This window comes from Thamnophis elegans, chromosome 1 (assembly GCF_009769535.1).
Source record: "Thamnophis elegans isolate rThaEle1 chromosome 1, rThaEle1.pri, whole genome shotgun sequence".
Taxonomy (NCBI): Eukaryota; Metazoa; Chordata; class Lepidosauria; order Squamata; family Colubridae; genus Thamnophis; species Thamnophis elegans.
The window spans coordinates 107,617,092-107,761,270 of NC_045541.1; positions in this window are offsets into that span (position 1 = coordinate 107,617,092).

Below are 144,179 nucleotides of genomic sequence, written 5' to 3' on the forward strand. Positions count from 1 at the left end.
TCTTATTCTCATTGTTGTCATTTGCAGAGAAAGGATAATTAAATGCAAGCTTCTCTCCCACAACCAGCCAAAACAGCAGGCTGAAATAGTAATGGAATACTATTGTCTATGGAAGGAGCACCACTACAGGAATGGAAAGCCTAGCAACAGATCACTCCTTGACCCTTCTTTATTTCATAATACCACACCCACACAAAGCATGAAATATTATAGGGATCTTTTCCTTTTCTACTCATGAAGATGCCTATGAATTGAATTAGATTGATAACTGCCCTAAGGTCATTCTTTGGGCTTCTTGGCTGAATAGATAATTGAACCTGTCTGAAAAGTCCTAATCTAAGATTGCAATTCATGTATTTTGCCCAACCTCATTGATGGTTGTTGCTGTCTGACTTTCAGCATACAAGGCCATATGGATCACATTCCATAAATCTGGCATGCAGTTTGTGTGTGATAATAATAAAGCTAACCAGCTACCTTGTAAGTCCTTTACAATGTTTCTCTTTCTTTCTCAGCATAATTTGCAGGACCCAAAGGGTTGCTTGTACTTGAGTGAATAGTTTTAATATGATTTTAGGGAAAAAAACAGTCAAACAGATCTACTTAGAAGATGGGAAAACAAAGGGCAAAAAGATAAATACTGATTTCTGTGGTATTTAGCAGGTTCTGTCCAGTTCCGGAGAACGGTAGTGGAAATTTTGAGTAGTTCAGAGAACTGGTAAATACCACCTCTGACTGGCCCCATCCCCTCTATTCTCTGCCTCTGAGTCCCAACTGATCAGGAGAGAATGGAGATTTTGCAGTAACCTTCCCCTGCCACACCCACCAAGCCATGCCCACAGAACCTGTGGGTGTTGGTTATTACCTTTAAAGCTCTACATGGTCTAGGACCAGCATACCTGCGAGACCGCCTACTGCCACACTCCTCCCAGCGGCCGGTAAGATCACACAGGGTTGGCCTCCTTCAGATCCCATCAGCCAGACAATATCGGCTGACGGCTCCCCGGAGGAGAGCCTTCTCTGTGGCTGCCCCGACCCTTTGGAACAAACTACCCCCAGAAATCCGGACCTCACCCACTCTCATGGCCTTCAGAAAAGTTGTCAACACCTGGCTTTTCCGGCAGGCCTGGGGCTGTTGACCTCATTGTTGAGGTCCAGCCCCAACTGAAATGAATGTATCTGTGTCGTTTTAACCTGTCTTATTTTATTTTTATTTTTTTATTTTCTTTCTTTTCCCTTCTGTAAGCCACCCGGAGTCCTTCGGGATTGGGCGGCTTATAAATATATATATATATTTTAAAAAAACGTTAGAATCTCACCACTAATGTACTGTATATCTCAGCAGAAGTCAGTGCTGTGGCTTGATACCTGCATAGCAAGGTAAAACCTCCATGTTTTTAATTGCAGGGTTGATTTTAGAAGTGATGAAGACGAAGCACATCCATATGTCCAATGAATATGCGTTTTAATTCCAAAGAAGCATTTCAGGGAAGCATTTTGATTTCAGAGTTGAGGCAGTAAAGCCAGCAAAGAATTATAAGAGAAACTGTCCAACTCCTCTCTCACATATACATACACACACACACACTCTCTCTCACTCTCACCCACTCTCTCTCTCTCACACACACACAAACCTTCTTTTGGACTTTCTTCGTTTCCCTTTCTTTAGCCTTCCCCTTTGACTTACATTTCTGGTCAATTGCTCTGTAAACTTTGCTTCCCTTCACCAATCCAGATCAATTCCAGGATCACTAGTTAAGCCTATTAATAATAATAACAATAATATTAAAAGCCACTTTAAGCTCACCCAAATAGATTAGTTTTGCTTCTGCTCACTTCCTGTTTCTTGTGGAGGTTTGCTCTTCTGATCAAAATTCTTGCTAGTGGAATTATAACACAGCAGGCTCATCACTGAGGCATACCTAATGCGGATCAAAACAGGGAAGACTGTAATTGGGTTTTGAGAGAACGCTAACACCCAAGGACTGTGGCTTCATCCAAGACCTGGATTCTTTTTTCTCTACAGCTGCAAATTATATTGAGGACACCCTTCCTGCCACACTTTGTTAAAAACAACAACAAAGGTTTTCAGGCTCATCAATTTACTACTTGCCAAATCTTCAGCTTCTGCAGCTACCAGGTAGACCTTCATTATTTTTGGTGATGAGAACATAAACCAGTGTAAAGAGAGAGTAAGTTTCTCTGTTTTTAAGTTACTGCTTGCTTGCATTTCTCACTCACGTGGTTGTCTCAGAAGGAAGCAGTTTTGCTTTCTTCTAGAACAGAAGAAGGCAGCTTAATGCCCTCCATCTATTTTAGATTATAAATCCCATAATCTATCACTATTAACTACATTTGGGATTAATCCCCAACTAATTTATCAGTGTTCTTGAGCTCACTGAGCATATCACTGAAAAGAAAACTTTTGCATAGGTGCTCATATTATGAGGTGATCATAATTAAATAAATGACCCCACCCCATAATTTAAAAATGACCTCCACCTCACCTTCTTTTCTCCAAGAGGGAGAAAAAATATGGGAAAATAATCCAGAATTTCTGAGGAATCTTTTCATCTCCTTTTCCATCCCCTCCCTCCCTCTTATCCTATAACTTTGGTCACAATCCAAAGCCAATAAATGTTAATCCTTCTATTCTTCTTCAGTATGAGTGATGTGGTACTTTCTGAATAAGAAAATAGCATTATTGAATGTAGAATGCAACTTTGGCCTTCAATTTTCCTATGCTAAAAAATTGACAATAGAGAGATGAGAAGGCAGACACATACATGATTTTTTTTGCTTATCCATTTTATAAATAATGAAAAGGTGTAGGTATTCAACTTTGACTTCTTTTGGAAACATCTCATTGAAGGGCAATAACTTTTGCAACATCTGTCTTATATATAATACAAAATTTAGTACATAAAATAGAGGTTAAATACTCCATGAAACACCCAGAATCCAGGAAAAAAGCTAGATTCTGTGATTCATTTAACATTTCACAATCCAAAATTCAATCCTCTGACTCTCAGTCTGGAAAGAAGCATTCTCTTTTTAGATATTTGCAGTCGATTCAAAAGAAAGCAATTTGATTTGGATGCTATACACCTTCTCTAACTTATAATAATTTATTTAAAATACTTGAATTTCATTTTTAAATTTAAAAGCTCTCAAAATAAGGACTGTTAACTGATGAAAATAATTTGATATTCAATCACTGATCTAAGAATAATCAAAGCACCAAACTAGAAGTTGCTCCTATGGTTACTTGTCTAGTTCAATCAATCAGAATAGAGCTGGAAGGGACCTTAGAGGTCCTCTAGTCAAAATTCCCTGGTCAAGCAGTAGACCTTATATCATTTCAGATAGATGGCTATCCAATATTTTCTTTAACACCTTCAGTGATGAAGTACCAACAACTTTTGAAGGCAAGCTGTTCCACTGGTTAATTGTCCTCACTGTTAGGAAGTTTCTCCTTAATTCCAAGTTGCTTCTCTCCTTGCTTAGTTTTTTTTTTCTTGTCTTGCCTTCCCCAATTGTACAGTTTCCTAATTGTGCATGAATATTCTGTCCTTGTTTTCAGAAAATCTTGCAAGATAGAGAAGTTAATCTTCTGCATCCTGCAGATACATCAAGCAGTCTGTTATGACTCTGTTCCTTATATCACATAATACCAATTGCTCCTGCTCTCATCTTCCTCCTTCTGGAAGTTATAAGGAACTTGCTACACTCCACCAGAAAACAACACTGAACTGAATAAACCTTTGTTCTGATCCATAGATAGATAGATAGATAGATAGATAGATAGATAGATAGATAGATAGATAGATGGATGGATGGATGGGTGGGTGGGTGGGTGGGTGGGTGGGTGGGTGGGTGGGTGAATGGATGGATAGATAGATAGATAGATAGATGATAGATAGATAGATAGATAGATAGATAGATAGATAGATAGATAGATAGATAGTCTAGAAAAGACAACAGTTCTTGCTACTGTGTGAATGCAATGTAATACTGCATCCCACATTTCCCAATGAAACATTTTGAAAGTTAACAATGTGGTTGATTAGATCACAGTAAATAAAGTCCACATATACATCCCTAAAAAATAATTTGACACATGAGGGTGAAAGATCAGGAATGGAAAGTACTTGGTTCAAACTCGAGTCACTGCTGAATTCTGGCAATTGTCTGGAAAAGTACTCTCGGCTTGCTTCCTATGGCTGAGAGAGAGAGTGATTGGCCCAAGATTACCCAGCTGGCTAAGGCAGGACTAGAACCCATGATCTTCCAATTTCTAGACCGCTGCTTTAACCACTACAGCAAACTCACTACTAGCAGTAAAAATGAAATCCATGCCTAACAAAAGCAGCTTGTTATCTTTAGAGTTCTTTCAGGCAGAAGCCTTTGGAAAGACTTAAATCAACGTACAAACCTGACCTTTACTGCGGTGATCCTTCCTCTGCAGTACAGGGATGGAGAATCTGTGATCTCCAGATATTGCTGAACCAACTATCTGGGTTGTTATGGGTTCTCATCCTGCCCCACTATGACTGGCAACAGCATTTAAGAATCTCAGATGGCAGACTTATTCCCACTTGCCTGGGGAACAAACGTTATCATGTTTGAATTCCAGAAATACTCTGTTACATAACTATGACGCCTTCTCTACATTTAGACTGGGACTTTTTTTATCTGGAAGCATAGCAGTTATAGAAATTGTGGGATAGGCAAATATATTACAATAGCACCAAATTCCCAAGACAATTGGCACTTCAGATACAAAATACTTCTTCCACTTCTCATTCAGCACTGCTATACTTTTGCAGATGCAGCCACCCATAATAGCAGGTAGCAATATCACTTAGACTTATATACTGCTTCACAGTGCTTTACAACCTTCTATAAGCAGTTTACAGAATCAGCATATTGCCCCCAACAACCTGGCCCTTCATTTTACTGACCTCAGAAAAATGGAAGGCTGAGTCAATTTAGAGCCGATGAGTCTCAGTTGCTGAACTGCTGGCAGCCTGCAGTAAGCAGAAGTAGTCTGCAGTATTGCATTCTAACCATTGTGCCACCATGGCTCTTAAGTACCTTTGGAGGTAGATTTTAGTTTTTTTTTCTTGACTACCTTTCAGTATTCTGAATTTTAGTATGCTGAAATCCCCAAAAATATATTTATTCTCATGGTATTGCACATGTTCCACTATTTTTTGCCCAAGACCTGCATGACTATAATAACTATTCTTAAGCAGGACCAAGGACACCCAGATTCTAATCACCAGTCAATCTTGGAGCTCAGCAGATAATTTTAGGCCACTCTCTCCTCTCCTTTCCTCATTAATCTGCCTCACAGGATTTTTAATATCATCTTGTTCTCTGAGGAGGATGGTGAGAATATGAATGTGTTGGAATATGCTCTTTATGTTAATAGCTTTTATTATATTAGAATAATAACGCTCAAATACTTCTGCATTGCCATACAAAAATTATAATTCAAATCTGAAGATGTAATCACCAGTTTCTAACCATTACTACTCCTATGACAGGTTGAATTCCTCTGACGATCATGACAGTCTCTCATTTCTTAAGCTGTAACAAAGTGGATATGTTCAAATAGACTTTATATCTTAGAATACTTTTCTGGTTTGTATGAAGCCACCTTTGGAATATGTGCCTACAAATACTGTGGGCGAAGATAAAATAACTTGCATATACACATACACACACATATACATACATACATACATACACACACACACACACACCAAACACACACACACACACACACACACACACACACACACACACACACACACACACCAAATCTGTGTAGGGCAGGGGTGGAGAACCATGGCCCTTTTATGGCTGTGGGACTTCAACTCCCAGGATTTCTGAGCCAGAATGTCTGGCTCAGGAATTCTGGTAATTGAAGTCCACAAGTCATAAGTCACATTGTTTCCCATACCTGGTCTAGGGGTAAATGCCAGGAAAAGTAGCTCAGTCTTATATCAGCCTTATATTTGTGGAATTTTGTACCTCAGTGAAGGAGCTCATTCTCCCTAAAACTGTTATCAACAATTTATTTACACCATGGAGTCTAATAGGATTAGAAAGAAATTAACATACACACATCCAATCCAGGCAAGCTACAATGAGATTTAACTGATAGTAATGCAGCAGCACTGAATTCTGTATATCTCGAATATATCCACCCAAAACCCCATAACAACTTGGTGGCATGGCTTTCCTGTTCTGGCAATCGGAAGTTGCTTTTCCTTGATTGATGGAACTATTCTTAGTGCGGCTGGCTTTGCTTCACCCATCAAGGAAGGAAATGTTTTAGATTACAAGCCAGTCCCACCGAACCTATTGGAACTTGTTCTGAGGAGTAAACATGTATTGTAGAGGAAGATAATTCTGAGCCAAAAATGAAGAGTGGAAGGAAAAAGCATTAAACAGCTTTTCCGCATCACCATTTATTCAAGTTAAGCTTGTGTTCCAATTTATTTGAGTTAAGAAGCTGTGAGGAACCCAAGCTTTCTCTTAACATAAAATTTCAGCCTCAGTGTCAGGAAAGGTCTAAACAAACTTTCCACAGCCTGGTTCCAAATGCCTAACTAAAGTTAACAGGGCTGCTGGGGGGGGGGGGGATGAAGTCAGTGGTTCAAACAAGGAACTGCTCAATGCAAGATTTGCATTCCTTCCCATTAATTGCCTTGCCTCAAATACACTGGGTCCTTTGCTTTTTCTGAACTGCTCTCTTACGTAGCCCGAGTCAGTTTGTACTCTTGTGGGAAGAACATGCATCTGGAGTCTGTTTACCAAATTTGAATGCATGTTTGGCTGGTGTTTTAAGTAACAAATTACTTCTTTTTTTTCCTGGTCTAAAAGCTTGGGAAACAAGTTGTTCTAAGTAAGACCCTTAATTAACAGCTATCTCCTGACAGTACTAGTATTATCAGTAAGACTGCATTTCTCAATTCTTCCTTCTTCAAACTAAGTGGATCATCATAGCAATGAGCACTTTAGTTGTCTTCCTTAAAAATATCTTCTGAGTTTCTACATGAAGCCATTGGGTGAGATAATTCGGCGGCACAGGATAAAATACCATCAGTACGCGGACGATACCCAGTTGTATCTGTCCGCCCCATGCCAACTCAGTGAAGCAGTTGACGTGATGTGCCAGTGCCTGGAGGCTGTCAGGGTCTGGATGGGGGTTAACAAGCTTGCGCTCAATCCAGACAAGACCGAGTGGCTGTTGTGTTTCCCTCCCAAAAATTTGGCTAGTACTCCATCACTCAGGCTGGGGGTGTGAAATTTTTATGCCCCTCAGACAGGGTTCGCAATTTGGGAGTCCTCCTGGACCCACAGCTGACCTTAGAACATTATTTGTCAGCTGTGACCAGGGGGGCATTTGCCCAGGTTCGCCTGGTGCACCAATTGCGTCCCTACCTGAATCAGGAGGCACTTGCAACAGTCACTCATGCCCTCGTGACCTCAAGACTGGACTACTGCAATGCGCTCTACATGGGGCAGTCCTTGAAGAGCATTCGGAGACTTCAGCTTGTCCAGAATGCAGCCGCGCGAGCGATTGTGGGTGCACCTCGGTAGACCCACGTTACACCTATCCTCCGCGAGCTGCACTGGTTACCGATTGGTCTCCGGATATGCTTCAAGTCGTCACTTATAAAGCCCTTCATGGTATTGGACCTGGGTACTTGAGAGACCGCCTGCTGCCAATTACCTCCCAAAAACCCATTAGATCACACAGATTAGGCCTCCTCCAGGTTCCGTCTACTAGCCAATGTCATCTGGCCATTACCCGGGGGAGGGCCTTTTCTGTGGCGGCTCCGGCCCTTTGGAACGAGCTCCCCACAGAGATTCGAACCCTCATCTCTCTCCAGGCCTTCTGAAAAGCTGTTAAAACCTGGCTGTGTCGGCAGGCCTGGGGTCGATGAGTTCCCTTCCCTCTCGAATCGTGTGGCTGTTGGTTGTTTTAAATGCCCTGTACTTTTTGTTTTTTTGTGTTTTTCCCTCCCCCCCCTTGGGTTTGTGCGCCACCCTGAGTCCCGCTGGGAATAGGGCGGCATATAAATAAAATAAACCTTGAACCTCAAGTTTTGTATGTTGTCCTTACTTGTCTTTGGCTTCATACATTATTATTATTATTTAAATGAAACTGGAGTCTGACTCTTCATTATCTTAATCTCCTGGCTCTGGACAATTCGTAAAACATAGTTGCCCAAAATGGTCTTTAAAAGTCTACGGTCAGCCAGTAAGGGCTTAATTTAAATTTGGATACCATGATTATGTTTAAAAGCCAGTAGCATTTCCTCAAGACTTTATGGGATTTTCTGACAGTTGATATGATTTTAATGGACTTTTTAAAGATAGGGTAAAACTGCTAAGATATCAAGATTGCATCTTAGCAAATTTATATTGACTCTCCAGTAAGAGAAGGTAAAAAGAGTAATATAAAACTGTATGCATACAAGTCTTAGTAATAAATATGCATCCCCACCATCACAGCAGCTTCACTCCAATATTTAGCAAACTTTGTCAGAGAAACATATTTACAGTATCAATGCACATACTTAAGAAACATAATCCATTATGCAAAAATACAGAAAGTGTTATGACACAAGAGCAATGTTTTATTTCCTTGGAGACTTGTGTTAATTGTAATGTGTGCTGAATACCAATCCTCTTAACTTAGTTCAACAATTGTTATTATTTATCTGTGACTATTCAGTTGAGTTTGTGGCTGGAAAATGGGACTGGGACCTCTTTGGTTGCCTTGGTGACACATGCTGAGAAATTCATTCTTACTATTTCTCTTGTTCTTCCCAGCTGCTTAGTATCAGCCCTGGTCCTGGACTGAGTGACAGAATTGGGCTTTGGGTGTGTCTATTCCAGTCATATTGAAAAGGAAGAATATGGTACCAACCATTCCATATCTATTCTTTTGGCTTATAGAATATATATGTAATCTACAATGGTGGGTTTCAAAATTTTTTAGAACCTCTTCTGTAGGTGTGGCCTGCTTTGTGGGAGTGACCGGGTGGGAGTGGCTTGCCAGACATGTGACCAAGTAGGAGTGACTTGGCAGTCATGTGACTGGGTGGGCGTGGCCAACTTTTAAATGTGGTGAAACTCACTTAACGCTCTTTCTTAGCAACCAAAATGTTGGCTCAGTAACTCTGGCATTTGAAGCACACAAGTCTTAAAGCTGTCAAGTTACAAGACCCTTCCACCTCCAACCCTTTAGAAAAAACCCAGGGGTGTTCAAACTTGACAGCTTTAAGACTTTAAGGTTTAGATAGGATTCTTAGAGGTGGGCGGGGTGATTATTGAGCCAACCAATCAGTGAGCAGTGGGCGGGGGAGGGAGCTGGAACCGGTTCTAAACGGCATGGTAGATTTGTGGAACATCTTCTATAGAACAGGTTAGAACTGGCAGGAACCCACCCCTGGTAATCTATATGTTATATGTGGCTTTCAGTGGCCACTACCTTCCTCTTTCTGCTGAAATGCTGAGGAAGCTTCATTCCGACAGCAAGATACTGTTGTGGGAATGAAGGGAATATTCCGAGCCTGATGGTGTTTCTTGTTTTCCAGGGAGCATAATAATGATGATGATGAGAGAATTCCACATGTGTGAGTATATATAGCATATAAGAGCCGAGGTGGCGCAGTGGTTAGGGTGCAGTACTGAAGGCCACTACAGTTGACTGTTATCTGCAGTTCAGCGGTTCAAATCCCACCGGCTCAAGGTTAACTCAGCCTTCCATCCTTCCAAGGTAGGTGAAATGAGGACCCAGACTGTGGGGGTGATATGCTGACTCTGTAAACCGCTTAGAGAGGGCTGAAAGCCCTATGAAGCGGTATATAAGTCTAACTACTATTGCTATTGCTATAAGCATGATCTATGCAGCTCTTATAACCAAAACATAGAATAAGACAGTTGGAAGGAAGTGTATTATTGGAACTGTACAGTTGGAAGGAAGGAGGTTTTCTAGTCCAACCCACTGCTTGAGCAGGAGATCCTACAACATTTCAGACAAATGGCTATCTAGTATCTCCCTGAAATCACCCAGCGACAGAGCACCCACAACCTCTGAAGGCAAGCTGTTCCATTGGTTGATTGCTCTCACCATTAGGAAAGTTGCCTTTAGTTCTAGGTTGCTTCTCCCATTTGTCTCCCATTTGTCTATCCATGGCCTCTGGTTTCCCACAGGTTTCCAAGTTGCTCCCTTGTTATTCTATCTACCTGCTGTCAATGATAGCAGTGACAAAAATGTTTGAGATAAGATAAGTGATGTGCCACTTCCTGCTTCCCAGTGACTGATCTGAGATTACACAGCTGGCTTGTGCCTTAGGCTGGATTAGAACTCAGGATCTCCCAATTTCTAACTTGGTGCTTTAACCACTGGACCTACGGACTCTAGATGATTGCTTTACAGGTTTAATCTATTAATATATGCAAAATGTTTTGCATTATCTTGTTGGTTTTGCATAAAATAGCATAAATATGATTAATGCACGTTACAAACTGATTCAATAAAATACTGATTATCTCAAAAACTTTCTATTTTTTTTTCTTTTTCTGCATGCATTTCAGAAAATAGTAGTTTTTGCTGTGTTTTTTAAAGTTATCCAGTCTGGAGAATTTGAATAGATTTAGAGGCTAGTTTTTCTGTTCCCATTTCTATTTCAAAAGGCTTTTGAAGTATCTATTCATTTAAGTATTTATGCTTAAATGAAAGTTTACGAAAGAGAAACAGTAATTTCATAGGTTCAATTCAATGTTATGGAACCAAAGAATGTATGTAAACTATTTGTCTGCATTCTACACACAAACACACACACACACACACACACACACACACAGACACACAAATACCCCCTTCCCTGACATTAAAGCAAGAGTAGTGCATGCCTATTGAAACCAATACATTGGTTGTTGAAACAAATCAACACTCAGATAAGCAGAGATTAACAACAAGCAGTAAACAATACCACAAGAAAGCAACTAAGTTCAGAGAGCACCAAAGATCCTTCAAAGCAGACTTCTCATGCATTTTCCTCTCCTAGGAGTCTGATAGGTTTTCTCCAATGGTTTGATATTCCCACTTCTTTCTCTAAGTAAAATCCTATTCCATCCCAGGCCACTTTTGTAAAGGCATTCGATAAGAGCAGATAGTCAAGGGGTCAACTGAGTGAGGGGTAGTTATCGATTTCTTTACATTTCATTTCATACTGTTAGAATCAACAGCTAGGAAACAAATTCAATCATGGTAAGTACTTTGATAGGAGACTTCCCTGGTATTCTAAGCAGTAAACGTGACTGGGAAATCAAATCAATTAGAAAGTTGGACTGGTTGACCACTTCATTCCTTTGCCAAAACAACTGAACAGACACACACATCACAAGGAGCTGTGCTGATTTGAAGAAAATATGTTTTTTTTTATTTGTATTTGTTGCAGTGATGGGATTCAAGATTTTTTTACTATTGGCTCGGTGGGTGTGGCGTGGTTTTGTGGGCGTGGCAGGGGAAGGATACTGCAAAATCCCCATTCCTTCCCCACTCCTAGGGAAGGATACTGCAAATCTCCATTTCCACCCCACTCCAGGGCAAGGATATTTCACCCCTCTCCAGGGCAAGGATACTGTAAAATCCCCATTCCCTCTCCACACCACTAACCTGCTTTCCAGCTCTGTTCTCCTGTGCAAAGTAACAGAAGAAGGCCCAGCCGATCAGCTGGGGCCCGGGAGGCAGCAAGCAGATGGGACAGAGCCAGCCAGAGGTGGTATTTGCCAGTTCTCTAAACTACTCAAATTTTCCACTACTGGTTTGTCAGAACCGGTTAGAACCGGTTTGAAAAAATTTCAGTTTCAGGGAGAGAATTGTATGCCAGCCAGCCAACCACTGAATTCTCTAAAAAGGAATTTCAGATACTAGCTTCACTAGAAATTCTGGAGGAACGGCTCATAGATGCTGAGAAACGAGCCCAGGAAGCTGAGGAAAAGTCAGAAGCCCTTCATGAGGAGTTGGAAGAAGCTCTGAAAAAACTCCAGGATTTAGAAGATGAGGAACCAGAGTTTAAAGATTTTGGCAAAAAAGAAAAATCTCGAAGAGATACTTCTCAAAAGAAATCGTCTGATAAAGCTGGTCATTCTAAACCACCCACTCCTCGACCTAAGAAATCACCCAAGCCCAAGCGCTGAAGAAGAGGGAGGCCGCAAGAAATCCTTTGGCTCCTGATTCTTGTTCTAGTAATTTTGGCCGCAGCCTGAGCACTGCCTATCCCTGAAATACAAAATTACAATTGAAAAAAAAAAAAAAAGAAAAAAAAAAAAAAAAGAACCGGTTAGAACTGACTGAATACCATCTCTGGTTTGTTCCCTTTAAAAATGGGTATTATGCCTCTTTGGTATTGTGCCCCAATTCATTATGGAAATAGTTTTTGGGGAGCTGCACAGTTTGCATTGTTATCAAAACAGAATTTGCCACCTGGCTTTTTTTTCTTACTGGGCCTATTTTTCCAAGTCGGCTGAAGCTCTACCGAAGCCAGGTTTTCTGCTTCAATACTTCCAGAGCAAGACACTTTGCAACAATTAAAGGATGATGAGGATCTGTTTTTGCTCGAGATGACAGGAAATTTTGCAGATTTAAGGATTAATTAAATACCCCTAGAAAGGCTGCAGTCTTAGCCAAACTTCCATCCCTGCCATTTTATCTTGGCCTACACACCACCACAAGTAAGCCTACAGGCCTCTTTGGCATCCAGCTAATTAATTATCTCTGAATTGTACAGATTGTAGGGCTAACACTGCATGCTAAGAATTCTTATGCTACTTTTTCATATCATTCTGCCTGGCCAAAGTAAAATGATTGCTAATGTGATTGAAACTTGGGGAAGCAAGGAAAAAGTGGAAAACTGAATAAATTGATATTACAATTGCCTTCCAACTTTCCTCAAAGCCGCTTTAGATGCCCCAGCTATTTTTGACTATATACGGTACTTTCTTGTCATTCTGAAAAAGTGGTCTACCTTCTACCTCTACTACTTTTATATTACTTTTGTTGCCATAGTTACTAGAAACACGCATCTCTATATATGTCTGCAAATGACATCTCAAGTCCTGGGAATTAGCTGTTTCAGAATATGAATGATTTAGGATAATTTAAGTTGAATGTAACCAAGGAACTTTTTCTGATCCAACTATGGTTCAGTTTTTTCTGGAGGATGGATCTGATCCAGGAATTGGTAAAATTGCTGAAATAAAAAGAATATTGTGTATAGTGGATCAAGTCATGGCTGATGGGTTTTGTCTTAATTTTGCACAGACTTGCAATAACAAAAATAGCCAACTCAAAGTCAATATTGATTCTTTTGATGGCTTTGTCACAAAGCAAGATGTTTGAGGAATAGCAAGAAATAGAATATAAACCATAAGGAACTGGAACAGAAGTTTGTAATATGAATTGTGCTAATTCAAGAATTCAAGGCTAATTTAGTCAGAGAATCTTCCAAATTACTCCAATTGATTGTTTCACCACTAATCTTGCAGGTTTTTGATTGTCACTGGTCTGTTTTTGGGGGGAATTGGAAGGAACAGTCTTTAATCTAATCTAATCTAATCTAACCTATAGTACTGTATATTTTAGGTACTTCAGAGCCAAATACATCTCTCTTTTTCTCTGCCTATTGTAGCTCCCAACTGAGTTCACCATTAGAAGTAATTCTGATTTGCTGAGATTTGGGACCTTGAAGTAGAAACAGTCTAAAGAACAAAATGCTAGGGATGAGTGAATTTAGTATTTAGTGGATTTTCTATTCTTACTGATACCCTCCTGTAAATAAACCCAAATATATAAAATATAAATTATAAAAATGCTACCTCTCTATATGAACAAGTGAGTATTTTCTTATTACTCAATTCATATTGCTTAAGAGAAATCAGGACACTGATTGTTGCAGGTAAGATAATAAACCCCAGGAATTGTGAGGTTGTTTTATACTGAGGATATCTACGTTTCATTTGGGCTGTCTGAGAAAAGGAGCTGAGGTTTGGTTATGGAGCTGATAGTTTGGGAGTTTTGAGCTGAGGCTTACTTACTACCTGGGATTTACCAGCATTATTGCATTTCTGGGCTTTGCTGTTGCAGATGATTTGCATTTTGATAAAGAAATTTCCAAGTAATCTCTTTTTCAGATTGCAGGCTAGACTGCACTGTGTCAGCTCAGGCCCGTTCCTGTGTGCAGAGGCTGTGGCCATTCTCACTCTAGCTCTTTAATGGAACTGTGTCTCCATGGTTTAGTTAATTTACTCATATGTGAGAGAAATAAGGGAGTGTTTTCCCATCTCTCCCTGATAATGAATGAGATATGAAAGAGCTTCATGGCCAGTAAGCACCCTGGAGGGAGTTCAGCATGTCAAAATGTGCAAGGCATCTTCATCAAAGTAAACAAAATGATGCTCCCCCTCTCCCCTCCTTTATTTGATGAAGTGAAAATTCACCCAAGAGCTGCCAGAAACATGTCTGGTTTTGCTTAGATGGTAAAATCGACTTTGGAGAACCAGCCATGTGGGAAAAACTGATAAATACAAAAAGCACACTATCTCAGATAGAAATGTTTTCTGATAACAAATGGATAACAGAACCAGCCCATAATGTGGAGTTTTTGTAACAGTCAGCCCTGAAGTAATAAATATATCATTGCTATAGATTGTTATGGGCTGTAATAACATTACATCCTGTAGATGTGTTCAGTCTAGTCCCCCACTTAGAATGTCTTTCTACATTACACAATCTTCTATTTTAGTTCAGTTTCATATATATACAGAAAATTAAACAGATAAGTCTGTCTTAAGGATGTCAATTTTAAGTCCCTCTCAAATGTGTTCACTTCTCAGTACTTTAGCTTCATAAAATGTACATTTTTATCCTATCATATTATCTTTATTTATTTGTATCCCACCATAATTATTTTTACAAATAATTCAAGACAGTGAAACATCCAACATACCTTCCTCCTCCTATTTTCCCAAACAACAACCCTATGAGGTGGGTTGGCTTGAGCTGAGAGAGAAAGTGACTGGCTGAGGTAGGATTAGAACTCACAAACTCCCACTTTCTAGTTATCACTAGACCAAACTGGGATATGACTGACATGATTGTCAGAGACATAGAATAAAGAAATTTAGGTCTCTGCAAGGTGCTTTGAAGGTACAAATTGGTTATAAACTGTGCCCTAATGTACATAACAGTTTTCTGTAGAGTGTCAAACTCTCATCGTCATGTTGTCATCATGTTATACATTGAGACTTTTTTTCCTTTTTGCCATAATGGAGATGGGCATGGCCAGCACATAACATGTCTGACCCACGAGCCACGGGTTTGACACCCTTGCTGTAGAGCATCCCTACTCATACAGTTTAAACAATGATTTGGCCAAAGGCTCTTACTTTCTTGCACGGTAGCTTCTCCTTGATCTTCATTAAAAGTAGTCATTTCTTATACGTATCTCAGACTGGGGATAGAAAGTATGCAACTAAAAGGTTTATAGTGAAATTATGCCATTGTCAGTTACTTAAGTACAATGACAATAAAGATTATACTTACACTCTAGTAATCCAGCGTAGCAGAGATATTACTTTGCATTATAATCATGGCTTATAATGTATTTATTTCTATAAGGCAATCTTCTCAACCTGTGTTCCTCCAGGTATCTTTTGCCAAGCTGATTAAGAATTTTGAAAGTTGTAGTATTTGCAGACTGGGAAAACATATCTACCTGTTAATTATCAGCAAAACATGTGTGAAAAATATGGGCATTTTAAAAATGTTTTTTTCCTAACTTGGAATGAATAGTTGTCACCTCATCCTCTAATTGGTTAATGAAATTCAAAGAGATATATTTGTGCACAAAATGCACAAAACCATGGTTTTTTAAAAAAAAAAATTCTCTCGGGCTAAAATGTAGTAGATTCTGATTCATTTTGGACATATTTATTCACCTGTATTTTAATGTTTAGGGGGTTTTTTTACATCTCTATATACACACTTTTTTTTCTCTCTCTGTCACTGACTCATATATAAATAGACACTTCAAAAGCAAACATGTCCAAATGTCAGAAATTGTGGAATTTAGTATCCAGAATTCTTTTAAAAAGTTGGGGAGAGGAGGAGTCTCAAATCTCCAATAAAGAAACAACATAAAAGCACAGTGAAGAAACATCTATCAAGATTAGGGAAAAGCAGATGTTTTGGTAGGAGCACTGCACACATCTCTTTCATACATTTTATATTCTTAAAATATTTGGAAAATTTTGAGGTCTGATGAAAAAGATGCAGCCGGTTTTTACTTATCAATGAAGCCATTTTCTTCACCTCTATTAACAGGCTGAACTCATCCAGCAATTCTAACTGGACCAAATATGGTTAGGGAAATTACTGAGGCATGCCATAGAGACAAAACAGATAATAACAGCTCCAAAATGCATTTCTTTAGATACATTGGATTTGAAAACCATTGACTTGAGGTTAGTGGCATTTTCAACTCTGCTGCAGGTTACTAAACCAGCCTTAAAGTTCAAGGCTCCGGTAATGACTATCATCCTTCTAATCCCTGCCTTTGTTTATGCAGCCAAATAAATCCATCTATTCACAATGTTATGGAAACTCCGTGTCTATTGAGTGTGTTCAATGACTGTGGCAGGGTTGGCTGACTATTAGGGAAACATGAAAAATAATACCATAGCACTTTTATAATTTCAGAACACAAAGATCATATTCAAAATGTACAGAACCTTTTCAAATCCCATCAGTCCAGGAGTATGGCAAACAGGATTTATTTTCAGAAAAATACTAAATCACCCCTGAATAGCCAGATTGCCACATCCTGGAAGAAAAATTGAACAGTCTGGAGTATCCTAAATTTGTGGATTTTACTCTTCCCTAAACAATACTGTTGCAAGATTATACAGTCTCTTCCCACCCACCCCTCTCTCTCTCCCTCCCTGTCTCTCTCTCCCTCCTCTTTAGCAGCTACTGCAACAGAAGTATTCATTCTCCCAGCAACCAGATAGCCAACTGACCTACACATATTACTGTGAGCAGGTCCTCAGCAGGATGTATAATGATATGGTTGTGATCGCTCTCCAAGCAGACTCTGTAGCCACTTTATGATACGAAGTCTAAACACCCTTCAAAGAAATATATACAGGACAAATGGCCATTCTGAAGAGATGCACAGCTTTGATCCAATGAGCAGTTCTTTGGGAAGATAGATGGACCTACTTTTAATGGTAAAACCAATCCTATTATGATTGGATAAGAAGAATATCTGTCCTCCATGCATTGGAAAAGAAGAAAGTCTTACTGGAGAGACTGTAAAACAGTGTGATTTAGAGCTTCAACTATACAGGTTTTTAAAATCCATGAGGAATCCACATAGACAATACACATTTTAGCTTCCTTCTTCAGATTCCTTACCTCCAGGAATTTAGAGAGTATCAGAGGTGTCTATTCCAAGCCATGATGATATTGTGAAATTGCATAAATAACACAATTATGCAGTTTGCGCCAGTCACATTATAATTTTTGCCATGATCATGTAAATTTGTATCATCATGCAAAAGTATAGCTCCTCTCTTTCCTCCATGGACATGACAATACACCCACACACCCACTGTCATTGTTATAATAATGTGTCCCAAAAAGTAACTGCCCCAAGATTAGCAGGAATTTCATATCTGTCCCAGATTAGCTGGGATAGTTTTGCTTTGAAGCAGTCATTCCACTGTCAAAGACACTGAAGAAATGTATGAATTGTTTTATTAGAGTCCATCAGTACAGGAGAAGTAAGAAAACATATGTGGAATGACAACAGGAACTCTTCCTTACTGGACACAAGGGCATGCAATCATGATGGTGCATTGGTAACCACATGGTAACTTGGAAAAGGAGAGAAGACAAAGAAAGTACATCAGAGAGCCTCTGTGCTTCCCATACTCATGCTTGAAATGGATGCAATCAGTCAATCTTATTGTCATATCATATCACTCTTGGAATTAGTGATGGGAGAAGAAAAGGAAGTGGGAATGTCCAGGATATCATATGCAGAGAAATTGTTAGCCACAAGGAATCAAAAGATACACTGTGTCTAGAGCAGGGGTGTCAAACTGGTGTCCTGTGGGCCAGATGCGTTACATGCAGGCCACGTCCACCCCTGCTCCAGAAAGGCAAAAAATGTAATGATACGTCAAGATACATTACGTGATGTGATCGAGTTTGACACCTAGAGCATGATGGAAGATGTTCCTGGTTAGAAGACGTTGAGTGGACCTGTCTTTGAAAAAATTCTTTTTTATCATTCTTTTATAATACTGCAATAATTGACAAAAATTATTTCTACTTATATTGTTGTATGGAAAGAATGATTTCTACTCTATATTGTTGTATATGGCATTCTGTGCATAAGTGTGACTTGCTTAGAGGAATGAACTGAAGGGCTCTCTAATCTGAAATGTATTTTATTATAAAACTTGCTTCAGAGCTATTTTCTTATCCAGAACATTATTCTGTCTGTAAAATCTGCTGAAGTGCTCAGGTCAGACATTTATTCAGTTTACTCAGCAAAGTATTTTATTGTTCCTAGCAAGCAAAAAACACTGTGGAACTACATTAACTTTTTCATGTTCTAGACCAGGCAGAAAACTTGTGAAAAGAAACGTGTATGCCTTTGTGAAATGCATGCAAGTGACTTTTAAGGATCCCTTTCATGATATAAAGATGCATCTACCTTATTTACTCCAGATACCAATTACTCTTTTTTTCCTTTTGAGGTAAACAGCATTATTCAGAGCCACAAAATAATTAAGCCAAAGCAATTAAAAGCACAGATAAGAAAATATAGCTAAATCTACCTTACATTAATGCTGTTACATTATACCTACTGTACATCATCATCATGCTTCCATGCCACCACAATTAAAATGACTCAGTGGCCTACTTAAAAAAATAAGTAGAAAATAAAAACACAATCGACTTACAACAATACAAAGACAATAAACCTAAAGAAATCAACTTTGTATCTTTGCAAATTGACCTTGTTTCCATGTTAATCAAACACAGCTTTTGATTACATTTTCTACTTCTCTCTTATTCAGGATCTCATCAACTCAATCCAGTCATGATGCTTTTCTGCCTTCAACCCCATCAGTCTTTCCTTGTAAATTTATTATCATTCATTCCTCATTCCTTTTCTCCAATGCCCAAATCACATTAAAATACTTTCACACTGGTCATTGCTTTTCTAATCAATCTGTATTCGTGCAGCATCCTTTCATTCTTTTTTTTTTTTGACAATACATGTCTTAAGTATCTCATTCTCACTGCATTCAATAATCTTTTGTGTGTTCTCCTGATGGAAACTTGGTCTTTAACACTTTAATTTTCAGAACCATATTCTTCAGTGCATCACACAATAACATTTAGTGTAAATCATTTGAGTCCTTTGCGAACAACACAGTCATTATAGGCATACAAAAGTAGGTAAATGCTCATGTTGTCAACCAATACAACTCTTAACATCCCCACAAGGATTCCTTATACATTTATCCATAAATACTTTAGTGAACCAAGAGGGATATCAGAATTTTGCTTTACTTGTTGTTCTGTGTTGAACTATTCATGACATATTCCACTCAGTCTCACACCATATTTTCCTATCATCCTATACTGTTCCTATAACTCAATCTTTCATCATAATTTTTAAATAAATTAAGCTTTAGATATTTATTCATTCCTTTTCATATGTATATTTGAATAAAAATACTTAAACCACATATTTGAAAAGATGTTTTTCTACGCAAATATCACCCAATAATCACAAGTCTCATTTATTTTTACTTTTACTTTATTTATTAAATTCATATGTTGCCTTTTTCGCTGTCATTCTGGAGGTGCAATGGCACAGCAGTTAAGATGCTGGGCTTGTCAGCTGGAAAGCCGATAGCCTGGATTCAAGACCCAAGCGTCACACAATGCGGTGAGCGCCCATCTTCCCCTACTTCCTGCACACCTAGCAGTTTGAAAGTATGCAAATGCAAGTAGAAAAGTAGGTACCACTTTGGTAGTGGGGGGAACAGCTTTCTATGATGTCATTCTGGGCAAATGACCCCAGAAATATCTTTGGACAGTATTGGTTCATGGCATTGAAATGAAGATGAGCACCATCGCCTATAGTCAGCCATGACAGTCAGAGTAAAATCTGCAGGGACTCCATCTCACTATCAAATAACTCTATTTATTCTAGCCCAATCACTTTTCCTGTATCTTTCCTGTTTTGCCTATCTATCCATTCCTGTCACCTGGCAGAATGATTTGTTATCCTGGTTTGTTGTATACTTTTCCCCTGAGATTTATATTTTCGAGAATCTGTTATTATATACTGTAACAATAAAATCTTATTCACAGGGCTGATAGCAATCTTGAGAGTCTGCCCAAGTTTCTCTGTCCTTTCTAATACTAAACAAAGTCAAGGCAGAGCTATTTTGAGTTTCTTTCTTACACATTCTTCGGTCTCTGGATTGCATAGCTTCCCCAAATCTCTTAACAGTTTTTTTTCATATCTTCCACAAGATCATCTCTAAATTATTTTATATCCCTGCCCAGTGCAGGGATTCATTGCTACAGCATCTCTGAAAGATGATCATCTAGGCTTTGTGTAAACATCTCCAGTGAAAGAAAGTTAATCATCTCCCTCAAGGTAGCTTATTCTCTTATTGAGCAGTTGTTCTTGTTAGAATTTTTTCCTGATGTCCAACCAGAACCTATTTCTTTATTACAGGTAGTCTCAACTTGCGACCACAACAGAGCCCAAAATTTATGTTGTTAAGCTAGACATTTGTTAAATGAGTTTGGCAATCTAAAGCACACCTTCATGGTGCTGAGTTGGGAAAAATGATGTCTTGATTCAAGGGGAGGATTGAAACTGATTTGCATAATAAGGAATATCTGAATAAAAACAACTTTGTCATTAAAAATACAGAAGTGAGGATTTTATTGTAAGACACCTGGGTCTCCAGTTTGATGAGTCAATCTCATTGTTACCAAAAGGAGAAGGTAAATTGAATGCCATGAGCAAAATGAGTTTCAACATTAACATAGAACCAGGAAGGCTCCAAGCTGAAGGCATTGCAGATGACAGAGGACAGAGAAAGAATAAAGGTCTGGGCGGAAACATTGTCCCTAATAGATGAGAAGAGATCAGATTGGTTCAGAAAGTAGAAACAAAGACTCAAATGGTCTAATTAAATTAAACTTGCTGAGCATGGAGTTGTGAATGACATTCAAGAAAGAGAAAGTGGACAGAGAAGGAAAGAAAAGAAAGGAAGTCTGTTTAGCACTGTAAAATGATTAAATTCATTAGGCAGCCATCCTGAACAAGAGTTCATCTTCAAAGGGATCCATATATCAGGCCTGCAGTTATATTCCTTTTAGGATCTTTGGCCTGCCACACTCTCTTTTATTTCACTGTACTGTTTCATTAGTGTAGTAGTTGGGAGGGGGGAATAGAAAGGAGTAAAATTGTGGAATGTGTTGTTGTCATTTTTTTCTAGAAGCCCAAGGTCATCTTTTGTCTCCACACCTCTGCATTTGACTGGAACTAGATGGGTGGAAATGCCAGTGTGGCCGAAGAAGATTGGACCATGTGATGGATTTATGGGTGTGGGGATAAGATCATGAACTTTCAACTGGGTGGAATCCCAGGAAGTTTTCAGATTTTGGTTTCCACAGTTCATTGCCAACATGTCTGTCTTATTAAATTGTAACTTTAAGGATAGCTCTGCCTTGGACTCTGATTTAATTCTGCATGATATTTGGAATGCTGACACCATACTTTCAAGAGTAATACCAAAAACCACTTATACCTTTTGTTTATTTCTTTGCTTTCAACGATTTCCCCACCCATAATGCACAGACAGCTATTGGAAATGGATATTGGAAGGGGAACTATATTTTCTGACTAGACTTCCAATGACTCATTGGGTCATCCTTCTTTCTGTACATAATAGGCTGATGCCAAGTTCCCTCCCCTCACAATCCTCAGCTGAGCTCGAGTGAAGTTTCTTCCTTCTCCTTCTCCTCTTCCTCAGCCGATCTGAAGGAACTGCCTGCCACTTCACTGGAGGAAAGAGGAACAAAGGCAGCCACAGACCAAAAGAAAAGTGGTACGCCTGCTTCCCATCTTGATGTGTCCCCAAGGATCCTCTTTCTCCAGGGAGAAAAGGTTCATCCACCAATAACACACAAGCAAACTTATTTTACCATTAGGCATCCAATTCACTTTCTTATCCTTCACTCACTGCCCACTGCCATTAAGATATTTCAAAGTTTGGGCTCAGTTCCAAAGCAGTCAATTGCCACTTGGCAGTTAGGCTTCATTGCCAGCCGATTGAGCAGAAGAGCCAGAGATAGGTGGGAAAGAGTGCAGGGATATGTCCCTTCCATCATTCCTTGCACTGTGTAACCTATGATTTCTGAGAAGTGTAGTCAGAAATCACAATCCTGTGACTGTAGCTAACTGCAGAAATGCTGTGGTGGCCACAATTTTGTCCATACGACCGTTGTGAAGATCCTTGAAATTTCAATTACATAGGAGTGATAGGTTCATGATTTTGGATGCATTCTTTATATTAGTTGTGATTTGTGATTTTTGTGATTTTATTAACATTTGTAGGCCGCCCTTTTCCCTGAGGGGACTCAGGGCGGCTCACATAAAATCAGGGAGGGGAAGTACAAACAGTAACATAGACACATATAATAAAAGTAATAAGCAACATACATTCATCATTCGGGAGGGACAACTATCCTTGTCCCCAGGCCTGACAGGCTAGCCAGTTCTTGAGGGCTGTGCGGAAGGCCTGGACGGTGGTGAGGGTACAAATCTCCACGGGGAGTTCGTTCCAAAGGGTCGGGGCAACTACTGAGAAGGCCCTCCTCCTTGTAGTTGCCAGCCGGCACTGGCTGGCTGATGGAATACGGAGGAGGCCCAATCTGTGTGATCTAATTGGTCGCAGGGAGGTGATTGGCAGGAGGCGGTCTCTCAAGTATCCAGATCCACTACCATGCAGGGCTTTATGAGTGACTAATAGCACCTTGAAGCGCATCCGGAGATCGACAGGTAGCCAGCGCAGCTCGCGGAGGATAGGTGTTATGTGGGTGAACCGAGGTGCACCCACGATCACTCGCGCGGCCGCGTTCTGCACTAGCTGAAGTCACTGGATGCTCTTCAAGGGCAGCCCCATGTAGAGCACATTGCAGTATTCCAGCCTAGAGGTCACAAGGGCCCGAGTGACTGTTGTGAGAGCCTCCCGATTCAGGTAGGGTTGCAACTGGCGCACCAGGCGAACCTGGGCGAATGCTCCCCTGGTCACAGCCGTCAGGTGGTGGTCAAACGATAGCTGTGGATCCAGGAGGACTCCCAAGTTGCGAACCCTCTCTGAGGGGTGTAAAATTTGACCCCCCAGCCTGAGTGATGGAATATTGGTCGAATCTTTGGGAGGGAAACACAACAGCCACTCGGTCTTTTCTGGGTTGAGTACAAGCTTGTTAACCCTCATCCAGTCCATAACGGCCTCAAGGCCTCGGTTCATCACGTCTGCCGCTTCATTGAGTTGGCACGGGGCGGACAGATACAACTGGGTATCGTCCGCATATTGATGGTATCTGATCCCGTGCCTGCGGATGATCTCTCCCAGCGGTTTCATGTAGATGTTGAATAGTAGGGGTGATAAGACCGAGCCCTGAGGCACCCCATATGTTAGGGGCCTAGGGGACGATCTCTGCCCCCCCCACTAACACCGACTGCGACCTGTCCGAGAGGTAGGAGGAGAACCACCGCAACACGGTGCCTCCCACTCCCACCTCCCGCAGTCGTCGCAGAAGGATACCATGGTCGATGGTATCGAAAGCCGCTGAGAGGTCAAGGAGGACCAGGATGGAGGAATGTCCTCCATCTCTGGCTCTCCAGAGATCATCGGTCAATGCGACCAAAGCGGTTTCTGTGCTGTAACCGGGTCTGAAGCCTGACTGGAAGGGGTCGAGATAGTTTGCTTCCTCCAAGGACCGTTGGAGCTGAAAGGCCACCACCTTCTCAACAACCTTCCCAAGGAAGGGAAGGTTGGAGACTGGGCGATAGTTATTAAGAACAGCTGGATCCAAAGATGGCTTCTTTTAGTTCATTTAAGGTACCTTGATTCCCCCTCCCCTAAAAAAAAAAAACCAGTTGCCCTATGATGCACTATTTCACTCAATTGAAAGTTACAAGCAGACAAACATACCAGGCAGTTTTACTAATCTATATGAGTTCAATCTATAGAGCCATTGACACATTATTGTATATAGAATTGCTTTTCCAGTTTGGTGCTGGTAATGTTTTTTTTTCTGCCTACATAGCAGGGGTGGGTTCCTACTGGTCCCTGACGGTCCTTGCGGACTGGTTGATTGGTGAACCTGGAAGTAATTAACTTCCGGGAACACCGGCAATGTTCTCTCTAAGGTGCGTGGCTGCGCTGCTCATTACTGTCAGTCACCCATTTTCAGCAAAGCAAGCGCGGAGAAGTCCTTTGCAGGCGCTAGAACTGGCCACCTGCACAGGACCTCCCCAGACTTGTTTTGTTGAGCACTGGGTGACTGATGGTAGTTTGCGCTGGCCGCAGCCGCACAAACTAGCGTGAGTCGCCCTGTGTTCAGCAAAGCAAGTCTGGGGATGTCCTTTGTGGGTGGCCAGTCCTAGACACTTGCACCTGGTGCTGCAGCTGAAGTGAAGCTCCAAAGTCCCCGCCGCTACTAGAATAACTGCTGTCGCCTCCTCCTCCTCCTCCTCCTCCAACAGCACTACCACATTTGCTGCCCGATGAGGCCACCAAAGCTTCCACCGGCGCCCCCGCCCGTGGCCGCAGCGCCTCCCCCTTCGCTCGGAGCACCTTAGCTGGGCAGCGTGTTATCCCTGCCCCCTCCTCCTCCGGCGTGCTTTTGAGGAGCCATGAGGCCGCAGGAGCCAGTCAGGAGGCGGCGGAGGGAGCAGGAAAAACAGCCTCATGGCTTCTCAAAAGCATGGTGGAGGAGGAGGCGGCAGCAGAGATAACATGGAGCCCAGCTTATGTGCTCTGAGTGGAGTGGGAGGTACCGCCGCTGCTGCCACAGGCAGGGGTGCCAGCGGTAGCTTTGGCAGCTTCACCTCAGCCGCAGCACCGGGCAGCAAATGTGGTGGTGCTGTTGGAGGAGGAGGAGGAGGCAGCAGCAGTTATTCTGGTGGCGGCGGGGGCTCGTCAGGATCTTCAGCGGCAGCCCTGCCCCTTGTGAAAAAAATGAAGATGGAGCAGATCCGCGCAGATGACGTCGCCGCAACATGACTGGGGAAGGAATTCTGGGAGTTGAAGTCCACAAGTCTTAAAGCTGTCAGGTTTGAAGACCCCTGGGTTTTTTTTCTAAAGGGTTAGGGGTGCAAGGATCTTGTAACTTGACAGCTTTAAGACTTGCATGCTTCAATACCAGAGTTTCTGAATAGCTACTTGGACCAACCTAAGTACTAATTCATAATTTCATATTTAGTCACATGGGCAGCAAGCCACTCCCATCCTGTCACATGGGTGGCAAGCCACTCCCACAAAGGAGGCCACACCCACAGAGTAGGTTTGAACAATTTTTGAAACCCACCACTGCCACATAGTGAAATAAATGAGAATTATGCTTTGTGAACATTGCGTTGGAAAAGACCCAGAGCCCCTTTAAATAAATTAGCACAAAATTCTGGTGATTAAAATAATGATTTTCTTGTAAAGCATGGAATACCATGGTGGTTCTGATAAGGATATTAAGTTCTTCCCTTTACTTGTCAATTTAGAAGAGTCTCAAGCTTCAGTGAGAATTCACTTTCTGTATGTATCCCAGATAAACCTTGGTTGTGTTGAAAAATATTTTATGAAATATTTCTAATTCAAGGCGAAGCCTACAAAACCATGTGGTTTTGTTTCAGATAATATCTTATAATGATTAGCAAGCAGCTGTGAAGCTTTTATAGAAGAAATGAGGGCCCGAAAAATATAAGGTATTTGGCTTGCTTGCCATTTATCACATTTAGCTGCAAAATATGAGGTAAAAAAACCCTATTTTCTTTGATTCTGGTGGATCTGTATTATTATCATGGAAAGAAGTGTCAAATCAAAGGAACATCACAAAAAAAAATCCACCGGAAAGATCTTGAAACATTATATTTGAAAAGATTCTAACTATTTGCAGTGGATTAAGTGCTATTTCTGATTATTACCATTTGGCATACACATGTCTTAATACAGACTTGGAGAAAATGCTCCTACATCGAATAGCAGATTGCTTTAGCAATAGTCTTTGGACCTATTTCTTGGTTTGAGTTTTTGAAAATATGGCTCCCTCAAGGGAATATTTTGCTTCAGGCTCAATTATTAACATCTAGTTTGGAAAAATATATTGCTTTGGAATCTGTTAGAGAAAAGTGTTGAGGATGAGGAAGTTGAAAAGTACAGTACATTGAAACAACTATTTTTAATCCTAAAGTAGGTAGTTACTCTATTTATGAAGTATTATGAGACATGCAGCAATCTGAGGGACAGATATGCTATACTAATGCATCCTGCTCTGAGATTACCTTTAATGAAAAGCCATCTTAAATTATTATTATAATAAACATGTGCATAATATCTATTACACAGCTTATGCAGTCTCAATATTGACAATATTATTATTTTTCCAATATTAAATAGAGAATTGCAAATCCTTTTTCTTTACCTGATGAACTCTTTTTCCAACCCTTATCTATTCTTTGGAAACCATCTGCAGAAGCTAAACAAAAACTGCATAAACATGTGTTTATAGAAGGAAATATTGTTCTTCCTACAACTGGTCAGTTTCATCCTTCACATTAGAATGGCTTCATTGGAAAATGCAGAGCAGAGCAGAGCAAATAGCAATTCTTCTGGGACTCTTTTCCCCCTCTGGCCTATTCCATTTTGACATTGTCAGCCTAACTACAGGACTGATACTCCTTTCACCTCCTTCCCTCCAGCCATTCCCTTTGCATAGAGATGGCTGAACAACAATCTTCGTTTATTAAAATGAGCTCCTATAAGTATAGAACAATCCATGCTGCTGAAATGGACTTGAAAGGAGATTACTTCCCAGTATTGTGTGAGACAATTAGAATTCCTGAATCTTTTTGAATACACATCTCTCACCTTAATTACTCCTGATTTGAATAGACCATTCCTTCAGCAACTAGTTTTCAAAAGGGCGGAAATAGTACTGCAGAGAAATTCTGCCAACTGCCAGCAGTTTAATACTGACTGGCTCAGGTTGACTCAGCCTTCCATTGTTCTGAGGTCAGTCAAATGAGGACCTAGATTGTTGGGGCAATTTGCTGACTCTGTAAACCAGTTAGAAAGGGCTGTTAAGCACTATGAAGTGGTATATAAGTCTAAGTGCTATTGCAAAATAAATGTAAACAATTGATGTGATCTATAGCAGGGCTGTCAAACTCCCAGTCACACACAGGCCACATCCACACCCGGTTAGCGAAGGGGGAGTAGGTACCAATATGCCACATGACAAGGTGAGTTTGATCTATGTATAGGACACCATACTTCCTGTACAACAGATGTGTTTTTAGTTCCATGCCTCACTAGACCTAAAATACTTTGAATTAGTAATCTTTCTAGAGTAATATCTGAGGTAGCGTTCTTCAGAGACTGCATTTTCCTCAGGTAGCATTTTCCATGCTAGACATACTGGGCTCCTAAATACAGGAAGCTATCCCTGCAGCCATCATACAAGTGTTTTTTCATGATGTCAGAATTAGTAATAGCCAGTATGGCACATTCTCAAACCACCCCTTCATTTTTGAGTCAGCTCACTTCAATGCCCCCAAATTTCACTAATTTCTAATCAGAGAGGCATCAACCTTGGTTTAGATCACAGAGATATCATCAGATCTTTGGGACATCCTGCTCATCATTACAGCAACTTCCTGAAGTTAGCAACTTCAAACACATAAGTTAGCAACACGTAATGCTATGATACAACTAACACAACAATTGGGCCCAAGAGTAATTCAGTATCCTGCAACCCAATTAATATTTCTTTGCTGTCATGAGTATTTCCTGGAGGTTTGCAGTGGCCTAGAATCAATTTCTGACTTTTTTGACTTGCTGTGAATAATGGTGGGGTCAGTCAGCAGAATTTCCTACATATCACTCCAGAGTTACTTTTGTTTTGGAATCTTCTGAAAGAAGGGGCAGTCAAGTGATCAAGTCTCTCCTTGAGGAACAATGAGTCATTGCTGGGATAATTACCACCACTTCATACTGTACAAAGATTAGAGCTTCTTCTGATTATCTCCCTAGGAGAGACAACAAACTGAGGCAAGGTGATTGCAGAGTTTATAGTATATATTGGATTTCCAGTTGTATGCCAGAGGTATGAATGATATGCTCTGATAGAGCATTTTGGGAAGGACTTACTGACAAACTGAAAGATCAATTAATGAAACAAGGCACACTATACTGTAGGTCTCGGAAGAACCATTCCAATTTTGTGTGGTACTTAATGAATCATTGGAATAAATGAAGCATGGAGGAAAGAATAAAGGGATAAATTTTCTAGCCTCTCAACAAACACACATCCAGATACATTTTAAGGACAGTTGTGTGTCTTTAAAATGTGTATAATAGGGAATCCATGCAAAACGAACAATAAGAGATCCCAGTCTGCAGCAGAATATCAAAGGAGAAACCTCAGTTTGTGTTTCCATTGCAAAGCCCAAGGACATCAAGATTTGTGTGTTAAAATACAGACCTATTACTCCATTGATAAGATATTACACCTATGGAACTGCAGACCAATTGGAAACAAGTCCATGAATCACTCCAGAACATCATCTGGATAACTTCAGAAGTTCTCTCTCAAGAACTCATCAGGGGAACCGTCAGACAATTTAGAAGAATTAACAATAGGCAAGTGTATTTTGCAATTCCTATGATTCTTTGTATATCACCAAGCTGATATAGATTTAGGTGTGTGCAACAGCTAGCTCAATAGAGGAGTCCGCAATGCAAGGATTTAAATTGTTCACACAGATATTAAAGCAACCAGTGCTAATGAAACCAATTGATGGGCAACACTTTGAACTGATCCTGTTGTGCAGTCCATGATAACTTTGCAACAGATAATGAATGATTCTATAGAATTATTTCCATTAATCAGTGGAATGCCTCCAGAAGTTGTGGGTGTCCCATCACTGGAGATTTTTAAGAAAGATAGACTGAATAGTCATGAAATTGTATAAGGTCTCCTGCTTGAAAAGGAGGTTGGACTAGAAGAACTTCAAGGTTCTTTCCAACTCTGTTATTCTGTTATAACTTATTTGCATGTCCTCATTGTGCGGGCATTGATCAGCTGCAAGTTCATGACCCAGATGTTTACCAGAAGGATTTTTTTTCATCTCAAAAGGTTAATGCAAACCTATCCCTTGCTGGAGCAACCTTCTGAATTCCCTCCCTTGCTTTAAAAAAAAGTACACAGAGTCTGCTGATATTTGGGGAGAGGAGGAACAAAAAAGATTGCAAAATCAGACTTAACTCACTTAAGCATCTTGCTTGCAACCACCTAAGAAATTCTGGTTCTAATTGTGGTCATTGAGGACTTACCTGTAGCAGAAAACAGTGCTGGCAAATGTGCTTTCAATACAGCTGAACTGGAAGAAGAGACTCTGACTTGAGTTGGAGAAAACCCATGCATAATTGTTTAATAATTCATAAACAGTTTAAAATAGCCATAGGGAACTGGTGGCTTTCCAAAGTTTGTAGTTCTTCCAGCTCCCATCAGCTGCAGACAGTATGACTGATGGTAAAGACCAGAAGAGAATCTATACCCAAGAACAGCAGGGGTCATGTCAATGCCACCAATACCCCATTTGAAACAGGGACACTGGCAGTCGGAGCAAATAGAAAGAGAGAGGAAGGAAGCCTGGCACATATTTACAAGCTATCAGTTATGTGCTAAATACTTTTCAGCTATAGCTGAAACTTCCTTGCTCTGAGGAAATAATCTTTTCCCCAAGAATAGGTGGCATGAGTCCAGGGATTTCATGCAAATAATCGCTGTATTCCATTATAAGGAACATTAAACATTGTATCTGTGGTGAAATAGTGCATACATGAGGCAACATTACACACATCATCCCTCTTAGATCGAATTTAGTGATGTTACCCATCTCTCAGACAGAAAGCCATGTACATCAGCGGTGGGATTCACTTACCTTCCCTAAAGGTTCACAAATGTGAGTATGTGCGTGCATGCTTCACTCGCATGTGCTGTGTCTGCGCATGCACAGTGCTCATGCATTACATTGGGGAGGGTGGGCAGAGCTTCCCACAGCCACCTCTACCTGTTCACCCAAACCGGAGAGAATCTGCACATGCACAGTGCTCATGGATTACATTGGGGAGGGTGGGCAGAGCTTCCCACAGCTACCTGGTCACCCAAACCGGAGAGAATCTGTGCATGCACAGTGCTCACGGATTACATCGGGGAGGGTGGGCAGAGCTTCCCACAGCCACCGTTACCTGTTCACCCAAACCGGAGAGAACCAGTTGAATACCACCTCTGATGTACATGCTAAGGCTGCCAGTAGGATGCATACCACAAAAGTCTCCTTTAACATGGATCCCTCAGTATAGAGGTGGGTTTCTGCTGGGTTCGCCTGGATCGGGGTTAAATGGTAGTGGCAGTGGCGGGAGGGCTCCGCCCACCGCCCGGATGAGCGCACAAGTGAACTGGTAGTAAAATAAATTGAAACCCACCACTGCCTCAGCATATGGTGAGCCAAGGTGGCGCAGTGGTTAAATGCAGCACTGCAGGCTACTGCTAGATCAGCAGTTCAGCGGTTCAAATCTCACCGGCTCAGGGTTGACTCAGCCTTCCATCCTTCCGAGGTGGGTAAAATGAGGACCCAGATTGTTGGGGGCAATATGCTGACTCTCTGTAAACTGCTTAGAGAGGGCTGAAAGCCCTATGAAGCGGTATATAAGTCTACTGCTATTGCTATTGCTATATGCACTATCTGCCTCCGTGCTTCATATCTTGTGCTGAAAATGGGAGAATTATTCACTTGGATTGAATTGGAATTCCTTAAACGTGCACAGACAAGAGGAATTTTGTTTTGGTTTGAATTCACAACCCTTGAAATTTTCCATAGGAATAGTCAGGCTGACTCTGCTGCATATGAACAATATTTGAAATGGCTTGAGAGTTTCATTTCATACCCATGTTCTGGACATGAAAAATAACAGTGGATTAGCCTGTGTTGATTACTCTGAGCATAAAACAAAATGTGCAATGGTATCTGGAAATTATTTTCAGACTTGGAAGATTGATGTCACTCCTTTGAAATAGGGTAAAGGAATTCCTGTGGATTTTATTCGGCTAGTTGTGACTTACTATAGGAGATGGTGCTCATCTCTGCTTTGAGGCCATTGAGCCAGTGTTGTCTGAAGACATTTCTATGGTCATGTGGCCAGCATGATGTCAGTACCTTCTCACCAAAATGGTACCTATTTATCTATTCACATTTGCATGCTTTTGAACTGCTAGGTTGGCAGGAGCTGCAGCGAGGATAGGAGCTCACCCCATTGTTGTGGCACTTGGGTCTTGAACCTGGATCACTGACTTGCTAGCTGACAAGCCCAGCATCAACTGCTGAGCCACCACACCACCCATTATGAAATAGACAGAAAATATGGCCAAGTGAGTAAATTCTACTTTATTATAACATTAACAAAATCTGGCAGGTTTACAATGGTACATGCAGCACAATGAGGCATCACAAGCATAAGGTCTGGAGCTTGTATCAGGATGTTGCAATGCTAATGTTGTTATTCTGACAAAAGTGACAAATTCTGTGGACCTCTCTGATCTAAAATATTCAAAATCCTGCCATTTAAAACTCCCACATTCTGTTTTGAATTCAGCATACTCAAAAAGCAGCTATTTAAAATCCTTCTATTGCTATTTTCACGATTCAAAATCTTTCATTGTTCTTCTGGGAGTAAAACGCACATCCCAAAATGCATATATGAGAGAAATGATTACACAGAAGTGTATATATTGATCTAAAAATGGAATACAAAAGTGTGTTATAGGAAATTGCTTAAAGAAATGTATGCATTGATAAATATAACTTTCAAAAAATGTGTAATGGTATTGAAAATTGCTTACAAAGATGTTATCAACGAACAGGTATGAACAAAACTATATTGGAAGAAATGTAAAATTTCATGGGTTTTTAATGGCCAACCAAATGCCAAAACCATGAAGCACACTTGAAGTTGCAAAAAGAAGTCTTAGAATTTGATAGAGATCTCCATAATTACCTCTTGAAGAGGTAGAAATAGAAGCTCTGATATAAAAGACAATTAATTAAAGTAAAAAAATATAAAAACATCCAAAATGAATATATTCAGCAGGCAAAAAATAACTAATTAACAGTAAAGCCAAGAAACAGGGCCCTTAGACATTCAGATACTCAAACACAGATACAAGTAGTCCTCAACTTACAACAGTTCATTTAATGACCATTCAAAGTTACCACTGCACTGAAAAAAGTATCTTATGATCATATTCACACTTACAACCTTTGTGGCATCCTCATGATCAAAATTCAAATATTTGGCAAATTTCATATTTATGACTGTGCCGAGGTCATAAATGATCACATTTTGTGACCTTTTTACAAGCAAAGTCAATGGGGAAGCCAGACTCACTTAACACCCATGTTACTAATTTATCAACTGCAGTGATTCACTTAACAACTATGGTAAGAAAATTCATAAAATGGGGCAAACTCATTTAACAAATGTCTCACTTAACAACCAAACTTTGGGCTCAATTGTGGTTGTAAGTCATGGACTACCTATGCAGGGCCGGGTTTTTTAAACCTTATGAGAGGCCAGACTGTTTGGGGCCATTCTCACCTCCAAAGGGAATATGTTGGCTCTAACTTTCAAATGTACTCTGAATGTCATTAATACAAAAAGAGAAAGGGGGCTGAAAAGAGAAGAAAAACAGCCACTATTCTGGCATCTGTTCTGAAACTTTTAATGTTCTTATAAAGATCGGCATCAAAGGAAACAATTCAGGCAGAACAGAAACCAAACAGAGCTTGCCACTTTTGCTAAGCCACTCAAGTGGTCCCAATTTCTTCTGACTCTATGTGGCCGCCATTTGGAATGGCAGCTAAAAGTTTACAAATAAAGGTGGAGAAATGCCAGCTAAACAGGTTTCTTGTTCCAAGAATGATTAGAGGGGAAAAAACGTATCCTACTTATTATTTCAAATGCTCTGGACAATCTTTGTACTAGGGAGAACAGCAGGAACATTGACGTCTCTTTCCCAGGAGAGTAGAAAATCAATAGGGGACCTGTGACTTTAACACACACACACACACACACACACACACACACACACACACACAGATGTGTGAGTGCACACACACACACACACACACACACACACACACACACACATATATTCCCAGCACTCTTTTGGGACTGAGCTATTGAATGTTACAAAATGGATGGAGGATGGATATCTAAAGCTAGTACTCAACTTAAAAGCATAAGTTATAAAGGCTCTTTCTACCCTTCAGAAATATCACATTCACTCTCTTTCTGACTAGAAAGCCAGCAAATGTGATGCTTCTAAAGGCTGGAGCTTTCGCTCCATTAGAAACTTTTTGTTCATTCACTAACTTTCTTTCTGACTAAAAGCTAGTCCATGTGATGTTTCTAAAGGGTAGAAAGGCCAACACACAAGAAAGGAGGACTCCTGTGGCTGGTTGGAGAAAGGAAGTCCAGATCCCAAAGACCAAGCTGCCTTTCTCCAGCCCAGTGCAGTGATGGATTGTGGTAACAAAGCTAGGATCTTTATTGTAAGGCTACATTAGCACCATCTTGCAGGTCTGATTTTCCATCATCAACGGGAAGTTCCTTTCTGAGTTTCATTTTTTTTGTCTGGGCAAAAAGCTTGGCCTATACTCTTTTTACCTCTAGACAATATCTTCCATAGGCAACATATCTTCCTCACATCTCCTAAGGCCATTCCCACACACCATTATATCTCAAAAAAAAAATTGTTAAAATCTTATTCATGTGTCCATTTGCTGGAAGTGGCAGTAAACCTGTGTTGTAAGAAATGTCCATCTGGATTCAGTTCCAAGTGGGGAGGAAGACACTGGAAACATGGTGGCAGTTTGGAAAGATGGTTTAATGATGAACAGGACCACATAGTTTGATGTCCTGGGCAAAAAGGGAAGATATATTGAGAATGCCTTGGTTTTATGCCCTCTCTGGGCTTTGAATTTGAGCTGTTATTCTGATTGGTTGTCAGACTGCCATGGGGCCATGTAGGAGTAACTTTGTAGGTTGTGTTTGTGTCCCAGGCTTGGTTGAACCTTGCTGGGTGATGATGTAATAAAGATGCTTTTGGCAATTCCAATATGGCTCTGCTTGAAGGAGGTAGATTCTTTGTTGTGTAGAATAGTCTGGCCCAGGCCTTAATAGTCCATTGGCAAAGGTGGGGGGCATGAGTTTCTACCTCCCTTTTAGAGGAAATATTCTGCCCTTTTAATGTTCCTTAAAATATCCTAGAGAGTGGGTGCTAACTTCCTACATCTATTTTACTGCATGAAGTTTTTTTAAAAACTTGTGGTTAACTTGCGGATAAAATCCAAACAGCGTCCAGGGGAGATCTGTGAACTCTATTTTCACATATTACATTCAGTAGTTGTTACTTTTTAATATTTTGGTAACTATGCTTTAGCATAATTGGTTTATTTTGTAATGCAATCTAAATATATTTTATTTTATGTGCCAAATTAATTTTTCTGAGAAAGATTCTCGATGTTTTTAGCAGACTCTTAAAGGGGAAAGCAAATAGAAAAAGGGTAATAACCCCATTTTAAACTCTTTCCCCTTTTCAGGCACTGTTAAAAATGTGTTCTCTTTTCATCTGGTCTTTTGCAGTTTTGTTCTGGTCGATAATAATGAATTTTTCTTTCTCTTTGACCACGAGACAGTAGTTCATTTTGCTATGCTCATTACCTCTTAGAAGACTTAGAATGTCATTCATAAGAGGGAATCTGTTTTGCAAACATGAGAAAGCAAGCAAGTAATTTTTATTAATATTTGGAGATGTGTCCTAAGAAATGGGGGAATGGGGTGGGTGGGAACTCAGGCAATCTTTCTCCCAACACTCTTCGCCTATGAAATGCAGATGTCCCTGGGCCATTTGTCAACTGCAGGCATGCCATCAGCCATTTCTCCTGACAGAGATATATACATGTCTTCTATTATCTTGCAAACTTTCACTTCCAAGAAAGATGAATTGCCTTGGACATGATAAAACTAATAGGGGGAAAGATGTAGTTTAATGTTTGGACAAACTTGTGCATGATGCAAAATGTTCACCTTTAATTTTCAGATAGGAGATGGAATTTCTCTCTCAACCTGCTGCCAGACAAGGCCACAAAGGGGTGTGATCTTCCAGGTTGTCCTCACCTGCCCTTCTGAAACACACACAACTGTGGAACAAATGCAATCCTATTTCCCACTAATGTAAGATGGGAAATACACTGATATCTAACATCATCTCTTTAAAAAAAGGCTTAATATCTATGTATATAAAAGTGTGTGTGTGTGTGTGTGTGTGTGTGTGTGTGTGTGTGTGTTCCAGCATAACTCTCAAATGCCTCAAGCAATTTTAACCAAATTTGGTACACAGATGACTTACTCTCTGGAAACAAATACTGTGAGGGTAAGACACCCCTAACATCCCTCAGTGTGTGTGTCTGTGTGTTCCAGCATAACTCTGGAATGCCTGGGCTGCTGAAATAACTTGGTACACAGATGACTTACTCTCTGGAAACAAATTACTTTGACTTGACATAGATATAATTCATTCCTTTTCCTGTCTAATACAGAATTAGCATAAATAAATACCCATATAATGCCAGGTTATCATCTAGTTAATGAATAAAAAGGGGGAAAGCAAACTTTTGAAAAACCTGAGCAGAAAAGAAGATTTTATTCATATAAAACAACAACAACAAATGTAATTTCACATGTATTCATCTCAAAAAAACGTCACTCCCAACCTCACTATGGAAAGGAGTGCATATAGACTATGACGATCTGCCTACAAGCAAAGCAGCCACATTTGGTTTCCAGAAAACCTCGTTTTGTCATGATAGAGGACTACCTAAAATGATCTGAACTGAAGAAGAAAGATGTTTGCTGTTAATATTCAGCATGAGGCTCTCTGGAAGAAGGAAAGCCTTTTTGACTGCATTAATAGCCGTTCCGTAAGCTACAATGAAAGCTGCCATTTCGCAGAGCATCCATCACTCTGGCAGCTTCAGAAATTAACAATATTTGAGAGAAGCTTTATTCCCTGTTCTCCAAACTAAAATGAGAAATCACTAGGTCCCCGGCTTTTTCCCCAAACACTTCTCTGCCAAACTTAAAATCCAACCAAAAGACCCCTGTAATTTTAAAGCATATACAGTATACAAACTATGCTTGGAAATGGAACAATTTCCTATTTGGCTCCTTTCAATTAAACTCTGGTTTTTGGCAAGAATTTAGGAAAGTTATGCCTCCCTGAGTTTTAGCATGCTAATAATGTGTTGCTACGGAGAGGGCAGGGATCTGGTTAAAATTGCACTGATGTTGCTAAGCATCTGAGCATAACTAATAGAATCTTTATTTTTCTTCAGCTCACAATAATTCTTGTTGGTGTATTGGGTAGCAGTTCAGTTGTATTAAAAAAAGGGGGAGTAATTTGTTTTGAAGGGACCCTGCATGTCATTTCATTCCAGCCTTAACATTTTCCTTATTTAAAGTTCTGTTAATTGAATCTTTTTCTATAATGGGAAATACAGTAGCTTAAGTAGGCCCGAGGAGACATTGGAGGAGGGGACCACAGGAGACTGAAGGTGATTATTCACTGTCAGTGAAAAGGCATTTTGCACTTTTTCAGAGGCACAGATTCTTTCACATCGGCACATTGCTCAAAAGAGATACTGGTGCTTGCTTCTGCTTAGTAATCCCCCGGCTACGGCTCTCTGAACTAATTTCCTGCTACAGACAGAATAGGCAGACCCAAGGTAATAGAGGTCTCCTCTTTTTGTCCAAGTACTTTCCTGTGTCCCTGGAGACATAGAAAGGAAGGGGGAAGGAAAGGGCAAGAGGAGATTATGGAGCAATGCATATATAGCCATGCATGGGGGAGGATGGGAGAACCATAGCACAAGTCGAAACTTGTGTTTGAGTTATGATGTACAACATGCACATTGGCATTTGGCTTTACTGTGGTTAGAAAGGAAGCCTGTGAGTGCAAGACTTCCTTAAGAGGGGCTTATTGATTTTTATTAGTTTTTATATATTGATTTCCAATAAGAATAGCTTGACTACTATCCCCTTCTCTTCCACAATTCCTTGGCTGACTGTTTGCACATTTTCTCTTTTTTTCTTCTTTAAAGAAAAAGTTAACCCCGAATTAGTTGCTCAGCCGATAAAAGAGATGTGGGAAGTTGTACTTTTAAACTTGCAAGATTCTGTTGATGTAGTTGCACAATAAAACAGAATTAGGTCTCCTGGTTGTGATCCCTACCTGGTTACCCCTTGAGGTCAACATCACCAGGCTGATCTTCTGTGACTAGAAAACCTAAAAAATTAGGATGTTATATGAGACTAAGGCTACTCTTATTCTATTTTTGAAGAGCCATAATGGCACAGTGGTTAGAATGCAATGCTGCATGCTAACTCACTGCTCACTTCAGGAGTTCGATTCTCACTGGCTCAAGGCTGACTCAGCTTTCCATCCTTCTGATGTCAGTAAAATGAGGACCCAGATTCTGACTCTGTAAACTGCTTGTAAAGGGCTGTACAGCACTGTGAAGCGGTATATAAGTCTAGGTGCTATTGCTATTGAAAAGTTGATAGGGATAAAAACTATAATGGAACAGAATAAAAATGGACTTGGAAAAAAATGCACACACACTGTTATTTCATGTTTAAATTTCTGCTGGCTTGAACATTGTGAAATTACTAATATCATCTGGATACATGAAATTGCGGGAAATAATTTCACAGTTTCTGTGCTGTGAATGGTTACTTATTACTATGGCCCAATTAAACTCAAATCTACTTTTGGATGCATTATGTTCTCTCAGTTGTTCTAAAGAGCAGTTCCTTGTTGTACATCTTTTTTTTTCCTGGAAGCATTACAGCCTGAGTTGAAGTACCAGGGACCTGTGCTGTTAAATGCATGGCCCCATTTTCCACTGGTTCTTTGGCCTTTGGTCTACTGATTACATTGTGAAAGAGCTTTCCAAAATTGAAAAGTTGTTTTATGCTTTCAGATAGTTTTGCTGCTGCCCAAAGAGAAGAAAAGCAGAGACGAAAGCCATGTTGTTATTACCCTGACGCTGGGCAAGTTAATGTACAGGAAGGTGTCCCACTGGCATTGTACCACTAAAGAATTGTATATTTAAAGCAAATGGGAAGATCAACCCCAAGAAAGAAGCACCTAATGTTATTAGACTGGGAGCTGGAAAAAGGCTTTGCTATAGAGCGAGTAAAGCATGAATCAATCACAGTGGGCCATCCAGTGACATTACTTTCAGAAGAAGCATCTTGATATCGCACTGGAGCTTGAAGAGATAGGAAGGGATGTCCCCAGAGGTTTCAAGATGCTTTTCCAGTTTGACAGGTAGTGGAAGGAAGTTAAGAGAGATGTGAGCTTTGAAAAGGCACTCTATAAATACTTCCACAGAAGGAGAAAGTGCAACGTGCATATTTAAGGCCTTAACACAGCACTGCTCAAGGCAGGAAGAACAAAACAATGAAAAAACTTTTCATCCCTCTGCTGGCTGTTTTTCTTAAAGGTGTGTCAAGCAAAGGATTTGTTTCTATATGCACATAGACATATTAGCAGCATACACAACCAAAGCTTCTCCATCCCCAGCTTAACTCAGTCTGTCTCTTTTTCCTCCTTCTTGGACTTTCTTGACCATGATTATCTGACGAGGAGAGCGCAAGTCATTCTCCTGCAGCTACCGGTAATTCAAGCCACATGAACTTCAAAAGAGCTACTTAGCCATTCTAATTTTATAAGGAGGGAAGGACGCCCCACTCAGGGGTTATCAATTTGTATCCCCAAATGCAGAATCATCCTCTGTACGATACTACATGTTATATTTTGGTGTGAGTATTCAAGCATGTGATGATTTCAGACATCATTTTTAATAGTATTTAAATCTTCTCTTCAGCCACTAGAAACAGCGTTACTCAAACGTGTGAACTTTAAGATGGGTGGACTTCAACTCACAGAATTCCCCAACCAGCCTTCAGTTCTGAGAGTTGAAGTCCACTCTTCTTAAAGATGCTGACTAGAAGGATGTTGAAACACTGTAATGACAGAGAGGATGAAGAAATTTGCTGCAATGTTTCATGTTGCTTTCAGCATTTTCATTCTGCCTCTCTGTCAAATCAGATACCAGGAGATAAACTGTTAAATATACAGTATACACAAATGAAAACAACACGCATCAGGTTTTACTAAATCCACCACTGTGATGAAAATAGACTTTTGCATTTCTTATTGTATTTTATTTTCTCTGTCCTGTGGGTGACATATGGCATTCTAAAAATTATTTAGAAAACAAAATTAACTGTGTTTTATCTCCAAAAATGCATGTTCAAAAAACAAAAAAAGAAATATTCCACCAACATAAAATTTTTGGAATGCTTTAACATGCTAAAAGCAAAAAATGCATTCCTCTGTAACAAACAGTAATTTTTTAAAAGAAGCTGAATGACCCGTGAACTATACGGTCATTGTTTCAGAGATATTTCCTTTCCTAAAGTAATAAACAGAATGACCACAGGTTGCCAAAAAAGCAAAGAGAGCAGGAATAACTTCCGAGTTCCTGCCGGCTTCCCATTGATTTGCATGTGGGAAGCTGGCAGAGACATTAGAAAATCAAAATCATGTGACCACAGCTGACCACAGCATTGCAGCAGCACCTACAGGATGGTGTAACAGTGCCGCAACACCCACAACTTTGCCAATATGGTCTGAATATCCTTGAAATTTCAGTACATAGGAAGAATGATCTCAGATTTTGGATGCATTCTTTAAGTTAGTCTATTTGATCTACCTTGATGAAAAATGGTTGCCTACACTACTCAGTTTAGCACAATTGAAGGTCACCAGACAAGCAGACAAGAGAGTTATATATATATGTGTTGTGGGTGTGTGTGTTGTGTGTGTGTGTGTGTGTGGTGTGTGTGTGTGTGTTTATGTGTGTGTATGTATGTATATATAATATATATATATATATATATATATATATATATATATATTATATATACTATCATACATACATACATACATACATATACATTTTCTTTAACAAAAGGATACTGAATATTTTTAACTTGAGATTTGTTTCATCAATGGTTAGATCAGTGGTTCTCAACCTTATTTGGCCATGCCCCACCTAAACATCTCTAAAATCCTGATGCCCTCCCCTGTGACATTTACTCAAAAAGTGAACTCTACTCACGCGGAGGAAGCCTAAAAGGCCATTAACTTGGTTTAAACAAGTTTCAAATTGCCTCCATTAAAAATCAAATTGCCCCCATGGGTGTGGGTGTGGTCCCAAGTTGGGAAGCATTGGGTTAGACAATAAAGGTAAAAATTAGAAATTAGAAGAATATTATTATATATAAGTAAAGAATATTATTACTATCAGTATTATATATCTGTTAAAAACTCAGACAATACACTGTTTAATAAATACTAAATATGTTAAAGAAAAATGCAGAAAGGAGAGTTTTAATAGTATATAGATAATGTATTTAGATTTTCTTATTTTCTCATTTCTGTCATTTTTAATACATGCATTTCAACAAGAAGTTTATTTTTTCACATTTTATTATGAATAGAAAATATGGAATGTGAATCACATTAATATTAAATAATGGTGGGAAATATTTATGAAAAATGCCTCCCTACAAAATGTGCTAACCCATATTTATGACTGATTGATTATTATTTTTTATGTGATCTATGAAACAAATGAAAATGTTCACCGCTGAGAGGGAGTCTGCTTGGCTGTGACCTATAGCAGATCTTACCATATTACTTACATTATTCTATTAACAACATTATTTTTATTTCCCATCTGTTTCCCCTTCTACATAGCAGTGAGATTAAAAAAAGACACTCCTTTTTATAATTAATAAGCCACCTCACACATCAATAGAAGGGACAAACACTTCCGATGTGTGAATCTTGTAAACTGAACCTCTTAGAAATGGAAAGACATAATGTACGTAATATCAGAAGCAGGTCAAACAATGCTAATTATTGGTGAAACTTGGATGTTAAATGAAAAAACAAAACAGAAATTGAAAATTGTACAGAGAAACAAGGAATGTTTCAAATGCTTCACAGAACACAACATGACAGGAAAAGATGCACATGAATCCACCAACAGACCGGAGTGTGACATAAAGACCTGATATACTCATGAAAAAGGCAATGGGCTTATCATATTGCATGAGAACAATAATCCTTGACTGGATACCAATTGCCTTTAAAAGACCCAGAAAATACTCAAAGAAACACTTGAATTACATCAACCTATCTGAAAGTTGTGCATTGTAAACAACTTCTGAAAATCTGGGAGCAGTTAGAAAATAGTTTAAGAAGCCTACAATGCTTTGATTTGGGCTGAGAATGAATGAATGAACAAATGAATAAACAAAGAAACCTCTAAAGAAAAATTGCCAATTTCAGATTCACTAACATCACATTTTTCTTCTTGGGGAATTACATCATTGCATATATAAAAACAAGAAGGATAAAGCGTTAAGGGCCAAATATACATGTTTTGAGACTGACCAAATTCTCACACATTTAAATGATGTATTGAAAAACCATATCTCAGATAGCCAAATCAAGTGAAAAAACAATTTGGAGCCAAATAATGATTCCAAAATTGAAAGCAATAGTAAACACTATCAACTATAAGCACATATAGTTCTTGGTCTCAGGTTCCAAAGCAATAGTAATTTTTAAAGCCACTTCTTAGTAATTTATTCATGTGTATGCTTTCAGTAACTTCCAAAGTTCAGCCAGCTCAATAATAAGTATGCCTTGTTTTTAATTAAAGTAAGGATAAATGAGCACTATCAAGGACTAAAATAAAAACAAAAGAGCCTGATCATGATCAAAATCCCCTCAAACTAATTCCTTATTAGAAAAATGACTAAAGACAATTGGAGAAGAAATCCATAAACTAATAGAAGGAGCTTTCTACTGAAGTCTCAAAGCCAACCAGAAACATATAAATACTCCGCCCATTTTTTCCAATTTTCTTGAATTTATTCCAGAAGAGATTTTACAATCTCTCAGATTTGCAAAAAATACCTTGCTGAAGAGAGCAAAACATAATTCTTGACATATTTGGTAAACCTGAGACACTTATCAATCACTACCCTAAAGGAGAGTACAATACCCACTTCATTATCCACATATAGAAGACAGGTAAACTATTGGTAATGAGGTACTAACATTCTAGCTTGGGGTCACAAAACAGATCATTCAGGTTTTTTCTATCTACATTGGGAAAACAGTTGGAAGCTTAAGACAAACAATTCACACGCCACATACTATTCATCATGGTAGGTTTGATGCATGTTTCTCTAGGATCATAAACTATGCTTTAGTAAGTTTGTTATTTTAAGTCTCTGCATCTTAACCTTGGCAATAAGTGGATTTCAACCACCACCACCACCACCCCAAAAATACCCCTATACCAGCTGGGGAATTATCGAAGTTGAAATCCACACATCTTCAAGTTGCCAAGGTTAAAAACACTGCTTTAAATTAGTACAAAAATCTTTTCTGGTTTGGATTGAAAAGTTCTAGGGCATTGAAGGTCACACAAAGTATTTCAGCATTTACATAAACTGCCAGCTACAATTTACAAGGACACGTCCAACTTTTCTTCTATTCCAATGCAGAAACATAAGTATATGTAAAAATGCTCTAGTGAAGCATCAGTGAAAAATAACTGATAGATTTAGGCTGATATGTGCCAGTTCATCTTCTTGTCTCATTTTTAGAAACATACATTGTCTAAGCTTCTAAGGCATTCAGGCTGAATGGCTGCATTTAATAGAGAATGCACAGAAAACGGTTGGAAGCAATTGAATTAAGGTTCTGTTATTCGTCCATTTGTACAATACGTTCTGTTTATTGACAATCTGGTTAAGGAGTCTGGAATCTGTTAAAAGCTAAATGTGTGTGATTGTACTTTGAAAAGTGTGCACTCATTTATAGAAGTAGTAACTGGAATGAATAACTCCTTAGAATGAAAATCAGATGGAAATGAACCTACATGTTCTATTATAGTATATTCCTTGTTTCTTTGGTGCTTCTTTTTAAGGGAAAGGGGACATTTAAGACACTCCAAACTGGAGTTTTAATAAACTTTGCTTAAATCTTTGGCTTAGATCTCTTGGACATTATCAAGAATATTGGTGATGGGGTGGTGGTGGATGGGAACCAAAAGATGAAATTTCATATAAGTTTGATGCCTAGAAGGAGAAAAACCAGTAATAAGAGAAGGAGCTCTTAAATTCTGATAAATAAGGAGGCCACTAACCCTTTGTTCCTTTCTGTAACCTAGCCTTGATTATAGCTTAACCTAAAGCTATGGTTCTCCATGGGGAAATAAAAGCTTTAGCTTAAGTTTTGTCCTGTTTTTGATGCTGTACCTTGTTCTTAATGATGTCTGTCATTCTTTTGCCTGTTCCTATTTGTGAAATGAGGGATGCGGTGGCTCAGTGCTAAGATGCTGAGCTTGTCGCTCAGAAAGGTTGTTAGTTTGGTGGTTCGAATCCCTAGTGCTGCATAACAGAGTGAGCTCCCGTTACTTGTCCCAGCTTCTGCCAACCTAGAGGTTTCAAAGCATGTAAAAATGCAAGTAGAAAAATAGGAACCACCTTTGATGGGAAGGTAACAGCATTCCGTGCTCCATCGGCACTTAGTCATGCCGGCCACATGACCACGTATATATCTTCGGACAGTGCTGGCTCTTTGGCTTTGAAATTGAGATGAAATAAAAGAAATTCCAACTATTGAAATGCAGCAAACTATACATGATTTCTCTGTTAGTACAAATCCAAAGCAGAGATTCACAGCTTGAAGGAGCTTGGAGAATCCCGGAATATGGCTGTAGAACTGAGAGAAATAATTATTTACTAACTATTTACAACATATTAATAATTTATCTTGATTTTATTTTAAACTATAGCTTCAATTGAAATAAAATTACTAGAATCGCCCCTCCTTTTTAAAATGCAGTCTCTCTGGTACCCCAGTCCAAGAACAAATGTCACCCCTAACCCCCCCCAATCCCTGTACAATACTTCTTGTTGTTGAGGCATCTCCCTGTTACTTATGCTTCTGTATAGTAATATTTGAATGATTGAGACATACAAGTAACAATGCAGAGGACTGTGGGTTTCATAGCAAATATGAAGGCAAAGCCTATGGCTTTTTTGCAGCACTGTTTGAATATCCATTGTTTAATCTTCAAGATTTTATAACAGGACAGTAGACTTGCTTATTCTGGTTCTCAAAGGAGGAGGTTTGTTATGTGAAGTAGATAGCCAGAAAAGGAAGTCCACAAACACTTTTTTTCATCTGCAAATAAGAATTTTGAAAAAGTTGCATAAACCCTTATGAGTATAAATAATAATGTTAAATAATGCTGATTTTCAAAACAAAGCCGATTCAGCTTTTTATCCCTTTCCCACTTAAAAGATTTGGTTATGCTATCATTTTTTGTGTGTCAGAATTAGGCACAGAGTGCTGTAAAGTGCTGTTGAATTAAGTACAAGTCCTGTTTTTGAAACAGGGAGTAATTTATGATTGGTCTTCAGTTCCATAATTGCCCAGCTAGTGTGGACAATTGATGTGCCTAGGCAGGAGAACATTGGAAGTTGGAATTTAATCAGCGGTGGGATTCACTTTCCTTTCCTACCGGTTCGCAAATGTGAGCACGCACAAGTCTCTGGCGTTCCTACATAGAATCACCCTATAATTAAAATAAAGAATTGCAAGTTAATCATTCTGATATGGAGGCCTTAGGTAGATGACAACATTAAAAGACCAGACAGGGCATTATAATTTCTTAAGAAACCTGAAATGCTGACTCTGGGCTACTTATAAGGGGAAAAAAAATGGACCGTTACTATATGAGTTTCGAGTTCGAGTTTAATAGAATTTGTATGCCGCACATCCCATAGGGACTCTGGCCGGCTCACAAGCAAGATAAAAACATTTTAAAAAGAATTAAGAAAGACATAATTATTAAATAATACACCATACATTCAGTCTAAGTGGGGCTGGATATAATCAACAGCCCCAGGCCTGCCGGAACAGCCAGGTCTTGATCACTTTCTGGAAGGCCGGGAGAGTGGTAAGGGTCCAGATCTCTATGGGTAGATCATTCCACAGGGCCGGTGCCGCTACAGAGAAGGCCCTCCCTCTGGGGGCCGCCAGCCGGCATTGTCTGGTCGACGGCACCCGAAGGAGGCCCAACCTGTGCGATCTTATTGGTCATTGGGAGATGAATGGCAGGAGGCGGTCTCTCAGGTATGATGCTTTTCTCACTCTTTCTTCCCTTTTCATGGGTTATATTTAATGTAATTTCACGTTCATGATAATTAACTTGTTTATATGACTGTTTGCTTTAAGATTCTACAGATTCCCCAGAATTATTAACGTTGAGTATGGGTTTTCCACAGGTATCATGAGCAAAGAAATGCAACCATCATTTTCCCAGAGAAAGTGATAGATGTTTTAACATTATAGCAAAGGAAGAATAGAGACAGCACCTTAGAATATTCATTTTCCTTTCCTTTCTCCCGTTCCTGAGGTGGCGCAGTGGTTAGGGTGCAGTACTGCAGGCCACTTCAGCTGACTGTTATCTGCAGTTCAGCGATTCAAATCACACCGGCTCAAGGTTGACTCAGCCTTCCATCCTTCCGGGTGAAATGAGGACCCAGACTGTGGGGGCGATATGCTGACTCTGTAAACCGCTTAGAGGGCTGAAAGCCCTATGAAGCAGTATATGTCTAACTGCTATTGCTATTGCTATTCATATTTTCCTTATTTAATCCATCTTTTTCTTGATATAAAAAGCCACTGACCTATGTTGCACAGGCCCAGTTTAGTAACAGCAGCTTGCTTTTTAGTCATGCTGATTTGCAAATATCAAAAATATGTTTATGTGTCAACTTTTGAAATATGACAGGCTGAAACTCTGAGTAAAAATGAGAGCATCCGTGAAGCACAGTGAATTAAATGGTAGCCTTGAAGCTACTGGCTCTTGTGTTATTTCAGCAAAGTCTGTCAAAAGGGATTGCCTTCTGATCTGCAGTTTAATGTTTGCAGACTCCTGGTACAAGTAGAATGGAATAAAACAAAGAAAATGTTAGTGTTTGAGAACTGCCACTTGCAGTGAAATTTACCAACATAGGAAATAACTTTGAGGCAGAAGCAGAAGTCCATGTTTATAATCTTTGATATTTGATTGGATAATGATCAATATTATTTAGTACACCCAAGGTGAATCTTCAGTAAGGTGGTATGGAATGATTGACGAAAACTAAATCTTTAACTTTGCAAACATTTGGTATTATTCCTTTAAAACAAATATTCAGATATAGTTGTCGTAAGCAGGACCAAAATAATTATCACTTTTATATTTTAAAATTCTAATTGAGTACAGCTTTAATAAGTAATTAAAATTTGCTCCTAACTTTTTAATCTTATTCAAGGAGTGAAAACTTATTTTCTAATATTTTGGGGCATGAGAATTATTTGCTGTGCTATCCATTTTCCACACAATCTTTAAAGAGTTTTCGAGATTGGAGGTTTAGTGTTAAGGCATATGGAGTAATTATGAGATAGAAAATAGCTTTCATTGTGAGATTTGGATATCTTTGTGCTGATTTTAATAGTCAACATAGCGAGTACTAAGATATGACAAAGTAATAGTTCTGTCTCCTCTAAATAGAATTTTCATTCTGTGCTCAAAGATTCTTTCCCCTATTTCTCCAGAGAAAAACACAGGGCTCCTTTTTCTATCATTTCTACTTGAAAATGGCAAGATTTAAACCTTGACCTTTTCAATGCATGAGCCCATGGTTATCATCTATTGATATATGACTCGTATAATGAAGCATTGTGTGTTTTTTTCATTTTCCATTCTTTTTCTTTGTTGGTTTCCCCCTTTTGTCTCTTTTAAAATTAAACCAATAACATAAAATACAAGTTCACTTTTTATTGATAAAAGCAAAAACATTTTCAGGAAAAAGATACAGGCTAGAGAACATAGTTGTTCTATTTTCTACCACACTATAGAATATTAAGTGCTTTGAAAGACGTGTTCTATTAGATCTTGATGTGTTTGTCATGATTTACAAGTAACCTGACAACATACAAAATAATTGTCTTGGAAGATATGGATCACTGACATTAATTTTGAAGTATAAGTGAAAGAACCACTAGGAAGTCATCTTCGTTGCATTATCTTGGTGCACACTGACTGTTTTTAAAATGTTAATTACATTTTTTTCTCACATTCAATTGCGTCTGATTCTCTTTTTCTTGGCAAGGTTTTTCAGAAGAGGTTTGCCATTGTCTCCTTTCCAGGGCTGAACGTGAGTGGCTGGCCCAAGGTTCCCCAGCTGCCTCTGTGCCTGTGATGGGAGTAGAATTCATAGCATGCCGCCTGATACTTTAACTACTATAGCAAATTGGCACTTTAATTACACTTATATGTATCTATTTAAGAGACCTGTTACTGATCTAGAAGACTCTCCAAGTTTAGTATCACAAGGACATTGACTTCCTGGGAGGAGCCTACTGGTGGTGGCAGCAAAAAAATCAGCTGCCTCCAAATTCCTGGCTACGTACCTGTTTAGAGGATCTTCCATCTGATGTCTTATCAGGTTTTCTTATCCTTCAGGCAAGAAGGAAAGAAGAAACTGTTTTGCTGGCAAATGCTCTTCGATTTTTGCAGCTTTTGTGCTTGCAAGGAAAGGGGGCTAGCCCAAGGCAGAACGGCTGTCCGTGCTGGGAACTTCAAACTGCCTTGTGCAGGACAAAGTAGGTCTCCCCCACTCTGCTCAAAGTTTTGTTTGATTTAATCTTATCACGAGCTGAATCCGTTTACTGCGTGGACAATAATTGCTTATCAACATTTTAGCTTCTTTTCTTTTTCTCCTCCGAAAAATTATTTACTCAGAGGCTTTTAAAATGGCGCCGAGCAGGCTGGTTTCTCCGGTAATAACGAACACTTTTTGCTAATCCTCACAAGAATTCAAACAAAAGAGATTGCTTATCATATGTTTTGGTTTCACAATAGAAGAATTTTACTCCTTCATTAACCTTGCTTATCTGGAAGTTAAATGGTGATGAATCTGCTGAACGGTCTTGTTACAATGTTTACTCACTGAAAGTTTTGCCAAGCCTTAAACTTCAAAATAAAAGCCTCTTACTTAAAGCTGCATATTCAGGCAATAGAGTTTTATTAACTGCAGGCAGATAAATTTTGAAATGGCCTCAAAACCAAATATTAACTTGAAGTCGTCACCCTCTACCTCCAGGGGCACATCCTCAGTGCCTGGCACAAAGCTGCAGCCTCCGCTTCCTACGCCCCCTGTGGGGATGTGTTAACGAAAGAATTTTTCCTGAGTAATCTAAGCGAGGCTCTTAATGCACAGACAATTAAAATGGAAGATAAATTTAGAGATAATAGAGAGGAGAGAAAAGAGGAAATAAAAGAAATGAAAGAAGAAATTAAAAGTGAAATAAAAGGACTTAAACAGGAGCTATATGAGAAATTTGAGGCTAAGGTTGATAAAATTAGAGACGATATGCTGAGTCTTGTAACTGTATTAACAGAACATATTTCTGGAGTGGAAGATACTCTAGAGGTTCTTAATGATGCCAATGCTAACTTGACATTGAAAACAGAGGTGGTGGAACAAAAAGTGGAAAATGCTGAAAAAGAAATTATTATGATACAGTACCGACAAATGGAGTTCGCATTAAGAGTAAGGGGGCTGCGTGAGGAGAAACAGGAGAACCTGAAACAGATCCTATCGGAAGCTTTTGACCGCCTGATGGGAAGACCAGGGACCAACCAAGACTGGCAAATTGACAAAGCTTACCGCGTTAACTCCTGGCTGGCAAAGCAGAAGCAGCTTCCTCGAGACATCGTTATATATTTTACTACAAGAGAGCTTAGAAATATGGTACTGCAAGCGTCTTATAACACTAAGCTTCAAATTGGCGGTCAAGACCTGGCTGTTTTGAAAGAGATACCACCTCAAATGTTAAGAGCCAGGAGAGACTACGCTTTTTTGGTCGAAGAACTCAGAAATCGTCAGATATAGATGGGATGCACCATTCGGCATCATATTTACATTTGATAAGCAAAGGTACCGCCTCAACTCTGTATGGAAAGCCCGAGATTTTTATTATAATATATTGAAGGCCGGACACCCTGCACCATCTGGACCTAGAGAAAGACCACAAGAAGGACAGGATAGACAGCAAACTACACAACCACCAGACAAGATGGAGCATCTCTCTTCTCTAGAAGTGCAAGGTGCTATGGAACCAAGACCTAGCCGCATGACTACTAGACGTATGGAGAAACAAGCTAAAAAGCAACAGCATCAACAATCATCGGCCATCGATCAAGGAACTACAATAACAAATCTGGAAGCAATGGGAGGAGCTAGACCTAAGGTTAAACAGGCCGTGCAGGAAGCTCTAAAAATGCTTCAACCAACCAAAGATGACAACTAAGATTTTAACATGGAATGTCAACGGACTGAACTCTCCACAGAAGAGGAAGAAAATATTTCATTATCTCAAACAGTTTAAGAACGATGTAATTTGTTTGCAAGAAACTCATATCAAGTCAACTGATCAAAAATATTTGATCAACTCAAACTTGGTCAACATTTTGCAGCTTCTGCTATGGAAAAGAAGAATGGTATAGTTGTATACTTAAGAAAAGATATGAAAGCTGAATTAATAGAAGCAGATCCCTTCGGAAGATATATTGCTTTAGACTTAATCTTAGAAGGGAAAAAGACATTATTTTTGGGAATTTATGCTCCAAATCAACAGCAAGATAGATTCTATAGAAATCTTCATGCTAAATTAGTACAGTGGGACTATAGTTCCTGTATACTATTGGGTGACTGGAATGGAGTGATAGACACTAAGAGAGATAAGAAGATTTCCCGCCTAAATACCAAGATGCGAGCAAAGTTACCAAATCTTTCTTTGACATTATGGATGATTTTGAATTGAGAGATATTTGGCGAGAAAGAAATGCAGAGGAATATGACTTCACTTTCTTCTCGGACAGGCATCAATCCCTCTCAAGGATTGATTTTATTCTAACCACTAAGGATTTGCTTTCTAGGGTCAAGAAAACAAAGATTGCAGCTAGGGTCCTTTCGGACCATAACCCAGTTTGGATGGAGTTGGGAAGGGTAGTGCAGGCAAGAAGGTCTTGGAGATTGAATGAAAACTTATTTAGATATGAAAAGATATTAATGATTGTAAAAAGTTACTATCTGAATATTTTGTTTTGAATATGAATAAGGGTACATCTATGGAATTTGTATGGGACGCAAGCAAAGCGTATATGAGAGGAGTTTTGATGAATATAAATAAAACACATAGAAATAAGCAAGGGTTAAAACGAACAGAACTGGAAGAGAAATTAAGAGAAAAGAGCTGGAGTTAACAATATAGCAATAGCAGTAGACTTATATATCGCTTCATAGGCCTTTCAGGCTCTCTAAGCGGTTTACAGAGAGTCAGCATATTGCCCCCAACAATCTGGGTCCTCATTTTACCCACCTCGGAAGGATGGAAGGCTGAGTCAACCCTGAGCCGGTGAGATTTGAACCGCTGACCTGCTGATCTAGCAGTAGCCTGCAGTGCTGCATTTAACCACTGCGCCACCTTGGCTCTGAACCCAGACGATACAAAGGTTAAGGAAGCTATTAACATATTAAAATCTCAATTTGACATGTTGATCTCTGACCAGGTAGCTACTAATTTATTATATGCAAAACACAATACTTTTTGTAATGCAAACAAACCTGGCAGATGGTTAGCTTATCAGATTAGGAAAAAAAGGAAAACTCGAAATATATCTAAACTGATTTACAGAGGGAAGGAGGTGTTTCAACAGGAAGAGATTCAAAAGGCTTTCTGGGAATTTTTTACAGAACTGTATAAAGGGGATAAAATTAATGGTTTAGACATAGACAAATATTTAGACAAAGAGAAAATACCTTCAGTTAGAGAAGAACACAGGCAAAAATTGAATCAACCAATAACCTCGGGGGAAATCCTGCAGGTAATTAAGCAATTAAAGTCAGGGAAAGCACCAGGTACAGATGGCTTGACAGCGGTTTACTATAAAAACTTACAGTTAGAAATGGTAGAACCTCTTAGAGAATTATTTAATATGATTCAAACGGAAGGTAAAGTCCCTCCATCTTGGCAGACAGCGTTTATATCTTTGATACCCAAAGAAGATCAAGATACTACTCAACCCAAAAATTATAGACCTATTTCATTACTGAATGTAGATTATAAAATTTTTACTAAAATATTAGCAAATAGGTTAATGTTGGTCACTCAACAATTGATACATACGGACCAAACAGGTTTTATACAGGGAGACAGATGAAAAGTAATGTTAGATTAATTATTAATGCATTAGAATATTTGGGAAAGAACAACCAGATCCCTGCTGCGTTTATATTTTTGGATGCTGAAAAGGCCTTTGATCGAGTTAACTGGCAATTTCTGTTGAAGATACTGCAAAAAATGCAGATAGGAGATAATTTTTTACAGTCAATTAAAGCAATATACCAACAGCAAACAGCACAAATCATAGTCAATGGAAGTTTAACAGACTCTTTTCAAATTGGAAAAGGTACAAGACAGGGCTGTCCTTTGTCCCCATTATTGTTTATTATAACTTTGGAAGTATTGTTGAATAAAATACGGGGCTTGGATGGTTTAAAAGGGATCAAGATTAGGCAGCAAGAATATAGAGTCCGCGCTTTTGCGGATGATTTGGTCATAATATTGGAACAACCGCAGGAATCCAGTATGGTTTTAATGAATACGATTAATCAATATGGTCAAGTGTCGGGCTTTAAAATAAACTTAGGAAAAACCAAATATTAGCTATAAATATGAATATTAAACAAAGGAAGAATTAGGATTGATGCTAGGATGTGAGGTAGTTAAAAAAAGTCAAATATCTTGGAGTTAACATTTTAACTTCAAATGGGAAATTATATAAGCATAATTATGAACCACTTTGGCATAGCATACAGACAGAGATGAAAAAATGGGAGAAATTGCACTTATCTTTGCTGGGTAGGATAGCGGCAGTGAAAATGAACATTTTACCAAAATTTTTATTTCTTTTCCAAATGTTACCTATACTTAAAAAAGATGCGAACCTTTTAGAATGGCAGAAGGGTATCAACAAATTTGTGTGGGCAGGAAAGAAGCCGAGGGTAAAGATGAAAATAATGCAAGATGTACGTGAGAGAGGAGGATTGAAACTACCTAATTTAAAACTATATTATGATGCAGTGGCATTATCTGTAATTAGTGATTGGATTCATTTAACCAATGATAGAATATTGAATATTGAGGGACACGATCTGGTATTTGGTTGGCATGCTTATCTGTTATTCAACAAAAAATTGGATAAGAATTTTAAAAGTCATATTTTAAGAAATGCTTTATTGCGGGTTTGGAAGACCAATAAAATTAAATGACAAGATACCCATGTGGGCAATTCCTAGACACGCAATTGAAAATATGAATACAGCACAAAAACAGGACAGAATTACTTACAGACAGCTTCTTACCTCAGAAAGGGGGGTATTACAATTAAAATCTTTAGAGGTATTAAAAGAGGAGAAGGTAGTTCAACATGGTTCCAGTATGGGCAATTACAGGCTAGGTGGAAAATAGATCAAAAAATTGGTTTTATTCAAGTTGAGGATAATCTGTTTAAACAAATAAGAGATCAAAGCTTAATGCATATAAAGAGGATATATAATGTATTAATACAGATGGATTCGGAAACAGAATTAGTTAAAGATTGTATGATAAAATGGGCTCAAAATATTGAGGAACCAATAATGTTGGATACATGGGAAAGAATCTGGGTAAGAAATGTGAAATTTACACAAGCTCAAAATCTGAGAGAAAATTTTTACAAGATGTTCTATAGATGGCATTTAGATCCTAAAAAGCTGGCTTCTATGTATCCGAATGTACAGCCTAAATGTTGGAGGTGTGGTTCTCTCGATGCTACATATTATCATATATGGTGGACCTGCCAAAAGGTTAAGGCATTTTGGATAAAAATATGGGGTCATGCAAAATGTTTTTAAAGGAAGGATAAAGTTTAGTCCTCAGTTATTTTTACTAGGTATATGTACTGACTTTACAGTGGTAGAGACCAATTTGATTCTGCACCTGATAACTGCAGCAAGACTGTTGGTGGCGCAATATTGGAAGAAGGAAGACTTGCCTACAATCCAAGAATGGACATTGAAAGTAACAAACTTAGCGGAAATGGCTAAAATATCGGCATATCTCAAAGATCATTCAAATGAGATATATAAACGAGACTGGAAAAAATGGATTGACTATATACAAGGACATTGCATGCTACTTCAGTATGCAATTGGATGGATAGACAGATGGACGGTCGGAAGGACAGATAGACAGCAATTTTCTCCTCTGCGTTCAATGCTTTTTCCTCAGATCTTAAAAATTATTCTTGTTGTAATATAAAATAGATATTTCAACGGCATCAGCCATGAGGAGAAATCCTGTTTTTGCATATCCATTGTATAAACTAGTCAGGTATGTCGCTCCACCAGAGAAAAAATATATATTTTGGCTCTATATACCCTCAATTATTTCATGGGCAACCAGTGCAAATTTCAACCTTTAACTTTTCCTTTCCTAAAATCAAATCAATGCACAAAAAAGCAGTTACAGATAAGGGAAGGAATTACTCCACATTAATAGGCTTATACCTTTTCCCTGTGATGCATTTGTTTAAATGAAAGTTCCCTCCTTAAAGGATAAAATCTTTATTCTGTGTTCCCAAACAGTGGCCTCATTTGATGATCTTTTAAACATCTTTTGTGGGGAAACCACTTTATATTTCCCAGAAAGGAACTTGCAACTCCAATTATGAATTGTTTCATTCTAAACAGCAGAATGTAATCTTGTCAAGCCTCAGTATCAATACTCACATTATCAGCCCTGTCAGGTTGTGCTCATTTTGTGGGGGCTTCAATTTCATGCCGTTTTAAGCAATTTCACCGGTGAAGCGCAGGGAGCCACAATATCTTTAATGGGAAATGGAAATTCATAGCAAAAACTTATTCAAATCTCATTTGAGCTCAGCACGAGCAAAGGCCATCATGGAGCTGTGGGTAGAAAAAAGAAGGGTATCTATGTAATTATAATCTGCTCCCACAGCATCTTTTCACCCTTCTCACCTGAATTGCTTTTTAATGGAGAGTTGTTTCAGCTGATGCACAGTTGCCTGGGCTCCTGGATTAGCACTCAATGGGAAAATAAAACTCACAGTGAAAATATGTACCCTGTTGAATATTAAGGCAAACCTGATTGGCAACCGAGTCCCCTCCGGACAAGTTGGACAGCACATAAATCCAATAAACCGAGTTGCCCCAGGTGAAAATAGAGCTGCATTTTAAAAGTTGAGGGATTTTCTCTACTACATTTTCTTGAAATCCAACATTTCTATTTATCATGGCCTACAAATCTCTTATCCTCTAGTCAGAATTTGAGTTCAATTGTGTGGCTCTGCTGGATGTGGATACGCCCAGCCTGAGAAAATATTTTTCTATTCCCTTGAGCGTTTGTTCTATATCAGTAGCAAATGAGTTTTGGGCTTCCTAATACTGAATGTGGAGATGCTTTTTGAGGATTCGTTAGGAGATCAAGCAATATATGAGAAAAATGCTTTCTATCTTCAGTTGCTCAAAAAAAAGTTTCACAAAATCATGTTTGGTTTAATGCTGAGGATTTTCTACGGATCACCTTCCCCCCCCCTCTTCCCCACCCCACCTAGTTTGGCTTGTTATTTGTTTTAATATGTAACTTTCAACTTTTTATTTTTTTAGTTAGGTATCTGCGACTTTAGGGTCTTCCTTGAGTACTCAGGGTTTTATTTATGACTGTGAGGATGGCAAGCCATATTCCTTAAATATAAAAGCAATAACCAGAGGACATGAATGCAATGCATTTAGAGCATCATAGTAACCCCATAGCAATACCTCTTGGATGAAGAATCATTCATCTGTGTAAACTTCTGTTCCCTTCCAACATAAAGTCATCAAGTTTAAAACTATCCTCTGAAGCATTTTTCAAAAGAAAACCAAGACTAGTTAAAGGTTGCTGCCCTGATTATGAATTATCACGAACTTAATTTAGACCTCAGAGCCCTAATGTCCCCCCCCCCCAATTTCAGGTCACATTTTATATCTCCAAGAGCATTTAATGGGTGCAACCAATGCCATGACACAGGTTTGTCCAGTCTTACAGCAGCAATTATTTTCAGACTGAATAATGTAGGATACCACGTTCCTGACAACCTAGCTGTTCAAAAGCATGCAAATGCAAGTAGATAAATAGATACCACTTCAGTGGGGAATTAACAGCACTCCGGGACATCATGCTGGCCGCATGATCATGGAAATGTCTTCAGACAGCACTAGCTCAATTTTTTTTACTATAGGATGTTAAACTTGTTTATGCACTAGAAAAGTCCAAAAATTAAATGATAATAGTAATCAAACAATATAACTGCTTAAAGAATTTATGCGGCTAGTAGCATTCAGGATACTCTAATGTTTACTTAATCTTTAGTCACCACTATTAGCAGTCCACAAGTTACCACAGAAATCTTAAACAATGACTACTCTGAAAGCTAACAGGGAGAACTTAAATAAGCTTATAGGCTAAAAGCTAATGAGATTTAAAAACAGCTATTTGTGTAACATTACAAAAGGCATGTTAAAGACTGAGCAGCCTAAAGGCTAACATAAGGAAAACTAATGAAAACATTTTAATAGCAATACAAGTACCAATATATTCAATTGGCTGCAAGAAGAGCTTATAAGACAAGCTGAAAGTGAGCCCAGAAAAGGTGAGGGTTAATTAGTGAGGGGAAAGTCAAGAGTTGGGAGAGACATTCGAAGGAAGGAAGGAAGGAAGGAAGGCAGGAAGGAAGGAAGGAAGGAAGGAAGGAAGGAAGGAAGGAAGATTAGTTGAAAATATGTATGGTTTGTTTTATTTTGATGGAAGCATACAGATTTTAGCTAGAGGCAGAGAAGAGAACTATATGCCAGAGGTGAAAGATGAGAAGTTTAGGACTGAAAAGTGCAAGGCTCAATATGCTTAAAATATACAATTTTCTCACACACAAATATTCCGTTGACCCCTGGGGGAGACTTAGCATAGGCTACATTAAGTTGGGAGGAAGTGAAGAAAGTTATATATCCTGGAGGGGTGAAATTAGGTTTTGGAGAGAAAGGAGATGAAGAATCGAAGAATCCCTTTAGTTGTCGCCATAAAGAAGTTGGGAGATCCTACACAAAATAAGATACAATAATACATAGGCAGTCACCCTCTTCTGTCTTTTCAGGAGTTTCACCATGCATATTGTGGCTTGAGGCAAGAGACCAGAATGGCCAGCCTGTCTGGCATTTGTTTTAAATAATTTCTTTCTTCATGAACAAAGGGTTCATAACAGTGACGTGCAGTCAGGGAGGCAGGGCCTCACCACTGTCATCATGAAAAGAAAAAAAATGTAAAAGGAAAAAGGCTGAGGTAGTTGCTGCCAGAGTCACAGTGGATGACTCTGTTTAGAGCTTAACTGTTTAAAAAAGCCTCTAAAAAAGTGCCCTCTACAGGAGGAGGCGGGAGAACCACGTGCCTCATTTAGTCTATCTTTATGATCACTTGAGTAGAGTTAAGCAAGGGTTAAAAGCCGAAAAATTCCTTAGGTAGATGAGGCACGTGGTTCTCTCGCCTCCTCCTGTAGAGGGCACTTTTTTAGAGGCTTTTTTAAACAGTTAAGCAGAGTCATCCATTGGAGACTCTGGCAGCAGCTAACCCAGCCTGACCTCAGCAGCTCTTGCCTTTTTCCTTATATTTTTACATTTTCACATTTTCATCATGGAAGACAAGAGCAGAGTTGAAATCCTCTGTGAAACAGCTGGAAAAGCTATGTGGGTCAGAGGGAGGGGGAGGAATTCAAAATTAATGTAATTTGTAAGTAATTGTATTATTGTAAGTAATGTGTGTGTGTGTGTTTTACCTGCCTCTGCTGGCGCGCAGGCTGGAACTTTTTTTTTATGTCGGACATAGCGGCAGGGCTTTTGGCCATAGCGGCAGGGCTTTTGGACATAGCGGCAGGACTTTGGGACATAGCGGGATGCCTCTGTGACAGACACAGCCGCGGGGCTTTCAGATGCTCTGGTGCTGTGTCCGACACAGAGGCAGGATGCCCTTATGGTGGACACAGTCACGGGGCTTTCGGACGCCTCTATGGCGGACACAGCACTGGCGCATCCAAAAGCCCTGTGGCTGTATCCGACATAGAGGCAGACACAGCACCGGGGCATCCGAAAACCCCGCAGCTGTGTCTGACATAGAGGCGTCCCACCTCTATGGCGGACGCCAGGGCGGCAGGGTGGCTTTTGCCCGCTTGCCTCACCAGCCATAAACCTCACCGCACATCACTGATTCATAATTATATGACTTGCATAAGATGTTCATGTTCCAGTCTTTGTTTACCTCCCAAAATTCCAGAAAAGTCATTAAGATCACAAGTCAACTGCTATATCTGACTTTATTTTTCAGTAATCCAATACAAGATGACTAAGAACAATCCTGGAAAGGTGCTTGCAAAACCATTTGGCATTCACACAATCTATCTGAAGATATCTCCCTTATGATTTCTTTAATATCATCTTTTTATTCCTTACTCCTGCAGAAGACTCACAAGGGCTCAATTTTTTTCTCTCTCCTTACAGTGAGGTTCCCTCATTGTAAGCCAATCAGATGTAATTACTAACTTCTTTCCAGAGCAGTTGGGTTTCATCTTCCCTTTAACACGTGCTCTGTAAAGATCATTTTGGGCTCATTTCTTGAAGCAGAATATTGCAGCTTAGTAAATGTTACCAAATTAAAATAAACACTTTGGGCAGGGGTAGACAAATCAGGTAACAGCTGGAAGTGCACAGGAGAGAAAACAGGGACCGGAAATGCTTGCAGGTCTGTTTATTCACAATGGCTGCAGTCATGCACAGAACATGTTGTACAAGAGGAGATTGGTTAGATTTAGGAGGTAGCTAGCAAGATTAGAAAATAAAGTCCAGTAGTTTTGGAGTTGGTATACTCTTATACTAAAGAGGAACTCAAAGATACTAGAAACCTTTTTGCAATATAATTTTCCAGCATCTAGGGCAATTCAAGGTCATGTTTCTCAAGGCGTGTCAAGCTGCTGTGGAAAGAACAACTACTGTTGGCAAACTGCAATAAAATCTCTTGTCAGGATTTTGATAAGAAAATTGATATTTCAGGTCAATCTTGCTTAGCTGTCATAATCAGTGTTGCAACTCTGGCAAAGCTGATGAGGATCAGAGGAAAATGCAGGCACTATCATGTTATATTTACTAGGCTGCCTGTAAAATGGTGAAAGGGACCTCTCTAGATATCTGGAAAGGACCCCTGGTGGGTAAGTAATTGGTTTTTATTTCTTCTTATGTAAAATACCTGTATCTTTGCATTGCCCTAAATGATTTGATTTATATTTTGCAGGTTTGAATTAACACCCCCTAGGAAGCAAGAGTTAGATAGAGGCTACATTTATATTGTTGTGATGACCACCACTATCAAAGATGTTCTGAGGATTTGCCTGAGTTGAAATGTTGCCTTGATTCCATTCTATCACAGAAACTGCACTAATTTTAGCTAAAACAAATGAAATAGATCTAGAGTGCTGTAATTCAAGCCAAATGGATATTATACCAGCATCTAACAGCTGTTGGAAAACATGAACAACTCTATATTAGACACCAAGTTTGGCCCTAAGGTGGGACCCTGCAGTGCAATCTGGTGGCTTGAAAAATTAATCTTAAAGGAACTGAAACACATGCCATTCCAGCTAGTGAAGACACATGTTACACCTGTTGCCTGGATACTGTTTAAGAAATGCCCCTTTGCAGGAAATATTATCAGAGGCTTTTAGACATTATATGTTTATAAAAGTATGGTAGCCTACCAGATAGCAACAAATTTGTACATCCTGCATGTCCTGCTATGTACTTGTGAGAGGACAAGACAACAATCACAGAAAAGTAATTTATGACAAGCCCCATTATGTCCTGTTGAACAAGTATTACTGTAGAACTCAGAACTGATAGGGACACGGTAGTTCAGTGACTAAGATGCTGAGTTGTTGATCATAGAAAGGTTGGCAGTCCAGCAATTCAAATCCCAAATGGAGTGAGCTTCCGTTACTTGTCCCAGCTTCTGCCAACCTAGCAATTCAAAAGCACGTAAAAATGCAAGCGAGAAAATAGGGACCACCTTTGGTGGGAAGGTAACAGCGTTCTGTGCGTCTTCAGTGTTTAGTCATGCCAGCCACATGACCACGGAGACGTTTCGGACAGCCCTAGCTCTTTGGCTTTGAAATGGAGTTGAGCACCGCCCCCTAGAGTCAGGAACAACTAGAACATATGTGCAAGGGGAACCTCTTACCTTTACCTTACAGAACTGATCAAGATAAAAAATATCAGTCTTTGACATCCATGAGAAGGTGACTCGTAAGCTTAATGTTAGGCTCCAGAATGCTGAAGGCTGGTTGTGATCAAGGAACACAGAAGCCCTCAATATTTCACAGCTAAGACAAGCTGGTGGTGGCCTAACTTGCCATTGCCCACTACAATGCCCAGAACAGGCTTAGGAGAGAAGAGAGAATCAAAGGTATGGCTGGGCAGTTTGTGTCCTCTATTGCTGAAGGAGGGCAAGAAGGATTGGATATGGCCATGGTCAGGAAAAGTTCTGCACTCTTCCCAATTATCCTGATTAAAAAGAGGATCATTATGAAAGGACCCAATTGTGCCCAGAGAAGTCATTCACAGAAGCAGAACAAATTCTAATACAAAATGGCTTTATCCATGGGGCTTCTGAGAAGTGAGTGAAGTCTGAATTGGACTTTTTATAACTTGTACCAACACAAGCCAGCACTGAAAATAGTATTATGCTGAATTCTCCCATCTATCCATCATATCACTAAATGTCTCCTTTATCACTAGCCATGGAAAAATCACATGGATTTAAACAATGTCCTGATGCATGTTTGACAACATTGTGAAGGTTGAAGAACAGATATTGTTGATGGCATGCAGGTGCCCCTGACCAACTATCATATAGTATCACTGTTTAACAGCTGGACATTGCTATGAGGAACCATCTCATTACTGAAAGATGTCTATTTTTACCAGGCTAGAAATGAACTGATTCTGAATTTTGGCAGTGATGCATTAGGAACCCACCTTATAGCCATGGGATTTTATAAAGATAACTCTGTCCTCATGAAGAGTGACTCACATACGCCAGCAATAAACCCTGGTTTCAAGGCTAAAAGGCAAATGACTGGTAGTTGTAAATGGGATCTGCAGGCTGTTTGTGAAGCAATCTATTTCTTTTTCAAGATAAACTGCTGAATAATGGGGTTGATGTGAAAGTCAAACTGACATGGATATGAAATGAATTTTCTATGTAAAGCTGCTCTTAAAGGCTATCTAGAAGCCACAAATGGTCCAAAAAGCAGCAGAGCAGATAGTTAGGAAGATATCTTGTTACACCCATGTGCATCTCTATTTTGCAAGCTGCATTGGCTCTTAATAAGCTTCCAGGTGAATTTCAAGGTGTTGGTTATTAGCTACAAATTCTACAGGACACATAACTGCTTTATTTTCAGGATGTGTCCATCACACACACTCCACTTGAAAAGGCACATTTTGGGCCTTTCTTCTTTAAAACAATGCCATCTTATAGGACCCAGCTGTAGGCAGATGGTTAAGACCTAGCTGTTCCCTGGGTCTTTGGATCCCAATAAACAAGAATCCTCCTTATTAGGAGTGACAGTTTACTTCAACTGTTTTTGCTATTTATTGTCTAAGGTAAAAGTAAAGGTTCCCCTTGCACATATGTGCCAGTCATTCCCGACTCTAGGGAGTGGTACTCATCTCTGTTACAAAGTTGAAGAGCCAGCAGTGTCTGAAGATGTCTCCATGGTCATGTGGCCAGCATGAATAAATGCCGAAGGCGCACAGAATGCTGATACCTTCCCACCAAGGTGGTTCCTATTTTTTACTTGCATTTTTACGTGCTTTTGAACTGCTAGCTTGGCAAAAGCTGGGACAAGTAATGGAGTTCACTCCATTATACAGCACTAGGTATTCAAACTGCTGAACTGCCGACCTTCTGATTGACAAGCTCAGCTCTTAGCTACTAAGCCATCGCGGCCCTATTTATTGTCTACTTGGTTTAAATAATACAGGTTTTATTTTGTATTTGTTGGTTTTTGACTCAGTCTTATTCTCTGAGTTGGACTCAATAGAGAAGCAAAAAAAAATACATTCAACACAGGTCTCTGACAAAAGCAGGAGGCTAGTGGATACTTTGACTCGTACAAGGTGGAACAAGATAAACATCAATGCATTCAAGATTTAAAGCTCTGGAGTCCAGAGCTAGCAGGCTTGGTAACCAGGAACTGAAGATAGAGGAGGGAGAGGGTAAAGAAAAAAATCAATACCAATTATTGTGGCCTGTGTTCCCCACAAGTGACCTGCCTTCTGCCTCTAATCATATTTTTGAAAATAGTGTGCTTCCTTTTTTTTTTTCAAAAGTCCACGCCTCACAAATTTCTCTAAAACAACATTCCCTTTTATGGCACACCAAGTTCCAATCAGTGCCTTCTCTTTATCACCGTGTCTACACAAATTGGTTTATTGTATTGTTGTGCAGCTTGAATACAAAATAAACATTAACTTACCCTTGAGTTGTAAGACAATTCTGAGAACTAGAGCTTTCTTAGTGGGAACATTTTAACTTCATTTAGCAAGTCTAAACTACTTGGTTATGTTTCCCAAATTATAGATTAATCAGGATCTCCTTTTTCTTGTTCAAAACTGGATACAAATGGGTGAAATTGTAAGTAGACCAGAAATAGCAAAGACATATTTGTTCAATTTCAGTTTGAAGAAATTGTAATATAAGATTTGGCGTGTAATATACAGACATTTAACATTTGTCCTCCAAAAAAAGAGGATATTGTAAGTTCAAGGAGGTCAGGAGCTTCTTCTGAACTGTGAATTGCTTCAAGGAACCTCAGCCACTAACTTGGCATTTGATTCATGTCCTTAGATTCTGTATCCAGCACAACTCTGATTCTAGAGGTAATTTGGTTTTTTTTTTTAATTCTAGTATGGGTGTGCAGAATTTTATAGGTTGATTCAAGCATGAAGCTCTTATGTTGTATAGACAAGACAACCATGAAAAAAACACTCATTCATTAAAAAGCTGTGAAGGTGCCGCTGATGACAGCAAAGGCATCCAGAAAATAATTAAAATCTGCTAACAGCCCTTGTAACACATGCAGAATATTCAGATTCCAGCTATAAACTACATATATCAACTATTGACTGGAAGATGTGGAATACCTTTTTGAGCCTGGCAATAGCTGTCTAAAGGTGGTAATATGATTGCCTTTCTCTCTAAACATATGAAGCAATAGTAAGCCATGCAGGCAGATGCCACAGTAACATAATGGAAGGTTCAATACATCTAATCTCAAGTCTCCTCAGCAACACCCCTCTTTATGTCTGTGAGAAACTTGTATTGTGTCATTGCCATCACATGTGCCCTTAAATGATTACAAGACTCCTTCAGTTGTATCTCTACAACTTGTCTACAGTAACAAGCAGCCTAACATAACATTGTACTGGTGTTAATAGCCTACCACTTCAGAAAACCCTCTCTTATCAGGCATCATGGTTTCAAGACTGATATTTGACATTAGGGAGAGGTCCTGTGTAATCAAAAAGCATAGCAATATAATGCATAGCAGTTTACCACCTCGAGTCAAAGTTCAACCTGGATCTTTTCACAGTTCAGCTATTTCAGAAGTAAGTATTTATTATATCCCTTGAAGTTGTCAGCAATGGAGTTTTGAGCGATGAATCCCACAAACCTTGGGTTTTTTCACAAACTGAGACAAGGATTTAGCACCATTTTCCCTCGTATCACATTATATCAGGGGTCCAAGTAACACCCCTAACGAAAGAAACTCCAAGTCTTGAGTTCCCTCAAAGTTCCATTTTATGAGAGATGTCAAATCGGCACATCTGGGAAAACCTGAATCTGAAAGCTTCCAGGTTTTCCCCACCCAAATGAAAGTTCAAGTCTCTGCCCAGCACCCACATGTCCATCACATGGTCCAATCAGGCACCGTCCCAACTGGAGATACCTCTCAGGCACACCACTGCAAGAGCCGAGGTGGCGCAGTGGTTAGGGTGCAGTACTGCAGGCCACTTCACCTCACTGTTATCTGCAGCTCAGCGGTTCTAATCTCACCGGCTCAAGGTTGACTCAGACTTCCATCCTTCCGAGGTGGGTGAAATGAGGACCCAGACTGTGGGGGCGATATGCTGACTCTGTAAACCGCTTAGAGAGGGCTGAAAGCCCTATGAAGCGGTATATAAGTCTAACTTCTATTGCTATTGCAGGGCAAGATGTCCTTGACTCTCGGAGAAAGGAATGTTATTTTGACTATATCAATCACACTCCATATGATTCCCCCTTCCAATTTCCCACAGCTTAAATATGGCAAGCCTGGAGGCCCAAATCAAAAGATGACTTCCAGGCCTGACATTATAGTTGTCCTCTTTCCTCAGCATATCCACAGCATAGACATAACTTCTTATGCCAACTTTTGTTTCCTAATGATGTCTAAAATCCAAATGACAGATCTCATACCAACTTTTGACTGAGACAATGGAGTTAGAACATGTACTTTTATTTACATTAGAAAATATAAATAAGCTCCCATACTTTCAATTTTTTATAGCACTGGCCCCATTTCCTTTTGGAGGGGGGTCTAAAAAGTAAAACCAGCCTATGTCACATCATGCTTTTTCCTTATAATTTCCCCTTCTTTTGCCAATAGTGTGTTTGGAGGAAGGACTTAGAACAGCAAATAATTTGTGCACCCACATCCATTTTTGATACTTTTGCTTCAAACATAGATTGCAGCCAGGGGTGGACTTATAATGATAGAATTCATAGAAATTATGTTCGGCCTGGAAACTGTTGGTGTTTTTGATTCCACAGAAATTATTGTTATGTAACTACACAAACAACAGTTCTTATATAAACTAAATTATATTTAATTTGTGGTTTAAAAAGGCCTCAACTCTCCTGCCTTTGACAGTTACACCAAGATGTTCTTCAAAGACCCGAACTACTGAAAAGTCAATAATATTTTCTGTGAAAATGCTCATCCTGTAATGGGGATTTCTGGCTTTAGTACTGATTTCTTGTTTTACTAATAACCAGCTGTCTAACAAATACAACAGGCAACCTGCAAAACATTAAAACTCATCAATTACATTGAAATCAAGCAGATGGGATCCTTTTTTGTGTACAGAATTTAGCTGAACATTTCAGTGCTTGACTTTTTAAGACCACCCCTCCCTGTTCTCAATGTTGACCACTCATTGTAAATTACTATTCCACTACATTTCTGCACTGCTTGAAACCATGCTGTCAACATGGTTCAGAAGTTCATCGGCATTTAAATCACCGCTATGCCTCCTAATAAAAAAGAAGATGCTTCAGCTCCTACTCATCCATCTTCAGTTGTATAAAATGTTTGGTCTTTCATATCATTAGAAATAATATTCAAACAATTACATATCAGACTGGGAGACCCAATCTCATTAGTAGCCTCATATTGTAATGAACAAGGACACATCTAATTTTTCAGCAACTATGATCCTTGGCCATGCAAATAGGAAAAAAAGCCAGGGAAATGATTGAAGCCTGGAAAAGGGCCCCTTGTCAGTGAACAGGAATGCTGATTTACCACCAGCTTATCAAGATCTTAGGAGCTGAGGGCTTGACAGCAAGGAAACAACAGCCAATCACCAGCCATCAATACACCAATCAGCCAATAGGAAAGCACCACAGAAGCATGACTCATAGAATTGCCCAAAGCACATATTCCAGTAGAGAGAAGTTTCTTGGAACTGAAATTCTACCAATATTTATTTCTGTAAAAAAAATATTGCCTTCATACACTTTGGGAGTCCGATAATTTATACTGTTAAAGGGACGGGGGAAGTTCAGCAATACTACTTTGTCTCTAACAAAGTCAGTTTTCCTAAAAAATAGTAGTAAAATCTTCTTATCTCAATTTAGTCCAGAGGTTCCCAAACTTTCTTGGCTGTCCCTTCACAATGTTTCCAACATTCCATCCTTTTTAGACTAACAGACAATTCAGCCCCAATGTCTGATATTACTAAAAGTGGATTAATGCCCTTTTCAATCCAATATATGAAATGTTGCCATTTCAACAGAGTGTCCTGTGTGAAATATAATTTAGCTTGGTGGAAATATTTATGATGAACCAAAGAGCCCCCTGTCTAGAAAATCTACTGCAAAAACTTTTAAAGAACTCTCTTTTAGTGCAGTCATCACACTATCCTTCTGGATCATGTAGACCAGGGGTATCAAACTCAAAGCTCGCAGGCTAGATTAGGCCTACAATGTGGTGAAATCCTGTCTGTGCGGTGTCCTGGTCTACCCAGTGCGAAGAGGAAAGATCAGGCCACCATGGCTTCAGCCCGGCCTACTCAATTTGAAGAGGAAACATGCCAGCAGTTTCGGGAATGGTGTCAAGCTGGCCATGCCCACCCAGTCAGCTATGCCTGCCTGGCTGCATAAGGTCAATCACAGCCCTAATGCAGCCCTCAATAAAATTAAGTTTGACACACCTGATGTAGAGAATCCATTATGCAAATTTGAAGGTTTTTTTTATGATACAGGTTTTCAGAATCAGTATCACACATAGACATATAGCCAAAAATAAAATTAGCATTCTGGATTTAGAACTAGTACTGTTTTTCTTAATGGTTAGCATTGCTGTGGTCCTGAATTTATAGTAACAAGGCATTAAGATTCCATCCTATGCATTCTCCTCAGTTTATATTTTCTTGTAGCCTTTTGCTCTAGAGTTGAGAGGCAGGGGTGGGTTGCTAATCCCATTCCAACCGGTTCGGTTGGAACGGGGCGGGCGGCATCCTCGTGCACGTGCGCAGTTCACGCGTGCGTCTTAGCGCCTGTGCGATGCTCCAGCTGCTCTCGGAGACTCGCGCAGGCGCTGTATGTGCCATCCAGCTGCTCGCGGAGAATCGCGCAGGCACTGTATGTGCCATGCACCTGCGTGGAAGTGCAGAAGCCTTCAAAGACCGGTAAGGAGTGTGGGTGGGCGGGTGGGCCCTTCGCCGTTCCCGGAAGTTACTTTCTTCCGGGTTCTCCGACCAACTGGTTCGCGGGGACCACTGCGAACCGGTTGAAACCCACCCCTGTGAGAGGTCAATTTTACACCAAACAAATCAGCTTTCATACTGGTTGGGGTGGGTTGGGGGAAGCCCCTGCTTCTGCCCAGGTGCATCAACATATCCCTTTTACACATTTTAAATATTGTGAGGGAATATCTATGCTCAGTTGCAGACTAGTTAAAGGGCTATTGCACATAGGAACTTCACATTCCTGTGGAATTTGCACATAGGAACTTCACATTCTACTAGCTTTTATTTTCCTTCAATAAGGCTCTAAAATGAATTTGCTCACCATATTTGTTCATTGCTTGCTACAGGGCTGGGGTGTTCTGCAGGCCACCGGCAGACCACAACATGGTGGTGGTGGGGGGGTTCCTGGTTAAACTGCAAAAATATGTTTAGGTGTTTAGTTTTCAGAAACAAAAACCAAACAGTAGGCTGTAAGGTGCCAATTTTAAAAATTCAACAAAAATACATTTTTACTGCCGCTGTATTTAAAAAGTAGTGAAAATAGTTTTTTTTTCATAACAAGTTTTCTATTCAATCAAAACTGAGGATTGCTATCAAGTGGTGGTGGCGATTATGTTAATCATTAACTTTAGGACTGGCAAGCAACCTCTCCTGGTAGAATGAGGTAACACTTCAGGGTTTGTGATATGGATGGCTTTGGGGGCTATGGGGGCTTTGATTGTGTTTTCTGATATCATTAATTGAAACTATTTATCAGCTCCCATTATAAACTAATATTATTTATAACTCCTTATGTGACTGACTTTCAGCTGTTAGCTTGGGAATTGGGCTGGAAAGAATAAGCTTAATCAACCATTTTAAAGAAAGTGTCTCTGATGAAGTGGCATTTATGACATTCTGTGTGGGCATGAATAGGAGACCTCTAGAACTGTAGTAGAGTTCAGATAAGAAAGGAAATGGTGTTTTTTGCTCCCTCTCTTTGTGAATCTGTTTATCAGAGATTTTGGATGTTGAACCCGTGCAATTTGTTGGACCGTTATTAGCTAAAGAAAAATGTTGAGATGGTGCATGCCAATTTTGCTTATCTATCAAAGGCTACTTCAGGATTATCTTTTCCTAATTCTTGCTCTGAAATACTGTTACCTATTTGAACTCTTTAAAAGGAAAAAAATGTTCAAGAAAGGTAAATTCATATTCTTCTTTAAGCTATGCTTTATTATCTCTGGTCCCACTGCACTTTTTTTTGCTTCTTGCAGCTCTTAAAATCTTTCCCCTTGCTGGATTAAATACATATTTCCCATACTTTACTGATTTTCTTCTTGCACAATGGCTAGGACCGCTGGTTTAAAACATACTAAAGTGCAAACTAGTATTTATGTATTTGTGACCTTGAGCCCATACTGATGGGTCACATTAAGTTGCAGTATGGACGAACATACCCAAGGGCTTCTACAGACATCATCCCAAGCATTTCGCTAGGGACCTCACTTAATTTTTCAGAGGTGGAAGGTTAGTGCATTTATTTACAATGTCAGTTTACCTTCGGCAATATTTTCCAGACACCACCTCCAGTTCAATGCCTTTAACTCATTTTTATATGATTCTGTGTTCTAAAAGGCAAATTTGCTAGCTATATAAAATGCCCTCCAGAAGTGCTGGGAGACCATGCTTGAATTGATGTTCATGCTATGAAGATTATTGGGGCCATGGCTCCCATTAGCTTGTTACTAACCCTTAGATTAATGTCACAGGGCCTTATCTCTAGCTTTTGGACAAGATTACTAAAGGATGGATCACTTTCTTATATGCATTCCCAGGAAAAATTTACCTAACTGGGTTTTAATGATTTGTTGCTGTAGCTGTTGTTTAAAACCAAGCTTTATTGAGAGTGTCTTGAAATTATAGCCATCCAGCTGTGTAGTTTAAGTCTAACAGCATTCAAGAAACAAAATGGCTGTTGCCAGCATGACAGGCTTTGCCATCCAGCTGATCCACTTGCTTGGTTAGCTCTTGGTTACCTCACTCAGTGCCTCACTCACTCATGTCTTGTACATGGAGGGTGAGAATCTATGGGTTGCCACTTAGAGGGAGAAGATGGACCAACATAGCACATTGCCACCACACCAGTTTAACAAGACTTGAAGCCAGTTCCATTGATGCTTCCAGCACATGACACTGAATTTTAAACAGTTCCCCTAGCAGCACATATTGTCCAATAGCTACAGGTTTGACAAAAGTAGGATAAAGAGAAATCTATTGTTTCCTATGGACTAGAAACCTTATTTATAAAATTGTTGCTTACTTCATGTTTGCCTTTTTTTGCAGCAGTATCACATGCTGGCTCAATCAGTTAGTATTCCAAGAATGGTGACAGGTTTGGACTAGTAAGTGGAAGACCCTGAATTCTAGTTTTCCTTAGTCAGGAAAGCCAGCTGAGTGACTTTGGACTAGTAACTCTTTTTCCATCCAACTAATCTTATAAGACTGTTATGGGAAAATTGTGCAAGGAGGTATTTTGTGTGCTGCCTTGAGTTGAACAAATGATAAGCTAATAAATACATCTTCTACATAAGTACTGCTTTCATGCTAGATAGTCTCCTTTCCTTTGCCTGTGCATTTGTGATTTGGTTTTCTAAGTGACAAGCCTCTGTTTCAACTGCTTCCAACTTACTATTGATATATCAAGCAGATTATTTTGAATTTCATTCTTTTCTACACTGTGCCACCCCACTCAATTCTTTGTAAACTGCAGATTTGATAAGCATCCCTGTCCAGTCCATCCAAATTATTAATTACAATCCTGAAGAACAGAGGGATCATGACTAAATATTATGGCATCTTACATGAAAATCTTCCTCTAAACTATTGATCTGCACATTTTGAGCATCCTTTGACACACATGCATCTGCTCTTTACAACACCATTTGTCCCAGAGATTATCAAGAAAAGATAATTGCCAGTCAACTTAATAAAGTTCAGAAATTGTTTTGTCACATTCCTTATTCTTACTGCTGGCAGACAGCTCACTTTACCAGCCGATGAGTCTGATGACATATTTTGGTCTTTCTGGTTGTATTGAATCACTAAGCACACCAGCATGTCTTTTTGTATTTTTATAGTGCATGGTTGTATCCTTTCGGACCATCAGTGATCAACTCATTGTTCTGCCTGCCTATCTTTCCTCCTTGAATGCTCATAACCTAGTTCTTCTAACAGGACCTGAAAATTTCTTGCTGAGTTCCAGCAATGGAGAATACCTTCTTTGTCTCTTGCATCAAGTTGTTGTTGCCATTGGGCCTGCTCCTTCACCTGTTTGACTTTCAACTGGAAAGTTGCCACCATGGTCACTTCTGTTTCAAGGCCTCCACGATTTGAAATGATACATGTCCATTTTCATCACCTAAAGGTTGGTCACTGGGGCTCCAATATGTTTTAAAGACACTTCCAGAAGGGGTTGGTTATTTGTTTGTTTGTTTATTCCTTTCTCAGGCCCTAAGGATAACCAAGTACTAACTATAGGCTTGGAAAGAACCTCTCCTACTGATATTGTCTTGGACTCCTCCCATTGGCAAATACCCTATGGTATTCATTCTTCTGGACTCGCTAGGTTTGCTCATTTTCAGCAAATTGGTGTGAATATTTACTTACTGCTTAACTTCCCTGTAGCCATTTATCCTTTATTGCTTACTAATTTCTATTTTAGAAACTGCACATATCAAATACTTGGGGGCAACCTTGGTTCTTGGACTTCTCTTCCCTCCTGCAAACTATTTTTAAGGGATTAAGATGAATCACTTATTTTCAGCATGCAATATACTGATTTCTCAATATTATTGTAAACCTCATTAAATTTAAATCACAGACTAGATAATGGAAGGATTAATATTAACTTTTCAAATAAGTAATCAGCATAAGACCATGAAATAGAAATTTTTCTCCTCCTATATACTAGCTAGAAACTCAAGATGCCTTGCCAAAAGAGATGAGATGTTTCACCCCACAAAACACTTGTATCTTCCTCATTGAAGACGCTGGTCCCTACATTGTGGCTCTTTCAACAAATGAGAGAGCCTGTTTTAATTTCCCAAAGTTATTCCGTTCTAAAATAAGTATGCTTTTATAATCTTATGCAATACTGACTTCATTTTGATGCTTTTGTAATATTTTCTATTATTTTAATCTCATACATTTAATGTTTTATATGTATGATTATGGAATCATTGTCTCCTATTGAGAGAACATATTGCAAATGAGAATACTATTGAAAAGCATAAAAAGTAAATTGGAGAATTAGTATAGTATTGCTTTCTGGTTTCTAAATTTTCATTTCCAGGTAGCCTAGTAACCAAATATAATTCAAACTAGAAAGAAAATGTGAGCCAGGAGGCAAGTGATCAAAAGATGCTCTGGGATACCAACTGCTGGAGCGATCAGGATGACCAGCAATGTGATTAATTACTGATATGTGGCCAGCAATGTTTTTCTGTCCTTTGATCTCTTCTGGCTGGGAACTCCATGGACACTGTAGCAGGATAATTATAGTGTGAAAATAATTTCCTTCAGGTTTTATTGGCCATGACAACAACGTAATTCTTCTGTCTTATTTTTGTATCACTTGCCACTTGAGACACCTTTTGTAACCAAAGATGCTCCATTCATCTAAAATCTCATATAATTCCCACCTCTTGCAAGATTTGTGGGATGTCAGCTCTTGAGAATGTCAGCTTCTTATTAAATTTGTGGCATTTGGAGTTAATGTCTTCAACTAGAGAATTTTTATTTGTTTGTATTTTTCTTTTAGTTAGTTTCAAATTTTTAACCTGCTTTTTTATTTATAAGAAATTCAAGGCAGTGAACATACCTAATACTCCTTCCTTCTTCTATTTTCACCACAACAATAATCCTGTGAGGTGAGTTGGCCTGAAAGAGAGTAATTGGCCCCAAATCCATCCAGGCGGCTTTCACACCTAAGGCAGGACTAGAACTCACAGTCTCTGAATTTCTAGGTCAACACCTTAACCACTACACTAATCAAGCCTGCAAAGTTGGTGAGTGATCACAATGATTTGTGGGATAGAAGAAACTTGCTGGAACCTGCCTTCTGGGAGCCAGTTTGAGCACCACCTTTTTTGACTCCCTGAATCTTGTCTTTTTTGGAACAAAAGAAGATGGGATCTAATTGCCTATTGAACTATGGGCATCTTACCTCAGCTATAAACAACCAATCCAATGCCTCTGCCTTTGGCAATTCCCTGAAATCCTTATTTCCTTTATGTACAAATCATAGTGGAGAATTCTTCCAAACTGGGCATTTTCATTAGGTTTGCAATTCTGAGGTGCACTGACTCTAAACAAACACATTAGAATCCTATTTCTATTTATTCTGCACCATGCAGCAAGTGCCTGTTTTCTCTGAGCCCCTTGGGTAAAAGATCATCATAATACAGCATATACCCTTCCACCTTGTGTTGCTTTGCCTGCATTTTGTGGACACCTTCTCACAGTTCGTTGTTCCTTCCTTGCAGCTGCCAATTTCTCTGATGCGTCACTTAAACCTGAGCTCATTCTGAATGAAAGAGGACAATGGGTCTGCTCTCCAGATTTCCCTCATAAGCTTTTATGAGCTGATTGAGTCAAGGTACATATTTTCATGTTGTTGTTGGTTATAAAGGTTTTAGTCAGGCAGCTGTGTGTAAGCAGGTGGTTTTTTTATTGTCAGAGTTGACTGTTGTAAATTACCTCTCAGTTTGAACTGGAAAACATGAGTATTGCAAAAATCCTTCTGGCATTCAGAAATCATAATGTCTGTTTCTGTGTCCACCATCACCCCCCCCCCCATTAATCTCTTTTTAATCCAGGCAACACTGTAAGGACTAAAGATTCTTTACATTACATACAACTAGGATTATGGCTTATTTGTTGGGGGAAGAGAGAAATTGATTTTTTCCCCCTTTCTCTCTCTTCTTCTTTGAATGATTGATAAGTTTTACTTTAACTGATATCCTGAGCAGACACTTCTCCCTGCTCAACCTGTCTTTTATAGAGGTCAAAATTTATCCCTTGGATTGAAAAGCAAATACCTCCATTCTTTCTCTGACAATAATGACAGTGGCATTTTCTGCATTAAACTTTGCAAGATAATCTGCTCTTAGACAATTTTCAGCCAATCTCCACTGTGGTCTTGCTCTCCTTCTTCAATTAATGGTTCCCTTGGCATAGAAAGAGTGGGTTTTCCAAATTCAAGGCAGGCAGTTGATTTCTTGAGGTTGTTAAATTTACAACCCTAAGCTCAAAAACTTCAAAACAGTCACACACAAAGAAAAGCTGTGATGCAACAATTCCAGTGGTGGGTTCCAGACCCCAGCACAGTTGGTGATAGCAAACCTTTTTTGGCTCACGTGCAAAAAGCAGGAGGAATGCAGGGAGGTCATGTATGGGTGTGCCACACTCATAATGCTTTGCGCATGACCCCAGTGCGCATGCACATGTGGACCAGTGCTCCCCCCCCATTTTTGGACTGCTTTTTTCATCCTCCCCAGGCTCCAGAGGCTTTATAGGAGCCTGGGGAGGGCGAAAACAGCCTCAGAGGCCCTCCGGAGGCTTCAGGAGGTTCCAGTTTGCTTGTAGTGTTGTTTTTTGCCTGCTGAAGCCTACTGAGGATCCCTGAAGGTTCCAGAGGGCTACAACCAGCCCTATGAGCAAACCGGAAGTCCATTCCTGAACTTCCGGTTTGCCTGTAGAGCTGGTTTTTCGCACTCTGGAGGCTTCAGGGTGAAAAATGGTCTCAAAAGAAGGCCAAAGTCAGCTAGCCAGCGCATGCATACTGTGCTATAGGTTCACCATCACGGGCATAGAGTCACAACAGACACACATCTGTTGGGCCAAGCAGAAATGTTTGGGGATGTAAAGCAGGGAAGATCCAGGCTCCAGCTCTTTCCAGCTCATCTTTGAGCCCCTAGGACAAGGGTGTGCAACGATGGCAACCTTATGACCTGTGGACTTTAACTCCCAAAATTCTTGAGCCAGCACGGCTCAAGAATTTGGGGAGTTGAAGTCACAGATCATAAAGTTGTGATAATAGCCCATCCCTACCCTAGGGCAAAAAGTAGACAATGGCACACTTTATAAATGAACTAGGCAGGCAAATTAATAAAGAACTATATTTGCCCCTTGAACCTAAATAGGTTTAATAGTTGTGGTTCTCCAGATGTTGGAATCCAATTCTTACCTGCTTGATGGCCAATGGTTAAAAAAACTGGCAGGAGTTGTTGATCAGCAATTTCCACAGGATAACACATTGATCATATTTGCTATAAGGAAAAAAAGATAAATCTTCTTGCCATAAAACAACTGCCATCTATTCATGTGAAGAGGAACATAACAAGATAGTATCTACTATTTATAATTATAGACAAGTCTTCATGCTTACCTCGTGGGAAAGAACCAGGAAAAGCCAATTTTGGAACTAATCACAGATATTCCACATTTTTTAATTTTTGACAAGAACATGTATAAATCAGGTGTGAAAACACCTTACATTTTAAACAGAAAATACCAGAGAAGAATTTGTACCTATAAACATGTTTGCAGGATGGACATAAAAGAGATGTAGTTGGGTTTCTGATTCCTTGCCAAAGGAGCAACGTGAATATTATTTTATGCAGTACAATTGCACAAGATGGTGTAGTTGTATGACACTAGGAAAGAAATAAATCAAGGGTTTATGCTGCTTCTGAGTAGTCTGACACCAAGCCTGCCTTAGATCAGGGGTGTCAAACCTCTGGTCCACAGGCTGGACCATGTACTGGCCATGCTCATGCCAGAGGTAGGTTGCTCCCAGTTCAGCCTGGATCGTGTGAAGCAACAATAGTGGCAGGGGGAAGTTCCGCCCGCCCACCTGGATGCTTCTGCACATGCGCAGAAGCATTGTGTGTGTGCACGAGCGCACCCAAACTGGTAGTAACAAAATTGGCAACCCACCTCTGTCCCATGCCCAGTTTAGTGAAGGGGTGGAGTCCTGGTATGTCACGTGATGCTGCCATGATGACGTGAGTTTGACACCCCTGCCCTAGTGTCATTTGTGCCATGGCTGAATACTGAGGTCATATTCCAATGTACCCTCAGTTCATACAGGATATATGCTTGCAAGCCTGGCCCAATCCCCAGCCAGATTCGTGGCGCCACTCAGTCACTTCTGCAATTGTGATTCCTTTATAGCTTATCATACCATTGGCTTAGGGAACTCACAGTTAAAATATGCTTGTAGGATCTGAGCAGTAAGTGTAAGCAGCTGCAAAGAAACAGGCAAGGAATGGCAAAGTGGTACATCTGAATAAAGTAATTGGAGTTCAGCCAACTCTGACATAGAAAAAAGTAACACATAACAGTGGCTTGGGAGATGGAGATGAGATACTATGAATGAAGAGATAGAAAGAGGAACTTGGGTCACAGATATCAGCTCTTTTATGCCATTGCTGTTTGTTCCTTGTTTAGAACATTTGCAGTCTTTGTGAATGAAATTTACCTCCAGTTAAGAAGGGAGTCATTTTATTTTATTTTATTAACAAAATGTAGAAATAGACCCCTAGAGCTTACTAATGAAATGGAGTGCTTTTCTCACCAGGAAATCTGTCACTCCTCTCCAAATTGAACCAATATGCTCCAGATCTTAGGATTCCGTGCTAGCATAGAGCATTCAGTGAGTGAATTAATTTTTCATTTAATTCTGGTGATGAATAAAGGACATCAAGGATGGGTGGTATTTTATACGACTACGTAGAAGCTCCTTGGCTGAGTTTTATTTTGATTTGCTGCCATTCCTTTTTATTAGCACTTCCATTCCTATGTGTGGTGGTTTGTGTTTGTCTGTCTGATTTGATGTGGGAGTTTTAGATTGAATCTAAATAAACAAATAAGCTTTAAAAATTAAATTAGATTTCATTTGCATAAACTGGGGAGTAAAGAACATATTTTTTTTAATCACAGAAAGCATATTACACCCATAACTTGAACATAGGCAGCCCAGAGAAAAATGACATTTCCCCCAGCACAGGAAGCACTAAAAGTCCTAAGAATAAATTTATAGGAATATTTTAACCTTTTCCTTGATCTTTGAAATGCCATCGTTCTGTAGGATATACTGCTAACAGCAAACTTTTATAGGAACTGTGGGATGGGTTTGATCTTTGAAGAAGTTTTGGAGATAATGTATTCAAGAATAAAAGAAATTCTCACAGTGGCTTTGGAATACAATATAAGTCTACATCTTGCACACAAGCACAATACTCACTCTAGGATACTGAAGTCAGAGGTATCAGGCTGAAACTAGACATCTTGGCAACTTAAGGTTGCCAGCAACATCAAAAATCTTAGGTAGAGTTCTCTCTGCTATCCCAAAGAAATTATAGAAGCAAAAGGCATTTTCATCTCCCTTTACCCAGTGGTTATCCAGAATATTGGCTGTCATAAGAAAAGTAGGCAAATCCATGTTCTGCAGATATGAGGCTTTCTTCTAATCATACACTAAGGAGAAGACAAAAAGGAATTGGTAGAGCTGGTAGCAATTGCCTCTGATTATGAGCCGTGGTTAGAATGCAGTACTATAGGCTACTTGCCTGCAATTTGGCAGATTGAATCTCACTAGGCTCAAGGTTGACTCAGCCTTCCATCCTTCCGAGGTGGGTAAAATGAGGACCCAGATTGTTGGGGGCAATATGCTGCTCTGTAAACAACTTAGAGAGAGCTATAAAAGCAGTATATAAGTCTATGTGCTATTGCTATTATTATGTGGCATTCTAACCTGGATTATTGCAAAATATATGAGGGAGTAAATCTGATGAGTGAGTTTTGTTTCTTTTTGTGTAGTGCTATCAAAATTAAGAGAAAAGAACTCAGATCACATACCTAAAGAACTCAGTCATTAATGGAGGCATTGGACTGGATCCATTTGAATATCTCATGCAATATTGATATAGGTGCCTCTCTTAAGTTTATGCTCCTTCTTTTCAAAAACAGGTATTTTGAATAAATGTTGCCATACTATCAGCGCTATAATGTAATGTATTGATCAGCCCAAAATATGAACTTTTGGAATCAGATCCTCTAGGTCCAAAATCTACCCAGATTATGCAAAGTGCATTAATATCTCCCCAATATTTTGCCTTTTGCATTTAGAAAATTTTCTCTTATTAAAGTGATCCTTGGAAGCAGGGTAGAAATTGCCAGTTAGTTTCGTCTCCTTTTCTTCTGAAAGAAGTCCTGATTTCTTTTGGCCTTAAAGCATCAACCATTTCAAATGACAATGCAGTAATAAGAAATAGACCAAGAGTTTAAGAAAGCTACCAAAGTGTTCTTTTGAAGCTTAATTATAATGATTTACTGTACAGTTATGGGATATCTGCTAGTCTGAAGTTGGGGGAAATTTCCCCATTGGGAAGAAATGTTTTCTTCTGCAATACTTAGCAATATACTTTTGCCTTACACGTTGAATTGCAGTGAATTCAGATCAGTATCCTTTCCAGATGTGTATCCTCCAGGCAGCTGGATTACAGCTCTAAGAATCCTTCAGCCAGCATGGCTATTAAAATTTCTGAAATCCACATACCTGAGGGTACTTGGGCTGATTTTGTCCTTTTCAGGATAATGTCTCAAAATCCTGAAGAGATAAATAAAAATATCCATTTGTAATACATTAGGAAAATGGAAACTGTTACAGTAAATAATTAGCAATAACAATAGCACTTAGACTTATATAGCACTTTGTAGTGCTTTAAAGCCCTCTCTAAGCAGTTTGCAGAGTCAGCATATTGCCACCAACTATCTGGGTCCTCATTTTACCATTTTGAGCCAGTCAGAATCAAACTCCTTGCAGTCGGCAGAATTAGCCTGCAATACTGCATTCTAACCACTATGCCTCCATGACTTACTAATTACAATTATAACATTGATAATCATTAAATTGGTTATCAACCACTTTCCACTTCTATTTTAAAAATTATTTTCTGAATACCAATCAGTTTGATTCCTGAGGAATAGAGGATTGCTTGAGCCCAAAATTTAAAATCAATTTATTCTGTATCAAATGAGGTACCCTGCCATTTGTACATTGAGTTGCCAAAGTTCAGTGATTTATGTAACTGTATGGCAAGTTGCCACCTTACAATTATACTTCTGAGGGATGCTAATGCAGGAATTTCTCTGCCTTTATTTTCTTTCATTTTTGGTCTGTTGATTTAGTAAAGAGATGTTGGCATGCAAAAGGATTGGTTTCCTCAAAGTTCAGCATTTCAAATTGAGACCATGATTTCCAAATTTATTGGCTTCATTCAATTTCCATATGGTGAGTGAGAGACTTCCAGTTTATCTCTTTCTCTATACACAACATGTAGTAATGCTGCAGAAAGAAAGCCTGTATTTATAATTACCACTTTGGTTTTTTAAAAAAATATTGAAAGGGAGGGAGAGAGAATAAGTCAAAAAAGAGTTATGTATTCAAGAGTTAATGTAAGAACAAGTCAGACAAATTTAACTTTATTTCAGTCATTGACCAATAGAAATAAATAAAGCAAATAAAAATACAAGAAGAACTATGAGCAACCATTTGTGGGCGAAGCTTACACATACAGTAATGTAGCAAAATTGTGCTAGTTTTAGAGAAATGAATTTATGTTGATTATTTAACAGATCGTGTAGATAAAAGCTATCAGAGTGTCTCAGAAGTTTAAATAAGGGATGGGTAATCAACTGGTGGTGATTGTAAGCATAAATTATTTAAAGACTAACTATGACTACAGAGGGCAAGATAGAATCAAATATATTCTTGTAAGACACAAGAATAGAGCTCAGGAAACTTTATGCAGCACAGATCATTAAAGCTCAGAGTTGGAATGGGAGGTCCTTGGTGCTCTCTGATCTTGGTTGTTTTCTTGCAATCATTTCATTATCCAAACTAGATAACTACACTGCACTGCACACTGATGATGTTACTTAGTTTGGGTAATGAAATGTCTGTAATAAAACAACCAAGCTCAGAGAGCACCAAGGATCCCTCAGCTTATGCCACTCTTGACTTGAGCAAGAAGCCTATTTATCTTCCTTTGCAAGCTAGGTGGACAGAGATAAATCAAGCTCATGGCATTTCAACCACTCAGATTGATGCCGAAACCAGCAATCCATTGAAAACCACACAGAGAAGCTGCACTCAGATTTGAAAGAGCATTATATGTGTCGGTTAATCTATGTTTTGTTGTAGCATTTGAAGGCAGAATGGCCTGGTTCAAACACTGTGCTGTCAATAAATCCTAGTTGGTAATGTGGTGAAAGTATATATCACATAACATCAAAATTAAACATAGGTTAGTAGAGCTGTGGTGGTGCTGTAATTAGAATGCAGTATTGCTGGTTAATTCTGCCAACTGCAAGCAGTTCGATTCTTACTGGCTCAAGGTTGACTCAGCCTTCCATCCTTCCAAGGTTGGAAAAATGAGGATCCAGATTGTTTTATGCCAGCATGCTGAGTCTGTAACTGCTTAGAGAGGACTGTAAAGCACTATGAAGCGGTATATAAGGTACTATTGCTATTAGTACAATTTACGTAACCTACCAGCATTGCAACCTTTTCAGTTCTCAACAACTCTTCATTAGACAAAATAATTAAAAATTCAGAATAATAATGGGAGAAGGGAGAGAGGAAAATGTGATGAAATTTAAAGCATGCCTGTAGCAGGTTGCATTCTAAAACTCTAAACATAAAGTGTATAGAATTTTCATTGCGTGTAAGAGTAAATTGTCTTTTGTTTCCCCTTACATGGCACCAGGAATTTCATCCGTAGGATAAAAATATGAACCATAACAGCCTCTGGGAGCAAAACAGAATGGAAGGAAAGAGAAATGGAGAGACATCAACATAAAAGTAGCAGAAGCTGTTGACTTCATAATACCCAAGTCTGGGGCTTTACAGCTGAAATGGATTCTAAATCCGCCCCACTTGAGGTGGTGATATTTTTCACAGCACTGCATGGTTTGATCTCAGAATTATCTAACCTGTTTGCAATTGGTTTTCCAAGCTCAGTTTCCCATTTCAACGAAGGGAAGAATTACTTATTATTACTTGATATTTGACAGCATACGTATTCCTTATCTCTTATTTCCTTTTATAAATCTTAAAGAGTTAACTCAGATGCATGATGTGGAAGAACTGAAATTAATGCTGGGGAAAAAATGAAATAATAGCTATGATTAATTATGAATCAACTCTATCAAATGGAGATGTTAATCCAATTTCAATACTTATGAAAATGTTCCAAAACTACTTCTATTGCTGCGTACAATTTATCCATCTGCAGACTTGAGTAGTATGATTTGCAAAAGAATAAATGATTGCTCAACTTAGTCAAGGGAAACTGCTTGCTTCATTAGCAAGTTTCAAATTATCATTTGCGTTGTGGTATTTATTTTAATTCTGTAAAATTAATTAGATGACCAATTTTTAAATTGTTAATTTATTTGAAATAAAAGCAGATAGAACTAATCAGCGTAGAAAACACTAAGAATTAACTAAGAATGAGCTACCCGGTGAAAAACAATTTCAGATTTTCTTCTTGGTGGGACAAGAAATCGACCCTTATTGTTGCACCTGCACTCATCCTTTTGCATGCATGTTCACTTTGGAAACAATTCTTTGATTTCGTAACCATTTGTAAAGTTCCTAATTTGCACTGTGGTGGTTAATTAAATTGGTGTGTATGCCTACAGTGCTTGGTGGCTGCACTTCTAATCTACACATCAAGAGCCTTTTTATTGAGATTTGTTAATAACTTTAAATTTTGTGGATAGTTTGTAACCTGTTCATAAGCAACTTGTGCACAGGGAGGAAATAAATAAATATGGATAAATAAAGAAAGGAAAATTATGTTAACCCTATTTGGAGAATACACTTGATTCATCAGGAACAATAGGTGGTATGAACAAATGTTGGTCTATTTCTGTCAATGCTTATCCCAAACGTTGGAAAGTCAAAGGATTTTGTTTTCTATGAGTTGGATTATCCTTATTTTATTACTTCCTTTAACTCCTTTAGGCATTTGTGCCTAAAAAGTATATGATAATCTGTCGTCATTTCATCTAGAATGATAAAGAGGGCGCAAAGCTGAAATTGAATCCCAACAATTCAACTCTATTAAAGGAAGAACTATGTATGATCTCCCCATGAACTGAAATCTAACTATGTGGTCACTACAGAGGTGGGCTGCGGGTAGGTCCCAGTACTGCCATACTGCTAGTGGTGCGGAGCAGCTGAGAGCGCACTGATACCATGGCTCCTTTGGCCCACCTGCCTGTTTTTATTGCAAATGGCAAAGTGCGCATGCGTGCAGAGCGTGCGGTGTCTGCACGAGCTCCAACAACGCTGGTTGTCTCAGGGGCGGTGGATTGTGTATGCATGCACAGCACAAGTCAGGCACTTGCACGTATAGAATGTGTGAGCACGTGATCCGTGTACCGGTAGTGACAGTAAGAGCCACCAGCCACTGGGTCACTAGCAATCAAAAATGATTTGATGATACGTAATCAATCAATAGAATCAGAAAAGAGTAGCACATATGTGCAAGGGGAACTTTTACCTTTACCTTAATCAATCAATGAACTGAAAAAATGTCAAGGAATGCAAGTTTGCGTAAGTTATTAACCTGTGCTTGTATGTGCTACAGTCACCTCCAACCTTCCACCCCCAAAACACACTATAGTATTGCATATGTGGAAGCTCTTCCTTAAGACCCATCCATTCTTCCCGGGTGAGAAGTTTTCCTCACTATTGGTGCATGCCTGCCAAGTTCTTGAATGCAGAGAGCATTATTCAATACAGTGTGCCAAGGAAGTGGGTTATGTGCACGTTGCTTATGATAACAGATAAGATGTACAATTAGTGGAAACTAAAGCTACTTACATTCACCTTTGAACTTTTACCAATTTTAGTTGAACTTGACTGCAGTTTCGATCATGATTTTGGAGGGATTTTTTAAATGGGGCTTTCCATAAAATGACCTGATAATCTTCAATTAGTAAGAATCACTGTAACATATTTGTGGAGTATGGTCTGAAGAAAGATATCACAGTGGCATTGTTGCCTTGCTTGTTGATTTGGAGACCATTTTAAAGGGCTACTGAATCTTGTCAAATATAGCATAATAGCAGCTGTTTCTCTCTCTCTCTCTCTCTTTTTAGATATCTATACAGAGGTCACTTTAGAAACATTTTCTCCTACAAAGTCTTATAGTTAAATTGAAATAGTGCAAAATAACATTTTCTCTTCTGTGACACCCTTTGTAGTACATAGATTAAATGTTCTGTCTCAGTTCATAGACCCAGTGCCTAACCTCTGTGCTTTCAGTAGAGTATATAAAAATGGCCTTCACTTATACAAATGTAGGATTGGTGCCTGTGGGTTGGTACTGCTTAACAGGGTTCTCCGATACTCTTTCAGAATAACTCCCCTGAAAGCAGATACTTACTTTCTGGGAGACTGATTCTGAAATCATGGATTTGTGGGAGGATAAATATTATGCATCTGTAATGGTGTGAATATTTCATCAATTAATTGGCTGAAACTCATATAATTAATCAGCTAAGCTTCCTTTTATTGAATAGCAGCCAACTTGATTTGTATCCTAGATGCTAGAGAATGCATAAAACTGTATGACATGATACACATGTCAGACCTGCCAAAGAACCAATATTACTTTAGACAGTACAGGAATGAACTGTCATGCCCAGAGGCAGTTTGGGAAAAACAGTGTCTGTGTCTCCAGTATTGTGACATTGGGGTTTCCAGTTTAGCCTTTCAGCTCTACCTGGCATCCTCTTCCAACAGCTGTCCACCCAGGGTTTCTAGCTAGACTGTCTTACAGAAGTGCATGATGGAAAACAATAGCCTCATCATTTGAATAATAATGTGAAAAGTGGACGTTTTTGCAGTCATTACCCAAGCCTCCCTTCAGTTCAGTACCTAAAAGAGCTTTCTTCCTATCATTCTCCTCTACCCAGGAACAGCATCCACGATGTTTGGGCTCTGCTAATAGGGCAGGCAATTAAACTACAGCTGCGGTGACCTCTGAAATGCAATGCCTCTGGGTATTGTAAATTTTTCCCTGTTAAAGGTTTATATTCCTTCATTCAGGATCTCATTTTGGATGTTTTTTCACACTGGGGCCTGGATGTAATTGGTGCATGCTGCAGATTTATTTCTGCGAGAGGTCAGGTAACCAGTGTATTTCACCATTAGGTTGCCTGGAGCTTTTATTCCCTCAAATTATGTTTATATCAAATGTTCATTTTTCTGCTTTATGAGCTGCAGAGTATTTGTACAGTTTGGCGTTTGCAGTGATTTTATCCTCCAACAAAGTGAGTTTGAGGATGCTTTTGCAAAGCCAAAAATCTCTCTGAGGGAGATCGCCCTAAGAAATGTGAAAGATGATTGATGATTAATGATTGATGATTGATGATAGATGATAGATGATTGGATGGATGGGTGGGTGGGTGGGTGGGTGGATGGGGATGGATGATAGATGGATGGATGGATGGATAGATAGATGTTAGATAGATATATCAAAAGATAGATAGATAGATAGATAGATAGATAGATAGATAGATAGATAGATAGAGATAGATGTTAGATAGATGATAGATAGATAGATAGATGATAGATAGATGATTGGATGATTGGATGATTGGATGATTGGATGGTGGGTGGATGGGTGGGTGGGTGGATAGATAGATAGATAGATAGATAGATAGATAGATAGATAGATAGATAGATAGATAGATAGATAGACAGACAGACAGACAGACAGACAGACAGACAGATAGATAGATTTGTTTGTGAGACAGACAGACAGACAACAGACAACCATTTGGCGTCATCACTACAACCATTTGCCTAAAGTGATACAAGAAGTCAGATCTGAAAGACAGATGGCAACTGAAGGATATGCCATATTCTGATGTTGCTTTAAAGGAAGCAAGTTTGATATTGAAGTACTGAGGTTTTGTATTGATGCTACTAATAAATTTCAATCAGCATAGATAGTATTCTCTGCATTCAATGCAAGCTACTTTAAGCAAAAAGGAAAAGAAAAAGGAAGGGAAGAGAATGAGTCAGATTGAATGAGATAAATATGCATCCTTGAGCTTACTCCTACTCCTCTCCTGTTTCCAACATTGAAAATGAACCACTTCTGGCTTTTAAGTCCCAATGAACCTACTATTTTCTCCCAGAAATATGTGCCCTTTTATGAATTCTTCCTATATTTGAGATTATCAAAAAGAAATATTCAAGAATACTCAGAGAATTTTAAATTAATGAGATACATAGAAATGGAACAAACAAGAATATGTGCTGGAGAGGTGAGTTCAGTTAGAGATGGTCTCAATATAAGATGAGTAGTGGAAGAATACTGAGTAATTATGCAGCAGACACTGACAAACATTCATTACATTTGAATGAAAGGGGAAATTTATTGAGAAATGCACGAGGATAGAAAAGCTTTGCTCCTATCTAAACAACATTTTGAAGAGAGGGAAGCAGAATAAAAAGGAGACATGTTCTGTTTTGTCTCTTTAAGCACTGTGACTTGCTTAACTGAGCCAGGTAACCAAAACCAGGTATAGAAAAACCACAACTCGTTCCTGTATCAGTCTTCTGCCATTTGCCATAGTGTTCAAAACAGGCTGAAAGATGCAGAGAAAGGATGAGCTTTCCAATAATATATTCCTTGCATCTACAGTAGGAAGTCCTGGGTTTGTTGGGCCAATTGTAACATCATATCTGTGAAGGTGAGTTTTAAAAGTAAAATGAACTTCTATCTAGCCCATTTGATGAGTAAGAGAGCCTTGCTGTGGCTCAGAGTTCCACAGGTTGTTCTTTTATTTGGAGAATTGTATTTGGCTGTAAAGAGGTACAGCAAGAGTCAGGCTTCAAAAAATAGAAAGAAGTTATGACAGAAACAATTCAGTCTCAAGTTATGGAGAATTTCTGGTCAGTGTATTTTGTTGGTAAGAGGAGAATTATGTGACTTTGAGGCCTCAAGCTGTTACATGTACTTATCTAGGAGTAAGTCTCACTGAAATTAATTGGTTGAGTTAGAATAGACACATTACCCTAGTAAGTGTTGCATTCTAAGCTGCTGCTTTCTATCACAGCTCTTATAAAATTCTAACTGTAACTGCAAGAAACATTTGTAGAGACAAAGCTTTAAAATCTGTCACATTGAAGACATTGGTATATCTCCACTTTGAAGAATTTGGGGCTGTTTTTCTTTGAAATTACAAAGAAATCAAGTGAGGTTCAGGACTCAACAACCATTATGAGAACATTTCTCCCAAAGCACTTCAATATCATTGTCTTTTGCATCTGTGTTCCTCGAATCACCCATTTCTGAACCTTTTGTATTTCTACCTGTGGCCTATCCTTGCTCCTTTCTTGATGGCAGGCCATTGTTCTTTGGACATAATATAATAGTTCAGGAGACAATAATGCTTATAATTATGTATTCTGCTATTAAGTAAAGAAATCACAATACTGAAAAGAAAAATTGTAAGAAAGGGATTCAGCCTGCAGGCTTTTTAGTGCAGACTGAAAGACAAAAAAACAAGAGGAAGGGGAAAGGATCATTATATCATTTATAGCCTGGTATGTTTACATGATTGTGCCATTAATGTGTAAATTGGATATGCTTAAGAGCAAGTGCTCCAGGGGCAGAAGAATGTTCTGTTTCTCTTCTTGTCCACACCAATCAGGCTGATTCATGAGGGTTTCAAGTTAAGCTTCCAATTTAGGAGTGGTTTGTGAATAGGGTCCAGCCCTCAAGCAGGCCTGCTTTATCTGGGACACCATAACCAGAAAAATCACCAAATCTTCAGTCCATCCCAAAATAGGTAAAGATAAAGGTTTCCCAGCACATGCATGCTTTAGGGGTGGTGCTCATCTCTGTTTCTAAGCTGAAGAGCCAGTACTGTCTGAAGACATCTCCACGGTCATGTGGCTGGCATGACTAAATACTGAAGGAACACAGAGCACTGTTACCTTCCCACCAAAGGTGGTCCCTATTTTTCTACTTGCATTTTTTAATGTGCTTTCGAGCTGCTAGGTTGGCAGAAGCTGGGAAAAGTAACGGGAGCTCACTTCGTTATGCAGCACTAGGGATTCGAACCACTGAACTGCTAGCCTTCTGATCAACATGCTAATTGTTCAGTTGGACATGTCTGTATGTGGAGAAATCTTCCACACAGGTGCAGAACCTCTTATAAATTATTATAATGAAAATTACTTCATTCCAGAACATTTCATTCAATAAGACCATCCTTGTGTGTATTTCTCTTATTGTTTTCTTTTGTTCTTGTTCTTCTATAAATATATATATATATACACAAGTATTAATACATTAAAGTTACTCAGTGACAGTTACAAGGCCAAGGCAAGGCCAAAAGAAAAACATTTTTCAATTAATTACTCATTTATAGTACATCAAAATACTTATAATTAATGGTGCAGTTGTAAGGCATGTTAAAGATATTAAGATAAACATCACTTTCATTATACAGTTATTATTGTAAGCTATTGACTGGTTAGCAGTCTGGGAATCTAAAAAACCACTGCTGCCTTTTTGAGCAACTACGCCTATGCCTTTGCTAGTACTATAATATAAGGCATTTTAAACCTCTGCACCAAAACTTAAAATTATTGGAAATCTAGACTAATAACATCACTTTACCATACCAAAGATAGACATCAAAGAAACAAAAGACTCTAGGAAGAGTGCAGAGAAGAGCAACGAAGATGATTAGGGGACGGGAGGCTAAAACATAAAAAAGGGTTGCTGGAATTGGGTATGTCTAGTTTAATGAAAAGAAGGACATGGGGTGATATACTAGCAATGTTTCCAATATCTCAGGGGTTGCCACAAAGACAAGGAGATCAATCTATTCTCAAAACACCCAAGGACAGGAAAAGAAGTAAAGGGTGGAAACTAATCAAGGAGAGAAGCAACTTAGAACTGAGGAGAAATTTCCTGACAATTAGAAGAATTAATCAAAGGAACAACTTGCCTCAAGAAGTTGTGAATGCTCCAACACTGGAAGTTTTTAAAAAGATGTTGGATAACCATTTGTCTGAAGTGGTGTAGGGTTTCCTGCCTAAGCAGGGGGTTGGACTAGAAGACCTCCAAGGTCCCTTCCAACTCTGCTATTTAAAAAAAAGAAAAAGAAAGAAGGAGTAACTCAAAATGCCTGTTTGTCTTTTTACGAGAAGTATGGGCTAATTATAGCAATTGCAAAGACAAACTTGAGAATGCTTTAGAAATCAGTGTTTCTTCAAGGAAAGTGAGGAACAAACTGATATTGAATGAACAGCAATAGAATGACATCACTGAGGAGGCCAGGATCAAGGAGTTATCAAGGAGCAAGGTCAAAAGGGAAAAAAGGCAAATACAAATGGAATACTTGGACACCTATGGCAAGAAAGGACAGATGTTACATTCTGGATATAGAAAATAAGTTTAACTATCTTAAATAGTATGGCAGAACATAGTCAGGATTCCTAGGAGGAAGAGGCTGCATTCAAGAGAAAGTGAAGTTTAGATACTTTAGTCGGGAGAAAGCAGGTCAAGATAATTGCTCCCTAGAAGTTTATCATTTAGGATGCAAGTAGTTAACTTTAATTTGGCACAATTTTTGTCCATAGGTGAGGAACAATAAAAGAAACTGCTTAGAAGTGATTCTATGTATGTTTACTTGGTTTTTGGAGTCTAACAAATAATTACATCACTCAAATACTTCTTAACTCCACAAAAACCAACAAAGCCAAAACTCTCCCTGAGGAGGATGAGTAAAGGTAGTAGGAATTTCATTGCTGCAAAGGACAGAAACAGCTGTGTACAGTATGAACTCTTCAAACCATCACAAATTGAATGCTGTCTTCATGATACATATATCCAGGATATGAGGAGCAATCATCACAATGATTAATTGCCATCTATTCCTGCTTATCCATGTGGAGACAAATAGCATTGATAGAAGAATGATAATGCAGATATTACAAGTGACTATCAAACCCTGGATTGGAACGTGAAGTTGTTGGGATTGTCAATAGCATTTCATCAATCCTCCACAATGAGCAAGAAAGATCTTAATTCCTAGACCATGATCCACATAATGAAAAACAATTGGCTTGTAAAGACTTCCAGGACATCATAAAACTGAGCTAGTTGGAGCTCTAATGTTGGGGGTGTGTGTTTATATTTCCCAATAAATTATAAGTCCCAATAGATGGTGAAGGGATCTGAAGCACACCAATTCTGCTTGATCCTATTGGATGGACAGAAACCATGATTCATAATTGAATTTGCATGAGTTAGCAAAAAAGCAAGCATAATCCAATTTTTGAGAAAGGGAAAGAGAGGACTCAGAATACTATATATCATATAGTGTAATATTTCTAATGCACAAGATAGTAGAATGTCAAGCTACGTATCTTCAACCATTTAGAAAAAAATGCCACTTTTATGCAAAGCCGGAATTGGTTGGTCAAGAGCTAGTCTTGTAAGAATATACCCTTTTTGCAGTTTGGTAGAGTAAGAAATGCTACAGATATCATATACCTAAATTCAGTAAAGACTGTATTGAGTTTCTCATGGTATCATTGCATAGACCAGCTGGTCTCCACGCATGCGTGCGATGGAACTCAGAAGTGCAGCTGGCGATGGTGCATGTGCCCACAGAGAGGGCTCTGCGTGCCAGCTGTGGTACCCATGCCATAGGTTTGCCATCATGGCTCTAATTCATATAATCTATGATTCTATAAAATTTGGTTCATATAAATAATATTACAAAGGCAAGAACTAGTAAAATAAAGGTTATGAGTTATTGAAAGAAGAAGAATAAAAAAAACAAGGGAGGCAAGCATGTTGTGTAGAGAAAGCAATTATTGTTTAATCAGCATTGCTCTGAGAAACTACCTACTACTTTCAAAATAGATCTTACTTTATATGCTTTTTAATTTTACTGTCATCACTCTGGCAGAGACCTTTTTTGTATGTATTTTTAAGCACTACTATAATATGTTAGACATTTTTCTGGAGGGGAAAAGTTTCCATTCTTGCATGCTAAAAATAAACAGAAGGTGTAAGAAAGGAGACCCCAAAAATATAATTATCATTGACTGGACTACTAAGACATGAAAAGATTTGCTTATTCATCCCAGAAACACTTCAAAGACCAAGGGTAAATCAATTCAGTTTAATAATACGGGAAGATATGTATTCTTCAATTGCATTATTTTACAGGGGAAAATGCATTTATAGCATATTTTACCATTTTTGAACCTTACTAGACGTTTATATATTCAGTGCTTCTAAACAAGACATTTCTACTTTGCTTGTCCCACTCTTTGCCTAATTCTCATTTGTTATTTGTACAAGTGTATTTGCCATGGTAATAGTGCTGCTTGTTTTAGAGTGAGAACATCTGCTTCCCTGGACAATATTGCTAAGCAGGGCTGGCCCTGATTGGTCAGAATGAAGCAAGGTTTTCTGACTGCACCTTCACCAAGCCCTTACTTGCAACTTCCAACCATTTGCTAATCTACTAGAGCTGACTCTTCCTTGTGCCTAAGGTAGGTCACTCTTTGTAGCAGTTTCTCTCCTCAGGCAGCTGTAGTATATGGGTCACTCTCACGCAGTTACAATACACTGTGCATCCAAACCCTCACACAGTTTGCTGCTCTGAGGATGCCCTGAGGTTGCCTATGGGATGGACAAGAAGTTGGAGGGCAAATGGAGGTGCTTGTGGAGAACTGCCTGGGGCAAGTAGGAGAGCAACAAGTCTACCCACTTCAAGCAGTGGGTCTTCTTAAGCTGTTTCATTCTTAGTTTGCATGTTGACAGATTTGCCTTTTAAAGCAAATGCTTTACCCAAGGGACAAAGAAAAGGCTATACCTTTTAGGATATGGAACATTATTTATTACATTTTGAAAATTACCTATCTCTAGATGTTTCTGGGTTGCTTCAGAAGGTTTTTTTTTAAAGAAATGTTCCATTAAAACAAAATTGTCCAAAAAAATAAAAATTATCCAAAGAAAAGAAACTATCCTTCTACATACCTCTTCCGGGGACCATCCAGCAATCTTAACCCAAGGCCTAGGGGAAAAGCTGGATTTGTAAGAATGGTGGTGGGCATATGAACCTCAATGTGCAAAGATGGAGAAATTTATGTTCTCCTGCTTCTTCTATAACAACTAATGGCCCTTGTATCAAAATCAACAAGTTAAGTATTCGCCTAATAATGGTTAGTCAGAATAGGATAGGATAGAATAGAATAGCATAAAATAGAATAGAATAGAATTCTTTATTGGCCAAGTGTGATTGGACACACAAGGAATTTGTCTTTGGTGCATATGCTCCCAGTGTACATAAGAGAATAAAATGCATTCATCAAGAATAAAAAGATACAGCATTTGGTCATAGTCAAGGTTATTAATAAGCAATCAAATTGTACTAAGAAATAAAAACAATGTAAACTGAAAGATACAAACAACATGGCTATAGTCATAAGTGTGGAGAGATAGATACTAGGAAGGAAAAGAAGAATCATAGTAATACATTGTTAGTAAATTATTGACAGTGTTGTGGAAATTAAGCAGAGTGGTAGCATTCAGGGGAAAACAGCCCTTGTGTCTAGTTGTTCTGGTGTGCAGTCCCTATAGCATCTATTGAGGATAGAAGTTGAAACAATTTATGTCCAGGATGTGAGGAGTCTGTAGATATTTTCACAGCACTCTTTTTGACTCGTGTGGTATACAGGTCCTCAACGGTAGGCAGGTTGGTAGTAATTGTTTTTTCTGCCACTCTAATTATCCATTAAAGTCTGTGTTTGTCTTGTTTGGTTGCAGAGCCAAACCAGACAGTTATGGAGGTGCAGTCATAACTTTAATTTTCCTGGACAATCTAATACTTATCAGTTATGTGGGGAATCTGTAGTTCTCTGACTGTTGCCAAATTGTAATTCCCAATCTTAATTACAAGAAGCAGAGGCTGCTGGGATTTGAGTTTTAGCAAAAATGGAAGATCAGATTCCCTCCTCTATTTCATAGGAACTCAGTAAAGATTTGCTATCTAGAGTAGGAAATGAAAGCACTGCAATAGTGAAACTAAAATAGAAAATGAGAAGCCAACTTTGTGGTTTGAAGGAGCAACTCAGAACCAAAAATCTGATTCTTAAATGTGTGGCACAACTACCTAAAGTCATCATGCATAAAATAATCCTGATGGTATAAAATTCTGCGTTACTTTGGTTCATTCATATGCATGCAGAGTGTCCAACCATCTGTGGGCATTTGTGGGCATAATAATATTTTTTTTAAAAAGTACTTCTCTCATCCTTTGTTTTTGTTGCTTTGAATCCCAGAGGAAGATTTTCTTTTTGTATGATTGCATCTGTGGAAACCAGTCCTGCATGTATGGTTTGAAATCAGTGTCTCTACATTAGCAACATAGAAATTTTGTATTCTAAAAGGCATTGTCTGTTTAAGTATTGAGATATTCCACAAGCAATTAAAAGCAAGCAATTACACACACACACACACACACACACACACACACACACACCTTCAAGAATGCAGCCTTCATAAAGGATAAGAATTGAACCATTTGGGCTCTTCTACTTTATATATAATGTGTCAATGTATTTCAAGACACTCTCATTGTTCTAATTTCTCCCAGAAATATTTGAATGCTTTAAAACATTCATTTAATAGATGTCACAACTTTGTAGTGTGTATCTATATCTATATCTATATCCATATCCATACCCATACCCATACCCATACCCATACCCATACCCATACCCATACCCATACCCATACCCATACCCATACCTATACCTATACCTATACCTATACCTATACCTATACCTATCTGTATGTATCAGAGGTGGGTTGCTCTCAGTTTGGCCGAACTGGTAGTGGTGATTTGGCCTGGTTTTCAGAACCAGCAGTATCCCAGGCTGGCCATGCCCCCAAACCATTTCCCCGGTCTCTTCTGCTATGGCGTCATGTTTCTGCACATGTACAGAACAATGTACAGTCAACTGCACATGCATGAGCAACGTGCGGTTGGTGGGCGGGTGAAGTGAAATGGTACTATCTGGTACAGGAACCCACCCCTGTATAAAATATACAATTAATATATATTAAATACAGTTTGCAATGATGTGCAAAAATCCCTGCAAAATTTTCTGTTCAATTTCTTTCTCAAACTCACTTTCTTTCTTCCTTAAATTCATCTTAAGAACAACTCCTTGAAATCTCCATTTGGAACACTGAGTGTATCATGCATTGAACCAATCAACTTTAGACATTATTAGTTACAGCCCTGAAGTGTGTTTTAGACCCAAATGCATTACTCGGATGTGGCTACACTATTCTAATCCAGGTGTCAGGCCTGGGTTATTGACACATTATTTGCTAAGAACAGAGAAACCAGCTCATAAATGCATGGAACTTATTTGACCTTTGTTTCTAAAATGGAGTCTGCCAGTGATTATTAAGAACACTGAAATAAATAGGTGCTTACCTCTTTCCAGACTCTAAAATTTCTCACAAGATGTCCCGTGGTCACTAAGGAGGGAACAGCTTGAAAAAACCATTATACCAAATAGTGTTGCAAAGACATGTTTTCTGTATTAAGAATGCCCAGGCACATCTGGGAAGGTGAAACTCATAATACACATGATTATTTCCATCCTGGATTCTTGTGCTTAAATAGAGATTGCCATAATGAAAGTTATAGACATTTCAAGGGTAGGCTGTGCATATTCGCTGTCCAATTTGCACCTTTAAAGTGCCTGCGGAAGTTTAACCTTAACAAAGCAGTTAGAATGAAAGATGCAAACTTATTTTAAAAAATGCACAAATATCAGCCATGACAATATAAGAGAAGTTTGGAAAGCTGGTTTTAACTTCTCCCAGGCTGCTGACAGTTGAATTTGGGCAATTTCTGACACAGCAGCCAACAATAATGGAATGGAGATTGATATTGGTCCTTCTAACCGTATACTCACTCACGCAAACCTTAAGGACTTGCTCAAGCATTACTGTGAGATATAGGAAGTGTAAACACTTATGTGGTTTTAAGGATCTTCTAAAGGAGCTCTGTTTGTAATGTCCTCACTTTCTGAGCCAAGGCAGCTGGATGAAAATGAAGACTTCCTGATGGTTGCATTTTGCAGTCAGATTCCCATTTTTTATCAACTGCTTAGTTGTCTACAGCAGGGCTGTCAAACTCCCAGCCACGCCCCTGCCCGGTTTAGCAAAGGGTGGGGGGGAATCCTGATACATCACGCTGACAACATGAGTTTGATACCCCCGGTCTAAAGGCATTTGCCTTTATTGATCAGGATGGTGTTATGGATGATTCCAACTATTATTTTATTCTACTTCACTCTTTTAATATTTTCTTTGCAAACTCTCTTTGATGGAGGAGGAAGCTGTGAATCAAAACATACCTTCAGGGGTTGTAGAGATCACTCACCTCTGGGCTGCTGTAAGTAACACTGGGATACAGCCTTGATAAGTCTGGAAGGTGCATCTGTCTTTTGCTGCCATGCCATTTCATTGGCTTCCCATCCCCACTTTTCTATGGCAACTCGAGAGCAGGCCAGGGATGCTTTGCGAGTTGACACCAACTTGATAGCAATAGCACTTATATACCACTTCACAGTGCTTTACAGCACTCTCTAAGTGGTTTTTACAGAGTCAGCATATTGCCCCCAACAATCTGGGTCCTCATTTTACCAACCTCAGAAGGATGGAAGGCTGAGTAAACCTTGAGCCGGTGAGATCCAAACTACCAAACTGCTGGCAGCCAGTGATCAGCAGAAATAGCTTGCACCACTGCGGCTCTTGATACTTTTCAGATGTCCAAGATTACCTCTAAATATTACTCCCTGCTAGAGTGGCCTTGCCGACTAGAAATGGGAGTTGCAGTTCATAGAAAAGTATTGAGGAAGGCTAAAATAACTTAGAATAAATACACTGACTCAAATTCTAAGCCATTGTTAAATATAATATTGAATTGCAAATGTGAGAAATGTGTGAATACAGCAACTTAATGTCCATGTTAAAAACATAAAGACCGATCTATGTGCCATAGTACATTCCAAAAAATAAAAGAAGGAAGCTTTACCAGGCAGAACAGGGAAGAACACACAGAACATAGAATCAAAAGTTGAAAAGGACCTTAGAAGTTATGTAGTCCAAGTGCAGAATCCATTACATCATCTCTGGCAAATAACTATCCAGTCCTTATTTAAAGACCATCAGGAAAGAAAAACCATCCCTTCATATGGCAGTTCATTCCATGGTCTAGTGCAAGTGACAAAGTTCCAGTCAGTGGGACGGATATGTCACATGCTGGCCATGCCCACGCCCAATTTAGCGAAGTGCGGTAAAGTCCCGATACATCACATGACACCATCGTGGCGACATGAGTTTGATACCTCTGGTCTGGCAGTTTATGAAAAAGCTCCTCCTGAATCAATTTTTGTAGGTTTAAAACATTGATTCCTGTCCTACTCTTCTGGGTCAATAAAAAATTAGTTCATTTCCCAATTCTAGTGCCAATTCTTCAAATATTTGAAGACTTCTACATCGCTCTTTAGCCTACTATATAGGTTAAACACCCCTAGAGGATTTTTTAAAATCACAGATTAAAAAATCTTGGGTACCAAGAGCCTGGAGGAAAAGAAAGTAGGACTAAACTTGGGAAATTTTCATAATGAGGGAATTTTTAAAGTAGGGTCCTTCAGGGATAGGAGTTGGATCCAATGCTTTTTAGCCTACATATAAATAATCTGGAATCGAAGCTAAGCGGTGAAATGGTCGTGCTTGTTGATGATAGTAAAATTAACAAAGGATTGATTTTGTGCTCCAGAACGTATTATCCTTTCAGCTACCAATTTTTTTTACAAGTTTGCTATAAAACTAAAACCAAAATTAAAAACAATGCAAAAAACCCACAAAGATTAAAAACATGTTATCTTAGCAGGGAGTTCCTTTTTTAAAAAAGTAGAGCAGATCCAGAAAAGATTTAGACACCACAGAATGAGGCCTTGAAAATGTATTCTCATCCAAGCAACTCAAGCCATGGGAGAGGATACTTCAATGGAAAAAGGCATTTTATCTAGCCATGCAGGGCTTTAGCCATGCACGGCTTTAAAGGTAATAACCTGCATTGCAAAACAGTGTAAGAGGATCTTTTTGAATTCTCCCAGAGAGATTAGCTTGGCTGTTATGTTCTGTGCCAGACTTGACACACAGACAACCTCAAATAGAGCCTGTTGGAGTTGTCAAACCTGGAAGTTTCCAGCAAATGACCACAAAACAAAAAAAAATTACAAATCATTATTAGATTATTAGAATCAACCAGTTGTACCCAAAATGATTCAATAATATAAACAAAATACATTTAGACTCTGGAACTGATCACTTTTGTACCAGTCATTGACTCAGGCAATACTACTGGTGATAACATGGCTGAAATCTGACAGAAGATTAGGAAACATTCATTCAGCAACTGTTTGAATTTGCCATGGTGCTGAATAAATGGTTCTTAGGACCAATCTTGAAGTTTCAGCCATTGTATCTCTCTCCCTCTCTCTCTCTCTCTTCCCCCCCCCCCCCCCCCACACACACACACACACACACACACACACACAATTGTAATCCAGGCACTGAGCAACCATCCTGGATTTCCAAACATTGCAGTATCCCAGCAGCATATAATCACGATTTGCCGTCTTCCTTGATGGTTTATCTCATGGAAAATCAATGAGGAAGCCAGCAAGACACCTGTCAGCCTTCCCAGATAAACTAGACTGGAAACATGGCTAGATGAGTCAATTCTCTTTTGTTTTAAAGCTACATTAACATCCTTTCTAAATATGTTCCTCTGACCATGAAGACACTGGGGTTGCTCACTCTCTTGCCTGATCATTTCCTAGGTGGCATCTCTTCTCCTCATCCCCAAGGTCATTTTCATGTACCATCACAAATTTGGAAAGTTGCAGTCACGTGAGGTCCTCATTTAATAACCCAAAGTGGAACTGTCATCACTAAGTAGCAGAGTCATGTCACATCACACTTCACAGCCATATACAGCCATATACAGCCGCTTAGCAATGAAATTTCAGGTGCCACTTAACATCGTTAAGCAAGGACCAGCTGTAATAATAATCTGCCTTTTGGGGAAAATATTGCAGTGAGAATAATACTGATAGTCCTTCTTCAGGAGCTGCCTCATTTAGAAAACATTCAGTGATGAATGTGATGGTGATGAAAATGTAACTTTATAATTAATCCTCACATTCACAGCCTTGGCAGGTCATTAAAGCAAAGAAAAGCTAAAGTAAGATCTTAAGTGCAGTTTCACTTAGTAACTGCTTTGCTTAGTGACTGAGTTGCCAGTCCCAATTGTGGTTGTTAGGACTACCTGTATGTAATCCCTGCAGAGGTTCTTACAAAAATGGCAGGAAAATGATGGATTTTCATTTCTTCAGAATCATGTGGGGGCCTATATAATTGCGTGTTAGTACATCTAACCTATAATAATGCCAGGCTGTTATGCTGGCCTGGCCACATGGACCATACTTTTAAGGCCTTATCAACAAAAATTAAATTGAAAAATAAAATTTTAAAAACTAATTTTCAGGTTAAAAATATTCCTTAGCTACTTGCTTTGTACAGTTCAATTAGAGCATGCCCACAATGGTGTAGTAAGCTTAAATTAAATACTTGAGAAGTAATTAGACTACATCAATCAAATATTAATCTGCTATCAGGAGATTTGGTATAATGGCAAGGCTAGATGACCTCTGAAACACCCTCCAAATTTTATTATACTATGAATTTGAGTGATTGACATGTGAATAATCAGCAGAGCTTGATATAAAGTTACTATATACAGTATGTATGTGTGTGTGCAATATTAAAATTTCTTTATTTAATACTTTAGTACTGTGTGCTGGTTCTTAGTGGAAATCTTTCTGAGCATTAGACTGCACATGGCAAAATTAGAATTTAACCCATGCACTTCATTTCTCTTGAGTCAACAGAATTGCATTTTACATATATTTAATTAAGGGAAAAAATTCATTGGCTTCATTTATATCTTGTTTCAGTGAAATAGGTGTAGGGCAGAATTTTTTTCATTAGTTTTTAGATTTTGAATACTTCCTTGTACATTTAAACTTGTGCCTGTGTCTTTGAGGCTTTAAAGATTAGAAAATTGGGCCATTCAGCTTCTCTGGAGCGAAATGTCTGAAGAGGCATTTGAGCTAAAAAGTATTGCCATAACTAGTGATGCTTATCACTTGCCAGTTCCAGTGAATGGGCATGCACACCTGTTCCGTGAATTGGCCTGTAATTCTGTGTGAACTGAAGTATGTTGTGAATGGAATAAGGACCTTTTTTTCTGAAAACACACAAGTAATCCTTGAAATGTGGATCTCAGGGCAACTGCCTAGCAGTGGTGAGTTGCAGGCAGTATACCCCGGTATGGGCATACCGGTGCCTGCTGGCAGCACCAGGTACCATTCTGGTACAGTGCTCCAGAGGGCCTACCCACCTGCCCTTACCTGTATTTGAGCTCTTCGACGCTTCCACACACGTGCACAGAACATACAGCGCCTGTGCAACACTCCGCCGAGCAGCTAGAGCATCGTGGAGGCATTGCAGAGTGTCGCAGGAGGTAAGGACCCATGCGCATGCTGCATGCTTGTGTATGAATGCTGTGCACATTCATGTGGTGGCCGCCGAGCCCCATTGCACTGTACTGGTTTCAACGGGATCCAGAACCCACCACTGCTGTCTAGTCATCGGTTTGCTTGAAAACTCAAGCGGTCCTGCACCCTTCTCTACAATATCTGAACTTGGAAAACCTACACTGATGAATTTCTATCTTCCCAACTTCCTTAAGACATCCCAGAGAGGTAAACCGTTTCTTCTTTTTCTTTCCGCATGTAATTGAGGTTAGTAAATAGGAACGGGTTTTGCTTGGCTTTTATTTCAGCCTAGTTGTTTCTCCGTTCAATTGTTTCTCCTCCAAAAAACAATATATTTTTACAGGCTTTTTAGGAAGAAACAGTGCATGCAATGGAAGGGGTCAAAGCTGTGGAAGAAATAATTCCCCAGGGCCAAATTGTGTGCTTGACTGCATGTGCAGAAGAACCCCATTGACTTTAAAGTAGAGCATTCCTTGTATGGGCATCCAAGAATAGAATTTGGCCTTTAGCATTGAGACACATGCTGGTGAAGGAAGACAGTTTGTGGCAGCTGTTCCATAGATTTTGTTGTTTCGTTGCTATATGAGACAAACTAGGGCAAGTCCTAGTTTGTGTATTGTACATAAAAGAGACTCTACTAAATCCCAAGCTTGCTGTCTCTCTGAATAGCAGCCAGTTCTTTACTGAAGTAACTTTTGCTTGGAGAAGAAAGGAAAGGAGGGCAATACATCATGCAAAGTATTCTGTTTCTGGTGTGTATCATTATTAAAGGCATTTGGAAGCCCTGTCTTGCAATCCCTGTTTAGATTTGCTTTAAAAAAGAAAAGGGCAAGACTTTGTCAGGCAAGAGATGACAGTTACTGTACCATCTTTTTTTTCTTTTCTTTTTTTAATCCTTGTTATCCTGCAGAGTTAAAAGCTAAAATCAAGACCTTTAGGAGACGTGTGGATAGGTATTTGGTCCAGCAATTGTGATGTTCATCAGAACAAACCTGAATGGACGACAGCTTTACAGATGATGGGGAAAAAATCAATTGGACCTAGTGTCAGGTCTGATAAAAGATATGAAGGAAGGAAGGATTGCTTGACAGTCCTTGGAAGTGAAATGATTCTAGCCAAAATGAAACATGCCAAAACTAAATATCTTCCATGATCAGAAAATAATTCTCTCTGTTAAGAGGACATTATTGTGAACCATATTCTTTTGTAACATCCTCTTAACTTAAGAAGAGCATTGTAGCTCTCACCAGTGTTTTTCCTTTCCACACTGGACATTGATTTTTTTTCTCCCTGCCAAAGTGTGCATTTCTAATGGAGCTTGAAATTAACATGGCTTTTGGTGGGGGCAGGGGCTGTTGTTTTCCTCCTTGATCATGTAAAAATGCATGCACTGCTTTGGGAAGTAGATTTCTTTAAAGCCATTGTTAAAATGGAATTAAAAATACACACAAGACCTTAATTTTATCTAGCTATTCTGGTGAATGGTGATTACTGCATTGGAATTTCCTTATTTTGCCAATAAGGAAAAGGGAGGATTTTACATTTTAATTGACCTGCAATTTCAATTAATCTTGCTAGTTAATTTTGGGGAAAGCAGCTGCGTGAAACCCCTCAAACAGAATGACCACTCACAGAATAGGGCACATCGAACTTTGCACTGGCAATAGCAACACCTTGAAATCTCCTGTCATTGGTAACCTGGCATTATCAACAGAGCCATGGTGGCACGGTGGTTAGAATGCAGTATTGCTGGTTAACTCACTGCTCGCTGCCAGGAGTTTGATCCTGACTGACTCAAGGTTGACTCAGCCTTCCATCCTTCCGAGGTCAATAAAATGAGGACCCGGATTATTGGGAGCAGTACGCTGATTCTGTAAACTGCTTACAGAGAGCTGACAAGCACTATAAAGCAGTATACAAATCTAAGTGCTATTGCTATTATAATTATACTATAATCCAAACTGGAGAGCCAGTTTGATCATCAAGCTAGAAAGCAGGAGACCATAAGTTCAAATCTTGCCTTAGCCATGAAAGCCAGCTGGGTGACTTTGAGCCGGTTACCCTCTCTCAGCCCAACTCACCTCACAGTGTTGTTATTGTGTGGAAAATAGGAGGAGGAAGCTGATATGGTTGCCGCCTTGAGTTATTTGTAAAAATAAGAAAGGCAGGAGACAAACCCAACAAATAAATAGATTAGAGATTGTCAACTGATGCTCATGGACTAAAATAAGGTCCTGCAAAAATACAGTTTTACCAGTTGTCTTTCCTAGAATAAAGGATCGACAGAGGGAATGGAGGTTAAGGCCATCCACCTTAATTAAGTGCAAGAAATTGTCTGTGCTTTTCTGCAGCTTATTCACAATGGCTTTGCTTTTAAATTGACATCTTTTATTACATTTTCATTTTCCTTTATACAATCACTTAAATACTGTGCAATTAAAAAAAAGCAATAAACAACTCATAACACTTCTATCCTACATACACCCTTCCTTCTACCCCTCCAACTTTCATTTCTCCCTTCCAACAATCCCCTCTTCTACTTCCCCTCCCCCTCAACCATTCCTTTCTCCCCTTCCCACCATCTCACCCTCCTTACATTCCCTTCTCACTCCCTCTTAATTCCCCCCTCTTCTTTCCCTCTACACCTCACTTCGGTGTATTTCTAGTATTCATTGGTCTATTTGTTTTGTGCTAAAACAAAAGGAAAATAAAAGGAAAAGAAAGAAGAAAAGAAAAAGAAAAAAAAGCAACAGTATCCAAGTGCATTCATTGTTCTGAAAATTGAGTCTATATTTCCACCCTCCCCCCCACCCACCCCCTGAACCCCCCTCCCTGACCCCCTTCCGACTTCCCAGATCCCATTCCCGGCATCGTTCTTTATCAAGCAAAGTCTGGAGTATATTGAAACCAAATAGATTAGAAGTTACAAAATAATAAAAAATAATAAAAAATAAAGAACAAAAAAGAAAAGAATAATAAAAAGAAAAAAGGGGGGAACCCCCCCCCCAAGAAAGAGAAGTCAATAAACTCTCTAACATTAAACTCAGCTTCTCATTATTTTTAAAATCTTAAACAATGTCTTTACCCGCTTCCGCATATAAATTTTATACCTCCCATCCTGCCTTTACCCGTGTCCACATATATATTTTATCCTCATCCATTGCTCCTCTCATATTTACTCCACCCTCGTGTAGACTCTCCAGATAATCTTTCTTAACCTTGTATTCAAATAACAATTTATACAAAAATCAGCTTACATTCTGGATCAAGGTAATCTAATTGAACTTTCACTACCCTTCCATCTACCCCGCGCCACCCGACTCCATTCATCCCAAACCACAATCCAAGAAAACTACGATCTCCGCTCTCCTCGCCCCAAAGAATAGATCATGCGCAGTTTAAATTAAGATTCAAACAAGTCTTATATAAGTCCCATACAATATATGTCCAAAATCAGCACCGCTTCTTTCAGTCTCAATATCTCTTCTATTCACAATGGCTTTGCTTTTAAAGTGTTTGGTGGTCAGAGTTTTAGAGATTGTTCATAACCATCTGCTTGAGCCTTTTAGAAAATGTGACTTTTAAAGCATGCATATGTGTCTCAAAAGAGTGACAGTTCAGCCTTTTGCCTCCACTGAGAAGTTACTCCCATTTGACACTTTTTTCCATAATCCATGCATGTGGTAGCGGCTCACGCATGATGAAATTTTGTTCTTTAGCTGTTACTTGTCGCAATGCCTCTGAAAGTCATGTAGAGTCCCTCTTGTCCAAATCACTCAGTAAACATTTTTAAAATTATAGTTGTTACAGCCACACAGGATCATCTGATTATATTCATCTCTTGTTCTCTGCTTACAAACTCTGTTCCTGTCTATTTTCCCCTTGATCCTGATAAACAGAATGTTCTGGGATGTTTCGTGGTGATTCAGATAAATGAGTTTGTAAACCAAGTAACTATCTCTTGCTGCTGCTGTTCTAGTCACAAGCCGGCAATGAAAGAGGTATCTTTAGAGGTAGAAAAAACTATTTGGAATATAGTGATATCTTTTTATTTATTTATTTTCTACATACACTATATTATGCATTACAAGATATCACAAAATCTCTGCCATAGTAACACATGTTGCTGCATTCTTTGATTAGTAGAAAATATTGCCTTTTCCAAAACAGATAAATCTCACAGTTTTGACAGCTGTTCCTTGACATCTGGAATAATATTACTTTAACAATTTCTTAGAATAATTCCTTTAGGTACCCTCTCTGCTTGATACAACCTTAATTCCAGACAGTCAAATTCCTAAGCTTTGGTATGTAATTCAATACTACATTATTGTATTTCACATTTAAAGATTTTTCTCATAAATATGTTTATGTACATTAATATACTATTCCAAACAAGATATCAAATTGTCACTGACCAGTGAACTCTCATTTTTATTCCAGCATAGAAAATCTAATATTCATCTTTTTAAATGTATTTTTGGGGAGTCAAAAACACCATAAATATGAATGTTAATGAAACAACCTTAATCTCAGATGTGTAGATATCATATCATTTTAATATTTTTAAGATGAATCCCTTGATGAGACTTACTGGATATTCCAGTTCCTTAGTGTATGATTGAAATATATCCCTCTTTAAAAATAGTCTTCAGATTTTGATAGAGATATGTTATAGATTTTAATTCTGCCATAGATTCCATCAAATAAGAAAACAACTCAATTGCCTTTCAGCATCTGATCCATATTGATCTAGATTAGAAGAATCTAGAGTTCAATGTACCCCCAGTGTTGTGAATTGGGAAGACCAAATTTAATTGGAAATTGTAAAAAATCAGAATATAGGTACATGCTCATCAGCCTACGTACCATCATACTTTTCTGTACCTATAGTCACAATGAACAGTGAAAAAAAATCTAAGGAAGAGTTCATAAACTGCTCCTCTCAAATAGATTTCCATTGAATTTGAAAAAGTAATTCATAATCTCTCTGGAACAGTTGAGCAATTCATTGTGCATTATTTAGAAATAGATAGCACATATTTCACTGTCAATCAAATCAAGAAGATAATAATTGGCAAGACCTCATGCTCATGAATACCAAGAGCAAGAAGTACATCTGTATATCAAATCTGACTGCCCAAGAGACCAGATTGTTGGTTCAGCAATTTTCTGTCAGATAGCTATTAGTTGTTGTTGATACAGAGGGAAAGTCATTAATTAAGAAGAGAGGACTAATGTAGGTCAGGGAGAAAAATCAGATACAAGTAAGCTATCCTCCACACTGTTGCTTGGCATTTATAAGAATAAACTTAAAATAAAACAGTGCCATTATTCCCTCATATTTTTTTTTAAAAAAAATCTGGATTTGAAACAATGTTTTCTCTTACTTTTCCTTCCTTTCTTTTCCTCCTTTCTGCTGTCTTTGACTCTGCAGCCTTCCTTTTCAAGTGCTCCTCTGTTATTTGTTTCCACAACTAAAATTGAACAGTCATATCAGATTAAAACCTCTACAGATGTCATGTTTTGTGGAAAAGTTTCCACGAAGTACTGCAATTCTGAAGGCTTCAGACAAAAGTTGGCTAATGGGATCCGATTTCAGATGTGGTGAAGTCTATTAAGGCAAACAGAGATCAGGCTTAGATGCCTGACAAAAAGTATGAGCATCGCAGACGAGATAAATATTAATAGGATTTCAAATAATACTGAACAAAATTGTAAACGAGCTGAGGAAACAATGAGGGAGGGAGTGAGGGAGGGAGGGAGAGGGGAGGGAGGGAGAGGGGAGGGAAGAAAGAAGGAAGGAAACTATTAAAGTTATATCTCAAGAGGATCAAACCTTCCTGCCCTGCTTGGTTGACTCAGCCTTCCATCCTTCCAAGGTCAGTAAAATGAGGACCCAGATTGTTGGGAGAAATATGCTGACTCTGTAAACTGCTTAGAGAGGGCTGTAAAAGCATTGCGAAATGGTATATAAGTCTAAGTGCTATTGCTATTGCTTGCCATGGCCTCAAGTCATGTCAGGCAAGCCATTCCTAATTAGTGTTTCTGAAAACAATTCAGAATGTCACATGGGCATTATTTACAGATGGCGGAAGGACCATGTTGCACTGGAGGTGAGTATAGGCACATGCTAAATGGAAGACAGCATTTGCATACTGATTGTTTGAAATCTCATACTTCCCGTGTGCCTCAAAACCAGGCTATCGCTGTATCACTGATTTGCCTTGTTCTGCCATTAGCTCAAGCACATCTCTTTTTGCTGTTTTTCTTTCTCCTGGGTCACCTCCTTTGGCACTGCACCAGGAAAAAAATTAACTGTACTCTTCACAATCAGCTTGAGACTATACAGCTGGCATCAGCTCAGGCACTTCTCCACAGAACCTATAAACTCAGATTTGTTTCTATGTGAGGATAATATCAAGGGAGCTGTAGGAACAGATTCATGTACTGAGCAGGCACTGGACCAGACAATATCTATAATTCTTTCCACCCCTTACATTCCACATAATATTTCTAAGTGCCATTAAAACTACTTTCCTTGGCCTATTTGCTCCCCAGCAGTCTGGGATCATTGTGGTTTTGATCTTTTGGGAAGTTTGCATTCTTAACAGTAACCATTGTTCTGAGAAAGTTCCCCTGGAGACCTATGACAACTGTGGAATGTGGCTTCTGACTAACTTAAAATTAATTGGCTCATTTAGGGCATGTCCTTACAATGTCCTGAAGATGCTCCAGTCCAGTCCTGTGCTTCTGTCAGCTTGACTTTATGCCAACAATTCTGTTCAGACTGGGATAGCTTGGCAGGAGCCTGAAAAGTACTGTATTCACTTCTGTGGCATGCTACCATGTCATCCCACTGAAAAATACCCTTGCTGATATGCCCTCTCATATATGTGCTTAAATGTAAGCAAAATGCACATTTTATTTTTATTTATTAATCAAATGTATAGAACCACAAATTTATTATACACAAATTAATAAAAATTGTATAACCTACATGGCAATAGATAAAAATCAAAAATGGGAAAAGAGTGAATACAAATATGAAAGACCATAATAAGAGATATCCTTTAAAAAATCTGGAAATACAATGCATAGTTGAACAAAATGAAACTATCTCCTTCAACAATGGAGCCATATACTCTACATGAATATAAAAGTGTACATGTACGCAGGCACAACCAAAACATTTTCCTATTTGCCTTTTGTCTGCTTTTCCTGAATAAGGTTTGCTGCATATTCTATTGCACTGTAATTATTCCTTATGCAAGAAATTATTATACCATGTGCCTTACCCATAGAGCATTTTCTGGAGTATTTTGTCCAGCTTAGTAGTTTTGCCTCTGTTGGGTTACTGCTTCAGATTTATATATTGTGTACATTTCAATGTTATGATGCTATTTTGGTTTACTGTTTGTTTTACATCCCTGCGACCAATAAGATCACATAGATTAGGCCTCCTCCGTATACCATCGGCCAGCCAGTGTCGGCTGGCAACTACAAGGAGGAGGGCCTTCTCAGTAGTAGCCCCGACCCTTTGGAACGAGCTCCCCGTAGAGATTCGCACCCTCGCCACCGTCCAGGCCTTCCGCACAGCCTTGAAGAACTGGCTCGCCCGTCAGGCCTGGGGACAAGGATAATTCCCCTCCCGAATGATGAATGTATGTTGTTTATTATTTTATTATATGTCTTATCTTAATGTCTGTATCTCCCCTTCCCCGATTTTATGTGAGCCGCCCTGAGTCCCCTCAGGGAAAAGGGCGGCCTACAAATATTAATAAATCTCTAAATCTCTAAAATCTCTTTCTGTTGCATGCCATATTAATCCAACAAACAAACAAACAAACAAACACCTCTAGTTTGAAACCTGCACAAATGCTTCTGGCTTTCTTTCTTTTCTTTTCTTTTAAGATCCAATGCACCATTTCATCATTTTCAGTCGTTCTATTTAGACAAAGTCTGTTTCAATTACATGGGTTAAGGGAAAGTCTATTCATATATAGAATGGAAAAATAATACATTTAAAAGTATGACTGATGTGCTTTAGGACGGTCGAGGTTATTAGTGAAGGATACAAGGATATTGAATGCTGTTCTGAATGCAAGACAAACCACTAGTTTGTAGTGTCAGAAATGTATCTTGGGAAAAATACCTAACAAAAGAAAAGTCATAAAAGAAACTAGAGGGAATGAATTACTATTGCACAGGAAAAGAAGAATGGTTGCCCCATCACCAGAATGGCCCAGCAACATTTTTGGAGTGTAGGAATTGATAGTGTTGCCCTGAATTCCCAATCAGTCTGCTTTTTCTACTTCTATTGCTCAGACACTGCTGATTTGTTCAATTGTTGTACTTTACTTTCTTCTAGATCAATCCCCATGTTTAGATTGGTTACTTGTCAGGGATGGGATAGGCTTGGTGTGGATTGATGGGCATGGCAGGGGAAGGATACTGCAAAATCTACATTCCCTCCTGGCTCCTGGGGGAAGGATACTGCAAAATCCCCATTCCCTCCCCACCCCACTAAGCTCCGTTCTCCTGTGCAGGGCAATAAAAGAAGACCCAGCCAATTAGCTGGGACTTGGGAGGCAGTGAATAGATCAGGGGCGTGGCCAACCAGAGGTGGTATTTGCTGGTTTTCCAACTACTCAAAATTTCCACTACCAGTTTGCCAGAACTGATCAGAACTGGCTGAATACCACCTCTGCACCTTATCATGTTTTCCTGCCTTTCCTAGCCCTAAGCAGGTGCCCACCTTTATAAAGATTCTCAGTCATCCAGGTCATGGTTGCCCCAAAGGTGCTTTTTTCAAAAGCCAACTGGACTTCATTTTTCCTTGAAGATATTTCACTTCTCATTCAAGAACGTCTTCAAGGAAAAACAATGTCTGGTTGCCTTTTGAAAAAGCACCTTTGGGCTCACCAATCACCATTTTTATTCATTCTCAAAGCTCCAAATGGCACAGCCACAGTTTTTGTACTGACCTATCTTGTTTTCACCCATCTATTTATTTAAGATCACATATATTCAGAAAGTTGCACAAATTGTCTCAAAAGTCACCCTGGTTCTTTCATTATTACCTCTCATTATAAGCTTCCACTGTTCCTCACCTATGAAGTTCTGCTTCCCTACGCACCCAAAATGATCACCTAGTGAAACCAAACCATACATTACCTTCATAATTAAAGATACATATTCATTTCCTTGCATGTATTCATTAATTCCACTTCACTCTGCATGATCAGAGCTATTCAACTACATCCTCCATTCTCTTAGATTCTTAGGTATATATGATTTTTTAATATAAACAGTATGTTGCTATTTAGTGCTGCTTAGAGTCAGTATTGTGATATGGGTGATCATATACATAAATTATTTGAATAAATAAATGCAAAACTTAAGAGTTCAAGAGAGAAAAAGGACACATCTGAACCCCATTTCTGATGTCCCCACCTCACCTACTCAAACCTCAGACTTTCTATGTTGACAAAGACTTGAAGTCAGAACAAGCTTGAATTAGTTTGAAATGAGTGAAGTGGGATTAATGAATACATGCAAGGAAATGAAAAAAGCCGAGGTGGCGCAGTGGATGGAGTGCAGTACTGCAGGCCACTTCAGCGGACTGTTATCTGCAGTTCAGGTGTTCAAATCTCACCGGCTCAGGGTTGACTCAGCCTTCCATCCTTACGAGGTGGGTAAAATGGGGACCCAGATTGTGGGGGCAATATGCTGACTCTGTAAACCGCTTAGAGAGGGCTGAAAGCCCCATGAAGCGGTATATAAGTCTAACTGCTATTGCTATTGCTATGAGTACCATTCTCTACAGATAAGAGGTCCACCTTAATGTAAAGGACTTGTTTTCATTCAACTGAGCACGAGTAAAGAAGCCTTCAACTTAGGACAGAGACACTGGGGCAGGAGTCTGCCTTTATTTATTTATATTTCATATTTCTAGAATGCCAATCTCCCTGAAGGATTATTGCCCTTTAAGATAAAATGCCTTTTACCACATTTCTCCCCTTCTTTTTTAACCCAACAATTGAGTTAACAACCATTTGTATAACATCTTTTAACATTTGACAATCCTTGTGTTCAGGCAGAGAGTTAAAGCGCTTGTATTGTATTGTATTGTATTTTTATTATTTGTATGCCGCCCTTCTCCGGGAGGACTCAGGGCAGCGAACAATTCAAGGGGGAAAAAAAGGGGGAATATAAAAGACAAAATACAAATAATAAAAGTAGCCAACAGTCGCACAACCATACATGTCGAGAGGGGAGGGAACTCATCACCCCCAGGCCTGCTGGCAAAGCCAGGTTTTGACGGCTTTTCGGAAGGCCTGGAGAGAGGTGAGGGTCCGAATCCCTGTGGGGAGTTCATTCCAGAGGGCCGGAGCTGCCACAGAGAAGGCCCTCCCCCGGGTAATAGCCAGGTGGCATTGGCTGGTAGATGGCACCCGGAGGAGGCCAACCCTGTGAGATCTAATGGGTCTGTGGGAGGTAATTGGCAGCAGGCGGTCTCTCAAGTACCCAGATCCAATACCATGAAGGGCTTTATAAGTTACGACTAGCACCTTGAAGCGTATCCGGAGACTGATCGGTAACCAGTGCAGCTCGCGGAGGATAGGTGTAATGTGGGTGTACCGAGGTGCACCCACAATCGCTCACGCGGCTGCGTTCTGGACGAGTTGAAGTCTCCGAATACTCTTCAAGGGCTGCCCCATATAGAGCTTGAGATTATTCTGTCCACAATCAGATCATATGTTTAATCTGTCTAAAGTGCAGCTATCCTGCCACTACTACTACTTTCTCCTTGTTGAGGATGGCAAAGAAATTTCCATAAATTGAGTTGGCCTTGGACACCTCTCCAGTTTATATATTTCATTCCTAATTGCTGGTTGATTGCCCCTGCATTCCAGTTCCAAAAGGTCCTTCCCATTGCCACTCTCTTGTTTTCTCTGTTGTTTTTTTTAATGAAAGATGGTTCCTTGCAAGGAAATGTTTTTGGCTTGTACAGTCTTTGTGGCTGCACAGTTGTTAGCAGCACTTATCATTTTTATTAGCTAAGCTGTCCATATTACAGTGATAGACTTTTTTAATACCATGAACATCATCTCGGGGAGCACGAATAAGTTAATTTTCTATTTAACCTAGGAGCAGATGGTTATAAAAATATTATGTATAAATAAATTACCGAGAAAATACCCACACTAACAGTTAGGATTATTTGGAAGGGACTTTCTCCGGGAGAGAACAAGAGAGAGCTTTTTGCTTGTTTGGAACTGTATTCTTCACTGTTGCTGTCTAAGGGGATCAATTTTATATTTAATCAGTCTGGCTTTTAGCCCAAAGTTATCTAGCAGAGCTTCAGTGGTTGCACCCTGGAGCCTTGTTCTACTGGGCATCATACTAGCCATCTTCAAAGAACTTACAGATAATAGTCTTCACGGCGTTTATCTTCTTCAATACTGAACAAGGCAGTGTTTCTCAATGGCAGCAGCCAGACAATAATTTCTAAGAGGTTTTGATAAAGACTTATGGCCATCATTTCCCAAGATGAATACACACACATTTGTTTCCCATCCTCTGTAATTCTTGGTTTAAAACTATTGCAGGTATGAAATGAGGCCAAAAATGATAGTGGGATAATGGTGGAACTAGTAAGTATAGGGCAGACAATGCTATTTTTTGCTTGGGCTGGGCTGTATATGCTTCAAACATTATTTCGAAGAAGTGCTTCAGATTCACAAGTGCAGCACCTTTGCTATTCATTAAAACAGCCTGATATTTTTCAGGCTTCTGTGTGAGTCTAAGGGGGAGGAGGGATACTGCTGTTTTAACCAATTTTGCCACGGTTAAAACAGAGCACTTTTTTCTCAAGTTCACACAGAAGCATGAAAAATGTTTTTGTCTGTTCTATTGAATATTAGAAAGGATCTTACTTCCAAATAATGTTTAAGTCTGCCAGCAGTTATATTAAAAAGCTACAATAAAACACCAAGCTGCATATTGTATTTGGACGTTCTTCTTAAATTAATCATCTCCTTAAATCTTCTTGCAACCCACAGCCACTATTAACTCTGACCACCTGTTTTGTGTGCCTGGTCTTCTCTCTGCTGCTAACATCAGATAGAGGGAATTAAATCTCCCTGAACTAAGGCGCAACAGTAGTTCAGTCAAAACACTTGCCAGTAAATAGTAGATTGAGTTTGGTAAAATTGTCCTGGGCAATTTAATTCTGTGGGTTCATATTGCAGATTCCTCAGCACATGAACTCAATTGGATAATGCTTATATTTGTGTAAGTTGACAGGATAAATTTCTGATTTCCCTTCCATAACCACGACAAAAGCAAGACTATTTTAAACACTGGGATGCTTTCAGAGTAGGGTTTTGCAAGACATTTCTCTCTTTTTTTTTTTTCAAAAATTAAGAACCTTTCAGTAAGCATGACACAATTATAAAATGAATGGTATTATCTGACATGCAGCCTTCAGACAACCTTCTCCTTTAGCTGTGCCACCTGCATCCTCAGCCCCACTGTAATGGTTTCTTTTATTGAAAGAAAACCCATTTGGAGTTCAAACCATGCAGACTGATTCCAGCATCAGACCTGGAGAAAACCAATGTATTTTAGTATGAGATTGTATCCCTGCCTATTGAATTGCCTTAGGAATATGATTGGTGGTTATGTTGTGAGTCATTGTATTTAAGGTTTTGTAGTTTAGGTAGGTGTGCTAACTGATACACTAACCTAAGTTAAACAAAGCTACCCCTTGGAGACTCTCCTCCTCTTGTCTGATTGCCTCCTAGACATCATCTCTTTCCCTCTTCCCCAAGGTCACCCATATATTCCAATACATTTACATATTCCATGATAACATCACAGGGAACTTAAGATTCTAAGTAGAAGGAGGAAAAATACAAGCCAGCTTTTGTTGCTGATTAACTGAGACTTACAAAATGACAAAAAAACATAAAAAAACATTGGAATTACTAGAGGAGATGTCTGAAGAATGGAGCCAGAAATTAGTAGCTACAATATCAGCACTATTATTAATTTTATCTGATTCTATGGATAATTTATATCCAAAAATGTCAACAAGGAAATGATTGACATGGGCCAAATTTTGTCTGACAAAAGGGAGTACTGAAAGTAGAAGTACAAATAACAGATTGAAAAAATGATTTGGAAAGAAATGTTTTAGTAGATATATTTTTTAAAAAAAAACTGGCTGAAGTTTTAAAAATTAAAGGGGCAATACAAATGGCAAACCAAGAAAAGGGCCTGGATGTATGTCCTTACTGGATGTACAAAAGATATTTTCAAAACTTTGAACAAACCTTTCTGAGATACAGAAGAATTGAAGAGGAATCGAATCCTATCACAATGTTTGAATGAATCCAACATTATGACTATTAAAAGTAAAAGGAAGGAATATAACTTTGGTTTATTTGATTAAGATTAAGATAAGACATTTATTTGAAAATTTCTGACAATTCCTTATGCACACTTTGATGACCCCAACATTAAATAGTGTAGGTCATGTTTTATGGATTTGCTTAATGAGAAGGGATGAATTATGGCAATGATGGCTAACCGTTTTCTAAAGGTGCATTAAAATTGTGTGCATGTGCACACACCTGTGCATGTGCACATGACCCCCCCTGTACATGCACATGTACACACACAAACACACATCCCCACGCATGCACACATGACCCCTTCCACAAGGGGAGAGGGTTCACCCTCCCCAGGCTCCGGAGGCTTTCCTGAAGCCTGGGGAGGGCAAAAATATCTCCCACAGCCCTCCAGAAGGTGGAAATCATGTCAGAGCCTGGGGGCTGCTGTCCCAGCAAATATGGCTCCGGGTGCCACCTGTGGCATGCGTGTCATAGATTCGTCATCACGGAGCTATGATATGTATATACAGCCTTATAGGGAGAGAAGTGTTGCTAACTTAATCTATATTTGTTTTAATAAAGGTTGGTAGTCATTTCTTTATATATTATTTTTTTTCTTTAGCATATTCTTTGTTTTCTTTTTTATTGCACATTTTATTGTTTCTTCTATTTTATTTCTTCAAATTTGCACTAGTTTTTACTATTCTAATTAGAATTCTTAATAAAAAAATTATGCAACATGGATCTCACTGCTCAGCTAGAACTAGAACTACCTATCAAGTCCCACATAGTTGGATAAAAATCAATGAAGCAGGAATTGCACTAATTTCCATAAAGTATCTTTAAGACTATTCATGAGGTAAATAATACAGAGTCTTGGAAATTGCATGACATTTCCAACCCTCCTGCATGCTGAGTTCATTAAAATGCCGAGTCTCATTGAATATTTACTGCCACTTGGGAGGAGTTCTTTTCATAAGATAAGTTCCCAACAGATTCCACTTCTCTCTTAATTGTTTGTGTTTACCTTTCTTCCCAGCTTTCTCACAATCTCTTAGAATGGTTCCACCATTCCTGGCAGATGGTTCAGCAGAATGCCATGGTTGGTGGTAGTGACTGTTTGCAAGAGGTCAAGTAGGATGAAAAAGGGTGCATTCCTGCCAATCCAGATCCTGATATAGATCATCCCAGTGACTAATCTTGTTTCCATCTCATGGTCTGCCCTAAATCATGATTGAAACAAATCCAGACAGTCCTCTGTAAGATCCAGAAGATGAGGAAATCCAGAAGATCCTGTCTAGCTCATTTCTAACTACCTTCTCAATAAGTTTTCTAAAAAAAAAAGGATGAGGCAAGTTGGAGATGGGGCAGTACTTGTTAGCAAGATTTCGCCTCTTATGTAGAGAGTGTGCCCATTCCTATTTCAGTATTACCTCTTTACTTCTAGAGTCCAACTACACACAGCTATCCCAAAAGATTGCAAGAGGAGTACCAATCAAGACCACAAGTATCAACTGTCTGCTTACTTGAATTTCATAAGGCAAGGTCACAAAGAAAGATATCATTCTTTTCAGCTTATTTGGTTCTAATTATTTAGCATTCAGATCTGTGCAACTATGAACTACTTTACCCACAAGGAAACCGGGAAAAGCCTCCAGCTGGTATATGTCCAGCTGTGCCTCTCCAAAAAAATTTTTAAGCAAAATAAAAGAAGTCTCTTGAAGACAAATAATGCATTGTCATTCTTATTGCCACAGAATAGGCCCAAACATGGTGCCTTCCGGTCCATTCACTTTTGGTTTTAGGAAATCATTGCTCCAAGCATCTTTTCAGTCATTTCATTTTTTAGACCACTTCAGTAAAGAAAAGGAGCTTCTTAGGATGACTAGAAAGAGACTCACAGGAATAATCTCATGTAACACCCTGGACATATCTATATTCCTAAAATCAATCAAATCCAAATAGAACTTTATGAAGCTGTTGGGGAAATCCTCAAGTACCCTTTGGAAATCCCCAGGATCTACAGTATGCATGCAATCATAATGCCAATTACCCTGCCAAGGCATGGATTGGAGTTTTCCAAAAGTCACAGAGGCACCAATACCTGTTCTTAGATGACATCTAAGACATTCCATATATATAAAAGATAAAGGTTCCCCTCACACATATGTGCTAGTCATTCCTGGTTCTGGGAGCTGATGCTTATCTCCATTTCAAAGCCGAAGAACCAGCACTGTCCAAAGACATCTCCATGGTCATGTGGCCAGCATGACTAAACACCAAAGGTGCATGGAACAATGTTACCTTTCCACCAAAGGTGGTTCCTATTTTTCTACTTGCATTTTTATATCCTTTCTGATCGACAAGCTCAGCGTTTTATCCATTGAGCCATTGTGTCCATCTTATAAATGGAATAAGTTCCATTTAATAGACAAGACATCACGACTGCCTAAAGAACAACACTGATGTTGTCACCAGTGGATGAATGTCCTTAATGGACTGGCATTAATTCCATTTTCTTCCTTACTGTCTCCTCTCTTATCCAAAGATAATTCTCCTCTTCTTCAACCAGCCTCATTACCTCACATCCCCTTCCATCCAGAACATCCCACAATTGGCAGCAACATCTCAGTCTTTCTTCTCAGGTCTTCCCTTCTTTCTTTCCTATTATTCTTCTACTATTCCATAAGAATCATAATGGGAAAAAATATTAAATTATAGCATACCTTCAGCTGTATTAAATTCTCTTTCTTCCCACCCACATCTCCAACATTTTTGAGAAGGGTTGTTTTTTATCCATTCCAGAAGAAAAGGCAAAACCAAAAAAACAAGCTATGGAACTGTCAAGGAGTGTTCTGAACATAGGGACCCAATTAAGATCAGTACTAATATAAATATACCAGAAGAGATTTACAGAAAAGGCACAAAAGTGAGTCAAGTTTATAGTCAAGTCATGTACAAGTAAGCTGAAGGTTTGGATTAAGGATCCTGGTATGCTTATTCATCCAAAACAGTAGAAAGGGAAATAAAAAGAGTTGAGCAATTCTTTCCTCCAGACAAAAGTCCAACAGTCATCAAGTATAAACGTACTGTATTTACCTGAAAGGAAGACAAGGTTATTTTTCTGCATAATTACTTGTAAATGGGGGTGGGTGGGTGAATAGAGACAGATCTTCTTAGTTTTGCTGAGAATACAGTTTTGAAAAAAGGGAGAATGAAGGGAGAGATGCAAATTACTGAAAGAGAAGAAAAAGTCTGTCAGGAGCACCAAAGAGGCCAATGTCATATGGGAGATAGGGGCAGAGGTAATCAGGCTTCCTGGACTTCCTCTTTTTGAGGCTCCATCCTTGAAAATCTTCAGTGGGAGGAAAGCATCCATGGACAGAAAGTTCTTCATTGCAGACACTCAATCTCTACCCATGTCAGGAGTAAGGATTGATAATGAGGAATACTATAATACCATATTTGTAACTGGCTGACCAACTGCACTCAACGTGTAGTCCTCAATGGAACAGCATCTTCATGGAGGAAAATATGCAGTGGAGTACCCCAAGGCTCTGTTTTAGGCCCAGTACTCTTCAACATCTTCATCAATGATTTAGATAAGGGAATAAATGGGGAACTCATCAAATTTGCAGATGACACCAAGCTGACAGGAATAGCCAACACTCCAGAAGACAGGCTAAAGATACAGAAGGATCTTGACAAACTTGAACATTGGGCACTGTCTAATAAAATGAAATTCAATGGTGAAAAGAGTAAGGTTCTACATTTAGGCAACAAAAACGAAATGCACAGGTACAGTATAGGTGGTACCTTGCTCAACAGTAGTAACTGTGAAAGGGATCTTGGAGTCCTACTAAACAACCATTTGAATATGAGCCAGCAGTGTGCAGCAGCTGCCAAAAAAGCCAACACAGTTCTAGGCTGCATAAACAGAGGGATAGAATCAAGATCACTTGAAGTGTTAATACCACTTTATAATGCCTTGGAATACTGCATTCAGTTTTGGTCACCACGATGTAGAAAAGATGTGGAGACTCTAGAAAGTGTGCAGAGAAGAGCAACAAAGATGATTAGGGACTGGAGACTAAAACGTATGAAGAACAGTTGCTGGAACTGTGTATGTCTAGTTTAATAGATAGAAGGACTAGGGGAGACATGATAGCAGTGTTCCAATATCTCAGGGGTTGCCACAAAGAAGAGGGAGTCAAACTATTTTCCACGGCACCTGAGGGTAGAACAAGAAGCAATGGGTGGAAACTAATCAAGGAGAGAAGCAACTTAGAACTGAGGAGAAATTTCCTGACAGTTAGAACAATTAATCAGTGGAACAGCTTGCCTCTAGAAGTTGTGAATGCCCCAACACTGGAAGTCTTTAAGAAGATGTTGGGTAGCCATTGGTCTGAAACGGTATAGGGTTTTCTGCCTAGGCAGGGGGTTGGACTAGAAGACCTCCAAGGTCCCTTCCAACTTTACTATTGTATTGTATAATGAGTAGTAAATAGGAATGGAAGTTCTAAGCCTGCTTTCATGGAAGTAAGAGCCACTTACTATCTAACTGTAAAGCATCGGTTCCCTTATCTTTGTTAGCCGCCCTGAATCCCTCAGGGAATAGGGCGGCATATAAATAAAATAAACCTTCAACCTTATCTTACAACCAATAAACTCTTTCACCCAGTATTGTTGCAAACAGATGTAAACCAGCAAAATACCCAAAAGATTTCTTCCCCAGATTCTACACTAAATAGGAGAAACTGAGCTAATTGCATCCATTCCTGCCTATGTAAACTTGCCCCGTACTAAAAGTCAATAGACTCAGAGGGACTTTCAACAAAGCAAGTTCAGAAATCTGAGGCAGATTCCTACTTTTAAGCTTGGTATATGTGTGTACTTGTGTATATGCGACAGTAGTTTTTGAAAATGGTTTTTCTACTTGCATATGGGAGATCCACTAAAGAACTAATGGGCACCTTTATTTGCAGATAGTACCATTTACATCAATTACAAATTATTCTGAGTTAATTTAATTATTTTTGTTGTTGTTTTCATTCTTTCTAGTTTTTGCTCCTGTTTTGTTTGTTTTCAGTGGTCCCCTCTGGAATATATATCAACAGATAAATGAATGAGTTATATGCACACATTTGTGGCTGGAAATGTAAAATTTCCAGAACTGGGTTCTCTCTCTCTCCCTCCCTCCCTCCCTCCCTCCCTCCCTCCATGCATGCATGCATGCATGCATACATACATACATACATACATACATACATACATACATACATATATATATATATATATATATATATATATATTTATTTATTTAAAGTCACAACCCCTGGTATGCCCAAATATGGGAGGAAGGTCACACTTCCACTCTCTGTCTTCGGCTCGTCACAAGAGACCATCCAGACAGAAACCCAATATTTTTTACTGTTGCCTTTTTGTTATATTTGTTATATACGCACCCTCACATTTGTGAACTGGTAGGGAAAATAAGTGAATTCAAGCCCGTGTATGTATGTATGTATGTATGTATTATGTATGTATGTATGTATATGTATATGTATATGTATATGTATATGTATATGTATATGTATATGTATATGTATATGTATATGTATATGTATATGTATATGTATATGTATATGTATATGTATATGTATATGTATATGTATATGTATATGTATATGTATATGTATATGTATATGTATATTTATATTTATATTTATATTTATATGTATATGTATGTATGTATGTGTGTGTGTATATATATATATATATATATATATATATATATATATATATATATATATATATATATATATACATACATACATACATACATACATACATACATACATACATAACTCTGAATATATATATATATATATAATATACACACATAAATACAGAGAGAGAGAGAGATTATGTTTATTATAGGGTCATTTTCCTTTCAAATAAGTATTCATAATCAGTTGTTTACTGTGTCTTTTTGATAAGAGACAGGGCATCATGTTGCAAGATCTCATGTGCAAGATTGTTTGTGTTTGGGCAAAGCTTGGAATGAAATGCTATTTCATATTGTATTTGTTTTAATTAAAATGTTAATACAAATGTTTGAAAACAGCTGAACAAATGGGTTCCCTTATATCTTTCAAATAATAAGGAAGAAATGGCATAAATCAAGAGTTTAAAACTTATCCTCAAAGGTGAATAGATGGATAAGCAAAAACTGGTTTTGATTTTGATAAATATTACAAAAATCCTTTGGATAAAATAACTGGTAGTTTGCTTTATTAAGCAAACTGAATCATTTCTGTTAGCATCTCAAAGAACTGACTAGATAAACTGTTGAAATTATGGTCTAATTATGTTCTTTAGTTATTATAATAATATCCATAAATCAGACATGAAATTTTTTTGAGGCTCATTGCAGAGTCTAAAAGTGTATTATAGAGTTATAGCATTTAGCATATTAATTTGCAAACATTGTCATGTTAATGTGGTATTCTTACTTGAGAGTAAATTATGTAGATACATGCATAGTATGGAGCTGTACACCTTTCTAAGAACTTATCTAGACAACTAATCCAAAATGGATTCTAATTAAGTTTTATTTGCAGTATAAGCTATTCAGTGGTGGGTTTCAAAAATTGTTCGAACCTACTCTATGGGTGTGGCCTCCTTTGTCGGAGTGGCTTGCCACCCATGTGACTGGATGGGAGTGGCTTGCCACCCATGTGACCGGATATGAAGATGCTGATGACACCTTAAATTACCTCACACACAGCACTGGCATGCATAAGAATATGATATAAACTTGTTTTTTAAAAGGCATCTTTGGTCTGCGTTAAAACAACTTCAACACATGAAATGTTCTGATTGCACCACAAACGCAGTAGTCATCCTTACCTTTCTCAGAGGCACTGAGTTTTGTAAATATGAGCATGATAGTGTAGAATAATCATATCCAAGGACCAGTGGTGGGTTTCAAAAAAAGTTTGGAACCTCTTCTGTAGGTGTGGCCTGCTTTCCGGGTCCACTGGTGGAACCTCTTCTAACCGGTTTGGTAGATTTGACGAACCGGTTCTACCAAACAGGTGCAAACTGGTAGGAACCCACCTCTGAAGCTATTCCACTATAAAGGCAATAGAATGATACCTGGCAATGTAGAACTACTACTACTTAGGGGATCATTTTTTTCCTTCTGCAAAAGCCTTGTATCCAACATTATGGATATTTTTGCATTCATGGCATAGCCACAAGTACATCATCTCATTTCATCTAATATAGAAATTAATATCTTAATAATCCAAAACTGATTCGGGATTTGCTGGCCTTAGAGCATGAGGTTTGGAAAAGACGCCAGCAGGGGTGGGCTCCTGGGGGTTCGCAGGGGTTGGGAGAACCTCTAGCTAAAATTCTGTGCAGTTCAGAGAACACCCACATCCTACTCCTGGCTGGCCCTGCCCACCCAACCTTTCCCAGGAGTCCCCATGTGGCCCGTTTTGAATGCAGGTAAGTGCAGGGTGGAGGCTCGGAGAGGATGAAAAATGGGACTTCTGGAAATTCAGGAAGGCTGGAAATGAAGAAGGCCTCTGAAGGCTGGTGAGGCCATTTTTGCTCTCCCAGAGGCTCGAGGAAAGCCTCCGGAGCCCGGAGAGGGCAAACATGTACACACACATTGTGGTGCAGGAGGCCAATGAGACCACACGCACCATGGCCACACCCACCCAACAACCAGGCAGAAAACCCCTTGCTAAAATTTTTGAACCCACCCCTGAAAATACCTAGGTTTAATGTTTGGTAGAAAGGATGAATCACTTCCCTGGATGACTAAGGGATATGGGAACAGGAAACTTTTAACTGCTTCTCTCGATTACCTTCACCAATTATGACTATTTTATCATTATATGGATACAAACCTTGGTACAAAGTTATATCCCAAAAGCATTACGGTATGTATGTCAATTTCAAGTTGGCAGATGAGTAGCTTACTGCAGAACTCAGTTCTAGACCCAGACAGTTTAATATATTTAAAAACAATGAGAGGTTTGTTTGATTGATGGATTAATACCATCAAGCTGGTGTCAATTCTTAGGTACCACATAAATTGACTTTCTCCAAATGATCTGTCATCAACTGGCTTTTTAAGTCTCTCAGTGGTATATTTATTGTTGTAATCCAGTCTATCCACCTTGCTGCTGGTCATTCTTTTCTTCTCTTTCACTTTCCCCAGCATTATAGACTCCTCAAAGGAGCTGGGTTTTCACATAATGTGTCCAAAATCTGGTTTGAGCCTTGTCATTTGTGCCTTGAGTGAGAACTGGGGATAGATTTGTTCTATGATTCATTGCTTTGTTATCCTGATTATCCATGGTTTCCTCAGAAGACTTAATATTTAAAGCTTTAATACTCATTCTACCCTTCTTCCTCAAAACCCAACTTTTGTATCCTTAAATTATGCCAGGAAAACTGTTGTAGGAGTCTGATCTTTATAGATTTCATGGAACCTGAGTATATTTTCCAAGGCTTTCATTGGTGCTTTTACAAATGCTTGTTTGGGGCATTTTCTTAACTGCTGGTTCTTTTACCGCTGTTAGTTGATCCTAAATGACAAATCATCCACCACCTCAATCTGTTCATTGTCAATTCTAAGGCTGGTTGTTGTACCTATTGTCATTTGTTTGTCTTCTTTATATTTATTGTTAGTCTCTTTTTTTTCCATTATATTTCTTAACTTTCATTAATAGTACCTGCAGATTATTTGCATTTTTAACTCTCAGAGGAGTGTCATCATCATAGCAGAGGTCATATATGTTTCTTCCTCCAATTTTAAACCATTTTCATCACCTTCAATCCAGCTGCGCTCAGTACATATTTAGCCTACAGGTTGAATAAATAGGAGTATATAGCTTTATTCCTGTGCTGACCTGAAACCAGTCTGTCCTGCCATCTTTTAATAGGACTGTGGCTATCTTTTCTGTAAGGACAATGAGTTGAACTGGGATTCCCATTTTCTAAAGGATATTTCATAGCCTGTTACAGCTGATGCACATGTTTTTGTGTACAAACACACACACACACACACACACACACACTCTGTTGGGCACTACATCATTTTCCAGATTTGCTGACATAGTTTAGTTAGAACCTTTACTGATTTTTCTTCTGTGGCTTGTCATATTTCTGTGGATATTCCATCAATTCCTGTGGCCTACTGTGTAGTAATGAATGGAGTGCTGATTTAGCTTCATTTTTTTAATATTACAGGATCTTTTAAGCTTCACCTTCTAATATTTTAGAATCTTACAAACAGGGAGTATCTTCTAAGATATTTTAGCATCTTTACCATATAGGAATGGGGAAACCATGCTCTAAAACCATACAAGGTGAATTAAGGCAATATTCTGATCCATGTGCAGAAAAAGTAAATGTAGTCTTTGGTTTCATTCACAGAAATATAATGTCAAAATCAAGAGAAAGTGTTGTCTATTTTTAAAAGATAGTTTTTATTGAACATTTTAATAACAGTAGAAGAAAAAACATAGAAAGAGGGGAAAGTAAAGAAAAAAGAGAATAAAAGGTGTGCAGTAAAAATAGAAGATAAATGAAAAAAGTAAAGAAGTAACTTCCAATCTTCAACACAACAAATACAAACACAGACAATTCATAATAGAATGCTATATGCAAGTATCTCTTCTTTCTATAACCCATGACCTATCCTTACACAAATCCATAAGTCATTAACTTTCAGGAAACTTGCTAGTATTAGCAAAAGTCCATAGAAAGATCCCAGATTTATACAAACATGTATAATTTGTTTATAGCTTTCTTGAACCAAATTATTATTTAGCTCCTTTGCTGTTTAATTCTATAAGTTGTTAAATGTATAGTGTTTTTTTCTTTTATTCAAGAAGTCACCATATGGGTTTTCAAATTGCCATTTTGAAGATCTCTTAAGGTGAAATTCAGCAGGTTCTGACAGGTTCTAGAAAAACGATAGTGGAAATTTTGAGTAGTTTGGAGAACTGGCAAATACCACCTCTGGCTGGCCCCAGAGTGGGCTGAGAATATAGATTTTGCAGTATCGTTCCCCTGCCATGCCACCAATCCACACACACAGAATCAATAGTAAAAAAAATGAATTTACCACTGCTTAAGGTAGCTGAATAGATAATTTCCAACTGATTAGAAAATAAGTTAGAAAACTCAGTGTCCTCTAAAAGTCAACTTTCAACCATGTTTGAGAACATGATGGTTCTTTTCATCTCCGGCATTCAAAATTGTGGGAAGATATTCTCCTGCAATCTCCCTATTAGGATAAGCCATCTAGAGCAAAAACAGATGATCTCCCATCCTCTTCTTATTTACTGAAGTTCTCCAGAATCAGTATTCTCATGGTCCTTAGCCATGTTCATCATCGATGCTTATTTGTGAAAATCTTAGCTTACCATTCCTCACCTAGAAGCTCATTGTTCCTCTCTATTGCACACCATTGTAATATATTGTGTATACAGTACACTACTCTGTCCAATTTGGGCTACATATTTTAAAGGATATTGGTCAACTAAATTATGCCTGGATGAAAGTAAAAAAAAAATGAAGGGGTCTGGAAATAATGTACAGTATAAATAATATACACAAGAGATAGGTTGAACATGAGGCAATGGCTATACTATGACTGGAAAAGAAGGGACTGTGGGGGAACAATGATATCTATCTTCAAGTATCATTAGATCTGACATATAAGAAGATGAGGTAAACTTTTCAGCATTGTTCCAGAAAATAAAATAAGTCATTATTGGTTTAAATTAACACAGTACAGATTTTGATTGAGCATCATGGCATTTGCACAGTGGTTGCCAGAGAGATGGGATACTTCCATAGCTATACCCTTACCTCTTTATGTGTCTAGTCAGGGGACTGTTGTGTTTGAGAAAAATGGAATGCAGATCTTCAAAATGGTAAATATTTCCATTGTTAAGCAGAAAGCTTCAAACTCATCAGCAAATTTTCACCCTGAGGGGGACTGGTAAGTAGCTTGCACTGTCTTTTAGGATTTGGGGAAGGGGGAGCGTGGGGACAAACCAAGATGACAAGAATGGAATCAGACCATGATCCAGAAGAATTCAACCAAAGGAAATTCTTCTGTAAAATGCAGGAAAATAACTCTATCCCTTCCTCTTCATCTCTATTCCATGAAGCTGAGTCTTCTCCTTTCTTGATGTGGCACAATATTCCCTTGGTCACCTTTCATTTTCCATCCAAGCCAGGTGATTGAGGCAATTCAGACAATAACTCTGGATTGTACTAAGTGAAAAGAACGCTTACCAGCAATGTCAAAGATACTTTGCTAGAGGTTTCTTTCATGGCACCCCATCAGTGGGACTATTCCCCCCTTCAATGCTCTGTTGTCCTGCTTATTTTAACTACCCACTCAGATTCTTCCCTCTGACCAGGTTTTGTGATGAAGGCAGTCTCCCTTTGTACTTTCCAAAACAGCCTGGAACTTCCCCACCTGTAATGGTATGAAGGAATTATCTCGATAGACTGGGAGAAGAGCCCCACCTGGAAGAATACTTGGATAAGATATAGCTTAGCTTCAAAAAGGAATGTGGCATACATCTCAGAGGAGACTTTCCTTACATTCTTGGGCTCTAATGATGAAGGGGAAGAAATGTACTTTCAGGTTTGCAAGATTCTGTTAATGTAATCTTACAATAAGGTGGAATTACCTCACTTGAGCATATACCTCCTGTGTGGACTATCTTATAAGGCTGACACTACCCCATCACATCCATACTCTCTTTCTCTGCTGACTTGTTGTGGTCAGTTACAGCGCTGGGGAAAACATGTCCTGCAGTCTACTGGTGGTGGTGTATGGGATTCAATCCTTGCTACTGTATTGTTTCCCCTTCCCCAAATAAACGAATCATTTCCCTGAAAGTAGCCTGCATTATATTTTGAGAGAGCAGCAACTCTTCCAGATTTTTTACTAAGGTTGGTAAAGGGCAGTCTGTAGAGGCACCAGTTCTTAAGGTCAACATAATTTCCTTCAGTCTTCAGGAAGGGAGTAAAACACATCAGAATGGATATATGGTTGAATCCTTATGCTGCAGATTTGCCCTCTCTATAGATGATCTTCCCTCTCTCTATCAGCAGTCCCTTTGGGGTCTCTCTGAGAATGTTTCCAATCTCTCTGAAATGCCAGCGCTGAAATGTCAGGAGCAGTTAAGCGCAGGAGATAAAGAACCCTCCCACGGGTGACAAAGTTGGAAATGTTTGGGCATGGTATCAATAAAATAGCAAGAGCAGAAAATGTGGGGTATAATTATCATACAGGGCAGGTAATTATTTTCCACATTTGGAGCAGCTCCAGATTGAATTGATGTGGCAGCTTAAATTGTGCTGATCTGCCCGGCACAAGAACTGAACTCCTTGTCAGCACTTGGTCATTCACAAAGGGTTTTCAAGTTGACTAATATTGTGTTGGGCTGTTGCTGAACACAGATGGTGATCATATTTTTACAGAGGGTTTTTCCCCCTCCTGTTCATTCTCAATGCTGCAAAATTATAACTTATACATGTTTGGGAGGGCACATTGTTCTTAATTATTTCATTTAAATTTTCTTTAATTTTATTTGTAAGATGCCTTGGGATTCTAAGTATGAGAAATTGAAAATAATGTATTTAAATAGCCAGCTTTCTTAGAAATCTATGAGAAGAACTAAAATGTGAATGGAAGAAAGGAAAAGAATTCTGGGCCAGTTTCCAGAAAGTTAGTCATGTTAGACTCTTGTAACAAAAACAGCACAGTCTCACAGCACCTTAACAACAAATTTATTGTGACATAAGCCTACATGGATTGTTTCATCAAATGCAAGAAAAGAAGTATTATATATACTTAGCTGTTACCTGGAGGCAGAAGAAAAATGGTAAAAAGAGGTAAAGTGAGAATAATAAATGAAGGGTTACCTTTAATACAATTCTAATTAGATGTGAGGTTGATATTGGATATCTTGGTCTTTAATCTGTGAAAGGAGTTATTAAATTTCCTAATGAATCCAGGCATTAAACAGAAACGAAAGTTTCTTATCCTATAGCAAAAGAATGTAATATGTATTGATAGGCTCTTTCAATGATTCACACTGGTATATCCAAACTCCAAGAACAGCAATTGGTTTAAACTGATTTCTATTTCCATATGAAAAATGAAGAACGAGAGGACAGAACCAAGAACACAAACTCAAGTCTGATCTTTACGTAATTGGAAAAACCCACTTCTCATAATAACTGAAATGCATATATTTTTTTATAATCCATTATTTTTTTTATTCTGCTTTTACTTTATAAATATTATTTTATTTTATAAATAACACAAGGCGGCAAATATACCGAATACTCTTTCCTCCTACTTTCCCCATAACTACAATTATGTGAGGTGAGATGGCCTGAGAGAGAATGACTGATTCAAAGTTACCCTGCTGACTTTCATGCTGAAGGTAGGTCTAGAATTCACAATCTCCTGGTTTCAAGCCTGGTGCCTTACCACTAGACCAAACCAGACATTCCCTCCACTCCCTTCAAATGGCTGTCGCATTTCTATTTCTCTGAAGTTCTGAATTACCTTTGGATCTAGCAATTAAGGCTAAAAGAGAAATAGATTGACATTCATAATAAAAGATAGCTAACAATAGGTTTCAGGCAGGGGTGGTATTTATTTACTTACAATATGGTACAAGTTTGCAAATGTGAGCATACGTGCCGTGTCCGCACATACGCTCCACTTTCTGTGCATGCACTTTGCCTTAAAAAATGTCCTAAGTGGGATGCTGTAGAGCTTGGGCAGGTGGATGGAGTCCAGTGGTGGGTTTCAAAATTTTTTAGAACCTCTTCTGTAGGTGTGCCTGCTTTGTGGGAGTGGCTTGCCAGCCATGTGACTATGTAGGAGTGGCTTGGCAGTAATGTAATGGGTGTGGCCAACTTGTAAAATGTGGTGAAACTCACTTAACAATGCTCTTGCTTAGCAACCAAAATGTTGGCTCAGAAACTCTGGCATTTGAAGTCTTAAAGAGGTCAAGTTACAAGACCCTTGCACCCCTAACCCTTTAGAAAAAACCCCAGGGGTGTTCAAACTTGACAGCTTTAAGACTTGTGGACTTCAATTCCCAGAATTCTTCCTCCAGTCCTGTTGGCTCAGGAACTCTGGCATTGAAGTGTGCAAGTCTTAAAGCTATCAAGTTACAAGACCCTTGTACCCCTGATCCTTTAGAAAAAAAACACAGGGATGTTCAAACTTGACAGCTTTAAAATTTAAGGTTTAGATAGGACTCTTAGAGGCAGGGGGGTGATTGGTGAGCCAGCCAATCAGTGAGCGACGGGCGGGACAAGCATGGTGTGGACGGGTGGCAGGAGGGAGCTGGAACCGGTTCTAAACGGCATGGTAGATTTGTGGAACCTCTTCTATAGAAGAGGTTAGAACTGGCAGGAACCCACCCCTGGTGGGGCCAACCCATGATTTCCGCTAGCGGTTCGTCAAACCAGTTCGAACCAGCAGAATGCCACCTCTGGTTTCAGGGGGGGGGGGAATCATTAACAAATAAATGGGTCTCTGGCAATAGTAGGCACTGAAATAACTGGCAACATATAAACACATTAAGCTGATCTAGAACAAAATTAAGCAGGATCAGATTGAGTTAGTACTTAGAAGACACCAGGAAGTTCTGGGAGCATAACTGATTAACTAAAATAAAAACATTTCAGCACAAGGCAGTGGAAAACCATGTATACAGCCCCTGCAGTCATGAATTCAGCTCATTTGAGTCTTTATCTTTAGGCATAGTAATATATTCCATTAGAATATTGGTTAAATTTGGACTTAAATAATATTTTTACAAAATAATTCCAATAGTCTAGGAAGATGTCACAGGATGCAGACCACTTTAAGAAATGTGGAGGCAGAAGAATCCAATCTAGCTTAAACAGACACAGGCAAAAATAGTTAACCAACCTTAGCTTTGCCAGTGTGAGTCACTGCCCCAAATCAAGTGACAACTCTGTTCTCACCCAACATACATCTTCACAGCATCAGTGACTCTGGAAATTGGCAAGTGTTATGCGTAGCTTCTTCACTTCTTGTTGATGACTGATTTTCTTCCCTTCCATTACCTTTCTCTTCATCTCTTTCTCTCTTGTAACATTTTGAACCAAGAGCACACATCTTTTCTACAAATGCCTTCTGCCTGAGAAGCCCTTGTCAGGGGAGAAAAATGTTTTTATGTTTCTGCACCAAAGTGTCTATTTCAGTTCCTTCTATGTATTGTAGCTGAGGGTTTTGGTGTAGCAAATAACCTTTTCATGCACAATCAGCAAGCACTGCAGAGGACATTTAAACATTCCAAGAAGGGGGGGGGGAGAAGTTGATCTTTTAAAAATTCTGGCAAATAGCTGAGAATGGGGATCTAATGCTTCTGTCTTCAGAGGCAGCAGAGACTTCTCCAAATCTCCTTTTTTAAATGTGGAAGGAAGGAAGGAAGGAAGGAAGGAAGGAAGGAAGGAAGGAGGGAGGGAGGGAGGGAGGGAGGGAGGGAAGGGAAAGGAAGGGAAGGGAAGGGAAGGGAAGGGAAGGGAAGGGAAGGGAAGGGAAGGGAAGGGAAGGGAAAGAAGGAAGGAAGGAAAGGGGAAGGGGAAAGTGGAAAGTGGAAAGGGGAAAGGGGAAAGGGGAAAGGGGAAAGGGAAGGGTAGGGTGCTGGGAACTGTGTTGTGGTTGTAGTGTGCCTCTTAACATTGTATTTTAAACAGGACTTGTCAGCTTCAAGACCCAAGTATAATTGTGTCTCACTGCACAGGATGACAGATGTGGATTAACTGAGTGGATCTGGCTTTCTTCAATTTTATAAAGAACCCTGGCATTTGCAAACGATCCTGCCAAATGTTAAATCTCCCATGCTCTGGAAAATCCTTTCTATTCCTCCCCCACCTTCATTCTTCTTAAAATATTATTTCCATGGTGATTAACACAGGCAGATTCCCTAGGTTGAGGGAGAGAGTTGAGGTCAAGGAGTAAGATTCCTCCCCCCTAGACACACATACACCTGTTTTCGATCTGTCTGCTATGAATGCCTACTCTTTCCATTGAATGCCTACTCTTTCCATCATGCATCTGATGCCCATCTTCCTCTTCCTGCTTTTGCCTCAACTCCTCTGGAATTCCTTTGACAATGAAAATCTGTTCTACCAAGCAAGTGCAACTCACAGGAAGTGATCTTTCTCTGAGCCACCGTCTGTATGTAAAAACGTGCATCCTCATAGTTAATTTTGACAAGCTGATTCTCCCAAGAGAAACATGCTTTGGCATGACAACAGCAAAAAAAATGGCAGCTGTTCCTGACAGCTACCACTTCCTTTTTCTATCCTCTTCACTTCACTCTTTTCCAACCTGTTTTCTCACAAAGGCATTAAAATTAAGAAGATTCTAAAAACACTTCAAGGTGAAAGAGGAAAGGGAATCTTCCATAAGATGTGCCACAACAGCCACACTTAACTAACAGTTAAGATCTCAATCAAATGAGAACTGCTAAAAAGATTTGACTGGGGGTAGAGGGAGAATTAAACTAGAATCTTGATGCTAAATTATGCTCTTCATTGAAGTTCATCAATTTTGCATGAAGCATAGTCACTAGAATTTCTCAGTCTACTGACTTTACCATGGAAGTATCAGAGTACCAAGTTAAAATATAATTGTTTTAAAAACTAAGTGAGAAGATCTTTTTCAAAGGACATCAGCATTCATGTTGCTCTTTCAATGATCCTCCCTAATTTATATTGAGATTTAGGATTTAGAACTTGCTGGGCCAGAGAGACTAATATTATTCAGATTTTGTCTTTGCAGAAATAGTCACTGCCATCTGAAAAATTCCAAAATCCACACTGAGGCAATATCTGAAATCCACTCAGTTGTGTGCCTAAAATTGGCCTATCTCCTCAGTCGGACTTTGCCACAATAGATACTTTCTGAATATCAGTATTTAAAAAAAATAATTTTCATAGCAGTAACGAGCAGAAATCTGTAAATATTAGAGGTACCTCAATTTGTTTTTTCCTGGAAGTATTAGACTATTTTGCAGAGTAAAACCCAGCTATCATCTTCTTAGCTAAGCTCAAAAGGATGGATTATGGGATGACTATTCACTATAAGAGGACTAGGATGGGAAAGTATATACCAATACTTTGATGCAGTATAATAATCTATTTCAACAGATAAAGAATAACTGAGTTTGATCTAACAGAGGAGCTGGATGAGGGGAGGTGGAAGGCAGGTGACTAACAGATAATAGCTGGTATAATAAAACTGGAATGAAAGCATCTTCACTTACTAACTGGATCATAGGTAGATGTTAAATAATAAATTCTTAATAGAAACTGGGAGAACATAATGTATATGTACACGTTAGGAAAAAAAAATACTTTTGGAATACTATCAGGCATAGCCAATGTACCAGCTAAAAAATTTGACCATTTTTTTTTAAAGTTGGCTTCTTATGGAATGTAGGGATACTAGTTATTGTTACTAGCAGCAATAACAATTAGAATTTTTAAAAAGAAAGGACATAGATAAATGCTGTCAAGTTGAAACTCAAGTTGAGCTGCATCACCACTAGAGGATTGATATGCTGTATATTCTTCATTTACCTGATTGAAGAATGATATTGAATTTAAGTTTACCCACCCCAAAGAATGAAGATAAGAAGATCAAACAAAACATTAATGCGCATGCAAACATACCTACACATTGCCAAATTGCCTTACCTTGTTAACTTTGACTGCCCATGCCCCTTCGAACCAATGCCACAAATGCGGATTAAGTGGCAGCAAAGAGATATGGAAAACTCTCTTTGTTGGTCAGATGGCTTTTTACAGCCCAGGTATTATTGTCCCAGTCTGTCTATCTTTGAACACACTTGCACACAGGGAGACACAAGCACAACTCATAATGTGCACATAATAACTAGAAGCCACACTGCAAAACAACAAAAACAATTAGAACCAAATTTAAAACAAAACAGTAAGTCAAAGTCTACTAATTAGAATTGTCACTACCACCTTATTAAAATTAATTGATTACTCTCTTTGTATATAGGACAAAGCCTTTGTGATGAGCTACAAGTAGAAGGAAATCTATTCCTGGTTGCTATGGGAGCTTATTCTTTAGATACCTCACTGAGTTCAGTAGCTATTAGTCCCAATGCTGTTCAGTCTATTTGCCATCTTCATCACTCCCCCTCCCCAGGATAGAAGATCAGTGTCTGCAATGGAGTGTAACTGCATCCATTGAAGTTCTGCATAGATAGAGACTGCTTGTTTTCCAGAATCAATTGAGGGTCCCCATTGCAAAAGCTCATCCTCTGCACATGGAGAGCTACAAGAGGAAGTAGGCCTGGTTTGCTTGTCTCCATGCCTACAAAGCAATGGCAGCAGCACTTCCTCCACTCTTTCCTTCTTTTCAGTCACTTTCCACTTTTCACACATTCTTTCATTTTCAGTACTATTTTCCTCTACTACTGCATTCTCAGAAAATGTAAGACCCATTCATTTTTCAAGTGAATGATAATTACTGTGTCTGTGGGGGGGGGGATATCTTCTACCTTATTGTTTTGGGAAATTATTGTGTCCATCAGTTGCATAGATGTATCTAATTTCCATATTACCCTTTTGTGCAAAAGCTAATACAGAAGCCGTAAAACTGTGATAAAACATGAGTTGTCAATTGATATATAGGATGAAGGTCCAGGAATCCTTATGATTCCTGGACCTTCCATTTCCAAGCTTTTTGTGACCTGCTTCGCACTGGCGTAAAAGAAAGAGGCACTTTACAGTTTCTACATCTCAGCATGTTTTCCTCAATCAAAGAGTTTGGGAAATGGGGCTGTGCTTAAGGCATAACTAATCCACCTCTCTGTACATTATGGCTACATATGGGATTGGAAGGCTAGAGGCAAACCGACCTCTACTGGCCAGGAGTCAGCTTCTCACAGTCCCAGGAAAAACATGAAATGGTGAAGGAGCTGCCTTCTCAATGTTTGATTTTCTCTCTCGATTTCCCCCCCCTCCTTTGTCTCATGTTAGATTTTGAGCTAGCGGGCGGGCTCCATATTATGTACTGTGCTTTAAAAATATTAGGCACTTCACAAGTATTAAGGCATGGTAATTCTGAAACTAGGACTTCTGTGAATAATAGATCACAGCAGTATTCTGCCGTTAGTGTGGGAAGGAGAAAGCAGCATGGTGCATGCATGCTTTTATTTAATTTTTTTAACCCTCTTTCATAAGGTGTCACATGTTTCTTTATCATCATCGTATTAATTTGTATCAATTTCAGTTTCCTCATTTTTCAATCCATTTTCCTCATTAAAGACCAAGCGTTTATTATACAAAGTATGGGGCAGTTTGGGGCAGGTTTAGTTTTGGATAGACACTAACTCTAAGATCTGGTTATTCACTCTGTACCTTCATAGTGGTGCAGCGAGATTTCCAATGTCTTCATCTTTAACCTTATTAAAAGGAGCTGGAGGAGCAATTGCAGGCATGAAATACATGTGGCTGAAATTCATCTTTTGGAGATGAATGGCTACTCAGCCATTTCTAGCCAAATATTCCTTAAGTAGCTATGTAACTATGCAGTGTTGAACTGTGCAATCTTTTAATGTACAAGAGGATTTTGCCCAGGTATCTGAATACATGTTCGTTAACAGATTTGGCATTTTCTGTGCATTTCTGGGATTTTTCTAAAAATGAGCAGCCATGAGACTTTAGGTTTCTCTAAAAATTGCAGCATCATAAATACAAACTTCCAAATTCCTCCTACAACAGTATAAAGCATCTTGGAGTGCAGATAACTACAAATCTGAATTGGCCCCTTCACACATCATCCTTAATGAAGCATGCAAACTAGTGTCTGCCTTTCCTGCGTCAGATGAGAAGAGCACATCTTTCTCCTACTGTCCTGGCCACTTTTTACAGAGGCACAATTGAGAGTGTTTTAACAAACTGCATCATTGTTTGGTTTGGTGGTAGCAGTGTGTCATGCCCCCATTGGAGCCTGAATGCACGGAGGAAGACAAGGTGGAGCTGGGGCCAATGGAAGTTGAGGGGGTGGCCTAATTGGCTTTGCAGGAATGTGGGAGGAGCAGAACAAGGCAGCCCCAGGCCCCTTGGGCTTGGACCACTTGCCAGCAGGGAGGAACAAGGGGAGGAGAGAGAGGGCAGACAGTGGAGATGAAGAGCGATAGCGCTCAAGTGATAAATAAGCACTGCACCTCCTAATCCTCAGCATGGAGAGGAGACTGGAACATCACAGGCTGACCCGATGATTCTGGAGGAGAGTGCCCCACCCCTCTTCAGAAGGCACACCTGGAGACTGAGACTAAAGGAGACACTGTGGGGAAGGGTGTTTGTTGGGAACAAATCAGGGGTGAAATTCAGTAGGTTCTGACAGGTTCTGGTAGCAGAAACTTTGAGTAGTTTGGAGAATACCACCTCCGGCTGACCCCAGAGTACGGTGGGAATGGAGATTTTGCAATTTCCTTCCTCCGGGAGTGGGGAGGGAATGGGAATTGTGCAGTATCCTTCCCCTGCCCCACCCACCAATCCACACCCACAGAACTGGTAGTAAAAAAATTGAATTTCACCAGTGGAACAAATACTGAATTTGTGGGCTTTTGTGTGCCATTGCCAATGTCTGGAGTTTGCAGGATGTCTTGCCTTGTTCCTTGCTTCGTGGACTCATTCTTTTATTCCTTGCTTCATTGGACTCATTGCTTTGTTCCTTTGCCTCTCTGGCCTTCTTGCTTTGAAGCTGTTGTGTTAACAGCATTTTGGTGGACTATTCTCAGTCAGAGGCTGCTGTGTGTGTGTGTATGAGAGAGAGAGTGCTTTGCCCCAGGACTTGCCATAAACGTGGGAGCATTTGGAGGAAAGTTGCAACAATAAAGGGGAGTTTGAACTATCAGTTGGCTGCAGTGGTGGGTTTCCAAATTTTTTAAGACCTATTATGTAGGTCTGGCCTGTTTTGTGGGAGTGGCTTGGCGGTCATGTGACTGGGAGGAAGTGGCTTGGCAGTCATGTTACCGGGTGGGCATGGCCAACATGTAAAATATGGTGAAACTCACTTAACAATGCTCTTGCTTAGCAACCGAAATGTTGGCCCAGAAACTCTGGCATTTGAAGCACGCAAGTCTTAAAGCTATCAAGTTACAAGACCCTTGCACCCCTACCCTTTAGAAAAAACCACAAGGATGTTCAAACATGACAGCTTTAAGACTTGTGGACTTCAACTTCCAGAATTCCTCCTTCCCTTGCTCATCTGCTATCACTGGGGTGCTGCCAGGACAAGCGAGGTTTGGGAGAGACCTTCCCTTCCCCTCCAGAGAGCCCATGGTGGGAGAGACGAAGCGGGCTGGTTTGAATGCTGGCAAACGGGCGGTTTAGTGGCCAGTGAATGCCTCCTTCACTTGTTTGGGCAGGCAGAGAAAGAAGGTGTGCGATAGCCGAGGGCGAAGGAGCCTGCCGCCTACTGTCTGCCGCCTGCCTCCATCACGCATTCCGGCAGTAGGGGTGCTTTTTCACACACCTTTTTTCTTTCTCCACCTGCCTCCTTCACTCGTTCGGCCAGGTGGAGAAAGAAAGAAGGTGTGCGATAGCCGAGGGCGAAGGAGCTTGCTGCCTGCCTCCTTCATGTGTTTGGGCAGTGGGAATTCTTTCTCGCACACCTTCTTTCTTTCTCCACCTGCCCCCTTCACTTGTTTGGCCATGCAGAGAAAGAAAAAAATGTGTGTGAGAAAGCACTCCCACTGCCTGAACACATGAAGGAGGCACTGCCGCCCACCCACGTTCAAACCAGACCACCTTCTCTCTCCCCACATGGGCTCTCTGAAGGGGGACCTGCTTCCTTTGCCTCACGGCAGGATATTCTTTTTTTTCGCCAGTACGGGGCGTAGCCTTGACCCCTCCCTTCCTTCCACCTCAGTCCAGCCCCCACAATCTCCCCACCACCCCACCAACCTGGGGACACTCCCAGATGCATTCTCCTAGCAACCCTTCCTGGCTGCGCCCTCAGAACATGGAAGCAGCGCGCAGGCTGCTGACTGACCCAGGGCCTGCCCAGATGCCCGGAGAGGAAGGATCAGCAGGAGAAAGCCAACTGCTGCCAGCAATAGGGTACAAAGGAGAAGCCACCCAGCAGCCGTCCAGCAGCATGTTCCATTGCAGGCACCCAGGGTGGCCTTGATATCCTGTCTCCCTGCTGCCTCCAGCCCCGTGCAACCTCCCTGTCAACCCACTAACCTTGGAACACTCTTTTGGACAGCCTCTCTTTCACATCCTGTTGCCGCCTGCACTCTGTGGGCACAGGTGCTGCACACCCAGAGCAGTCACATGCCAGTGGCGCATGGGCTGCTGACTGCCCCAGGGCCCTCTAGGTTGCAGGCAGATGGGCAGCATACTTCCCCCACCTCCCTGGCCGCTGGCAGCCTCAGAGCTCGTCTGGGTGGACAAAGGAAGTGGGTGGGTGAGGCAAGCATGGTGTGGATGGGCAGGGCAACTGAGTGAACAGCAACTAGGAGGGCAGGAGGGGGGCAGGCCAGGGAAGGGAGTGTTCCAGTATAGGGCCTCTGAAAGATCAGGTATGGGAAGGCACACTAAATGTCACCAACCGGTACGCCTGTATCAGTGCGTACCAGCTGAAACCCACCCCTAGTTGGCTGTGTTGCCTTCATGCCTTGTCCTGGGTCATCACACAGTGCCTCAGATAGAAGGTCCATATAGAGAATGGTAAGGACAGATGAGAAGATTATAGGAAATTCACCTCCCATTATTCAGGATACTACTTATAAGTGCAATGCTCAAAGCATTGTTAGAGACCCCCACACACACATTTTACAGTCTGTATTCTAAGAGGAGGTTTTGAAGTATTTCTAGCAGGACTGCCAGTTCCTGTAACAGCTTTTTTTCCTATGTCATATGTCTGGTAAACTCACAAGATTAGTTTTTCTCACCATGTACATGTATACATCCAAACTAGATTGTGTTGTTTCTCCATATCATATAATATATGCTGATATGTGGGTATATGCATTGTATGTATGTATGTATGTATGTATGTATGTATGTATGTATGTATGTATGTATGTATGTATTTATTTATTTATTTATTTATTGTCGTGTTTATTTAGTGTATATTGGAGGTGGTGACCCTTTGAGTGCTGTATGCAATGAAATTTCAGTGTACATTTAAAGCGACAATAAAGTTATTCTAAGTCTTCTACCATTCTTCACAACAGTTTCCATGGCATTAGATCACTTTTTCAATGCAGAATCTATTGTGCTGTACTAATTAAATCTGGTTCATGGAATATCTGTGAAATGATATCTGGGAAACAAAAAGAACTGCCAAGTAAGCTATTTTATCTATAAAGTGTAGTATTAATATTTCTCAGGAACTAGGAATAATATTGAGAGTCACCAAAGTGGTTTTAATGAAATCAATGAAATAGAGATTGTTTATTGACTTATGGGAAAAGACATCTATTGTCTAGAAATCTATTCACTGCGTAAGCAGAAATATAGAAGGGTCATTTTAAAACTTTCATAGCAGCAGATGGTAAGGGGAACGTTACCCAGAATCTATATGGAATTCTTCATTTATGCCTGGCAAAAGGTAGAAGGAAAAAGAAAAACAGAGTGACCAGCAACAAGGTGGGTGGGTTTGGTTACAGTAGTGTTGAGTACACCATTAGAAGATTCTGAGAAGGACAATCCATATGACCAGTAAAAGTCAACACTAATTAGATGGCAAACAATCAAAATGCCCTTATAAAATAAATATGGGTAGAAGATAAAGTCAATAAAGCAAACCATTGTTAAGAAAAGATGAGAATTGCCTAAAAAGTATCTTCGTTTAAAAAAAAAACAGCTCTGGGAATAGTCACAGAATTTCCTAATAAGAATATGTACTGAGAAAATTATGGTTTCTTCTGCTAATTCCTGCGCCAGGGTCTGAAATTGTCAACTGCTTTTCATTATCAGGCTAAGAGCAATAACAGCAGGCTACTCCGCCTGCAGTCCTCCTGCAATCCCCCGCCCAGACTGATCTTAGTTGTTCTGACATGATGATAACTCAGGAGCTGACAGGCAGCACTACAAAACAATGAGCTGGCACATGGAAGAATCCCCTGGGTGCCATTGTGGGAGTGAAGAGCATTGTCAGCCTTGAAAGAAACCAACTAGCTTATACTTGCACGTTTTAATTTTTTGAAGAATTGCAGTTCAATGAAAGACAGGTGGTTTCTCCAGGATGACTAACTTGATGGCTGAACAGCTCTCCTTGGTTCCTTTGTTCCGGGAATGTACCTGTGTTTCTAAGTAACCTAAAAACAATTGGCAGGAGAATAAAAAAAAACCCTGCAGGCTCAAAGCCTGTCTATGGATAATTAACACCAGGTTGAGGTATCCCTGGGGGGGTGAGATGAACAAATGGCAGAAGCAACATCATGCCATCCCAATGGAAGCTCCTTTTCTTTTATATGTCTTCACCTACAAGCAGAATTTCCATCACAATGCTGCAACTCTGCTTTCATTGTTTTGATCTTACAAATGTACCTGCACATGGGATTATGGTAAAAACTACTTTAATGTGGCCACCAGTTACCTTCAGACCTAGAGACTGCAAATATGAACAAGAGTATAAATCTGTGATTCCCATGTTTTCTACATCTCTGTAATGAGAATAGCTATAATATTTACAAGCAGGACTGATGCAATTTGCTTCAGCAACAATTAGGTTCTGATACTCATGCACTCTAGAATATTTCTTAAGGGAACTGGTGCATTTTACTGTGTAAATTTACACAAACCTTTTGTGTCAAGTTAACTTGGGAAACTAGCCAATACTAGTCATACAGTGTCCGCTTTCTGCTAAATCTAGCATCTAACATTGAGTCGAGCGATCTAGAAACTATGGACATCTCTTGGTGGCTTTGGTTAATCATATCCATTCTGCCTTCTTTAAACTGTTTTTGGGGGGAATGTTTGAATAAAAATTGGACAGCAAGGAAAAATGATGCAGGAGAATGGATTCTAACAGAGTGCAATTGGGGAAGGGGAGAAGAGCTGATTTTTAATGTTAAAAAGAACCAGCCAATCTTATAATGGATTTTTCCCCACTATGCCTATTTTCTTTGTCAAAGAAAACCTAACCCTAACCCTAAACATTTGCTTGGGACATGAGTAGACAGGATTTTCTGCCAATTGTTTGAACTACTTCTTTTTTTGAAAGACCTATTGACATTTGTTTACTTGATTGATTGATTGATTGATTGATTTTTTTATACGGTTTATCTCAACAAGTGACTCTGGGCAGCGTACATTATATTGCCATTTACCTTCTGTGAGGATCTTGATATTTTGATTCCTAAGTTAACAACCAACAGGAACAACTCCTGGGTCAAAGTGGATTCTGAATCCTATCCTGACAATTAGCTAGTTTATCTCTTTAACTATCATATTGCCTCCTAGGACAGTGGTCCCCAACCTTTTTATCGCCGCGGACCAGTCAGCCTTTGATAATTTTACCGTGGCCCGCTGAGCGCGCGCAGGGGGGGGGCATTGTTCGCGACGACACATTGATTGTTTATATATCACGTCCGTACCAGCGCGGGGCTCTCTTCCCTGGAGCCTTTGCGCACGGCCCAGGAGCTTTTGCGCACGGCCCAGGAGCCTTTGCGCTGCAGTGATCATGTCCCCCGGCCGCTGCAGCGATCATGGCCCCCGGCCGCTGCAGCGATCATGGCCCCCGGCCGCTGCAGCGATCATGGCCCCCGGCCGCTGCAGCGATCATGGCCCCCGGCCGCTGCGCGGCCCGGTGCCAGGTACTCCACGGCCCGGCACCGGTCCGCGGACCGGGGGTTGGGGACCACTGTCCTAGGAGATAGCTCCTGGCTGGTCTTTTTTAAGCCTTGTGTACCTTAATGGAAGTCTAGCAAGAAATAACATGGCTAAAAGCTTGGCTAAAAACATCCTGGATCCCAGTAGCGAAGCCACTTACTTTCCCATTAAAATGAACAGAAAGCCGAACAAATTTGTGGTGTCCAGTAATGACCCCCACAAATGAAACTGAAATGCTTTTTTTTTCTGTGTTCAGCAATATATGGCATGCTTTTCTGTCTCTTAATATTGACCTAGGTAAAGTCAATGGAAAGTGTAAACACAGGGCAGATCTGGTCAATATATGCACCACAGTTGAAAGCTTTTAAGTGCTCTCTTACATATCTTTGTTTTCTTTCCTGCTGATGCTATTGATGGTTATGTTTTCCTTTACTTCTCTACTTATTAGTCCTTTCAGGAAAAAAAAAACAAAAATAAAATCAGAATCACTCTTTGGACACACCAAGTAGCAAACCAATTAGTGGATAATTCTTTTTGCCTGTCATCTGCATTGCCAGAGCCAGGACAAATTTGTCATGTTGATTGGAATTATCAAGGGAGTAAATAGTAATGTGGGCTTTTCAGAGGGGAAAAAAGTCAGAATGCTTTTCTCTGGAAAATTTCCAGGGGACTAGATTATTTAGCATTATTTCAGTGGCCTTGATTAGAGGATGGAGATTTAAACCTCTCCAGGTCCAGAACAACTCTCCCCATATGACTGGATCCTTATTATAATCTCAGTGTTACATTTCAATTTTTTTAAAAAAATCATTTAAATTTACTTTTTTATGGAAATAAGGATAAATATTTTAAAACCTGTCATCTCAAAGGCATATTACTCCTATACATGGTTTGTGTGTGTGTGTGTGTTAGAAGCTGCCAGTTAGAATGGTGCTGGGACAATGAGCGCAAGCTGGAATTAGTAATGTAGTTTTCCTCAGCCAAATGGGTTGGAGCTACCATTCCTAGAATTCTCAGCCAGAATGATCACCAGCTTGCTGGCCAGGGAATTCTGGGAGGTGAAGTCCACATGTCTTAAAGTTGCCAAAGTTAAGAAACACTGTATTAGGCTATGTTAGCATCATGCATGTCTTACAGGATGCACTATAATATCTGCCCTGCTTTATGTTCATTTTATGAAGTAATACATGTTGGCAATTGGTAAATTTCCGCTGGAAAGAGTAGGCCTAAAATAAGAAAATACAGAGCTGATTATGTATGTATTTCGAGATAGAAAAGGAAGGGGAAAGAGCAATTACTTGATAGAAAGAAAGTAAAAGTCATACAATAATTCTATCTTTTCTTTCTTTTTTCACTTGTCTTTTTTCTATATTTTTTCTCATTTTTCCTTTGATTTTTATACTTCTATTTATTGAAAAATTATATTTTTTTAAAAAAAGAGAGAAATGCAGGAATAGAACTACAGTGCTAATAGCTACAACTTTATTCTACTTTTGCTTCGTGAAGGCTTGAAAGGTAGGTCTTTCAAAGTACTTCAAATTTGTGTTAGCTCTTTGTTTAAATTTGTTGGCTGACCAACTCCAATGGACTCTAGACTACAATTGGCAACATTTATCCTTATTAAGATTAAAGGTAAAGGTTCCCCTCGCATATAGTTACTAGTTGTTCCTGACTCTAGGGAACTCATCCCTGTTTCAAAGCCGAAGAGCCAGCACTGCCTGAAGACATCTCCATGGTCATGTGACTGGCATGACTAAATGCCAAAGGTGCATGGAACGCTGTTACCTCCCACCAAAGGTGGTTCCTATTTTTCTACCTGCATTTTTTACATGCTTTTGAACTGTTAGGTTGGCAGAAGCTGGGACAAGTAATGGGAGCTCACTCCGTTACACGGCGCTAGGGATTCTAACCACTGAACTGCCAACCTTTTTGATTGACAAGCTCAGCATCTTAGCCACTGAGCCACTGTGTCCCCTTATCCTTATTTCTATCTTTAAATAAGGGGTCAAAATTTGGTATAGTTCCTTTTCAATTGTTTTATATATCTCTATATAAAGTATTTGTCCACGTTTGCTGTTTGCTGCTGCTTCTGGCTGGTATACGCAGGATTTTTACTGCACGCATCAGTTTGTGTGATTTTGCTCCAAGTGTATCCCAGAGCCTTGTATTTCCATTATATGAATGTGCAATGGTTCACCTTCATGGCTGCCAGAAGAAATCACTCCATATCAATGTTCATTTACCATCTTGAGTTCCCTCAAGCAGTTTGCTGCAGAGAAGTCAACAGTGAAACTGTGATGGGCTGTACAGGAACAATAAAAACCTGTCTAGTAAGCCAAGCCTTGAAAAAAGTTGCCCTATTTTGCTGAATTCAAGCAGCCTCTGATAGTCCTGTGGCAGCTGGAAACAGGTACATGTGCCTAAGAGAATTAGTCATTTTATAAACTTTAATTAAATAAATTCAATTTTGCTTCTCAATTTTTTAACCTACTCTCCCCATCCAATCTGCAATATGAGGATAATAAGCCGTGCCAAACATACTCTGTACTGGCTGTGTTTAAAATTAGCATGGTAATGTATGTGATAAAATGTGAATGACTTTGATCACACAATAGAAAACAATTTAAATACATATTAAGCATTGTTAGCCAAACTACTCATTAGCTTTTGCCAGTGCTCTTGCTGGCTGGGAACACTGGAAGGTTTTTCTCTCAGCAACACATCTGTGGTTTCCTGCTGAGAAACATCACTGATCAAGAACATGGCATTTAAGAATAAAAATTTTGAACATTCCTTAGCAAAGAACGGCTGCATATAGCGTGACAAAGATTTGCAGCATGAAACTGCAAATGTTTTTTTCCAAAGTATAATGTTATGACCAAACAGGGTGATTTTCTGATAGATACCATGCTTCATTTGATCCAATGGATATCATTAATTTCCTCTGTGTCCCTGCCCAAACCCTTCAGCCACTCTAAAAGGTATATGCATCATTATCAGTAAAGTCACTGAAATGATGGGAGGGAAAAAAATCATGGAAACACAAGAGACCAATTGGGATTAACAGAATAATAGAGGTATTCAAGGCCTCTTCCTCCAATTTAAACTTTGAATTGAATTGAATTGAATTTTATTATTTATATGCAGCCCTTTTCCGGGAGAACAATTCAAAAGGGGAAAAAGGAGAACATAAAACGAATACAAATAATTAAAATAAGTAAGAGTCACACAATCATACAAGTTGAGAGGGGAGGGAACTCATCACCCCCAGGCCTGCCGGCAAAGCCAGGTTTTGACAGCTTTTCGGAAGGCCTGGAGAGAGGTGAGGGTCCGAATCCCTGCGGGGAGTTCATTCCAGAGGGCCGGAGCTGCCACAGAGAAGGCCCTCCCCCGGGTAGTAGCCAGATGGCATTGGCTAGTAGATGGAACCCGGAGGAGGCCAACCTTGTGAGATCTAATGGGTCTGTTAATGGGTTTGGTTAAATTTGGTAACAATGAATGGCGATATTTATTTTCAAACCAGATATCTGAAAAACAATCAAATATCCTTCCTGCCTGTACATTATCTGGGTTCCAATTGCTAAACTGAATGCAAGCCTTTTGATGCTGTTACATCACTGGCTAGATTAGAACAATTAAAGTGCTCTAGGCTGGGTGTCTCTTCACTTCCCCTTTGTAATAACTATCCATACATTGAAAAATGTCCCAGGCTGGACAGCTTCTCTGGAAAGAGAACAGGGCTTAGTTCTGTGATTCTTCCTTGGAAGACAAGCAGGCTTTAGAAAGGGAAAAAAACTCCCTTGGTGTTCTAGATTAACTGTAAAATAAAAAGAGTGCCAAGCACAATTTCTTGCTTTTACCCTGTTGAGTAAGTAAGTTGTAGGAAGGAGCTGAAAACGAGGACTCTGTCTGACATGGTCTGAAATAGAAAATGCTAAATCACATACATTTTAATCCCACTGCTTACCCAGTTACTCACCGCATGCTCTTCATAACCCATGCATCCCAAAATCTGCCAAGCAGAGCAGATTTGTCTGTAATATCCAGCGTGGAGCAAGAATTAAATCAGGAATAGGCAAGGCTCAAGCTGGGGAGGAGAGTATTGACCCCAAAGGCGAGAAGTGGCACATACACTCCACCCACTCCTTGCTCCATAAATCAATTTTGAGTGAGGTGAAGCTGAAAAGACCTTTGGAAAAGCCAGAACATGGGGTGGGGAAGGGGGTAATGGCGATAAGACTGGACTGATGATAAGGAGTTTGCAGCAGCAATAGCTATGAGCTTCAGAGAAAAAAACTGACTTCCTGGGCTAACTGTATTCTGGTTGTTTTTATGCTATTTCTCTCTTGGTTATATCTTCATGCCTTTCTTAGACTGAGTACTCCCACACCATCAAAATACCTGAGCCCTGAAAAATCTGATGTTAATCTAACAGAACAACTCCCAATTAGATTTCCTGACATGTTTTAGGACAAGTTCAGCAATGAGAGAGCTTGCTTTAGTGGGGAAGGAAGCTCACATGCTTTATTTTCAGTCAGAATTTGCAGTTTCTTTCTTTCTCCTTTGGACTTCTGGGTGAATCTATAGAATCAGAATCAGAATAGAGCTGGAAGAGAGCTTGAAGGTCTTCTAATCCAACCCCTTGTTCAAGCAGGTGATCCTATACCATTCCCGATCAGAAGTGGTTGTTCAGTCTTTTCTTTAAAATCTCCAGTGATGAAGCATCCACAACTTCTGAAGGCAAGCTGTTCCACTGGCTAAGAGCCAAGGTGGCGCAGTGGTTAAATGCAGCACTGCAGGCTACTGCTAGATCAGCAGTTCAGCGGTTCAAATCTCACCTGCTCAGGGTTGACTCAGCCTTCCATCCTTCCGAGGTGGGTAAAATGAGGACCCAGATTGTTGGGGGCAATATGCTGACTCTCTGTAAACCGCTTAGAGAGGGCTGAAAGCCCTATGAAGCGGTATATAAGTCTACTGCTATTGCTAATTGTCCTCACTGTTAGGAAGTTTCTCCTTAATTCCATCTTGCATCTCTCCTTGATTAGTTTCCATTCATTGTTTCTTGTTTGCCTCCTGGTGCTTTGGAAAGTAATGTGACCCCCTTCTCTTTGTGGCAGCCCCTCAAATACTGGAATAGTGCTATCATGTCACCTTATTCCTTCTTTTTTGTAGACTAGCCATATCTTTTTTGTAATGTGATGACTAAAAATGGACACAGTATTCCAGGGATGGTCTTACTAAGGATGCATAAAGAGGCACTAATACATCATGTGGACTTGATTCTGTTAATGCAAAGCTAAATGTAATATTTGTATTGACATGATAAAAGGGAAATTGGATATAAATTGTAAACAGTGATTAAGAAAGGAGGTCTGGAAACTTTATTAACATAATTAATTTTTTATTTAGAAAGTGTCATAAAGATGTAATGTTGCTGGATGATATTGAGAATAGATATCGAATGCCATCATGTGGTTTTGCTTTAAATTTTGGAATATTTAATATAAAGGGACGTAAAAACAATCACAATCATATGAAGATTGAGGTATGATGATAGTAATATATATAAATATATTTGATTTAAAACATATAACTTGATATGAATTGTAGATGATGACTGTGGAAGGGATACACGAAAGCTCTTTGTAACCAATTGACACACTCTTTACAATTGGTAATGGAAGATATTTTTGTGGTGTTTGTTGTGTTTTGTCTGTGTTTATTCAAAAATAAAAAAATATTATAAAAAAAGAAATAAAGGGAGACTAATATAGATCTATTTCAAGCTATTTAGCTCTCATCTGCTATCCTATTAGGTAGATGTATTAACTCTAAGCCACGGGTTCTCCTAGCTTTGCCAGCTATACCAGGGGACAGATTAAGTGGTTTTTCTCCAGTGGGACTGGTTTATCAGGGCAACCTGGTCTACCCAATTATGGGACAGAGTATACCAATTCCACTTTCACCTTTCTCATGGCTTAGAGGTTAACACATATACCTAATATGCAAGCAAGCCTGGGTTCAAATCCCAGAAAGGTAAGGCTAGCTAATAAGAGCTAAATATCTTGAAATACCATATTTTATGGAGTATAAGATGCACCAGAGTTTAAGATGCACCAGAGTATAAGACGCACCAAGATTTTGAAGAGGCAAATTAAAAAAAGGGTTTTGCACTCTGCAGACCTCCCCCACATGGCCCATTTTTTGCAAAAATGGGCCCTTTTTTTCCAAACAAAGGGTGTGAATAGTCTTTAGGAGGTTTGTAGAGTGCTCCTCGGGGGTGGGGTGGGGACAAAAAACAAGAAAAAACAGGCCCATTTTTGTCAAAAAAAGGGGCATGCATAGCCTTTAGGAGGCTTATAGAGTGCTCCTGGGGACTGGGGGGACAACATTAAGCAAAAGAAACAGCCCATTTTTGCTCATTTTTGCCCTCCCCAGTCCCCCAGGAGTACTCTGGAAGCCTCCTAAAGGCTATGCATGGCCATTTTAGTGAAGGGGCGGGGTTTGGGGAGGCAAAAAATGCTGTATTCAGTGTATAAGACGCACCCAGATTTTTAGCCTCTTTTTTGAGGGAAAAAGGTGCATCTTATACTCCGAAAAATACGTTAGATCTATACCAGTGATGGGATTCACTTACCTTCACTATTCGTTCCCAAATGTGAGCGGCATGCACACATCACACACTATGTTGGGGTGGACGGGTGGATCCTCCAGCCATTGCCTCTACCAGTTCACCTGAACTGGTAAGAACCATCAGAATATCACTACTGATTTATACTAGTCTCCCTTTATTTCATTGTCAGTAAAAAACATAAATTTAACACAAAATTACTTTGTTGAGAAAGTAACTGCTTGTAAAGGCCCCTGGATTGGGGTTGAAAGGCGAAAATGGAAGCAGTATGTTCCATCCCATAATTGGGTAGACCAGGTTGCCCTGATAGACTGGTCTAGATGAGTCCCACCAGAGAAAAAACACTTAATCCAGAAATAGGTTCAGCAAAGAGAAATATTGGTATAGGTGGAAAAAATAT